This window comes from Drosophila santomea, unplaced genomic scaffold (assembly GCF_016746245.2).
Source record: "Drosophila santomea strain STO CAGO 1482 unplaced genomic scaffold, Prin_Dsan_1.1 Segkk85_quiver_pilon_scaf, whole genome shotgun sequence".
Lineage (NCBI taxonomy): Eukaryota > Metazoa > Arthropoda > Insecta > Diptera > Drosophilidae > Drosophila > Drosophila santomea.
Window position 1 is genome coordinate 87,921 of NW_025319021.1, and position 111,564 is coordinate 199,484.

At 38.1% G+C, this 111,564-nt stretch overlaps 3 protein-coding genes and 2 long non-coding RNA genes across 8 annotated transcripts; 4 read left to right on the forward strand and 1 right to left on the reverse strand.

Moving 5' to 3' along the window:
• Window positions 1-6,494: 6,494 nt before the first annotated feature.
• Window positions 6,495-7,257, reverse strand: LOC120457859. Its single transcript, XR_005617112.1, has 2 exons — window positions 7,205-7,257; window positions 6,495-6,717 (listed from the first exon to the last, which is right to left on the reverse strand). It is a non-coding gene; the product is annotated as an uncharacterized LOC120457859 (long non-coding RNA).
• A 4,228-nt stretch (window positions 7,258-11,485) lies between these two features.
• On the forward strand, window positions 11,486-96,687 carry LOC120457867 (eukaryotic translation initiation factor 4B). 4 transcript variants are annotated; one of them, XM_039645391.1, is made up of 5 exons: window positions 11,486-11,643; window positions 11,999-13,144; window positions 26,342-26,402; window positions 28,236-28,359; window positions 96,481-96,687. In XM_039645391.1, the coding sequence occupies exons 1-5, from the start codon at window positions 11,631-11,633 to the stop codon at window positions 96,670-96,672; spliced, it is 1,536 nt and encodes a 511-aa protein (XP_039501325.1). In that variant the 5' UTR covers window positions 11,486-11,630; the 3' UTR covers window positions 96,673-96,687. The 4 variants fall into 4 exon arrangements, 3 of the variants coding, with proteins under 3 accessions (XP_039501325.1, XP_039501327.1, XP_039501326.1); XM_039645393.1 differs by lacking the exon at window positions 96,481-96,687 and adding an exon at window positions 61,456-61,506 and having other exon boundaries at window positions 11,487-11,643; XM_039645392.1 differs by lacking the exon at window positions 96,481-96,687 and adding an exon at window positions 40,897-41,134 and having other exon boundaries at window positions 11,487-11,643.
• Window positions 28,788-30,664, forward strand: LOC122756653. Its single transcript, XR_006356541.1, has 2 exons — window positions 28,788-29,475; window positions 29,538-30,664. It is a non-coding gene; the product is annotated as an uncharacterized LOC122756653 (long non-coding RNA).
• On the forward strand, window positions 88,374-91,207 carry LOC120457866 (eIF-2-alpha kinase activator GCN1-like). The gene is made up of 2 exons (XM_039645390.1): window positions 88,374-90,701; window positions 90,957-91,207. The coding sequence occupies exon 1, from the start codon at window positions 88,447-88,449 to the stop codon at window positions 90,685-90,687; it is 2,241 nt and encodes a 746-aa protein (XP_039501324.1). The 5' UTR covers window positions 88,374-88,446; the 3' UTR covers window positions 90,688-90,701; window positions 90,957-91,207.
• Window positions 96,688-97,645: 958 nt separating the features above from the next.
• On the forward strand, window positions 97,646-98,360 carry LOC120457869. Its single transcript, XM_039645394.1, has 2 exons — window positions 97,646-97,732; window positions 97,784-98,360. The coding sequence occupies exon 2, from the start codon at window positions 97,936-97,938 to the stop codon at window positions 98,353-98,355; it is 420 nt and encodes a 139-aa protein (XP_039501328.1). The 5' UTR covers window positions 97,646-97,732; window positions 97,784-97,935; the 3' UTR covers window positions 98,356-98,360.
• The last annotated feature ends 13,204 nt before the right edge of the window (window positions 98,361-111,564 follow it).

The window sequence follows — 111,564 nt, forward strand, 5'->3', positions numbered from 1 at the left end:
GCCACCCAATCATCCTACCAAACGATCACGCTCATAAGCGCAACCTACAACTACCTCCTCGTGCTCTTCTTAGCACAATTCGATCCCAATATTGGCCAATTGGGGGGAAAAAAACCGTAAACAGGGCAGTAAACAAGTGCGTCAGTTGTTTTTGAACATTGCCTAATTGACCACATAATGGCGGATCTGCCAAAATAGCGTCTTAATGGATCTGATGCGTTTAAAGTGACTGTCACCGACTTGTAGACCATTTTTCTACAATCTTGAGGCGCGTTATAGGGCTCCTGTAAAATGCTACGTCTGTGTTTTTATTTGCTTTGCAACCAAGGCGATACATTTTGAGCTTATTAAGGATCTTTCTAAAGTAGCTTTCTGGCACGGCCTAAAACGATTTATATGCACAAGAAGGATGCCACGACAAGCTTGAACCGACGTCGCAACATTGTTGGCGCAAAGAACGAGTTTCTTGAACTGAGGCGTTTATTCCTTAGCGACGACCACACCAAAGCAATGTTGTATTTTTGGCTGGTGGAGAATATCGAGTGGCTTTTCATTTGGTGGTAAGCTGCAGTGAAGACAACAAAGCATCACTTTTATCGTGCTGTGGGCTCTTCCATTTTGACCTTCGATGACCTGAGAACTCTTCTTTGCCACTAAGCTAATTCTTGACCTTTAGTCTCAATTTCAGAAAACCCTGCCGATCTTGATGTTTTAACTAAGGGACATTTTTTGAATGGTGGCCCGCCTTTATCATTTATCGAGCCAGATGTGAGAAATTTAAACTTTCATCGCTTGGATAGCTGGTAGCGCCTCGCTCACCTGCAGCAGGTTTTCTGGTACCCATGGAAGAGTATTTAACCATACTGCAGAAGCGATCGAAGTGGCGAACTCCAAAGCCTGGGTTAGTTATGGATGACGTGGCCTTCGGTAAGGATTAATGTTTGCCGCACCTGCCTGGAAGAGATGGAGTCACCCGCGTTGCTGTGCTGAGGACACCAACAGGATTAACGATGCGGGCAGTGCCGCTAAGCTGTGTCTGCTTTCCCTTAAGGATGTGGTTGAATACCACGCTTCCAACGTGGGGAGTATGTCAGGCAGCCGCCAGCAGCACATCATTTTATGTCTAGTTGTTGTCAATATTGGAGAAAACAAACACCTCAGCTTTATTAATGCGGATCAGCTGCAGTTCGCGCTCTCTTGTACTCTCACCTGCATCTTTGTCTCGAGAGTCTCGCCCCTCAACACTTTGAAAACTCCGGACTCCAGAGATGTGCGGTAGGTGTGCGCCTCTTGTGCAAGGGATGCGTTTACCGCCAATCCCTAATCCCTCCAACTTGTCCAACAATTACCGACGTTCTGGGTAAGACCCGCCGCACCCTCTGCATCTGTTGACCAGATTTCGTCTTCGTCGATAATGTTAGGACTTTTTGACCTCAACTGGTGGTCGAGCCCAGCTCTCTTAAGCTCATTGTTGAGCTAATAAGAATTTTAATTAGCCTTTTTGCAAGTGAAAAAAAACGATTTGTTACGAATTTAAGCGATTTTATTTACTTCTTTCTTCGAGTAATTTGGCAGCGATGAGCATACATGGAGTACGAAAACGAGAGTGATAATAAAACAGATCGAAGTTTGCGTTCTGTCAAATCGAACGGGACGGCATAAGCAAGGAATACACTGCATTTACGCTTCCTGGAAGATCGTTGTATCAGTTCCCTTTTTCAGTTTTCGTCAACCTGGACGACCTTTAAATCCTGGCTTCCATAAGCACTTGAGGTACCCCAGGGAAGTTTCTATAATTCAGAGGATGCAATACCTAATATCTATGAAAGAAGTTCGAGCTTTCACAGCGGGTTGGTATCGTCGCTGCGTGAAGAATTTCGCAACAACGCTACCCGAAGCCTTGAAGAAGAGCAAGAAGTTTGCCTTGAGTCCCAGCGAAACACAGGCAGTAGACGATCTGAAGCTGGCCCTGATGGTCGTGCCGGTTCTTTTTCATGCGGCTTTCAAGAAACATTTCTTCATCCAAAGCAACGCTCATGCTGGCTTCGGAGCGTTACTGGTTCGGCTGAACCAAGAGAAACTTCCATAAGTAAACAACTGTTCGTAACAGTTGTTTTCAAATATCAGTTGCTCTTCACTGTATATAGCAGTGTTGACTACTTCTGAAATTTAAAGAGTGAGGTAAAATTCTACAAATTGAATTTTCTCCAAAAATCCTAAAAAGTTACAAGATGACCTACATTTCGTTGGCTTTGAAGCGGTACTGTTTCAGCGGAACCAAGAAAATCTTCTAAAAGTAAAAAAAGAGAGAACACTATAGTCGACTTCCCCGACTATCTGATACCCATTACTCGGTCAGTAAGAGTGCCCACGTTGGAGTGGTCGTGGCAAAAAGTTTTTCTGCAGATCATGAAAAAATTTACAATATTAACAAAAAAATAAAAAAATTTCAACAAAATGTACAAAAGTATGGGCGTGGAAGCTTTAAGCGATTTGTGGGCGTTAGAGTGGGCGTGGCAAAAAAAAATTTTGCAAATCGAGAGAAATTTACAAGGCTACTAAAAAAAATGAAAACATCTCTAAACATTTTTTAAAAGTGTGGGCGTAGTAGTCTTGGGCGGTTTGTGGGCGTTCGAGTGGGCAACAACATGTCAACATGAATCAACAAACTTGCGTTGCGTCTATGTCTCTGGAGACTGTATGCTTAAACTCAACTTTCTAGCTTTTGTAGTTCTTGAGATCTCAGCGTTCATACGGACGGACAGACGGACGGACAGACGGACATGGCCAAATCGACTCGGCTATTGATCCTGATCAAGAATATATATATTTTATATGGTCGGAAGCGCTTCCTTCTGCCTGTTACATACTTTTCAACGAATCTAGTATACCCTTTTACTCTACGAGTAACGGGTATAAAAAGATGGCCGATCGACCATTTCGGTAATTTTGTAGCTATATAGTGAGCTAGCCCATAAGTGTGTGATCCTTGGGAAATCCAGTGATGCGGTGCAGCACTGCCTTGTTATTGCAAAGCAAATTTATTATTTTATTTTTATATTTAAGGCAAGTTAATGCGTACTAACGTGTGTGTAAGATGCTCTGCCTGGAATGATACGGATGGTGGTTCCGCTGAATAAATCCGTTATTTGTCAATAGTACAATATCCCTTTTAGTAGAACCAGTTATTGTCGATTTTGCAAGTTTTTTCACGTTGTTTCGTTGTGCATGAGCACCGGATTGATCGGATTGCTCCGAATCTTTTTTAGCTGCTGATCTTAGCACTATTTATGGATTTTCTGCGATTGATAGCTGTTCAGCTGTGAAGTCCTGTTGATCACTGGTTGTGGGCTGGTCTCCCATCCTACCACCAGCTTTTTTTTTTGCGTTTTGGAGATTTTCTTTTAAAACGTAATCCTATAAAATTGTGAATGTAATGGTACGTGGTATTTAAAATCAAATTATCTTTGAACGCGTGCGTTTATATAGTTAAGTTTTCATTTCCGATCGTCCTTGAGGATATGGGCTCAGGAACGGGACTTTAAAACAGATAATCTTACGAGTATACAATGAACATTTCAAAAATATTTCCTGCATGTAAAACTAATTATAAAATCATTTTTTTTAATAATTTACCATAAATCAATTTTAAAGGTAGACCATACCGACTTTCATAAAATTTTAGAATTAAAATTAACTCCTAATAATTTTTAATGTTTATACTTACAGTTAATGTTTAAAAGATGATTTCATTTTTTAAAAGTAATTATATTATCACAATTTTGGTCCTGTGTACAACATCCAATATACGTGTTTGTTCTTCGTCAAATGACCCATACGCCATATTAGGAATAAACAAAATTGCAACTACATACGAAATAAGAGAAGCCTACAAACAATTAGCTAAAAAATGGTAAGTCTGCATATTGATTGTGCTATAAAAGTTTCTAACTTTTCAAATCAAATGTTTTGGAATACTATAAATAGTAAAACTTAGCTATTGAAGGTGCGAAAAAAAATTTTAATATATTCTTGAATATCAGTAGAAGTTGGGAAAAAAATAATAAAATAAAAAAAAGGGCGTTTGAAAAAATTTCAATATAAGTTTTGGGAGAATTTTAGGCGGTGCGTCTATGACTCTGGAATCTGGATGCCTTATCTCAACTTTATGGATTTTATAGTTCCTGAGATCGAGGCGTTCATACGGATGGACAGACGGCCATGGCCAGTTCGACTCGGCTATTGGATATCAGCTGTTCTTGGGGACAAAGTAATCGCGAAATTGAAAGAAGCTGTCGATTTTGATATTATTGAGCCAGTTATAGGTTAATTTTTCTGGATATAACCCATGGTCATCGTATTTAAAGAAAACTCCTCATAGGTGAGCCGTCGATCTGCAATGACTCTCTTAAGGTGATGTTTAAACGACTTTTCATTAGCCTTCCAAAGCCCTCCAAAATTGGCCGATTGAGGAGGATTGAAGTGCCATGTGATCCGCAGCGAAGCAAGCTTGGGACTATAAGCTTCTCGTAATACTCCTGGTGCTTGCCGTAGAACGCCTTCATCAAATTTTCAGCGCCTACAAAGTTGGTTCCATGGTCACTGTAAGGATCATGTACCATTTCTCGCCGACCGGTGAATCTGTCCAGAGCAAGGAGGAAATGCTCCGTGCTGAGGCCTGTCACAGCTTTTAAGTGCACTGCCTTTGTTGCAGGACAAGTGAAAACGGCGATGTTTTCGTTGTAGAAACTTGTCCTTCACAAACGTGCTGCTTTCAGCTCTATAGCGCCCGTGTAGTCAACTGCAATCGTCAGGATCTCCCATGAGCTGTATCGAAGTGATTCGCCTGGTTCGAAAGTACCTTACAAATTTTCGAACAGCTCGTCTTTCTGTCAGTATCCAAAACCGTTGCCAAATGTGCGCCAAAGTCAGCTGCACACCTCCGGGCAGGGTCAAAACGTGCGAGTACCGTATTACTAGGTGTGTAAAGTGATGAAAACTTAAGGATTATTGGATGACTACGCTAGTGTGACAGCCCAGATGGCGCAATCGCCGCCTTACTCCCAAAATGCCTTCTACTATGATAGGGGATAAACTGAAGAGCTTGCTTCTGGAAGGCAGTCTTTTAGCATTCCTTACCGCGGTCCACTCGGACGAGAAAGACTCCCTTTGAAAGATGCGCACGATAGCAAATAGAGCATAGAGTAGCTCCTGAATACTCAGAGGACCGGTGCACCTCTCTACATTTTCGATAGCATTGGTTTAGAACAGAATTTTATATGCTATGACTCGTACCACCTGGCTGAATCTAAAAATTAATCCAGAAGCGATGGCATTGAGGCTGTTTGTGAACGCGTACTTTGTCTTTGCCTCTAGCGCGGCATTATTCATGTCGACCCGTCCAATCTCCGTTGAAGGCCAGTCACTTTGACTGCTTGTAAGCCACTCGAGGCCTCGCCACCAAAAGTCGAAGTCCTTCAGCTTACTCGGAGGCATCCCTTGTGTCGCATAGTCCGCTAGATTCTCTTTAGTACCAACATGTCTTCATGGATATGGTGAAGAGTGATCCAAAATGAAGGCGACCCTGTTGGCGACGAAAGTCATCAATCTATTGACGTCCCCGTGCAGCGAAAAGAAGAATTGTACCATCCGTCCAATAGAAAGTATGTATGGGAAAGACCTCTCGCCACTTAGCCGTGGTTAGCAATTTCACCAACTTAATGGCCAGTACTTAACCATTCAGCTCCGTTCTAGCTTATGTCAAGGGTTTCGTAGAAGTAACTCTTGATTTTGCAGCCAAAAGATGTAGCACGTTCCGCCGTCATGCACGAGCCTTAGAAATAGATCCAGGAGAATAAGGAATCCCCCGCTGAATACTTATTTTGGGTATCCTAAGCCAGATCCAGAGCGGATCCATCCGAAGTGCGAATTCTGGGCTATGGGCTCGCCGGGCAATCCGATCCTGGTGTGGGTCAATAAGATTTGCGCCAGCATGTCTGCTTCTAAAATAAGATCTTCCGATTTGAGCCCTCGAATATGATTCCAATACTGTGGAGTTAAGCTATAACTTGGCAGGCAGGAAGTAACCAAATTGAGAAAAATGCTGAATCAACCCGTAAAAAGAAATTTGGGAATAATACTACAGATTTCAAAATTTACTGAGGACTTGCAACGACGACCGCCCCGGGACCCACCCCAAAAATAGATGCTCAGGTGGAAGATCGCTTCTGGTGCAGGGACTGAACGATGTGTTCCGATACTATGTTTTCCTTAGATCCTTGATCGATGAGTGCGTTAATGACTGCTTGTAGGCCCTTGATCGGATTTCGTATTACGACACGAGTAGTTACGAGAGGCCAGTATTGGGACAGGTACGCTATATTTTTACCTAGGTAAGGTACAAGGTTTTTACAAAAATAAGTACCTAGGTAAGGTAAAAGGTTTTCAAATTTTTCTGTACCTAGGTAAAGATAAAAGGTAAAAACAAGTATACGAATTTTTAAATTTTTTATTCGGTACTTTTTTAAATTAAAATAACAATTCATATTTCTTTCTTCAAATAATAACCGAACGCAAATTTTGTTGTTCAGCTACCTGGCTTGAGCTTTGGAAACAGAAGAAATTTGCTCGCTTAGGCTCTGATGATTTATTCTCTTCCTTTTTTGCCACTTTTGATTTCATGGCCTCATATGACGCATAGCTGTTTGGATGCACCCTCTACAAAAAAGTATTAATAGAATAAAATATTTTTAAAACTTCATAACATTTAATTTTGTGACGGAATTTTAATTTTGGCGAAATATTGTATGTGCGTATGTAAAAATGAATGGCTACTTCAATATATATTATCAATATTTTGGCGCCAATTATTGTATGTGCGTATGTAAAAATGAATAGCTACATCAATATATATCATCCATTTCCAATAAATATTGATGTAGCCATTCATTTTTGATTTGGTATAGAGAAAACGTCGACACATCAAAGCACAATTTTTATATTTTTTAAATTAAATGCGCTTTTATTTACAAAATCATTTTTTTCCATGTACAAATACACATTTCGCGCATTAAATATTTTCCGAGAAAATACCCTTTTTACACATTACGAAATTTGATTTTGTCAATAAAATGTTCTTTAATTTAAAAAGTATAAACGAACTTTTATATTCCGAAGCACAGAACTTATACTTATTTTCATTTACTTTACTTCACTTTTAACTTGCACAGAAATACACACATATGAACATATAATATATTTATACTATACTTGCCTTAAGATGTTTGTGTAAATTTCCAGTCGAATTTTCGTCGAATTTAATCGCTTTATTTACACACAATACACAATTCACATCTGGCTTAAAAAATTGGCCATTTATAACAAAAGGTAGTTTCTTTTTATTTGAGCTTTCTTTTACGGACAATTTTCGTCTCTTTTGGACAGTTTTGGGTTCTTTCACAAATTGTTAAGGTATGATCAAATTTGAGTGTTTGATTTAAGCTAATAATAACCGAACAGCATTTGCGTGGAAAATTGTGAAATTAAAATCGAAACATAAATAATTTCCTATGGTGGAATCAGCTTATTATTATTATTGTGGAGTTTGATTATTTTGTTCAAAGGAAAATGATCAAAAAGTCTATTTAGTAATAAATAAAGCTAACACAAATATTTCAGTACCTTTTTACCTAGCTTACCTAATTCTCTAGGTATACAAAAATTTGTACCTAGGTAATGTAAAAGGTAGCATAATATTTGTATACCTAGGTAAGGTAAAAGATACCACAAAATTGTACCTAGGTATGTACCTAGGTACAAGTATCTAGGTACTCCCCAACACTGCTGAGATATCGACATCATACAGACAGTCGGACAGACAGACATGGCCAGATCTACTCAGTAGCCGATCCTGATCAAGAATATATATACTTTATAAGAACGGAAACGCTTCCTTCTGTCTTTTACATACTTTTTAACGAATCTAGTATACACTTTTATTCTACGAGTAATGGGTATAAAAATGCTGTTCGTAACAGTTGTTTTCAAGTATCTGCTGCTCTTCACTGTATATTAGCAGTGTTGACCGTTTTGGAACGACTGGAAATCAAGCCGAAACCCATGCTTACGGCAAAACTGAATTGCATTAGCCAGGCGATACCTTAGTGCAGTTCCTATGTATTTAAAGTAGAAATTTGAAGAGTGGAGTGAGATCCTACCAATTGAAATTTCTCTCAAAATCGTAAAGCATGAACTAGATTTCATTGGTAGACTCTTCTCGTCTCTTTAATTTCCTTTTAAAAGATAAGCCATTATTGAAAAAATGTTTTGTAAGCTAACTTGCATTTTATCTTAACTAACTAACTAACGCTGCCCCAAATGTTGGGTATTTCGCACGAACATATTGAAATGCTAGTTGTTTATTAAAGAGTGTGCAATTGGGAGTTGAATTATAGTGGAACCAGTTTTACATCTCTGTTTCGAGGAGGTATTTATACCCGTTACTCGTAGAGTAAAAGCAAAGACATTATAATAATAAGATGCGTAACGGCCATACATTGGTTTTGTGACGACCAAAATTGCTCTCTTTTCGCTCGCCTAAAATCGTGAGCGTTAAAATCTAAAAATAGAATTGTCTTGCTTGTATGAGTAAAAACAATAAAGGAGATCGTGTGCATGTGTGCGTGCTTATGCTAGAAGACGATTTTAGGGCCGAAATCAATTTTGATCTAAGAAACAAATTTGATTAATGTTTTGGTCAATTTCGATTCGTAACTCTTATGGTTTGAAAAAAGTTTTTTATACCCGTTACTCGTAGAGCATTTCTTACCACCCATAATTGCGCGCTTTTTTAAAAATATCAAAATAAAATATAAAAAAATAATTTAAGTGAATCTTATTTGCATTTTAAATACTGAAATTTATACTAGTAATTTGACTAAATAACTATAGTAAATAATTAAAATGTATATAAAGTAAATTATTAAAACTACTGTAATTTAAAACAAAGAATTTAAAAAAAAAAAGAAATTACATTTAAAATATTTCATAAAAATAATTCATAAACTAAAATATTAATTATAACATAAATAAAAATATGGAAACTCTTTATTGCAAAATTGATTTCATTGATGCACGAAGTGCGGACATAAGCACCGAAGAATCATCGATGTCTTATATTTTGCACACGTCGCACGCTGAATACTCTAATGAAAACTATTCTAATATAAAATCATATTTGAAAATTATTATGCATTATTAGGTACATAGATTGTGCTATTCTATGTTGAATTTAAATAATTGTTATGTTAAGGCAATGCAAAACTAGAGTTTTTAAGTGGTGGCAATTTATAAAAAATAATATAGATTTAAAGTCTAAGAACTTCTAAAATGAAGGTCATATTTTGTCATTTTTACAATGCTTGTGCATACGTGTGCACCAATACAGTGGTCAGCTGTCGCTGTATGCGTGCAAGAGAGCTGCTGGCTCTAGAGCTCTCCGCTCTTCGAGAGAGCCTGGAGCAATCGTGTGCAAAAAAATCGTATGGCGTTACGCATCTTGTTATTCGAATGTCTTTGGTAAAAGGGTATACTAGATTCGTTGAAAAGTATGTAACAGGCAGAAGAAAGCGTTTCCGACCATATAAAGTATATATATTCTTGATCAGGATAAATAGCCGAGTCGATATGGCCATGTCCGCCTGTCCGTCTGTCCGTTTGAACGTCGAGATCTCAGAACCTACAATAGCTAGAAAGTTGAGATTAAGCATACAGACTCGAGAGACATAGACGCAGCGCAAGTTTGCCACGCATACTCTAACTCCCATTAACCGCTCAAAACTGCCATGCCCACAATTTTGAAAAATGTTTTGATATTTTTTTATTAGTCGTATAAATTTATATTGATCTACCAAAAAACCTTTTTACCATGCCCAATCTAACGCCCACAAACCGCCTAAAGCTGCCACGCCCACACTTAAAAAAAATGGTTTGATATTTTTTCATTTTTGTATTTGTATTTGTACAAACGCACTGTAAGCCTTCCTGTTCAAGGCATCTGTAAGCATTATCTTTATATTACGCAGCTTTCGTAAAACATAATCAGGAATATTTTATTTAACTACAATAAGTCTGTATAAATATTTAAACACTTTCATTTATTTGGTTTAGTTTAATAAGGTAAAAAAGGGCAAAGTACAAATATAGAAATAATATAGCTATATTATAAATAATTTTAAAGCAACAGGATTTATACGATATAAAATAAAAATAAGCGTGTTTGTTCATACGTTTATAATTTAAAAGAATTAAGTTTAATGCATTATTGTAGAAAACTAAAAGAAGACTTCTATTCATTCGCAAGTTTCTTTCTTGCGGAACATTTTCATTGTTCCATGGAAAATTAATTGCTTTAGAATAATACCTATTTTAATGCGACTGGGACTGGATGAATGCAAATTATTAATTTAAAATAAAAATATCTATAAGTAATTAAGTAAGATAGTGCTATACAAAAAGAACGGATTACTTTTTATTTTTCATATATATTATTTTAACTATGATCACTTTGATTGTAGTTAATATTTGATTCAGATACAAAATAAATTCTTTTAATTTTCACATTTAGAACCCTTTTATCTACTCTTTTCAATTCAATTTTTGATATTTTCAGTGGACGACCTGTCTTTTATGGGTATTTAATGGCCGTTGGTCGAGTGATTTAATGTGATCGTTTTCATTCAGTTTGTTCTTCGTATATTTTGTAAGCCATTTTCGCATATGCAGATCTGTGTGAACATGGTTCAAAAAGTGCATATAAGACATATTTATTATATATATAAACTAGAATGACCCGGTGGACTTCGTGCCACCTAGCCGAGATTCAATTCATGCTATATAAACAAAAACAATTTTTTTCTCTGTGAAGCATGAAAACAACTAATGAAAACTCCCTATAATTTTTTAATATTGAAAAATTCAAGAATCAAATATTACCAATGAAACCAATTATTTTTAAAATTTCTCAATTTCCACAATAAAAAAACTAAAATTTCCAAAAATTCCGTTATGCCCCAGCCTATAACTAATCAATAATGAAAAATTGTTGAAGAAGACATTCATTTCAAAACCCTTTTAAATGTCAACAATTTTTCTATTTTTCTTATGCCACATGGAATGTTAGCCGATTGCCAGGCCTACAGAATATACTCTCCAAATTTTATCAAAATCGGTCAAGTAGTTTCGAAAGAGTTCGGTTACTAACAGTGTGACAGCAGAATTTTATATATAAGATATTATATAATACTTTAAAAAAAATATATAATATTATTTATTATAAAATCTTATGTAACATATGAAATGGGCTCTTATAATTTGTCCCTAATAACCTCAATACAGTAATCTTCCAGCACTCCTCAATATTACAATTTCACTTTTATGTAGAAGTTTCACAAATGTCAAGATATCCAACTGCTTCTCTAGGATGTGTTTTTTGGGACTTTGATATAATCCATCTCTCAAAATCATGCAGGGTGTCCCAAGGAAAATATCGATAAAGATCTAAGGAAATTGATTTTTAAAGTTTTGTGCATTCGGTAAATTATCAAAATTAACGATTGGAAACATTGGTTGAAATGGCTTCCGCAGGTTAGAAATTTTTAAATATATTTTATTTTAACGTAATACTCTTCTTTTGTTTAATAATTGTTGTATTGCTGTACAGTATTCAGTTGCGCATTCATTTTTGTCGGTCCACATGGTTTTTTTTTTGACACGTAATGTGAAAGTAACGCCAGTCCAAATGTATATGTTTACACATGCATATGTATAATCTTGCTTATCTTAATATAGTACCTCAACATGTACATGTTTTATTGTTTAATATAAATTAAGTTTCACCGCTTAATTTCTAATATTTCTATGGTAATGTGTATATTATTTGTATTTTAGTTATGATTTATAATGTATTTCATTTTAATGTATATTAAATATTAATTTTTAGGAAAAAAGGGCAAGAAGAATAAAGGAACAGTTATATCCTTGCAATCATTTCTATGTAATTCTGATGCACCAGTTGGAACAACCCAAGTCTCAAAAAAAATTCGAAATTTAGATGGCGAAGATAGCGATGATGGTTGCGGTACATTGCCGTTGGTTTATCAGCTTCCAACCGCTCCAAGGGCAAATCGAATATTTGACGATAATTCTATTCCTCATAAAGCCCCATTTATTGCTTATATCAATAATTTACCATTTGACGCAAATGAAGATGACCTCTACGAATTTTTTGAAGGTATTAATTTAATTTCTCTGAGACTACCTAGAGAAGATGGCGAAAATGGTCGATCCAGAGGCTTTGGTTATGTTGAGTTGGAAAATCGAGATGATTTAATCCATGTACTTAGTTTACCAGACCCCTCAATTAAAGGTCGTCGCATTCGTATTGAGCTATCAAATGAAAACGACCAGCAAAGCCGGCAAAAAAGTAATAGGCGGTTCGATGGCTTTGGTAATAATGGCGATAATAGAGACTCCGGAAATTGGAGGCGAGATAGTCAAAATAACGGAAGTAACTTTGGATATTCTTCCAATTTTGAAAGAAGCTTTAACAGAGAAAGAAAACCTTTACCAGATAGAGAAGATGCGAACACTCCGGGATCTTGGCGCACAAACGCTAGACCGCCATCTATTGATTCATCCCCTACGCGGAGGGAAATTGACCTAGTATCTGAAAAGTATCGCGAGGGTCGAGGCAGAGCAACGGATCGATATTCCCGAGAAGATACATCCAAATTTGAAGAAAGGCCGAAATTGAATTTAAAACCACGAACTTTACCATTGCCAGAAGTGAAGAGTTTTGACTTCGAAAAAAATGATGATGAGATCCATTTGGATAAACAAAGCGGAACTTCATTGAACGTGTTTGGGTCTGCAAAACCTGTAGATACAGCAGCAAGGGAGTTGGAAATTGAGCAGAGATTGGCTCTCGCTCGAAAACAGGATAAGAGTCGTAGAGAAGAGGAGGTTTTAAATGAAAAACTTGCCGAACTCCAGGTGGATACAAATGATAATGAAAGTCTTATTGCCACAGTTAGTTGGCGCAGGAATCAAGACTACAAGGAGAGCGACAAAGTTAATAAGTGTCCAGGTAACTAATTATGAGTTATTTGTCTGAATGTAGAGGTAAATACGAAAATTTTATCTGACTTTTAAGTTCTTAATCTGAAGCAAAAGGTCTAAAATAAAGAAATAAATAAATATATATCAGACAAGAAAGTATACAAAGGCACATAAAATAAAAAAAAATAAAATTCACTCTTTTGTCTTATCTATGTATGTGTGCGTGCTTGTGTAAGAAGACGATATTAAAGTCGAAATCATTATTTGTCGAAAAAACGTGTTTGAAAACCGAGGTATAGAGATCCTGTGGGTCAAAGGATCTATTATAAAGTTGTATGTGTAAAATGTTGTTTAACATGTATGATTCTACTAATAAACTTCAAGTAGCACCAAATAATTGGAATTCATGGTATTGTCATATGAAATACTAAAGAAAAGTAATTTGCTCGTTAGGTACATATGTATATGTCGCAGTGTTGTTGTTTTCTTGCGTCTGATCTGCCATGTTGTCACATAAACTTTTAGAGTAAAGCGAATTCCAACCGGCGTTTGCAACCGTCTGCATGCGACTGCTCGCATTTTTTACGCATCGATCTATGCTTTATACACGCTAGCTGGACTACACTAGGCGACAGCGCGACAACGTCGTCGCCTCACTCGTTGCGGTACTTTGCCGCCAGTCATATTATGCGTCGTAGTCAAATTCTAAGAATGATTTCACAATGTACCAAACTCATTGCGGAGCAGCGACTTCCAAGCGCAGTGGTCAAACTATGTTAATAATGTGACAGACACGTACAGTGGTCAAAATTCATTCATTATGCGACATATACATATTTAGGGTGTATACATATTTAGATTTGTTAAATGGTGGAATTTAGTGTGTTTACATTTTTTCATTTTATTTGTTTTTTCAGTTTCTATCGATATGTTAAAATTTGCCACGCTTACTGTAACGCCCCATTTTTTAAGATATTATTTCTTTTGTTAATTTTGTTATTTATATACCAAAAAGATCGCACTCCCACAGCCTGAGTAATTGGTATCTGACAGTCGAGGATCCCTCTTGTTTTAATTTTTTTATAAGCTACATGTTTAAATAAAATACCTAATATAGTTACTGCAGTTACTTCCCTATACATTTATGTTTAGGGCGTTTAATTTCTTAATGCTGTGTCGAACACCGATGTCTCCATTCTGCTCGCTCATGCTGTCCTACCCCTTCAGTACAAGTCCCAAAGAATTTCCAAAGAAATCCCTAGGGTGTCTCCAGAAATCCCGAGGAATTATCCATACGAATCGGCGAGGAATTTCCACACAACAGACGTTCATGGCGAGGAATTCAAAATACCCGAGAAATTCTTGGGTAAATTACGAGGAATATCGAAAAATAAGCCAGGTCTTTTCTCGAGGAATAATAAAGGAATTAATAGGAAATTTCTCGGGAGTTCCTTAAGAACTCCTCGGAAAATATGTACCTGTAAATCCAGAAAAATCTCAAAAAAAAAAACTTAAAAAAGTTATGTAAATGTTAAATTAAATTTTTTTTTTTTTTTGTATTACATTAATTTATTCCTTTTTTTGTTTAAATTGTTTTTTATGCCAGTGCGTGGGCCTTCTCCGCTGGCTGCTCGGCTGGCCTTCTAATGTGCTAATAATATTAATATCATGTAGTTTGGAATGCAATTAGATTTGCTAATTTATCAATGCGAAAAAGTTTTTACCGTTTTTATATATTTCACGTTGAAAATTGTCCAAACACCACTTGTCATGTTCAACAATTGTATGCAAATGCAAAAGAAAAGGGGTGACGGAAAACGAAACCGAAAATACTGACAGACGCGTGCCAGGGTATTTACGACCATAATGATCCCGTGTAATTAGAATTAACAAAAGGATAAATCATAGTAGTCAGCCAAACGAATTCATTGTTTTCGCATTGACTTTCTAAGGCAAAATAAGTATACCCGTTACTCGTAGACTAAAAGGGTATACTAGATTCGTCGAAAAGTATGTAACAGACAGAAGAAAGAGTTTCCGATTATATAAAGTATATATATTCTTGATCAGGATCAATAGTCAAGTCGACCTGGCAGTGTCCGTCTGTCCGTCCGTATGAACGCTGAGATCTCAGGAACTACAAAAGCTAGAAAGTTGAGATTAAGCATACAGACTCCAGAGTAATAGACGCAGCGCAAGTTTGTCGATTCATGTTGCCACGCCCACTCTAACGCCCACAAACCGCCCAAAGCTGCCACGCCCACACTTTTGAAAAATGTTTTGATATTTTTTCATTTTTGTATTGGTCTTGTAAATTTCTATCGATCTTTTAAAAAACTTTTTGCCAAGCCCACTTTAACGCCCACAAACCGCCAAAAACTGTCAGTGTTAAAGACTCTCCTTCCCACTTCTACTAGCATAGTAACGGGTATCAAATAGTCGGGAAACTCGACTATAGAGTTCTCTCTTGTTTTATATAAGGCTTTTATTGGTCCGATCTTTACTCCTGTAACATTATGGCGGATGCAATAAATATTTTTTATCTCTTGTGTTCCGATGAATCCGTCAATATCTAACAAATAGTTCACACCTAAAAAATGTAAAGTCCAGATTTTATACAACATTTAATACCGGTTCTCAGTCTATCCTTTCTAAATATTTTAGTGCTTGGTTAAATATTACTGTGACTAGTTCTCAGTGTTACAAGAACTATTTAAACCGTTGTGAGTTCGCACAGGATCTGAAACAGTTTTTTAACTTCGTTAACATTAAATGCAAAACGAGTTCTTACCCTTCCCCGCTTTTTTTTAAATACTATGATAACATCTGTAGGAGGCTAATAAAAGGCGTCCGTTCTCTCTTCTTTATTCTCTCGTTCCGTTCCTTCTTAGACTATTACATGTATGTATTAGTGTGTCGGTTGCTGATCGTGCGAACGGGACACACACAGTAGTGTCCGTAAGGACGATTAGCACATTCGAGTACGCGAGAGACGCGCATATTGTACTTAAACTGAGAGTATGTATATCTAGGACTGTATGTGCAATGACTGTGTGTATGTATACGGTATTGTGGCTGCTTGCTACAATCGGCCATCCTGACCGGAGAGCTCCTGATCTCTATTTATTAACTTAGACTTTTGTTTATCCATGGGCGCATATTTGCCACTGCCCAAACTCCTTTGTATGGAAGTCTAGGCTGTTGAAAACCTTCCACGTCCTCCACGACATATCTATCATTACGCAAAACTTGTGTTATTCTATATGGACCTTTGAATTTAGTGATTAATTTTTTGGATACGCCTTCGTGCGAGTCGAAATTCTTGATCATCACCAAATCTTCTTGTTCATACTTATGAGAATCCATTCTTTTAGAGTCCGTTCGTAGCTTGTTGTATTCTTGCAATTTATTGATGTTTTTTCCAGCATTTTCTCTAATTTTCTACAAATTCACATCATCACCTTTTTTATTTATTTCTTCAAACCTTTCTTTTAAACTATCTATAACTTTGCCTTTTTGAGAGGTTAATTGATCTTTGCATTGTATTATTTAGCGCATACTCGACCGTTTCTAAAACAGTGACCCAATGTTGTCCTTTGCCTGGTTCAGTCAATTTAGCTTTAATAGGACCTATGCTTCTGTTCACCCTTTCGACCTGACCATTAGCCTGTGGGGAACCAGTAGCTATCTTTATGTGTTTTATTTCATTTTCTTCTAAGAAATCTTGAAATTCCCCTCGGTCCGAAATAATACATTTTGGCCTACGGTAATCCCTAAAATAGTCCTTAATGCTACTTTTGCTTCCTTTGATTTTGTTGTTTTTGCAGGATATAGTCTTACAAACTTTGTAAATGCGTCTATAATCACTAATATGTGTTTGTTCGACCTACTTTTATTAACAGGACCATAATGGTCTATGTGTACCACGTCAAATGGAATATTTACTTTGGGAATGTTGTGAGGGAATCCCCCTTCTTTTTCAGACTTTTCAGAATAAGCTATGCACTTCAGACAATTGCTAATATGTATCTTGCAATTCTCTCTAACTTTGGGAAACCAATAGATTTTTGAAATCACTTCTACCATTTTGTCTATGCCAACGTGTCCTAATTGATCATGATAATTAAACAAAATGTGGCTTTCCATTTCGAACGCTACATAAAATAAAATAACTTTCTTATCCTTCTTTCGATAAACTATACCATTACGCATTTCATTATCTTTGAGTTCTGACTGCTGCAGCTGCTTAGCTATAGTTTTGATCTTCTCGTCTCTGCTTTGACAAATAATTAGATTTTCCTCAAATCGATCGTTAGTATGTTTGTATTTCTACTGAGTGCATCTACGTGCTGCATGCACTTACCGGCCCTATGTTCTAAGATGTAATCATAATCTTGTAGAAACAGCGCCCACCTGGCTATTCTTGGACTTAATTCTTTTTTATTTAATGCTAAGGTAAAAGCACTACAATCTGTGACTATTTTGAACTCTATTCCTTGAAGATAAATCATAAAACGTTGCAAAGAGTAAATCACCGCGAGGGTTTCTAATTCGAAACTGTGGTATTTTGCTTCAATATCAGTCGTTTGTTTAGAAAAGTAAAATACCGGATGAAACTTTTCTTTTTCTTTTTTCTTTTTCTGCATAAGAATAGAACCGAATCCTAAAGCGCTAGCGTTGCAATGTAATTCCGTTGGGTCTGTAGGGCTGTATAATGCTAAAATAGGGGCTTCTAGAAGATTTCTTTTTAATGTTTCAAAACACTCTAACTCTGTCGCACCAAAATCGAATTTTCTATCTTTTCGTACAAGATCGTATACGGGCTTTGCTTTTGTAGAAAAATCTTTTAAAAATCGTCTAAAATAATCCAAGAAAGCTCTGAACTTCATGCGTTTTTGTCGGTACCGGAAAATCTTGTACTGCTTGCATGCCTTATGAGTCTGGTTTAATACCCTCTCCTGATATTACGTATCCTAAATACTTTACTTCACTTTGAAGGAATTCACATTTGTCTATCCTTAATTCCAACCTGTTATTTACTAATTCCTATATACTTCCGTTAATATTTCTATATGACTTTTACTATCCTTTGTTGCTATCAAAATATCACCCATGTAAATGAGGACCTTGTCCTCTTTTACTAAGTCTGCAAAAATTCTATTCACAAATCTTTGAAAAACTGCAGGAGCGTTTCGTAAGCCGAACGGCATTCGGAGCCATTCGTACTGTCCCATTGGCGTAGTGAACGCGGTGTACTTGACTGAATCCTCGTGCATATGCACGTGAAAGAACCCGTTTCTGAGATCTAGTTTGGTAAAAAGGACTTTTTCAGAAAGTTTATCAATAAGGTCATCTATCAACGAAGTAGGGTAGTTGTCTTTTAGCATGTTTTTGGTTGAGAGTTCGATAGTCAACGCACATTCTTAATTCCTATCATTCATACCTATCATTTAAGCCATAATTTTGACAATACCTATCATTTAAGCCATAATTTTGGCAATACCTATCATTTGCAATAAAATTTTTCAAATTTCTGTCATTTAAATAATCATTTTCACAATATCTATCATTTGAACTATCATTTTGACAATATCTATCATTTGAACTATCATTTTGACAATATCTATCATTTGAACTATAATTTTCCCTCACAATCCTAAAGTTACAAATGTTCATAAAATCTCGTCCCAAAACTGTTCCATATGCCATCGATCTGTTCGTCACAAATAATAACTCAAAATGAAGAATTTCTTTATTGATGATGACAAAACATGATATTTTTCCAATTATATATAAATTGCTACCGTTTATGCCAACATAATTTTTAGGAATCTTTTCATTTAACTTAATATCTTCTTTTTTCAATATTTTTTCAACGTATGACTTCTTTATGAAACTAATTGGACTGCCAGAATCAATTAGACATTCTAAAAACAAGCATTCATTAGGTTCTGCACTAAAATAAATCTTAAACAGTCTTACATATTCATTGTCAGATACGAACTTCCTCTCGGTGCAGTTGTACACCAGATGATCCTTACTGCCACATGCGTAGCAGGCTCCATACTCGCGCTTGGGCTTGTGGCAGTCAGCATCGAAATACCCAATAGCATTGCAATTAAAGAACCTTTTTGGGGGCGCTGAACCAGGTCCCCTCTCGAACGAAATTTTGGCACGTCCAGCTGAAGAAAGTAGCGGTTTACGTAACGAGACCTTGGCAAATGCCTGCAACATCTGCGCAGACGAGTTAAAACAGTGCATGTGTGCCTGTTGTCGCAGAAGGGACTCCGGAATCCCTTCAATGATGTTATCGATTAGTTCCTCATCGTCTATCCGAATCTGTGTAGCCAACAACGTTTTTTCTTTGAAGTATGTAAAAAAATTTTCTGACGGTTTCCATTTGCGCTCTTGAAACTTTCGTCGAGTTATTATTTTGCTCTCGGTGCCGTGGAAAGCTTCTTCAAGTTGAAACTTCGTTGATTCGCTTTGTAGGTTGAGTTCTTGAGAATAAAAATTTCACAGTAATCCCACTTCTGAATTTGTGGGAGGCTAATAAAAGGCGTCCGTTCTCTCTTCTTGTCACAAACGAAGTGTTCTATATTCTCTCGTTCCGTTCCTTCTTAGACTATTACATGTATGTATTAGTGGGTCGGTTGCTGATCGTGCGAACGGGACACACACAGTAAGCACGATTAGCACATTCGAGTACGCGAGACGCGCATATTGTACTTAAACTAAGAGTATGCATATCTAGGACTGTATGTATACGGTAGTGTGGCTGCTTGCTACACATCGGATTGGGCAATAGGCGATCTATTTGCCAAGTTTTTTCAAGCAATATATTCTACGTAACCTCATTTCGAGCATCCACTCTTACGCGGTATTAAAGAGGAATCTTTAAATTGTCGGCTATCCCTAAGCTTTTTAAAATAGTTCTCACACCTTTTTTGCAGCATCTTTTTAGGTCCATTATATCACCATGTCAGCACAATTTTATGAAACGCAGATCGACAACCACTGCCCTTTTGGAGCTTAATATTCTTTGTTATACCGGTTTTAAAACATATTTTTCAACCAGATGTCAGTTACTTTACTTTAATAAAGCATTTTTTTTTTTTATTTATTACTTTGATTTTATTTATTGAATCTTCTTGTTTAAGAACTAAGTTTAAAAATCTTAACTATTACAAGTATTTTTTTCTGAACAGTTGTATTATTTTTCCAACTGTTATATGATTAAACGGCCCTAAAAATTTCCTCGCTGGGTTGGTAGGTCTTTTCGCCGGAGACGGGAACGGCTGCTGAACTGGGTTAAACCTCTCGCTAGGTGGTTGGGGTGAGAGTAAAGCTTGCTATGGTATTTTTCCTTAAGTTCCGTAATTTCATTGATAACTGATGGGATATTTAAGTCTCTTTGGATGTTTACATTCCGAACGTACCACGGTGCCCCAGTGATGGTTCTCAGAACCTTTGATTGTGTTCGCTGTATTATGTCAATATTGCTGTTGCTGGCGTTGCCCCATAACCGTGAGCCATAGGCCCAGATAGGTTTCAATACAGAATTGTAGAGTAAGATCTAGGCTGAGCGGAGAACCAGAGTTGATAAGCCAGTGTAAGTTGTTGGCTTTGAGTTTCAGTTGAGATTTTTTGGCTTCAATGTACCAGCGCCATGTGAGTCTTCTGTCAAGGTGTACTCCTAGGTACGCTACCTAATCTGCTTTCGGGAGTGGTATGTTGTTTAATAAGAGCGGAGGGCAGTCTTGTCTGTTTAGCGTAAACGTTACGTGCTTCCATTTTTGCTCGTTTACCTTTATTCGCCAGTCAGAGAGCCACTTCTCAGTGTCGGTGAGGTGCAATGCCAGCTGTGCTGTAGCTTGGGTAGGGGACCTTGAACGTCGGCAAATGTGGATACCGTTAAGCGACTATTTGTAGGGATGTCAGTGGAAGTGGCAGTGTTGCACCGCACTGCAAACTTTCTGTCATAGAGGTAAGACATTTTAAACATTAGGCCGTCGAGCCAGACTCTGTCGAATGCTTTCCCAAGCGTCTAAAAATACTGCTGTACAATATTCGCGATTTTCGAATGCAGTTCTTATTTCCGTTGTTATACGATTCACCTGTTCAATGGTTCCGTGGCATTCGCGAAATCCAAATTGATGGGCTGGGATTATGTTGTGGGTTCTCAGATGTAGATTAAGTCGGACCAGCAGGCATTTTTCGAATAGTTTCGAAATACATGAGAGTAGACTTATTGGTCTGTAAGATAAAGGGACTGTGTGGTCCTTACCAGGCTTTGAAATCATTATGATAATCGACCTCTTCCATCGTTGTGAAAAGTAACCAAGTTTGGTGATGGCATTAAAGAGCTGGGTTATGTAGTGAACTGCAGAGTGAGGCAGCTGGATGATCATTTCCGGTGTTATAAGGCCGCAGCCCGGGGATTTTTTCTGGCTGAGATTGTCTTTGATTATTTTAATTACTTCTTTAGGACGAAACACAATTGGGGTGTGTTGCTGGTGGCAGTTTACGGGTGAGGAAGTTTTGTTGTGTGTCTAATTTTGTATGCACTTCATGTGGGGTTCGGGTATTTTGGGTTGTAGGCGTCATACCTGATTTTAAAACGTTTGCAAAGGTTATCTTGTTAGTGCTGGGTGTAGACCAGGGAGCGAAACTTGTTGCTTTCGATAAAAGTACATCAGGATTTGTTTCTGATGGTGTCAGCGTAGCTGTTCCTTGGTGTGCCCGCGCCGTGTTCATTCATTTGTGAAGACGGCTTTTCAGCTCTTTGTAGATTGAACAGCCTCTGTAGTTTGCTGTGTGATTACCCCCACAGTTATTGCATTTTTCTCGTTTACATTTTCTTTATTAGTTTGGCAGTGTGTGGAGTCACGGAGATCTCCACAGACTACGCACACCGGGCGAAGTGTGCAATACGACCTCGTGTGGCCAAACTCTTGGCAGTTCGTACATTGCCTTACGTTTATGCGGCTCTTCTACTGTGATCCTACGGTGCAGAAGGAGCTGGAGTTTGTAAATTGGATGAACCTCGTTTTTTTTTAGGAGGCTTGTTTTCTGGTTCAAGGTCAATCTTGAAGAGTGTTTGGGGCTGCCTGTTTCTGTATTTGATATTGAACACGCTTTTGGCGCAAAATCCCTTTTCCTTCAGCGCCTCACTTATCTCATCGGGCGTAACATCAGACTCAATGCTCTTCAGTACTACTTGCAGGCCCTTGCTGCGTTTAAGCTGGTAGGTGTAGAAGCCTATTTTTTGTGCGGTAAGGTAGTTTGTGACTTTTCTGTAGTTTTCCTCCGTTTTCGTTTGAAGTTTGATTTCATTGATAGTACCTCTTACGAGAGGAATTATATGAAAGCTATCTTTTCCAATAAGGCCAATCAAAGCATTTACAAAACCGCTTGTGCTCTTCTCGCGGATGTATATTGGCGGAGGCTTTGTTTTCTTCGGTTCGATATGAACGGATCCCAGCGGCACGTCCTCAGCGGTATCTGCCAGCAAGGCAAATCTGTTGGTATTTCCGGGGGCTACATGGTAGTTCAAGGTAGAGTTGTCGCGTGTATTTTTCGGATTGTTTTCCATATCTGAATTTTCCGGGCTGAGCTTTCGCTTTATTGTAATGTAGCGGTCCATTCCAGTCTGCCAGGTCGACCCAGCTTTTTTGTTTACGTTTTCGTTTTGTTTTGCTGGTAGTGCAGCAGTACCATTTGTTGCTTGCGGTTTTACTTTCGCTGACTCAGTCAGAGCGTGAGCGGGTGCAGCGGACGACGAAATAGAGCTAAAAGAGTGGGAAAGCAAGAGCGCGCTCTTTCTTGATTTGTTGGTAGAAGAAGGTTTCTTGGGCTATGGGTTATTGACTGTCGGTGAGACGTAGGCAAAGTACGCGTTGTTGCGTTAAATTGAGAGCCGGCGTTCGTCTTGCTCACGCTGAGCGCGAGTGTCGTTCTGACTCATAGTTTTATTATTTAAGATAACGAATCACTATATCTATTTAAGCGATCTTGCATCGCATAGAGCGTCTCTTTCGCTTTCGGATTATTTATTTAGTTTATTTTATTAGTCGTTCACTTCAATCAAAACAACCCATTTTGTGCGGAGCTCGATAAAAACACGTCTTCACACGTCGGCGATCGGCACTTGAACTTTGATCAATCCACCAAGTGGAATGTTATGAACTTTTGTCGAATTAACCCAAGACAAGCGACTTTAACTCTAAGTGGGTGCTCTTTTTGTGTTATTCTCGACCCTAAACTTAAATTTTTAGACCATATTTGGTCTATTATTAGCCAGGGGTGCGCTTGACTTTATAATTAGATGGTCAAAGGAATTTAAAACATGACGAAAACATCATTCATCGTCCATATGAGTTTTTAGTGGAATTCACAGACGGTACGATACACGGTCGATTCGGTCTAGCCTACGCAATGCAATCTTGTTTCAGAACGTCGCACAGTGGAGCATTAGATACTTTTGCTTTACTAAAATCATAACTCTTGAACCAGTTCAGATATTTTCATAATTTTTTAATGAAAGGTAATTTTAATACCTTCCGATTAAGGGGTCATACAATATGGTGTGATAAATAGTAGATTTTATACTCGAAAATAAATTTTTTTGGAGGCAGTTTTCTTAATTTGTATCGCATTTCGACAAATTCGTTTCATTTGTTTTCTCTGAAAATGCTAATATGGTACATATTTAATGTTTTAAAAACAAAAAATAAATAAATTTTAAAGAAAAAATGTTATTTTTTATTTTGTATTTCGTCAATTTTTATCTATTTTAGTCTTTTTTTTTTACAAATAATTAAAAATAATCATACAATTTAACTTCATTAATTATTTTTGAAGAATAGTTAATCATTATACATTCATTTAAATTATTACAAAGTCAGGGATTAAAAAGCAAGCCGCCAATACAGGAAAAAATGTATGACCGCCATACAATTTCGTGCTGCGCAGCAACTGCGCTTGTAGCACAATTTGCGCGTTTTGTACCCTGAGTTGAAAGTATCTTTTGCCTGGGAAATTCGGGGTGGGACGTGGGGGGACCCGATCTCCTTTGATTCTGATAAAGAACATATTCAAGAATAACACCTTATACTCCAAACCCAGGGAATGGTAGGGAATCGATTTACTTCGGTAAATCAGGTATTCCTGCACTTGCAAAGAATATTATACATTTATTCTACCTTTGTTTTGCCGAGATTTGATGTCGGTTACATATTTTACCTAAAAATAGACCGCAAAGTCAGAATTTGAAATGTTGGTACGTCTATGAAATATAACCATTAATCTCTTAAAGCTAAAGAAAATCATTTTTGAGTTCAGTCGTGTACGCATTTCCATACGAAGTCTACTATTCTGTCCAATGCTGTTGCTGCATATTTTTGCCCTGCTGCAGCCAATTTTCTTGGTAATTTTATAGGATTTCAATACAGATTTCAATATTGTACCATTTTCAAAATCGTTTAAAGTTTTTTTCCGACCCATTTTAGAAAAAACAAAAGATGCTTCAAATGTTGGAATACAAAATAATTTTTATTTACGTATTCCAACGAACAGTGAAGTCAAACATGTAAATGTTATGCAAATGTATATAAGGTTTTATGGCCGGTTCTAGTCGGTTCCGATTTATCTACTATGTATATGAAACTTTCGGGAAATAAATAAATTAATAATGCGTGGCGAACGAATAAATTTTGGATGTTGAATTTCTAAGTATATATAATTTCTTAATTATATAAACCATTTTCGGCACAAAAGTTGATATTACAACTTTTGTACATTGTTTATATCAAATTGTTAATTTGTTTTTTATATAACTAAGTGTTAGATATACTGTGTAAGGTAGCAAATATTGCCCCCCTTACTGTGTGGTCTGAAGTTATTATACAATCGCAAAGATATAAAAAGGGTTTTTCCGAAAGAGTTCTTATTTTGTTATTTAATATTAATATAATTTTTTTGTGGGGCATACATACATTTTTTTTGTACAGAGACGACTGCCTCCCATTTTACCGTGGGAAACTTAAAACAAAATTTAGCAACATTTGTAACGGTTAGAATTGATTAAAAGCCACATCAAAATCATACGCAATTATGAACAACAAATAATAAAAATGGTGAATATAAGTTAACTCAAAAAAGAGTTTCAATTAATAAAAAATTATATTTTTTTTTTTAGTTTTATGACCATAAGGTCTTTATTAATAATTCGCAAAAACAGAACTGACTTTAGTTTTACAAATGTGTCCCTACCTAATTTCGCCTGCCCACCTATGCTGCTGGCGTCGGTGCTGCTCTGCTTTGATTATTGCTGCACTCGTTGGCTATGCTGATTCTCACGCTACGTCTGCACTTTTATGTAACCGGACGCTCGTGCGACCCCAAGTACCTTTGTTGACGAGTGTTGAGCAAGCGGATACCCGTGCAGCTCCAAATGTTCTAATCAAAACATTTGTGGTGTTGGCTTATATATTACTGGCATGTCATTACCTGCATTAATAATTTTCGAGCTGCCGGATTTAAATTAAGCAACCAAGTGGTGTGCTATAAGTTTCTTTAAAGTTGATTTAAAAGCCAACAGAGTGATAGTAGAGAGAAATTCAATTCGGGCTGCCGGATTTAAATTAAGCAACCAAGTGGTATGCTAAAAATTTCTTTAAAGTTGATTTAAAAGCCAACAGAGTGATAGTAGAGAGAAATTCAATTCGGTAAAGTCCTTGCAGAAATGAGTCTCAGCTAGTGGGATTTCGAACAGGAAATTTCACTGTTTTTAAAAGTGTAAGCGATTTGTGGGCGTTAAAATGGGCGTGGCAACGTTCAGAAACAAACTTACCCAGCGTAAGCGTCACTAGAGTCTGCATGTCCAACTTCTTACTACCTTTTTCCGAGATCACGACGCTTATACGGACAAACATGGCACAATCGACTTGCTTATCGATACTGATTATAAATATAGGATCGGTAAAAATATATATACTTTAAGGGGTCAGAAACACTTCCTGCTACCTGTTACATACTTTTAACAAATCTAGTATACCCTCTTACTCTACGAGTAGTAGGTACAAAAATAGTTCAATTGAATGGTAATATTGTTTTTTTGTTTTTGTAGCATTTGATAATTGTTCACGGCACGCAACTGTAAAGTTATTGCTTGCGCATTTGCCAAAAATTAAGAACACTGAATAACATTGTGCGTTTTTTTCAGGTGAAATACTGCGTGACGAAGAAATCAATAAATTGAATCATCCCCGAGGCCAGTTTAACAGGTATTTCAAAATTGGCGTTGTAAGAAAAAAATTCGGATCAAATTTGAAGTCCAGAAAAAAGGTTTAAAACAAACCTCGAGTTCCCCCAACTATCTGATACCCGTTACTCAGCTAGTGAAAGTGCGAAGGAGGCTTTTCAACACTGACAGTTTTTGGCAAATCGATAGAAATTTACAAGACTAATACAAAAAATGAAAAAAGGTGCATGGCAGCTTTGGGCGGTTTGTGGGCGTTAAACTGAGGGTGACAAAAAGTTTTTTGGCAAAATGATAGAAATTTACAAGACTAACAAAAAAATAATCAAAACATTTTTCAAAAGTGTAAGCGCTTTGTGCGGTTTGTGGGCGTGGCAACTTGAATCGACAAACTTGCGCTGTGCCTATGTATCTGAGTCTGCTGAGTCTCAACTTTCTAGCTTTTATAGTTACTGAGATCTCGACGTTCATATGGACAGACTGACGGACATGGCCAGGTCGACTCGGCTTTTGATCCTGATCAAGAATATATTTACTTTATATGGTCGGAAACGCTTCCTTCTGCCTGTTCTATACTTTTCAACGAATCTAATATACTCTACTCTTGTTATTCTAATGTACAGTTGCAAAAAATAATAGCACCACCATAGCGTATTTTATTCTCGATCAAATAAATTAAGGTTGCGGCACCGTTATTAGGAAATATCGATTTTTCGCATAAAGCTATTCCCTATCCGAATATGAAAAAAATGTATAGTAGGAGCCATACCTTTATTTTTTTTAATTTTTTGTGTGAGAAAAGGTGAGGTTGTGTGATCAACATTTGTTTGTGTATATTTTGGTGACGGTGATGCTACCTTTTGCCGAATACGATATGCCGCTAAAATGGGTCTTCCAACAAGACTATGACTCCAAGCACACCAGCAGGAAAGCCAAGGATTGGTTCCAAAATAAATCATCGAAAATCCTTGGCCGGATATGAGAAAAACAGTTGTAGTTATCACGGTGTCCTGGAGCAAGATATCCAGGACCTGGAATTCCATGCCAAAACGTTGAGCACCTGTTATTGGGAATAAGGGATACACTACCAAATATTAATTTGGTGATATGGGTGTAGTTTTAATACGCAAACATTTGTTTTAGTGAATTTGATACTATTAATTTTAAAATTGAAAATGTAAGCATTTTTTATGAAGTGGTGCTATTTTATTTTTCCTAAGAGAGTTTTTTATTTAAGAGAAGGATAAATAGAACAATTGTAGTTCTTTTTTATTTCCTAATAAGTTAATTGTTTATCCTTTCTAAGGAGGTATTTCAGCTCCTTTTAAATCCTTAATTGTAGGTAGGGGACTTATTGAAACATATATTGGCCAAGTGGTGGTATTTTATTTTTTTCGCAGCTGTATTCGGTAAGAAGTTCTCTCTGCTTTGCAGTGGTTCAAGGTCTATGGTTTACCGTTGGACCAGGCTGCCCTTGACTCCTTCCGCATGACATCCTCCATCGCTGTTGTGGGGAGTTTTAAGACTACTCGAGTCTACTTTTCAAGAAAATGTGCGCCCAATCGCAACCTTCAACCTTTTATAAAACATAAACATACTTTTTTTTTTTTATGCAATTTTGAGCATACCACTAAATTAAGAAAGCTTAACCATATTTTACAATTTACAAAAGAGACAGGATATACATTTTTGTTTTATCAAACCAAAATTGTTCTTGACAAATTACTATTAAAGAGAGGATGACAGTATTTCAAAACAATTTCTCATCTTAAGTTCCGTGAAGAATTTTACATATAACATACATAAATTTTATTTTTTAAATAAATTATTGAATTGTTGTTTTACATTTTCTTTTTAGGCTTGAACTTTTAAGAGAACGAGGTCATACCAACGGGGAGAGCAAAAATTTGGAGGATATGAAAATCAAACGAGATTCTCGGAATGACCGTTCACTGCCGAAGAAAATTTCCCAGAATGAACTTGTGAGTAAAATATGTTGTTATCTTGTTGTGCCCTCATTATAGAGCCTACAAACCATATTGTTAAGTTAAAGTTTCGATGCTGTCAGCAGCGAAAGCCATTTCTTGTGATAATTTGTTCATTATTTCTAATGCATGACAAACAGCATAATTTAGAAGTTACTGTATGATCTTTACACATTTATGATTATGTTATAAACAAATCATAAACTGTCCGATTTTAATAAAATGGCGTAAGAGTGGGCGTGGCAACATGAATTGACAAACTTGCGCCGCGTCTATGCCTCTGGAGTCTGTGTGCTTAATCTCAACTTTCTAGCTTTAGTAGTTCCTGAGATCTCAGCGTTCATACGGACGGACATGGCCAGATCGACTCGGCTATTGATACTGATCAAGAATAAATATACTTTATATGGTCGGAAACGCTTCCTCCTGCCTGTTACACACTTTTCAACGAATCTAGTATACCCTTATACTCTACGAGTAACGGGTATAATTACGTACAGGTACCCTTGTGGGCCTTAGCGTTGGCGCCTTCTCTATTTTCATAGCTATTATTTGTCAAGGAGAAGTAAATTGCCACGAAAGGAGTAGGTCTGGTCTTTTTTATGTTCTTTATTTTTGGCACTAAAATATTTGGAAATTTTAAAATTCACTCGTGTATCATTCGATCCAATCTAGGTAAAGCTTTCGCTTATCTAAAAAAAAAACATTTGACCCTCATTTGCAATCAGTCTCAAACATTTGACCCTCATTTGCAATCAGACTCATAATAAGCAATTAAGCAAATTATAATAAGCAATGTACATATGTACAGCAAAGACATCGGCCGCCATTTTTTTATGAAGTTCATATGACGCCGATATACCGATAACATCGGATCAGGCAGTAGTGGATCTAAATGCCCAGTTTTTGCAAACAACCTATTCCACGTTAACTTTTCTGAACCACATTTTTTTTCCCACTCTAAACGAAAGCTCACTGTTTTCCGATACTCAGCGTGTGGAGCCTGTCCATTTCCCAAGTCCCTAGGGAAATTCTGGCTTTGTGCATAGGTTCTGTGCCATTTGTGATCTTATCAGTGTAGTGATAACAAATTAAATGCAATTTATTACAGAGGTATTTATAAATTGTCGAATATCCCCAAGTTTTTTGAAAATGTTATCACTCCTTATTTGCAGCACGTTTGTAGGTCAAATATATCATGTCAGCACGGTTTTATAAAACGCAGATCAACAAATACTTTTGGAGCTTACTTCCATCGGAATAAAGGGCTTTAAAAATAACTTTCAAGCACGGACTTTAGTCAAGAATCTGACTTGGTTAATCATTCACTTCTGGAATAAATTGGATTTAAAGTTATTTGAATCTCCTAATCACATCAGCCGTTCCCCAAGGGAGTCAAGTTGGTTCGCTCATTTTTATCTATTTAATATTACCTTCCCTTAGTTTTTAAACATTCGCGTGTACTTATGTACGCAGAGGATGTTAAATTATGTCTGCAGTATAAGGACATTTTTTTCCATTCGGACTAACAATTTGATCTAGACAGCTTTCAAAAATGGTGGCGGGATAACTTAGAAAACTTAAATGCCTCTATGTGTATGCTCACTTTTTATCGTGACTTACCCGCGACGTACACTTTAAGTGGGTGCTCTTTGGACTGAATTGCACGGGTTCTGTATGCAAGACAATTACGTTTCGTTAATTATTTATAAAACCAGGGGTGTGCCAGATTTAATAAACGGTGGTTAAAGGAATTCGATGATCTCCACATGACTAATACGTACACATTTTGCTAGTCTATCCGATTCTTGAGTATGGAACATCAGTTTTGAGCCCATAATACGGAGTTCACTCGGACAGTATTCAACCGGTTCAAAAAAACGTCTTAATGTTGGTCTTAAAGTTTATTAACTTACCTTCTGAAGCTAAGCTTAGAACGATGCTTAGAACAATTTCTATTTGTAATCTTATTCGTAGTATATGGATAGTTTTTTAGATAGTCCTTCTAATTTCTGATTTTCTAGAAAACACAAATAGTTTGCATACAAAATTTGAAGTCCGTGCGACCACGGGCGGAGGGGCCTCGTAGTGTAGTGGATAGCGCAACTACCTGTTAAACACGAGGTCGTGGGTTCAAACCCCACCCATGACAAGAGTATGGCCACACAAACTTTCCTCTCAAAAAGATACCTTTCTAGCTTTTAGAAAGTATTCTTCCATCCATAATGTGTATATTCATTTAAATGTTAGCAATCAAAGAACTCTATGTAATAAGCACAAATTGTAACAAAATACATTTTTTTAAAAATATAATACATATGTATATATGATAGAAATATAAAAATAATAAATATAAACCAAGAGAGAACGCTATAGTCGAGTTTCCCGACTAAGCTAGTAAAAGTGTGAACAAGATTTTTTAATATTTTCTGGAATACTGTTAGAAATGGAAAAAAAGTGGACTTTTGTGCGGAAAAATGCTTCGCACTTCTTTGTCTGCTTTGTGAGGAACCTTAAAACCCCCACAAATCCGGGTGCTGGAGATCGGCCTAGCAACAAAGAAGACGGCTGGAATGCGAGATGAGTCCAGGGCGGTCAGGTCAAACGGTAAAATAATAGACCTTTAACCCCTGCAAAGCGGAGAGACCGTGATCTAACGGTACCGCGCTGGAGGTCGAACGGTAACGGTGTGGACTTTGAACAAGCACAAAGAGGACACACCGTGAACTAACGGGACATGAGTTGGACCAAAGATATTATAATAACTAGATGCGTAACGGCCATACATTGGTTTTGCACTATGCAGCCACTTTTTTGGTGACGACCAAAATTGCTCTCTTTTCGCTCGCCTAATAGAATTGTCTTGCTTGTATGAGTAAAAACAATAAAGGAGATCGTGTAGAAGACGATTTTAGGCCCGAAATCAATTTTGATCTAAGAAACAAATTTGATTAATGTTTTGGTCAATTTCGATTCGTAACTCTTATGGTTTGAAAAAAGTTTTTTATACCCGGTACTCGTAGAGCATTTCTTACCACCCATAATTGCGCGCTTTTTAAAAATATCAAAATAAAATATAAAAAATAATTTAAGTGAATCTTATTTGCATTTTAAATACTGAAATTTATACTAGTAATTTGACTAAATAACTATAGTAAATAATTAAAATGTATATAAAGTAAATTATTAAAACTACTGTAATTTAAAACAAAGAATTTAAAAAAAAAAGAAATTACATTTAAAATATTTCATAAAAATAATTCATAAACTCAAATATTAATTATAACATAAATAAAAATATGGAAACTCTTTATTGCAAAATTGATTTCATTGATGCACGAAGTGCGGACATAAGCACCGAAGAATCATCGACGTCTTATATTTTGCACACGTCGCACGCTGAATACTCTAATGAAAACTATTCTAATATAAAATCATATTTGAAAATTATTATGCATTATTAGGTACATAGATTGTGCTATTATTATTTCTATGTTGAATTTAAATAATTGTTATGTTAAGGCAATGCAAAACTAGAGTTTTTAAGTGGTGGCAATTTATAAAAAATAATATAGATTTAAAGTCTAAGAACTTCTAAAATGAAGGGAATATTTTGTCATTTTTACAATGCTTGTGCATACGTGTAAATTAAAATTGATGTTAAAAAATTATTTAAAAAAATATTTTATTTTTATATTTTAATAAATTTATTGGTGATAAACTTTTTCACTTAAACAATATTACAAGACACTATTATCTGATTTTATCTTCGATCGTTCTCGATCCGATCCCGAAACAGACTGACTCTTAGATTCTGAATCCTGATCCATTCAACCTCGGCCAGAAGCTTTTCTTTGGAAACTTCTTGAACTTTCAATTATGTTTAGAATAAAAGCTTGATGCTGAAATTATTTCTTGCATTGTGAAATTCAATTATGCTGACCGATGCAGTTTGATTGAAGCGCAATAAGTTGACCATGGTTTGGTCTCCAAGCGGAAGCTGTGTTTTTTTTTGGAGTTTGATTGTTTATCTTAGCGGGGAGCTAAGCGCTGGCAAAGGCAATGACAAAAACAAAGACAAAGGAAATGCCGCCTAGATTGAAATTTAAAATTTGTTTATAAACTGGGATAGAGTGCTATGTTTACGGGTTGGATAACTCTCCCCCTTCTAAAATGACGCGTCCCGCTTCATTACGAATTTCGTTTAAACGTTCATTTAATTCTGTTAAAAATACTTCCTCATTATTTGGTTTTTCTAGTTCTGGCCGTTTTTGTTTGGTTACAAATAAAAAATATCTGAATTTTACTATTAATGTAGTAATCAAATACAAAATGAATAAAATTAATAATATAAAAGAAAGTGATATCTTGGTATTACTTATTTTAATGAAGGGATTTAAAATGTTTATATTATCTAGAGAGAGTTCCGAGTTATTGGACAATATGTAATCGGATATTTCATAATCTGTAAAATGGTTTGTGGTTATGTATTCAAGAATTTTACTTTCTAAATTTGTATATGAAATGTTGTTTATTGTGGTTGTTCCGTTAAATGTTATTAGAAATGACCCATTTAAGTGGGAGTTGTTAACAATATTGTAACCATTTATAAAAATGGCACCATCTTGGATGATATCTATTTCCTTATTTTTTTCCCTTATTTTCTTACAAGTGGATTTTTCTCCATTTAATAATTTGGTAAAACAAGTTTTTTCCTTACTTATAGTACAGTAATTGTTAAAAAGTTCGGTCTTAAATGTAGACATTTCATAATATGTATTGTCGCATTTTGCGACTTGATTGCTTATTACTAGTTTTCCATCGCCTTTTGAAATCGCTCTAGCATAGTATATTTCGCATCTGTTATAAACTATAGGGTATTTTACATAAATTATTAAGAGTTCTTTATGTAATACGATTTTGAACACAGAGATATCCATTAGGTCTGCAATGATTACTGGTCTTAATTCGTGACTTAATATTTCTTTTATATCTTCATGGTTTAAAATTTTAGTATTAAAGACATCAATTTTAGCTAATGTGATAGTATCGATTAAATTTTGCAAGTCAAATGTTAAAAGTTTTAGGCGATGTTTTCTTAATGGTAAATCTTGGTCCATAAATACATGTTTAAAATCATCAGAAAGAGATTCTATTTCTTTAAACAATTTGGAATTGATAATAAATTGTTTGTTATTATTTTCTATTAAGTCATTGATTGTATTTTGAATTTTGACGAAGTCGTCATGATCCGGAGTTCCAGCTAACCACTTCCACACGGTGCCTAATTCATTAATTCCCTTTTGGATCTAGATGATGTTAACTGTGATAAAATTAGTTCGATAACTTCTAAGTCGTATGTGATTTCCCATTGTGATCTTTTGTTAGTGTCTCTCTTTATGTTTTCTGTTTCAACATTGATTATTTCTTTATAAAAACTTAAATTGGTTACGTGGAATAAATCGCTATAGGATTCGTAAGTAAGAACATCCTTTTTGTCTTTGAACAGGAAAAATTCGTGATTGGAGTAATCAATTATTTCTGAAGTGGCTATCACTACGAATGGTATTAGAAGTAACAAGAAATGCATTGTCTGTAAATTTAAAAGAAATATAATATTTGTTAAAACTTAATATTGTCTTTGTGAATAGTTCTGTTTCTACTATTGATTACTATTTTATTAGGTAGGTTTTCCTTAACAATCTGTTTTTTATATCTTGTTTTTAGCTTATTTCTTTCCCCATGTTTCTTTTCATAAACAACCTGTCCTACATGATATTCTTTTTCTTTACGGCCTTCATTATGTGTTTCTAACATTTTTTCCTGAGTGTTCTTCAGAATGTTTGGAATGTTTTTGTGTTCAATTTTATTATAGAGAATATCAAAAGGTTTTTGGTTTGTTGTAGAATGAATACTCTGATTGAATTCTTTTGCGGCTCTAATAATTATTTCAGAATAGTCAATGAGATTAAATTCTTCTTTTATGCAACGAGCTAATTCTGTTAATGTCGAATGTGCCCTTTCAATTTGTCCGTTCGAGGTACTATGTCTGGGGTCTGCGAAATGTAGAGTTAAACCACATCTTTGTGCAAAGGATTTAAATTGAGCAGAGGTAAAGCTCGGTTCATTATCGGTCATAATTACTTTGGCGTGTGGAAATTGTTGAAGTAATTCCATTACTTTATTCTCGATGTTTAGTTTATTTTGAATTTCTTTTACTACTAGGAATTTTGAATATGCGTCAATACAAGTTAAGAAAATAAGATTCTGCGCGTAATAAATATCGATGTGTAAATTTTCTCCCTCTTTAGTTGGGATAGGAGCTTCCCCAATAGGAATTTTAATTGGATGCCTGTTATATTTATTTTCGTTGCAAATTGTACAATTTTTTATGTATTCCCTTAATTTGGTAAGTAAATTTGGCCAATAATATAATCTATTGATTTGTTTGTAGTTTTCGTCTAGTCCTCTATGAGCTCGACAATGTGTTTCTTCTATTATAATCGCCCTATCTTCATTTTTTTCCACGTCTTGTAGAAATATTTTAGTAAAAGAAATTTGTTAGTAAAGTTATTTTTTAAAGGTAATTGAATATGATAAAGATCTTCTAAGGTGCAATGAATTCCTACCGTTATGTTCGGTGGTAGATATTCCCTTAATATTGTTATTAAATTTTCTGGCGTATCATATTCGATTATATGTCGTGTCTTGTCAAAAACTTTCAATGACTCATGTATTGTATACCTTCCCGTTGTTAATAACAGTTGTTGTTGAAACTGATTTAACGGTTTACGGGTCTCTTGTATTACATTTTCAAAACTACTTTCGGCAGAATGCTGTGTATTTTGATCTGAGCTTGATTGTTCTATATCGCTGTCTGTAAGGTTATTTAATTTTATTCGAGATAATGCGTCAGCGACGACATTTGTTGTTCCGGGCTTATATATTATTTTTGGGGTGAAACTTTCTATAAAAGAATACCATCTTTTCATTTCTATGTTCGGGTTTTTATCCGAGATTGTAAAAGATAAAGATTGATGGTCTGTTTGTATTTCTATACCGATTACTCCATATAAATAATTTCTGAGATTTTTAAGAGCCCAAACTATGGCTAACAATTCTTTTTTATTAGTAGCGTAAAGTTGTTCGGTTTATTTAAAGTTTTGGATATGAAAGTAATTGGTTTACTATCCTGTGATAATACCGCTCCGATAGCTACATCTGATGCGTCTGTTGTCAAAGTGAATTTTTTGTTGTAATCTGGTTGGACTAATTCCACTTGTGCTATTAAATTATCTTTTAGTTCGTTAAAAGCTTTTACAGCTGGATCATCTAACTGTATTGTAATTTTTGTAGACATTCTTCTAGAAATTTTACCATTATCTCCTCCTAAGTATTTGGTTAGGGGTTTGGCAATTTTTGCATAGTTTCGGACAAATTTTCGGTAATATCCAGTGAGTCCCAGGAAACTTCGAAGTTCTCTAATGTTTTTTGGAATCGGATACTTCATAATTGTGTAAATTTTTTCAGGATCCGTTTTAATTACATTGTGGGAAACGATATAACCAAGAAATGCTGTTTCTAATTTAAAGAATTTCGATTTTTCAAGAGAAATTTTCATATTAGCTTGTTGTAAAATATTAATTATTTGAATTAGGTCAGTATAATGTTGTTCAATTGTATTTGAAAAGATTATTATGTCATCCATATAAACATGACAAGTTTTTCCGACTTGTTCTCTTAATATATCGTCCATTGCTCTTTGAAATATTCTGGGGGCGTTTGTTAACCCAAATGGCATACGTAAGAATTCAAATTTCCCGTTATTAATAGAAAAGGCTGTTTTTTCAATATCTGACTCTTTCATTAAAATTTGGTGGAATCCTGATTCCAAATCAATTGTTGAGAAATATTTTGACTTTCCTAAGTTAGATAGTATTACAGACGGGTCTTGCATCGGGTATCTGTCCGGTATTGTGCTTTCGTTTAATTTTTTATAGTCGATAACTAGTCGGTGTTTTAGAGTTCCATCTTCGTTTTGACCTTTTTTGGGTACTACTAAGACTGGTGAATTATAGGGGCTTTTACTAGGTCTTATTATTTGTTCTTTTAACATTCTATCGATTTCATTATTAACGAAATCTGAGACTGACATAGCATAAGGATATTGTTTGCTATAAATTGGCCTGTCATTGACAGTATTTATTTCTCCTCGAATATCGGTTCGAAAAGGGATTTGCATATTTATTTTAGAATGCTCCTTTTCAATTTTATTCATAATTTTATTTTCGAAATTTTTCAGTTGATTTGAATTTATTATTAGATTATGAATTTTTCTTTGTCGGAAAATTCAACGACGGCGTGTTCAGGATTTGTGGATCCCAAACTATTAGTTTTATTGTTGACGGATAATTCAACGTCGGAGTGATCAGGATTTTTTGATCCTAAGCTTTTTGATTGTAATTTGACGGAAATAACATCGTCGGCGTGTTCAGGATTTTTTAATCCAAAACTTTTCAATTGTAATTTGACGGAATTAACATCGTCGGCTTGTTCAGGATTTTTTGATCCCAAACTTTCAATTGTAATTTGACGGAATTAACATCGTCTGCGTGCTCGAGATTATAAGATCTCCAGCTATAATTACTTCCTTCTGCAATAACTGATTCAGTTTTATATTCTATTTGATTGCAAAAGTATTTCTTTATAATATATTCTTTTAATGGAAGAGTATTATTTTCTCCAATTAAACACAAATCGTTTTTCTCTTCATTGTCATAACATTCTAGTTTTTCCTTTTTCCATTATATTCAAGAATACCTTTATCTACATCTATTTTAGCTCCAATTTTCCTTAATAGATTGTACCCAATTAATAAGTCGGATTCCAAACCTTCTATTTCATAAAATATATGTTTCGCTTCAAATATTGTTAGTATATGGTAATATTTTATAATTGAGTATCCATGAACTGTTGATACTCTCTTGTAAATTGGTAATTCTTTTTTATTTTTATAAATTCCTTTTTGATATAGCAAGAAGAGGCTCCTGTGTCAATCAATATTTTTAGTTGTTTTTTTGTAATTCTGTCTATTCTTGTTATATGAGGCATTCCTCTGTAGGACCTTGATTTAAAAAATGATCCTCATCAATGTTATTTATTCTCATACCTTTCTGGGCTGGTTGACTTACTGTCCCAGTTGCTTCCCTTTTAATGGATTTGTGGTTCACTTTTTTGAGCTTGGTTATGATTATAATTATATCTGTGTGCAAAATTATTATAATTCTGTCTGTTATTATTATACCCCCTATTGTAATTATTACTCGGACGATAGTAATTATTATTCGGACGATTTTGATACTTTATGAAACTTTCGACTTCCATTGGTTCTGGTGGGGGTTGTACCTTAGAATTGTTATTTGAATTCCAATTATTATATTGCCCGAAGTTCCCGTTTTGCGGCCAATTATTATTCAGGTTGTTATTCCAGTTATTATTCATTCTGTTATTATTATTATTATAATTAATATTATTATTGTTGTTATTATTATTATTCTGTCTGGAATTAACTGTATTAAATCTTAAGTTGTTTCCCTGACCTTTATTTTCATTCCTAAATCCATAATACCTATTTGCAAATTGGGCTCGAAAGTTGTTAGACTCTAATTCTTGACACTTTGCCAAAGCGTTTGGCAAGTCTGGTGGGTTTAGAGAAAATAGTGTTTCTGAGATTGAACCGTTCAATCCAGAAATAAAAATTCTAAGAGCGTTGCTCCTAATTGTTTTATTTGTTTCTTTGGTTATTTCGCTGTCTTTTCCGTATGTCATTATGGTTTTATTTATCAGTAATGTCATTTTCTTGTTTACCTCGTTGTAGAATTCTGTAATGGTCATACGTCCCTGCCTAAGGATGCTTAATTCTGATTCGAGAATATGGATTGGTCTTTTATCGTTATAAATAAAATCCAATCTGGAAAGAATTGCTTGAAAGTTTAAAACTGTACCATGGTTAGTTAGAGCATCATGTGCTGCTCCCATGATTTTATTACGTAGAATTGTTAAAGCGATAAAATATTGTTCGCTTCGAATTTTGTATAGACTCATGGCAGTTTCTGCCGCTTCTCTCCAGCCTACATATTGGGTTATTTCTCCTGTGAATTTTGGTAAAGATTTAACAACCTCTAGGGTAGTTTCACAATTTATAGTTGGGTCGATTGTTTGGATTTTATAATCTTCCACTACATTTTTGCTAGCGATTATATGCCCTTCTATCCCTTCAATTTTTCTGGTTACTTCACTCAATTGTACACTTATTAATCGGTTAATTAATTCCATCGTCAGATTGCTGGCGTTGGATATCCCGCCCGCAGAGAGGATTGGTGCTGAACCTCCGGTTGCCATTGTTAAATTTAAATCTTCAAAACTTTTTATTAAATTTTCCAGATTGTTTTCTTATATTAATGGTTTAAATAGATATTAAATTTTTTTTCTTTTTTACACTTTATAGTATTTTGTATATCCTGATCTTGTTTAAAGACTTAAAATTATTTTATTCTGCTCACGATACTTTCCGTTGTATTCTTCCTTCAGTTCTGTTGGGGTCTTCCTTCAAAAGAAATTTTTTGTATTCAGCTGTGGCGGGGGATGGCCCTTTGCTCTTCCTTCCTTCTTGGTGTTGATTTTTTATTATATATTTTTTGAATATTTTGGTTATAGTTTTTGGGTTGGTTTCATTTCTTTTTCTTGTTGAGTTCTGGTTTGGTAGAGTTCGGTTTTTGTTGAGTTTTGTTTAGTATCGTGTTCTTGTAATTCGTATTAAGTATTCAGTCCACCTTTCTTTTTTTTTTTTTTTTTTTTTTTTTTAACTTCTTAATTGGATTATTGCATTAATTGATTTCCAATTAAGTTTTTCCACGATCACTGTCACAGTAGTTAAATGTCGTTGGATTAATGAGGATGTTTTAATTTTTCCTCTAAAAATATGGGTTGTTGGCGGCGCGAGTTCCGTTTTATATTTAACTTATTATCATTAATATTTATTTAGAACTTTTAAATGACACCGCCCCACGTTGGGCGCCAATTAAAATTGATGTTAAAAAATTATTTAAAAAAATATTTCATTTTTATATTTTAATAAATTTATTGGTGATAAACTTTTTCACTTAAACAATATTACAAGACACTATTATCTGATTTTATCTTCGATCGTTCTCGATCCGATCCCGAAACAGACTGACTCTTAGATTCTGAATCCTGATCCATTCAACCTCGGCCAGAAGCTTTTCTTTGGAAACTTCTTGAACTTTCAATTATGTTTAGAATAAAAGCTTGATGCTGAAATTATTTCTTGCATTGTGAAATTCAATTATGCTGACCGATGCAGTTTGATTGAAGCGCAATAAGTTGACCATGGTTTGGTCTCCAAGCGGAAGCTGTGTTTTTTTTTGGAGTTTGATTGTTTATCTTAGCGGGGAGCTAAGCGCTGGCAAAGGCAATGACAAAAACAAAGACAAAGGAAATGCCGCCTAGATTGAAATTTAAAATTTGTTTATAAACTGGGATAGAGTGCTATGTTTACGGGTTGGATAACTTGTATGCGTAATGCGTGCAAGAGAGCTGATGGCTCTAGAGCTCTCCGCTCACTGGCTTTTGAACAAAATTTCGAGAGAGCCTGGAGCCACTTGAAAAGCCACCACGAAAAAATCGTATGGCGTTACGCATCTTGTTATTCTAATGTCTTTGGTTGGACCTTGTAACCGAGCGGCCGTCTTCGTCTGTCCGTATCCGATCTCAGGAACAATAAAAGCTAGAACTAAGCTGAGATTAAGCACGTCGATTCCAGAGACATAGAGGAGCGCAAGTCTGATGTTGCCAAGCCCATTATCACTCCCACACTTGAATTTTTATTTTTAATTATTGTTTTTTTTTTTTAATATATTTTTTCAATATCTATCGATATGCTTGACAAATATAAAGTTTCTCGTTCGCACTTTTACTACCTAAGAACCGGTTTCTAAAAGTCGATTATAGAATTCTCTCTTGTTTTATGTTAGTTATGTTATGTGTCACAACAAATTATCGAATACTGATATATTGTATATAGTTAGATAATAGCGGTGTTTGTATCTTGGATTTCCAATAAAAATATACAATCCTTTAATTAATATTTTTTTTCGATTACTTATAAATTTTCGAAAGAGACATGCGCTTAAATGTTTTTCTTCCGCTCCCAGAAGAACGCATTAAGTGCGTTGATTAAAAGATTAAGTGTTACTTTGGAATAGATAGTTTGTGATTGCACAGACAAGGCGCTTACAAATTATGTTGCCTATTCCAAGACATTATTTTAAAAGACAAAAAATAACTTTGAATATTACTAAATCACTCATATCAGGACATATTTAAGGGCCTGTATCCATCCTTATCGTATTTATACTACAATATTTCCAAATTGATTAAGTCAATAGTATAAAATATACTTTTAAAATAATAATAAAACGTGCTATTCTAATAGTTTGTTTAATTTTATTGTAGGTTTTGCAGACATCTAATAAATATTCCGGACTTGACAATGAAGGATCGGAATAAATTATTTGTGTTTCCAATAAATAATAAATAAAAATAAAGAAAACATATATAAATATATATTATAAAATTTACAGCCAAATATACAGTGAGTCATTGGCATTGTTAACAAACGTAAAAAGATATTACCATCTTTCGGTAAACGTTTTTATGAATAAAATACTTCTTGCAGTATATCACACTTTAATGGTACACATAAGGTACACTTTTTTTTAGCGACTCAAATCAGTACACAATAACTGAAGCAGTATGACTGTTTTTTAATAAAATATGCAAGTCTAAAAATGAAATCGAACAATTTTTTTTTTACGTGGGCTTGACGTTCGGTATTTTGCAGCCGTTAGAGTTACAAAACGGCACTATTAATAGGCAAGGTCGGTTTGATTGCGTGGCAAACAGGTTTTTAGCAAAACTAATAAATATATATAAATGAAAAAATATCAAAACGTTTTTTAAAAGTGTGCGCGTGGCACTTTTGTGCGGTTTGTGGGCGTTGAAGTGGGCGCGGCAACATGGGTCAACAAACTTGCGTTGCGTCCCATGTCTCTGGATTCTGTATACTTAATTTTAGCTTTCTAGCTTTTGTAGCTTCTAAGATCTCGACGTTCATACGGGCTCGGGTGATCGACGGCGGCCGACCGCGGAGTTTGGAGAGCGAGAGCGTAAGTGCGGAAAAGAGGGTCGAGCCCGGACGAGAGCAAATGCTCTGTGCGCAGAGGCGATACAGTGGCCTCTCACATTAACATTCCGTCACCCCCTTGCAATCACCCGGGTTGCAACATGGTCCTTGCTATGGCTGATGGCAGGCCCCGGACACGACCCATCCGAAAACGGTGGTCTGGGCCACCGGCAGTCCGTCCTGGAACTTCAGGATGCCTGGCTGCATCACTCGCGTATACAGGTCCGCTCCCAGGACCACGGAGATTGTAGCGGGTAGGTAAACGCTCGTCGGCCAAGGAAATGTCCAGGAAGTGGGCCCGCACTGTCTCGCTCAGCTCCCGGATTGGAGTGCGAATGCGCACGTGGGGCTCGACCTTGAAAATCAGATCGAACCGGACGCTGATGTCCCGTTTGGAGCTTACGGTGGCCGAGCAAATCTGCTCATCCCCAACTCTGGTAGTTGGCAGTCTGAACGCTGTCGCCAGCAACGACTCGATGCAGCTCGTAGGCGTGCACGGGTCTATAAGTGCCGCCGTGTCGAATACCTGAGTTCCGGTATTAATCCGCACCAGAGCAGTCGGTAGCAGGTTGGCGCTGTGTCGCCGTAACAGGGGCGACAGCGACGGAGCGGAGGCTACGCTCGACGGGCTACTTGGACGGGACGGAAAACTGCCTAGGCGCAACGGACGGACCCTATTGAGAGGCCGAGGAACGCCGTGGTGAGGCGGACGAGGGCCGAGGAGCGGCTGAAAGACGTCGGAAAGCGCCAAGTGATTGTCGACGAGCGGCTGAAGAACGCCGTAGAGCGGCGGACGAGAGCCGAGGAGCGGGTGGGGGCCGCCGTGGAGTGGCGGACGACGGCCGAGGAGTAGCTGGGGGCCACCGTGGAGTGGCGGACAAGGGGCGCAGAGCGTCTAAAGAGTTCCGCGGGCTGTGGCGCTCGAAGAGGTGCAACAGCGTGTGATGATCCTAACCGCACGTTTTGCAGCAGTCCCCTCGCCGACACGTTCCGTGGGAGTGATCGTGGGCCAGACAGCGGGGGCAGTATCGATTGGCAAGGACAGCCCGTAGCCGCTTCTCGGCACTCAAGGGCAGAAATCGGCGGCATTTCCGTAACGGGTGGATCCCACTGCAGATTCGGCAACGGTACGAGTTGGTACCTCGAGCACATCTGCTTTCCAAATAGGCAGCCGGCATCTTATATCGGAAGAAGGACGACCTTTGCTATGGGACGTTTGATGAGCCACCGCGATGTGCGGAAGTCGACCACACGGACATGGCCGTCGGATCCTGGAAACACCGCGTCAATTCGGCCTAATCGCCACTCATTGGACGAAAGGTTGTCTTCCTTGACAACCACCATATCCCCGACACAGAGGTCTCTATTAGGGACTCGCCATTTGTTTCGCTTATGTTCTTCAAGGTACTCTTCCTTCCATCGCAGACGAAATTGCTGAAGGGGAGCCTTCAGGTGTTGCCAGCGGTTTATGATGGACGTTATATCCCCCTTTATCTCGGGTACAACCGTTGCGAGAAGGGGCCCTCCCTCAAGGCGTAAGTAACATAAGGTCCGCGGGGTCTTCGGAAATTGACGCGAGCGGACGCGAATTCAAGCACGCTTCGATCCGAGCCAAAAGCGTGGACAGCTCTTCGAATGTCTATTTACGCGTGGCCGTAGACTTGTAGAACAGAGTCTTGAAACTCTTCACGCCGGCCGGAGGAATGAATTCCCAAAACAGCTGCTGGTGACTATAGGCACCCGTCACAGCCCCTTTGAGTGCTTAAAGAAAATCGCGGGAGAGCTGGGCCGCTGCACCCACAAATGTCTATTCATTAACCGACTGAACTTGACGGGGGCATCCTCTTCGGGATACAAAGCGAGCGAAAGCAGCCAGAAATTTCTTAGTCTTGAGGTCGGACGTTGGCTCTAAATGGATGGGCTTGGTAGAGAAGCACACAAATACCAACACATACCCTTTGGTAATGAGGCAGGCTCGTCCGTTGTAGTCTTTGACGTCCAAGGATCCGGCATAGTCCATACCGGTATGCACGAATAGATCACCTTGCACGAATAATAGACTTAACCAAATTCCTCACATTCGGAATCCGAAATTGGGAACGGAGCAGACGGGTCATCAATTGATTACGGTCGTCGAGACAGATGGCAGCAGTACGGAAGGATTACCGGATGCCGTTCGTCATATTAGAGAATTTCGGAGGCTGTAGCCCGGTCGCAAGCTCTCATAAGACCTTTAGAATCGAGAATCGGGTTCAAGTTTTGGACAGGACTGGAAGCAGGCACCGGCTGCTTTTGGTCAAACAGCCAATTTCAAGGGTGAAATGCCTGCGTTGCGTGACGAAAATTAGGAGACGCTCGGCCGACGCAATCTCAGTCGACGTCAAGTGGTTCTAAAACGAATACTTGATCTTTCGCGCGCGCTGGATAAAGCGACGAACGTAAAGGAGGAATCGCAACGCCTTGTCGAGGGTGTAAAAACGCTCAAGAATATCTTCCTGGGGGGCCTTCGCTACATGGATTTTGACTGCTCGCTTCTCGAGTTCCGTCTAGGGGGAGTCATTGCCTTGAGTGGGCCACTCGCAACGCGGCCCTTGCAACCAGGCAGGACCATGCCACCACAGCCGACTGTCCGCGAGGTCTTAAAGCCCTACCCCCCGGGTAGCGAGATCAGCCGGATTATGCTCGGAGCGGACATGTGCAAATTTCTCGACCTCCGTGAACTGAGTGCTCCTTGTGACGCGATTAGCCACGAATGTTGTCCAATGACGGCCTGTGCATCCAGGCGAGAACAATAGTTGAATCCGTCCAACAATAGAGGGCGCAAGCAACCCCGGTCGTCTTCGGAAGAATGGCGTTGGCCATCTCGGACAAAAGAACGGCTTCGCACAACTCCAGCCGCGGGAGCGACACCGTCTTTACTGGGGCCACCCGTGTCTTTGCCGTTAACAAGTTCACCGCAACCGTGGACCCGACCTCAACTCGGACATAAATGGCGTCGCCATACGCCTTTTGCGAGGCGTCACAGAACCCATGATGTTCTACCTTCAAGTGGGGTCGGAATGCGACCTAGCGGGGAATGTAATTTTCCCGGAAATCAACCCATCTCTTGCAGTATTTTTGAGGGAGGACATCGTCCCATCCTAGATCCTGGAGCCAAATTTCCTGCATAAACATGTTTGCTCGGACAATGAAGGGGGCTAGTCAGCCGCCTGGATCGAATAACTTGGCAACTTGGGAAAGAACTTGACGCTTCGAGAACGACGACCCGGAGGTAAATGCTGGAGGAGTGAAGAAAAACTCATCAGACGTCGCCTTCCACCGCACGCCGAGAGTCTTGGCCCTAAATCGCCTTGCTATTGCCCCCTGGGGCTCTCGGATGGCTGCTTGCGCCTGCGTTTTTGAGTCTGCCCCAGCGAGCACGTCGTCGACGAACATGAAATGTCGGGTAATCTGACTCGTCTGCGGCTCTTCGTCTTCGGCGAGCTGTTGTAGGACCCGTATCGCCAGGAATGGAGCACAATTGATCACGAAGGTTACCGCCTTTAGTTCGTAGTCGCAGATTTCCCCATCGGAATTGCGAAACAGAATGCGCTGGAGAGGAGTATGCTTGGGGTCTACCCAAATCTGCCGGTACATCTTCTCGATGTCGGCGTTAAAGGCGAACTTAAAGTATCGCCACTTTGGAATAGTTAAAGGTGCCCCTCCGGGGGTCTGCTGAATGGACTGGGCCTGTCAACACCCAAACAAAAATGGTTTCCTGGCCGGAAAGGGATCTACAAATGTTTATTTTGCAGTTGCCGAGGAGAATAGACGGAAGAATGTCTGCTCCTATCAAGACATCAATCTGGGAGCTCTCAAAGAACTTGGGGTCCGCAAGGGGCATGTCCGGAAGATCCTTAGCAAGATCTTGTGGGATTGGATACGACGGAAGATTTCTGGCCAGGTGCGGAAGAACATAGGCTGCGGTCTCTAACTGTATCCCAGGTCATTAAGGCGATTAAATCGAAAAATTACACACCTTAGTGAGTTGACTGGTTTGGTTCAGGCCGGACACTTGGGCCTGGATAGCCTTGAAAGGAAGTCAGATTAAATTAAACAGCCATTCAGTAATGAAGGTCGCTTCGGACCCAGGGTTAATCAGGGCTCACGTTTGGAAGTTGCACCCCAGATGGCACACGTTAATGAGGGCAGTGCCCAGTAGAACGGCTCTTGAACCGGAAGCGAAGCATACTTGCACATCTGAGGGATCTTCAGAGGCGCCCGTGCCTTTTGGAATAGGTTCGGGCCGAGTCCTGGCTGTCGCAGTCGAATTTGGAGCGGTTGCAAATGGATTACCGAGGTGCAGGACGGTGTGATGCCGGCTGTGGCATGTGAAGCAGCTGTGGGCACTACTGCAATCCCGTTGCTGGTGCCCTCGTACGAAACAGTTTAGGCAGAGCTGCCTTCTCCTGATGTAGTCGAAACGACCATTTACATCCATTTCGTGGAACTGTGGATATAATCGAATAGGGTGGAACAGAGATCACACCCCTTGGGGCCTGAAGCCACCATGGTCGGCGACTCCGGAGCGGATCCGAAACTGGCGCGGTGTAGTGTACAGAACAGGACGGCTTAGCCTTGGTAGCCTGAAAAGGCCAGAAACTATAAAAAAAATCATTGATTCTGCGCCGCGACGCGTACTATAACCAAATGGAAAGTCCGCTAGATTATGGGATAACAGGTGTTAAGTGTCCCGTTTCTCTGCCTTGACAACTTCTATCATTTGATTGTTGTCCCAAATCAAAAGAATCTTCACTTTCTTAATTCACTTTAGTAGAACTTATCATGAGTACTCGACGGACGAAAGTAAATAAGTTTAAGCCAACATGTTTATAATCATAGAATAACCAGTGCTTCGATGCAACGCAGCTCGTAGTGCACCACTTATAGCGTTTAAATTAACATCCCAGCTAGAATGATCATTACCGATATAAGCGCGAATTGCGGCCAAAACGGATCGGTTTAATCTTTCACTAGCATTTGCTTGTGGCAAATATATATCTGTGCATCTATGAGTTATTCCAAAACTAGCCAAGAAGGACTCAAAGAAACTAGACTGAAATTAAGATCCGTTATCGGTTAAGACAACTTCAGGTACTCCAAAAGTGTAAAATATAGTGTTCTGTAGGTAGTAGCATTTTTAGGGGAGGTAAATCTCTTGAGTGGACAGAGAAAGTGCAATTTTTTACCGAGATAGGAACAGGGAATTCATTAATCGCATTTATTTTCCCATGATCCGTAAGAATTTGGCCCTCTCGAATTATAAATCCCAAATATCTTATTTCGCGCATACAAAACTTTGATTTTTCGACATTAATGGTAAGATTAGCTTTTTTCAGACAAAGCGCAATTTCATAAAGAGTGATCAAATGTGACTCAAAATCTTCTGAAAGCACGAAAAGATCATCTAAGTACACAAACACTCAAGTTCTTAAATGTGCAGGAATGACTTGATCCATTAGTCAACAAAGTGTTTGAGGAGCATTGCAAATACCGAAAGGCATTGTTTTGTATTGATAGAGAGGTCTGTTTGGAACGGTAAAAGCCGTATATTGCCGTGATTTTTCGTCTAGGGGTATCTGCCAAAACGCATGCTTCATGTCTAATCCAGTGATGTATTTAGCCGGAGGCAGTCGACTTAAAATCCCATCAATATGAGGTAACGGATATGCATCCTTCGTGGTAACCAATACGCAATTCCTGCTCCATGAACTTGTAGACTCTTCAATAACGTCCTGCGACAACATATGATCAACTTCAGCAAACATTAGTCCATAGCGGGAGAGACTGGCCAATGTCTCTGCTTGATCGGACTAGCTGTTCCTATATCAATTTTGTTCTGAATCAAGTTAGTTCTGCCTAATACTTTTTTAGCAAAGGAAGGAAATACTTTCACTATTGAATCTAAACGACTTTGTTGGTCTTTCTCCACCAACATCCAGTTCGGAAACAAGATGGTTGGTATGAATGTTTTTGTCTAATCCAAATTTGAAAAGGGATGGTGGAATGGTGTGGCTTTGAACATTCTAAATTCGTAAATTAAGTTATTCATGATGCAAACTTGGTTTATCGTTGCTTATCAATAACTCCACTAATTGACCTTCGGAGATGCCTTGATGAAGCCTATCAGCTAGATCTTCGATCGCACATTGATAATCTTCAAACGCTTCATTTTCACCTTGTCGTCTTTTCCTTATCTTTTCCCAAATATCAAGATCAGTCTCCGCTTTCTCAAAACGTTTACGAGATATATATAAATAAAGAGAGAAAGATATATTCAAATGATTCCCATCTTCATATTGTTCAGTCTTAAACTAGTTTTCTTTAATTAATTTATGCGTTAGTTCATAGTTTAAAAAGAAAAATTGAAATGCAAAAACAAGAAGAAGATTTTAAATCTCTTAAGCTTAATCGATTATTTGCATTATTTTTATGATACATTTTTATAAGAACAAAGAAGACTTATATATCATATTTTTGGCGCAATGAAAAAGAGCGGCCGCAGAAGGTGCAATTGTAATTATTTATACCTCAAAGGCTAGATTAGCACGAAGCCAGAAATCAAAACAAATGACGAAAACTCTATTACACCTTCTAGACAGGCGCAATGAATTGGGTTTGGTCGGCACCGCCTTCGCTCAGTGGGCGAGGTGCTCGCGGCTACAGCTAAGTTGGAAACGCTTGCAGGTAACGCGTATAACCTAGCAAGTGCATCAGCGAGGGCGGTTACAAAAGTGGCCGTGCTAATTGTACCTAACAATAAATGCCTTTACATTTATCCAAAGAGTTGGACCCTACAGCGGGCGGATGGTGCCCTATGCGGAAAGGACAACAGAGTCGTCTGACATGAATATGTGAATACAAATATTTATATTTCATTGCTCGAACGTTGAGCTTTCTTATATTTTTTTTGGGTCAGAAAACCAAATTAGGCCCACGAAGGGTTGATCTTGTCCCGTAATCCGAATTATTAAATTAATAATTCAGAAAATGTTAGTCGCAAAAATTCACTTATTCTCCAACTTAACTATTGCGAAGCCGGAGCGGTGGAATTAAAACCTTGGCTGTTATGCCGTCGGCAAGCAGTGTATTCGTAAGGGACGCAAGAGAGAGGGAGAACAAACTTTGGACAAAAAATCAATCAATCAATAATAATAATTTTGTTGTTGTCCCGCTTTTTAATTCGCGTTCCCGCCCTTATGGATTTGTAATAATGTTGTTGTTTTTGTCTCGCTTTTAATCTGTATTTATATTAATTCGTAATTTAACTATTTCGTACCGAAGGTTTGTTCCTGGAAAATGGCAGATAATATACGTATATGGAATATATGGGCATGCATGCAAATTAAATTTATTGTTGAATAATTATTTAAAAAAATAATTTTTTATTTAATATAATTTTTATTGGAGTGAAACTTTAAAACTTAATTCACAATTACAAGACTCTTTTCTTATTTTCAACCTTTCTTTTTCTCGTCCCGAATCAGACTGCCTCATTAAGAATGATTCTTTTCCTCCAAACCTCGGCAGGAGCTTTTCTTAAAACTTATTTAACTTTGATTTGTGTTTAGATTAAAAGCTTGGTGATGAAATTGCTTCTCCGCATTGTGAAATTCAAATTTGTTGACCAATGCAGATTGAAGCGCAATAAGTTCTTGGTCACCAAGAGGAGGCTGTGTTTACGTTAGGTTAGTTTGTTTATTTAAGTGGCCAAGCTGTGGGCCGGCAACGGCTTGGTTCTCATGACTTGGTGGGAAGATTTGGATTTGTTTATATAAACAGTGGCAGGCCGGCGAAGTGCGACTTTTGAGAACAAAGGAAAGTCAATCTTTCAGATTGGATTTCGAAAAATTATTTATAATTTGGGCAAGGGCCCCTGAATCATGGGTTTGATAACTCTCCCCCTTCTAAAATGGAGCGTCCCGATTCATTTCGAGTTTCATTTAGGTGATCCCTTAATTCTGTTAAAAATTCTTCTTGATTAAAAGATTTTTCTATATCTGGCCGATGTTTTTTGGTTACAAATATAATGTGAATATATTTGATAATAATTAAAAAAAATAAATATATAATGATTAAAATTAATAATATAAAGGAAAGTGATATCTTGGTATTATTAACTTTAATAAATGGATTAAAAATTTTAATATTATCTAAAGGGAGTTAAGATTAAAAATTTTAATATTATCTAAAGGGAGTTATTATTCAACTTTATTTTTGATAAAGCATCGGCTACCACATTTGTTGTTCCTGGTTTGTAGACTATTTTAGGAGTGAAGCTTTCTATGAATGAGTACCACCTTTTCCTTTCTATGTTAGGATTTTTGTCAGAAATTGTAAATGACAATGACTGATGGTCAGTCTGAATTTCAATGCCTACTACTCCATATAAATAATTTCTCAGATTTTTTAATGCCCAAACAATTGCTAGTAGCTCCTTTTTATTCGTAGCATATAGTTGTTCGGTTTTATTGAGTGTTTTTGAAATAAAGGTAATTGGTTTATTCTCTTGGGATAAAACTGCACCTATAGCTATATCTGATGCGTCTGTTGTTAAAGTGAACTTTTTATTGTAGTCGGGTTGTACTAATTCTACTTGAGCAATTAGGTTTTCTTTAATTTCATTGAATGCTTGTATAGCTGATTTGTCAAGTTGTATAGAAATTTTTAGCGACATGCGTCTAGCTACTTTTCCATTTTCTCCTCCTAAATATTTTGTCAAAGGTTTGGCAATTTGTGCGTAATTTCGGACGAATTTTCTATAGTATCCGGCTAAGCCTAAAAAGCTTCGTAACTCTCGGATATTCTTTGGAATTGGATAACTTTGAATAGTTGCTATTTTTTCAGGATCAGTTTTAATTACATTGTGAGAAACAATATAACCAAGAAATGCTGTTTCTAATTTGAAAAATTTAGATTTTTCAAGAGAAATTTTCATATTTGCCTGTTGTAAAATATTAATTATTTGAATTAGATCAGTATAATGTTGTTCAATTGTATTCGAAAAGATTATAATATCATCCATATAAACATGACAAGTTTTTCCGACTTGTTCTCTTAATATATCATCCATTGCTCTTTGAAAAATTCTAGGGGCGTTTGTTAACCCAAATGGCATACGTAAGAATTCAAACTTCCCATTTTTAATAGAAAAAGCGGTTTTTTCAATATCGGAATCATTCATTAAAATTTGATGGAAGCCGGATTCCAAGTCGATGGTTGAGAAGTATTTTGATTTTCCTAGGTTCGCTAGTATGACGGATGGATCTTGCATTGGATACCGATCAGGTATCGTATTTTCATTTAATTTTTTATAATCAATAACTAGTCGATGTTTTGATGTTCCATCTTCGTTTTGACCCTTTTTGGGTACTACTAAGACTGGCGAATTGTAAGGGCTTCTACTTGGTCTTATAATTTGTTCCCTTAGCATTCTATCGATTTCATTATTAACGAAATCTGAGACCGACATAGCATAAGGATATTGTTTTCCATATATTGCTCTGTCATGTTCGGTATTTACTTCACCTCGAAAATCGGTTCGAAATGGGATATGCATATCTATTTTTGAATGCTCCCTTTCGATTGTGTTTATAATGTCATTTTCTAAATCTTTTATTTGATTTGAAAATATTTTAACATTATTTAATTCCTGCAAGGATAATTCTACGACGGCGTGTTCAGGATTTTTATTTCCCAAACTTTTCAATTTTAAATTGACGGAATTAACATCGTCGGCGCGTTCAGGATTTTTATTTCCCAAACTTTTCAATTAGAATTTGACGGAATTAACATCGTCGGCGTGTTCAGGATTTTTATTTCCCAAACTATATAAACTTTCTTCAGCAATTACTGATTCATGTTCATACTCTTTTTGAGTATCGAAGTATTTTTTTATAATATACTCTTTCAACGGAAGAGTATTATTATCCCCAATTAAACACAATTCGTGTTTTTCTTCACTGACTTTGTATAAAAATTTTTCTTGTCCCCCGTTATATTCCTAGATGCCTTTTTCAATATCTACGAGCCCCAACCACTATTAATTCGAACAGCATGTGATTTTTGCAGTGTGCAATGTTCAACACACGATAGTTTCGATACTATTACAGATAGCGTATGTCAATGTATTTTTTCTTAAAGAGAATTTTGTTCTCTTTACGATGATAAAAAAATATTTCTTGTATTTACAACAACAACAAAAATATGAGTACTTTATTCAAAACGTAGACTTAAGAGATAAGAAAAAATTGACCACTATTAATTCGAACGCTGCTTAATATAACAAATTAATATAAATTAAAATTGTGTAACGTCACCTTTGGCCTGTATTACACATTTAATACGTTTTGGCATTGATTTCAACAAATTTTGGCAATGTTCTCGAGAAATCGAGTCCCACATCTCTTGCAATTTTATTTTAAGGTCAGAAATGTTCCTTTGTGGCTCATTGCGAAGCTTTCTTTTCATTAGCCACCAAATATTTTCAATGGGGCTTAGATCAGGACTATTTGCTGGCCAATCTAAAACCTCCATTTGTTTATATTGAAGCCAATTTTTTGTTGTTTTGGCTGTGTGCGATGATGCTCCGTCCTGCTGAAAGGTGAATTCACTTTGACTGATCTGCAGTAATTTAAATTTTTTTGCATTCTGCATTGTGTTATTATTTGCAGATTTTAACTAGATAGTGATTCCGTTAGATTGGTTGCTTTTGTTTTGTTCTTCTTTTGTGATAACGGTAAGCTTGCGCAGCGTTCGAATTAATAGTGGTCAATTTTTTCTTATCTCTTAAGTCTACGTTTTGAATAAAGTACTCATATTTTTGTTGTTGTTGTAAATACAATAAATATTTTTTTATCATCGTAAAGAGAACAAAATTCTCTTTAAGAAAAAATACATTGACATACGCTATCTGTAATAGTATCGAAACTATCGTGTGTTGAACATTGCACACTGAAAAAATCACATGCTGTTCGAATTAATAGTGGTTGGGGCTCGTAGTTTAGCACCTATTCTTCTTAATAAGTTGATCCCAATTAATAGATCGGATTCTAGACCTTCGATTTCATAAAATAAATATCTAACACCAAATATATTTATCATATGATAATATTTTATTATTGAATGCCCATGGACTGTGGATATTCTTTTATATATTGATAGTTCATTTTTGTTTTCGTAAATTCCCTTTTTAATATAACATGCCGTAACACAGGGGCGTCGATTAATATATTTAGTTCCCTTTTTGTTTTTCTATCCACCCTTATTATATGAGGCATTCCTCTGTTGGTTGCTGATCTAAAAAATGGTCCTCGTTAATGTTGTTTACCCTCATAGTTTTTTGAGCTGGTTGAATAACTGACCCAGTTGATTCCCTTTTTAATGGGACTTGCGGTTCAGTTTTTTGTGTTTGGGTTTGATTATAATTATTTCTTTGCGAAAAATTATTATAATTCTGCCTGTTATTATTGTACCTTTTATAATTGTTATTCGGACGATTGTAGTTATTATTCGGACGATTGTAGTTATTATTCGGACGATTGTAGTTATTATTCGGACGATTGTAGTTATTATTCGGACGATTTTGAATCCTAATGGTGCTATCAACTTCCATAGGTTCTGGTGTGGGTTGATCTTTGGAATTGTAGTTATTACCGTTTTGTGGCCAATTATTATTCATTCTATTTGAAGTGTTGTTATTCTGTCTAGAATTTACTGGATTAAATCTAAGGTTATTTCCCTGATTTTTATTTTCATTTTTGAACCCATAATACCTATTTGCGAATTGGGCTCGAAAGTTATTTGATTCTAATTCTTGGCACTTACCCAAGGGGTCCGCAAGTCCGGTGGATTAAGAGAAAAGAGAGTTTCTGAGATCGAACCATTCAATCCAGAAATAAAAATTCGAAGAGCGTTGCTCCTAATTGTTTTAATAGTTTCTTTGCTTATTTCGCTGTCCTTTCCATAAGTCATTATAGTTTTATTTACGAGTAATGTCATTTTCTTGTTAACTTCATTGTAAAAATCTGTAATGGTCATGCGTCCCTGTCTAAGGACGCTTAATTCTGATTCCAGAATATGGATTGGTCTTTTATCATTATAAATAAAATCCAACCTAGAAAGAATTGCTTGAAAGTTTAAAACGGTACCATGGTTAGTTAGAGCATCGTGTGCTGCTCCCATGATTTTATTACGAAGGATTGTTAAAGCGATAAAATATTGTTTACTTTCAATTTTATACAGACTCATTGCGTTTTCTGCCGCTTCTCTCCAGCCTACATATTGGGTTGGTTCACCTGTGAACTTTGGTAAGGATTTAACTACCTCTAGTGTAGTTTCGCATTTTATAGTTCGGTCATATGTTTGGGTTTTATAATCTTTAACTTCATTTTTGTTAGCGGTTAATAGTCCCTCTATCCCTTCAATTTTCTTGGTAACTTCACCTAATTGTACATTTATTAATCGGTTTATTAATTCCATAGTCAGACTGCTGGCGCTAGATAACCCGCCCGCAGAATTGTTTGGTGTTGAACCTCCGGTTGCCATTTTTAAATTAAAATTCTCATAACTTTCGGTTAAATTTTCCAGATTGTTCTCTTTTAATTAATTTTTTTAAAATTGATTTAGTAATGTTAAAACTTTGTAATGTTCTCTTTATCTTGATCTTATTTTATTAATTTAATGTCTTAATATTACTTTTTTGCTCACGATACTTTCCGATGGAGTCTTCCTTCAGTGTATCTTTCGTTGGGGTCTTCCTTCAGTTAAATTGTTCAGATTTTTCTCTGTTGGGGTCTTCCTTCACTTAAATTGTTCTGTTTATTTCCCGTTGGGGTCTTCCTTCTCAGAATGTAACCTGTTCACGTATCAAATATTCTTCCTTCCTTCTTTAATGTTTTCTGTATTGGTTTTAAATATTTAAAAGTGAGTTTGACATAGGTGTTTCTCCTTTTCTTTTAGTTTATATCTTTCATCTGGTTTTGTTCACTCCTTAATCACTCGTAGTTTTTCGTTTTTGGTTGATGTTGATTTTTTATTTGTTATCGTGTTCCTGTAATTATACCCGTTACTCGTAGAGTAAAAGGGTATACTAGATTCGTTGAAAAGTATGTAACAGGCAAAAGGAAGCGTTTCCGACCATATAAAGTATATATATTCTTGATCAGGATCAATAGCCGAGTCGATTTGACCATGTCCGTCCGTTGGGCGCCAATTAAATTTATTGTTGAATAATTATTTAAAAAAATAATTTTTTATTTAATATAATTTTTATTGAAGTGAAACTTTTAAACTTAATTCACAATTACAAGACTCTTTTCTTATTTTCAACCTTTCTTTTTCTCGTCCCGAATCAGACTGCCTCATTAAGAATGATTCTTTTCCTCCAAACCTCGGCCAGGAGCTTTTCTTAAAACTTCTTTAACTTTGATTTGTGTTTAGATTAAAAGCTTGGTGATGAAATTGCTTCTCCGCATTGTGAAATTCAAATTTGTTGACCAATGCAGATTGAAGCGCAATAAGTTCTTGGTCACCAAGAGGAGGCTGTGTTTACGTTAGGTTAGTTTGTTTATTTAAGTGGCCAAGCTGTGGGCCGGCAACGGCTTGGTTCTCATGACTTGGTGGGAAGATTTGGATTTGTTTATATAAACAGTGGCAGGCCGGCGAAGTGCGACTTTTGAGAACAAAGGAAAGTCAATCTTTCAGATTGGATTTCGAAAAATTATTTATAATTTGGGCAAGGGCCCCTGAATCATGGGTTTGATAACTTGCATACATATGTAAGGCCACAGTAAAGCGTCGAGAAGTGTACTGCATTTGGATGTAAAGGACAGAAAAATTATGTGGCGAAAAAATAGCACACACCAAGATGAGAAAAAACAAGAGAGAACGCTATAGTCGAGTTCCCCGACTATCTGATACCCGTTACTCAGTGAAAGTGCGAAGGAGAGTCTTCAGCACTGACAGTTTTTGGGCGTAAGAGTGGGCGTGGCAAAAAGTTTTTTGGCAAATCGATAGAAATTTACAAGACTAATACAAAAATGAAAAAATATCAAAACATTTTTCAAAAGTGTGGGCGTGGCAGCTTTGGGCGGTTTGTGGGCGTTAGAGAGTGCGTGGCAAAAAGTTTTTTGGCAAATCGGTAGAAATTTACAAGACCAATAAAAAACTGAAACGGTTTGTGGGCGTTAGAGTGGGCAAACTTGCGCTGCTTCTATGTCTCTCTGGAGTCTGTCCAGAGATCTTGACGTTCATACGGACGGGCAAACAGACGGACATGGCCAAATCGACTCGGTTTTTGATCCTGATCAAGAATATATATACTTTATATGGTCGGAAACGCTTCCTTCTGCCTGCTACATACTTTTCAACGAATCTAGTATACCCTTTTATTGTACGAGTAACGGGTATAAATATCTCAAACGCGGCGGACTGTCCGGCGAACAAGGAAATTCGCAAACACAGTGCACACCAGTTGGTTGAAAATTTGCGGAGTTAGAATTGCGTCGACATATAATTGTGTACATATGTATGTACATACGTACATATGTACATCCAGGATGTATGGAATGAATATATATGTAACTATGTATGATGTATGAGCATATGAACATGTGTAGATATGTATGATGTATGAACATATGACCATATGTATGTATGTATATGACCGTTTGCTCGTTGATGTACGAAAAAAGAACGGAACGAAGCGAAGACGGATTGAAAAGAAAATCGATCTATGAGGAAAACTGAATTTCTCACCTGCCGTTCTGTCGAAAAATTCGCGGATGTGGAATTGACACGGAAAATAGTCTTACAGCAATGCGACCAAAATTGAATGTTCGGAGCTTTGCTGAAGACCGGTAGTGAGAAAATTTAAGAGGGCTCGTACTTATCTTGGCGGAACAAATGGCCGGGAACTGCTGGCAAACGGGAAGAATATCCTGGCTTGAAGGACCAATGTTTTGTAGGGAGGCGTAGTCCTCCAGAGATGAGGGCAAGCGTTGTCGAATTGGGAAATTCCCACGGCGCAGAGCGAAAGTAGAAAAGAACACCACCAAGGGGACGAAGAAGATGCACGAAGAAGCGGGGGCGTCGTGGGCATAAGTTCTGCTTTATTCAGTTGCATTTATGAGACTAATTATAGCTTAAACTAGAGCTGCGCGCTTACCCGTTTTACTTCGCTAAAGCGGGCTCGGGTGATCGACGGCGGCCGACCGCGGAGTTTGGAGAGCGCGATCTCGGATGAGAGCGAGAGCGTATGGCGGAAAAGAGGGGCGAGGGCGGACGAGAGCGAAATCTCTGTGCGCAGGTGCGATACAGTGGCCCCTCACATTAACAAGGGCAAATCCCTAAAACTGTCTAGATCGAATTTTTAGTTTTTAACATCGTTTAGTTTTAACATCGTACATAAGTACACGCGAATGTTTTAAAACTAAGGAGAGGTCATAAATAAGGTAAAAATTAGCGGACCAAGGTCTTATGGAACGCCGGATGTGACTCGGAGAATACAAGATACAATACAATATCACCCTTTGTATCCTGCCATAAATATAAATGAATATATAAAGAATTTACAAGTTCAACCAGGAAACCTTATTAACTGAGTTTTCTTACTAGAAGTAATGATTAACAGTCACATTCTTGACTATAGTCGGTGTTTGAAGGTTATTTTTAAAGCCATTTGTTATGAAAAAATTAAGCTGAATTAGAGTTTAGTGGTTGTTGATCTGCGTTTTATGAAACCGTGCTGACATGGTTATATATTTGACCTAAAATAGTAATGCAAATTTGGAGTGACATTTTCCAAAAGAATGGGGATAGCCGATAATTTAGAAATATATTTTATCATTGCTTTCATCAAAATTGTTCCCTTTTTAATGGAGAGGAAGCACAAAATATCCGTCCATAGCACATTGGGCCAACGAGCCGATTTTTCGACGAAAATTAAAGTTTTAAGGCTAGGTTCTTGAAATTTCGTACATATGATAGTGTCGATGCATATAAGAACATATCCAAGTTTCAGACCGATCTAACCACGCCTTCCCTAGCCGCCCATATGAGATAGGTTTCCTATCTCATAATAATCTCATAATTAATAATGCTAGCACTCGTTAAATTCAGCAAATGTTTTAATTTAATTTTTTTAACACAACCTTAATATTAATAACTAAAAAACAAGAGAGAACGCTATAGTCGAGTTCCCCGACTATCTGATACCCGTTACTCAGCTAGTGTAAGTGCGAAGGACAGTTTTAGGCGGTTTGTGGGCGTTAGAGTGGGCGTGGCCAAAAGTTTTTTGGCAAATAGATAGAAATTTACAAGACTAATACAAAAATGAAAAAATATCAAAACATTTTTCAAAATTGTGGGCGTGGCAGCTTTGGGCGGTTTGTGGGCGTTAGAGTGGGCGTGGCAAAAAGTTTTTTTGCAAATCGATAGAAATTTACAAGACCAATACAAAAATGAAAAAATATTAAAACATTTTTCAAAAATGTGGGCGTGGCAGTTTTGGGCGGTTTGTGGGCGTTAGAGTAGGCGTGGCAACCTGAATCGACAAACTTGCGCTGCGTCTATGTCCCTGGAGTCTGTATACTTAATCTCAACTTTCTAGCTTTTGTAGTTCCTGAGATCTCGACGTTCATACGGACAGACGGACAGACGGCCAGACGGACAGACAGACGGACGGACAGACGGACATGGCCAGATCGACTCGACTACTGATCCTGATCAAGAATATATATACTTTATATGGCCGGAAACGCTTCCTTCTACCTGTTACATACTTTTCAACGAATCTAGTATACCCTTTTACTCTACGAGTAACGGGTATAATAACAATGCATTCAAAATGACTATAAATAAGTATACTACATTTAAAAATTTTCATAAAAGTCGTGTTTTACATCAAGATCTATTGAAAAATGATTTTCAGTGTCAGAATCTGAATCACTATCACTATTGTTAGCATCAAAATCGGGAACATTGTTATTATTGTTGATGTTAACAAAATGTAGCAAGTTTGGTGATTTCAAAAGTTCGATTACGTCTGGTAGGTAGTTTATTTTGCTGGCCCAATCTTTTTGTTATATAGATGCTCGACACAAGAGGATCTGAGGAATCCATTGCTCTGTGGAAAACGTCTGCCATGTTGTTCTTCCTTGTACTCTTTCTAGCATGTAACCTCCTGTCACTCTTATAGTATTTGTTGCGAGCCTCTAAGGCGTTTTCGCCAAGAACACCTAATGGAAGGATTGATGCTTCTATTATTTGGTAGCCGTTCATTAACACTTTATGGACCGTTGCCGATATTGGAAACCATGGTTATCGATCATGGGATCAATTGGCAGGTCACAAGAAATAGCAATTAAAATATTGCTAAAATATGCAATGAGGAACTCATCAAGACCTAAAATTTAAGCTAGTAGCTTAGGTTGTGCAAACGCCCTCCTTGCTGTATTACCGTCGTTGGTATTACCATTGCCATTCTGCTTAGGCTTATCCACATGTAGAGCCATAGCATTCCACATCTGCTTCTGAATCGTTTTTTTTTGGTTCGCCATTTCTTCTTTTCCATTTTTATCTCTCACTTGCCATTTTTTAAGATTCAGTCTATATGCAATTTTAAGAATGAATTCAAAAAATCGAATCCAGGCATGTAGAGGACTTATGCCATAATTTAATGCTTCATGTCTTGGCTTAAATTTTGGTGAGTCCATTTCAGCATTATGCAAGAAGTCTTTTGGACTCGCTCCACATATCGGACACAATTGGCAAGATTTAGTTTCAGTCAAAATGTTTAAAACTTTTCCATCCAAAAGTGTCATTTGAAGATCATATTTAACTGAAATTGATTTTACATTTACAACGGTGCAGACATATGAAGATTATCCAAATTTTTTTTCTCAGCAAGAATATGGTCTTTTGTCTCTTTAACAAACTCAAGCTTGACTGGTCTACAAAATCTAATCGACTGAGGAGTACGATTCATCCAAAATACATTTCCAATATGGTCTATTAATTTTAGGGGTATTAATGTTGTCGCAAAGAGCGAGTCGTCAGAAAGCAATGAATCACATCCAAAAAAGTGTTGCTTTTAGCTGCTTTGTCCGGTTGTTCCGTCAAATCCATAGCTTACAATAAGGGTCAGTCAGACTTAAAGTATTGCCAAGCTGCTCAAATAAATCTTCTTGCATTTGAATTATACGGCAACTAGTGTTGTCTAAAAGACTTTGCAGCGGGACTTCAGCAACTGACTCGGTTACATTAATATCAAAAGGTCTACATTTTAACTTCGCTTCTCTCACTTTATTGTAAGCAGGTAAAAGTTCACAAGAAATGCTAAGCTCGCGAAAGTTGATGTATTTACTTTTACTCAATGAATTTTTAATCAGATATGCTAAAGCCTCATCCTCCGTTAGTCGAACCGAGTCATTTTTCTGAGTAAAAAGCTTTTTTCTAGCCTTATTGGAGTCATTCGGAATAAAAAATGTATTTTTTAACACAAGGGCTGTATCCTTATCGTTCGATTTTTTGGCCGCAACTGTAGCGGCATGCACAAGAAGAGGGGTGTTGTGACCCTGATTTACAGCTAAATCGGTTGCAATTTTCTCTCCTGACGGGGACTGGCGGTAATATATTCAATCCAACTCGTCTTGATGTAGACGGCTTTGGATTTGAAGACAACAGTGAAGTTACTGTTATAACCATGTTGGACGAAAGCCATTTGGTATGCTTTGTCTTAAATCTGGCCATATTTCTATTACAATTTGCCAAATTCTTTTGAATGAAAAGGTGAAAGCTTCTCACTTTGGTGTTGATTTCAACCATTTTCTCCGTGCTTAAGTCGAATTCTTTCAGTTCATCATAAATCCAACTCGAAACGGAAGATGCTCTACGATTGTTTTGTATGTAGATATCAAGCAGTTGCTCATAGGCGAACTCAACCACAGCTGTTATATTAAGGATTATACACATCGGAGCAAAAAGGAGCAAAAACGATTTTCAAAATTAGTTTATATACACTTTGCACTATAATGACACATAATTACTTTTTGGCACAAATTGGCACAAAATTAGTTATACTCCAAAAAAGACGGGCTAGCAGGTTAGCTTTTTTCTACTTTTGGACAACACGAATAACCGCACACAAAAAACACATTAACAAACATGAACGAAATTTTTTTTAATACAAATATTCTACATACCTTGGTTATTCTTTTCCATAATTTTTGTAAAAATTGGTTAAACCACAAAAATTTCGGTACGCTCGCAAGTCAACAAAATTTTTCCCGCGGTTTTTAGTTTTGCACGCATGCAATCAAACAGCTGACTTAGAAGGGCTTCCAAAATTTAAGGGATGCATCAAAACAACTAAAATCTTTTAATTCATTTTAGTCGAAGTATATACTATTCAAATTATATTATTAAAACAGGTTTCCTTTCTATGAAAAATTTGAATTTTCGTCAAAAAATCGGCGCGTTGGCCCAATGTGCATTGATGGAAAAATTTAAAGGATAAATAGAAACTCAGCACACAGGCAGGAATTCCTTCAGGACCTGGCGAAAATACAGGCCTAACACGCTGAATTGTTATGTTTGACTTAGATACCGCGTAAGAAAAAGGCTGTCCGTTACCTTATAACGTAAAATACATTGTTTAAAAAACTTACCAATAAGAACGGAAAAATGTAGCCAAGTTCTTTTTCTTTTCTTTTTCAGTACCTTTATGAAAATGAAATAATTTAATTTAGGATTGCAATGAAAGTCTGCTCAATACCTACACTTGTTTTCAGACACAAATTTTGTTTAGCTCTTGTATGGACTCTTAAATGTCACACACACAAACACGGCCAAAACAGGAGCACATTATCTGACTGGATGCTCTTTCATTGCTGGCAAACACAGCACGATTGCGTGGTCGCTATAAATATTCAACTTATGCTAGCCTTAAAATTTGTTTTAAAATTAAAATTGTTTTCATTTCGTATTTATGTTCAGCAAAATAAAGAGCGTGCGAATTAAAATTGATGTTAAAAAATTATTTAAAAAAATATTTTATTTTTATATTTTAATAAATTTATTGGTGATAAACTTTTTCACTTAAACAATATTACAAGACACTATTATCTGATTTTATCTTCGATCGTTCTCGATCCGATCCCGAAACAGACTGACTCTTAGATTCTGAATCCTGATCCATTCAACCTCGGCCAGAAGCTTTTCTTTGGAAACTTCTTGAACTTTCAATTATGTTTAGAATAAAAGCTTGATGCTGAAATTATTTCTTGCATTGTGAAATTCAATTATGCTGACCGATGCAGTTTGATTGAAGCGCAATAAGTTGACCATGGTTTGGTCTCCAAGCGGAAGCTGTGTTTTTTTTGGAGTTTGATTGTTTATCTTAGCGGGGAGCTAAGCGCTGGCAAAGGCAATGACAAAAACAAAGACAAAGGAAATGCCGCCTAGATTGAAATTTAAAATTTGTTTATAAACTGGGATAGAGTGCTATGTTTACGGGTTGGATAACTCTCCCCCTTCTAAAATGACGCGTCCCGCTTCATTACGAATATGTAATCGGATATTTCATAATCTGTAAAATGGTTTGTGGTTATGTATTCAAGAATTTTACTTTCTAAATTTGTATATGAAATGTTGTTTATTGTGGTTGTTCCGTTAAATGTTATTAGAAATGACCCATTTAAGTGGGAGTTGTTAACAATATTGTAACCATTTATAAAAATGGCACCATCTTGGATGATATCTATTTCCTTATTTTTTTCCCTTATTTTCTTACAAGTGGATTTTTCTCCATTTAATAATTTGGTAAAACAAGTTTTTTCCTTACTTATAGTACAGTAATTGTTAAAAAGTTCGGTCTTAAATGTAGACATTTCATAATATGTATTGTCGCATTTTGCGACTTGATTGCTTATTACTAGTTTTCCATCGCCTTTTGAAATCGCTCTAGCATAGTATATTTCGCATCTGTTATAAACTATAGGGTATTTTACATAAATTATTAAGAGTTCTTTATGTAATACGATTTTGAACACAGAGATATCCATTAGGTCTGCAATGATTACTGGTCTTAATTCGTGACTTAATATTTCTTTTATATCTTCATGGTTTAAAATTTTAGTATTAAAGACATCAATTTTAGCTAATGTGATAGTATCGATTAAATTTTGCAAGTCAAATGTTAAAAGTTTTAGGCGATGTTTTCTTAATGGTTAATCTTGGTCCATAAATACATGTTTAAAATCATCAGAAAGAGATTCTATTTCTTTAAACAATTTGGAATTGATAATAAATTGTTTGTTATTATTTTCTATTAAGTCATTGATTGTATTTTGAATTTTGACGAAGTCGTCATGATCCGGAGTTCCAGCTAACCACTTCCACACGGTGCCTAATTCATTAATTCCCCTTTTGGATCTAGATGATGTTAACTGTGATAAAATTAGTTCGATAACTTCTAAGTCGTATGTGATTTCCCATTGTGATCTTTTGTTAGTGTCTCTCTTTATGTTTTCTGTTTCAACATTGATTATTTCTTTATAAAAACTTAAATTGGTTACGTGGAATAAATCGCTATAGGATTCGTAAGTAAGAACATCCTTTTTGTCTTTGAACAGGAAAAATTCGTGATTGGAGTAATCAATTATTTCTGAAGTGGCTATCACTACGAATGGTATTAGAAGTAACAAGAAATGCATTGTCTGTAAATTTAAAAGAAATATAATATTTGTTAAAACTTAATATTGTCTTTGTGAATAGTTCTGTTTCTACTATTGATTACTATTTTATTAGGTAGGTTTTCCTTAACAATCTGTTTTTTATATCTTGTTTTTAGCTTATTTCTTTCCCCATGTTTCTTTTCATAAACAACCTGTCCTACATGATATTCTTTTTCTTTACGGCCTTCATTATGTGTTTCTAACATTTTTTCCTGAGTGTTCTTCAGAATGTTTGGAATGTTTTTGTGTTCAATTTTATTATAGAGAATATCAAAAGGTTTTTGGTTTGTTGTAGAATGAATACTCTGATTGAATTCTTTTGCGGCTCTAATAATTATTTCAGAATAGTCAATGAGATTAAATTCTTCTTTTATGCAACGAGCTAATTCTGTTAATGTTGAATGTGCCCTTTCAATTTGTCCGTTCGAGGTACTATGTCTGGGGTCTGCGAAATGTAGAGTTAAACCACATCTTTGTGCAAAGGATTTAAATTGAGCAGAGGTAAAGCTCGGTTCATTATCGGTCATAATTACTTTGGCGTGTGGAAATTGTTGAAGTAATTCCATTACTTTATTCTCGATGTTTAGTTTATTTTGAATTTCTTTTACTACTAGGAATTTTGAATATGCGTCAATACAAGTTAAGAAAATAAGATTCTGCGCGTAATAAATATCGATGTGTAAATTTTCTCCCTCTTTAGTTGGGATAGGAGCTTCCCCAATAGGAATTTTAATTGGATGCCTGTTATATTTATTTTCGTTGCAAATTGTACAATTTTTTATGTATTCCCTTAATTTGGTAAGTAAATTTGGCCAATAATATAATCTATTGATTTGTTTGTAGTTTTCGTCTAGTCCTCTATGAGCTCGACAATGTGTTTCTTCTATTATAATCGCCCTATCTTCATTTTTTTCCACGTCTTGTAGAAATATTTTAGTAAAAAGAAATTTGTTAGTAAAGTTATTTTTTAAAGGTAATTGAATATGATAAAGATCTTCTAAGGTGCAATGAATTCCTACCGTTATGTTCGGTGGTAGATATTCCCTTAATATTGTTATTAAATTTTCTGGCGTATCATATTCGATTATATGTCGTGTCTTGTCAAAAACTTTCAATGACTCATGTATTGTATACCTTCCCGTTGTTAATAACAGTTGTTGTTGAAACTGATTTAACGGTTTACGGGTCTCTTGTATTACATTTTCAAAACTACTTTCGGCAGAATGCTGTGTATTTTGATCTGAGCTTGATTGTTCTATATCGCTGTCTGTAAGGTTATTTAATTTTATTCGAGATAATGCGTCAGCGACGACATTTGTTGTTCCGGGCTTATATATTATTTTTGGGGTGAAACTTTCTATAAAAGAATACCATCTTTTCATTTCTATGTTCGGGTTTTTATCCGAGATTGTAAAAGATAAAGATTGATGGTCTGTTTGTATTTCTATACCGATTACTCCATATAAATAATTTCTGAGATTTTTAAGAGCCCAAACTATGGCTAACAATTCTTTTTTATTAGTAGCGTAAAGTTGTTCGGTTTTATTTAAAGTTTTGGATATGAAAGTAATTGGTTTACTATCCTGTGATAATACCGCTCCGATAGCTACATCTGATGCGTCTGTTGTCAAAGTGAATTTTTTGTTGTAATCTGGTTGGACTAATTCCACTTGTGCTATTAAATTATCTTTTAGTTCGTTAAAAGCTTTTACAGCTGGATCATCTAACTGTATTGTAATTTTTGTAGACATTCTTCTAGAAATTTTACCATTATCTCCTCCTAAGTATTTGGTTAGGGGTTTGGCAATTTTTGCATAGTTTCGGACAAATTTTCGGTAATATCCAGTGAGTCCCAGGAAACTTCGAAGTTCTCTAATGTTTTTTGGAATCGGATACTTCATAATTGTGTAAATTTTTTCAGGATCCGTTTTAATTACATTGTGGGAAACGATATAACCAAGAAATGCTGTTTCTAATTTAAAGAATTTCGATTTTTCAAGAGAAATTTTCATATTAGCTTGTTGTAAAATATTAATTATTTGAATTAGGTCAGTATAATGTTGTTCAATTGTATTTGAAAAGATTATTATGTCATCCATATAAACATGACAAGTTTTTCCGACTTGTTCTCTTAATATATCGTCCATTGCTCTTTGAAATATTCTGGGGGCGTTTGTTAACCCAAATGGCATACGTAAGAATTCAAATTTCCCGTTATTAATAGAAAAGGCTGTTTTTTCAATATCTGACTCTTTCATTAAAATTTGGTGGAATCCTGATTCCAAATCAATTGTTGAGAAATATTTTGACTTTCCTAAGTTAGATAGTATTACAGACGGGTCTTGCATCGGGTATCTGTCCGGTATTGTGCTTTCGTTTAATTTTTTATAGTCGATAACTAGTCGGTGTTTTAGAGTTCCATCTTCGTTTTGACCTTTTTTGGGTACTACTAAGACTGGTGAATTATAGGGGCTTTTACTAGGTCTTATTATTTGTTCTTTTAACATTCTATCGATTTCATTATTAACGAAATCTGAGACTGACATAGCATAAGGATATTGTTTGCTATAAATTGGCCTGTCATTGACAGTATTTATTTCTCCTCGAATATCGGTTCGAAAAGGGATTTGCATATTTATTTTAGAATGCTCCTTTTCAATTTTATTCATAATTTTATTTTCGAAATTTTTCAGTTGATTTGAATTTATTATTAGATTATGAATTTTTTCTTTGTCGGAAAATTCAACGACGGCGTGTTCAGGATTTGTGGATCCCAAACTATTAGTTTTATTGTTGACGGATAATTCAACGTCGGAGTGATCAGGATTTTTTGATCCTAAGCTTTTTGATTGTAATTTGACGGAAATAACATCGTCGGCGTGTTCAGGATTTTTTAATCCAAAACTTTTCAATTGTAATTTGACGGAATTAACATCGTCGGCTTGTTCAGGATTTTTTGATCCCAAACTTTTCAATTGTAATTTGACGGAATTAACATCGTCTGCGTGCTCGAGATTATAAGATCTCCAGCTATAACTACTTCCTTCTGCAATAACTGATTCAGTTTTATATTCTATTTGATTGCAAAAGTATTTCTTTATAATATATTCTTTTAATGGAAGAGTATTATTTTCTCCAATTAAACACAAATCGTTTTTCTCTTCATTGTCATAACATTCTAGTTTTTCCTTTTTTCCATTATATTCAAGAATACCTTTTTCTACATCTATTTTAGCTCCAATTTTCCTTAATAGATTGTACCCAATTAATAAGTCGGATTCCAAACCTTCTATTTCATAAAATATATGTTTCGCTTCAAATATTGTTAGTATATGGTAATATTTTATAATTGAGTATCCATGAACTGTTGATACTCTCTTGTAAATTGGTAATTCTTTTTTATTTTTATAAATTCCTTTTTTGATATAGCAAGAAGAGGCTCCTGTGTCAATCAATATTTTTAGTTGTTTTTTTGTAATTCTGTCTATTCTTGTTATATGAGGCATTCCTCTGTAGGACCTTGATTTAAAAAATGATCCTCATCAATGTTATTTATTCTCATACCTTTCTGGGCTGGTTGACTTACTGTCCCAGTTGCTTCCCTTTTTAATGGGATTTGTGGTTCACTTTTTTGAGCTTGGTTATGATTATAATTATATCTGTGTGCAAAATTATTATAATTCTGTCTGTTATTATTATACCCCCTATTGTAATTATTACTCGGACGATAGTAATTATTATTCGGACGATTTTGATACTTTATGAAACTTTCGACTTCCATTGGTTCTGGTGGGGGTTGTACCTTAGAATTGTTATTTGAATTCCAATTATTATATTGCCCGAAGTTCCCGTTTTGCGGCCAATTATTATTCAGGTTGTTATTCCAGTTATTATTCATTCTGTTATTATTATTATTATAATTAATATTATTATTGTTGTTATTATTATTATTCTGTCTGGAATTAACTGTATTAAATCTTAAGTTGTTTCCCTGACCTTTATTTTCATTCCTAAATCCATAATACCTATTTGCAAATTGGGCTCGAAAGTTGTTAGACTCTAATTCTTGACACTTTGCCAAAGCGTTTGGCAAGTCTGGTGGGTTTAGAGAAAATAGTGTTTCTGAGATTGAACCGTTCAATCCAGAAATAAAAATTCTAAGAGCGTTGCTCCTAATTGTTTATTTGTTTCTTTGGTTATTTCGCTGTCTTTTCCGTATGTCATTATGGTTTTATTTATCAGTAATGTCATTTTCTTGTTTACCTCGTTGTAGAATTCTGTAATGGTCATACGTCCCTGCCTAAGGATGCTTAATTCTGATTCGAGAATATGGATTGGTCTTTTATCGTTATAAATAAAATCCAATCTGGAAAGAATTGCTTGAAAGTTTAAAACTGTACCATGGTTAGTTAGAGCATCATGTGCTGCTCCCATGATTTTATTACGTAGAATTGTTAAAGCGATAAAATATTGTTCGCTTCGAATTTTGTATAGACTCATGGCAGTTTCTGCCGCTTCTCTCCAGCCTACATATTGGGTTATTTCTCCTGTGAATTTTGGTAAAGATTTAACAACCTCTAGGGTAGTTTCACAATTTATAGTTGGGTCGATTGTTTGGATTTTATAATCTTCCACTACATTTTTGCTAGCGATTATATGCCCTTCTATCCCTTCAATTTTTCTGGTTACTTCACTCAATTGTACACTTATTAATCGGTTAATTAATTCCATCGTCAGATTGCTGGCGTTGGATATCCCGCCCGCAGAGAGGATTGGTGCTGAACCTCCGGTTGCCATTGTTAAATTTAAATCTTCAAAACTTTTTATTAAATTTTCCAGATTGTTTTCTTATATTAATGGTTTAAATAGATATTAAATTTTTTTTTTTTTCTTTTTTACACTTTATAGTATTTTGTATATCCTGATCTTGTTTAAAGACTTAAAATTATTTTATTCTGCTCACGATACTTTCCGTTGTATTCTTCCTTCAGTTCTGTTGGGGTCTTCCTTCAAAAGAAATTTTTTGTATTCAGCTGTGGCGGGGGATGGCCCTTTGCTCTTCCTTCCTTCTTGGTGTTGATTTTTTATTATATATTTTTTTGAATATTTTGGTTATAGTTTTTGGGTTGGTTTCATTTCTTTTTCTTGTTGAGTTCTGGTTTGGTAGAGTTCGGTTTTTGTTGAGTTCTGTTTAGTATCGTGTTCTTGTAATTCGTATTAAGTATTCAGTCCACCTTTCTTTTTTTTTTTTTTTTTTTTTTTTTTTTTAACTTCTTAATTGGATTATTGCATTAATTAATTTCCAATTAAGTTTTTCCACGATCACTGTCACAGTAGTTAAATGTCGTTGGATTAATGAGGATGTTTTAATTTTTCCTCTAAAAATATGGGTTGTTGGCGGCGCGAGTTCCGTTTTATATTTAACTTATTATCATTAATATTTATTTAGAACTTTTAAATGACACCGCCCCACGTTGGGCGCCAATTAAAATTGATGTTAAAAAATTATTTAAAAAAATATTTTATTTTTATATTTTAATAAATTTATTGGTGATAAACTTTTTCACTTAAACAATATTACAAGACACTATTATCTGATTTTATCTTCGATCGTTCTCGATCCGATCCCGAAACAGACTGACTCTTAGATTCTGAATCCTGATCCATTCAACCTCGGCCAGAAGCTTTTCTTTGGAAACTTCTTGAACTTTCAATTATGTTTAGAATAAAAGCTTGATGCTGAAATTATTTCTTGCATTGTGAAATTCAATTATGCTGACCGATGCAGTTTGATTGAAGCGCAATAAGTTGACCATGGTTTGGTCTCCAAGCGGAAGCTGTGTTTTTTTTGGAGTTTGATTGTTTATCTTAGCGGGGAGCTAAGCGCTGGCAAAGGCAATGACAAAAACAAAGACAAAGGAAATGCCGCCTAGATTGAAATTTAAAATTTGTTTATAAACTGGGATAGAGTGCTATGTTTACGGGTTGGATAACTTGCGCATAATTATGGTTCCTCCGTAATTATAGCTACTAAGTTCCAAAACAAGTTTTTTACCATATATGTTAACTGATAACAATGATAATGCCACCCGGCGATTTCCCTTCCCTCCTGCCTCGTGGTATTCACTCTTTACATACAAACGGGCAGCCGTTTCCCAGCGTAAAAATCTTGTGCCGCCAAGTTCGGCTGCTCTTGATTCATCTGCGGACATAATTTATATCCATTATTTTATTTTTGTTTATTACCCTATTTTTTATACGACAACGAATACATTCGCTAGCTTTGGATTTAGGTAAGTTTGATCACATATATGACTATGTTACCATATTTGTTCTGTTTAATGTTTACGCTTGCGTATTTAATCTTTAAAGCATATAAGCTCAATATTCCTATTCCTATATTCGAATTCTTAGAAAACGAGCAAAAATGGGAAAAAGATATTACTTTACCGTCAAAGACAATAGTTAAAGGTACAAACTGACGTTTTTGACTTTTGTCTGAAATTGTCAGAAAATGAGTTATACTCCACGAAGCACAGGGGACACGTTAGAATTTTCTATTAAAATACACATAAATTGGATGTTAAGCAACACAAAAACTGTACAGCTACACATTAGAGGGCTGCATAACACCATTCTCTTTGTTTGCATTTAGAGTACTCATTCGTTTTAGTATGTATTCAGAACACATACCATTCAGTTGTCGCGATCTCTTTGCGTTCACTTCGTATGCGTTCGGAGTTTTGGGCACCCGAGCGAAATGAAGTCAATGAATGCGCGCGAAAACTAAATGAAGCCAATGAATTTTCAATAGAAATTCAGAGTACTCTGAATACTTTATGTTGTCATTGTGTAAAATGAGTTCGGACAGCGCGGAGGTAAGTCTAAGTTTTCTGTGTTTGTGTATTATTATGTTCGTGTGCGTCTTATTTAATAATATTGTACACTCAGAAAACTGAAGAACGAATAATTTGAGAACGAACGTTCTTAAAAATGTACTGTGTCGTACTTAAAATTTTTAAGACAACCGTTCTTGGAATAAGTACTAGTTGTACTCGAATTACACATTTCAAAAGCGATATTATTGATACTCATGGAAAACAAAGGTTTATCTTTTCTCATTTATGTATATTCCTTGATCATTTTATGCGGCCAATTTTAAAAGAATATACACAAAAAATATAAGAAGTTTAAACTAAAAAATTATGCGATCGAAAAATCTCCAGCCATTCGACTTCTTACACTTGTTTATATCGATTACATACATTTCTGTGTTGTTGAAGAAACATATGTTTTTTCGATAATCGATTGCAACACGGCGCTCATTTAGTGTCAAAAAGTTCCTGGAGTAACAAGTACAAAGTGAATTAAGTGAAATAATTGAAGAATAATGTGAAAATGGGCACGGTGTGCAGGGTAAGTAGAAATCTTTAAATAATGTATGTAATATACATACATAAAAAGTCGGTGGCCTATGCACGTGTTTGCATGCACGCATATGTATATGCGTATGCATGTATGTGTATAAAACTTTTGTGTTGCCAAATGTTACTTCTAAACGAAATAAATCTATAAATTAATGTGTAATATTTACAGTTAAAATCGACTTCTGGGAAATACGCCCAGAGAATGAGCATGCATTGGTTTTTAAATAGGACGACCTGAAGCGCAGTGTTTCCCTTTTACGATAGGAAGATTAAAAACCATCTCAGCAGGCAACAGCTTACCGAAGCACAGCCGGCAATAAATGAAGGTAATATAACTAATAACAAAATTTTTATTTACTTATTGTTATATTTGTCTTTCTTCGTTTTTGATAGATACCCAGGACTCTATTTGTTGTTTTGCTTGACACCGCGTTTCGTTAAATATGTTTAGCTGTAAGAACTTTAAGAAAAGTGTAACAATTTAATTTTTAAGAAAAAAATTATGGAAGTTTTTATGTATACATTTACTATATATAAAATAAGAATAACAAAACTATTAAAGTCGTGTAAATAAACAATAAATATGATTCGTTCTTAAAACAAAAGTGTTTGCTCTGAAAATAAAAATACTCATACTTCAGTTTTAAATTTGTACAATTTAAACCGTGAATTTATAATGCACATATTAAAATTTGACGAGTTTGGGTCAAGTATTTTTAATATTTATTTTAAGTATTTCCCATACTTAAAGCAGTACATTTATCGTACTTGGATCCATAGCGTTCGTTCTCAAATTCATAATTTCGGTCTCAAATTATTCGTTCTTGAATTAAAATTTTTGTCCTTGAATCAAAAAAATTCGAGTTTACCGTACTTTCGATGCGGTTCGTTCTTGATTTGATATCGAAAAGCGTTAATTTTTCCCTGAGTGTAGCATTTGTCTAATACGAATATATAAATTGTGTTGTCAAATATAAATATTTAAAAAAGAATAGTAAAAAAAAAATAATAAAATCGTTTATATAGCTAACGTCAGGCGACGCATCGTTTATCGAGGAGTCGGCGACTGTAATAAAACAGAAATTGGAGAACGGTGTATATTCGTTAAAGGGGAAAAGAGGTCGTAGCAAAGTCTGGGAATATTATATTTTTTACAAGTAAATGATGAAGATGGAAATCAGATAAAAGATTTTGTGGCCTGCAAGATCTGTAAAAGTGTTTATAAATTTTCCGGCAACACCTCGAATTTAGTTAAACATAAGTGCTATATTATAAGCTGTCGAAATAACCATGTCCTAACCAATTGTTGGGTCAAAACCCAATTAGAATAATCTTGTATATTTGAATTTCGCGTTTTTTGAATGATGTTAACATAACAGCTGTTGCGCTAGGCTGCCAACTCGTACTAGCGAACAAGTGGCAGATAGGAATTAGAAAAAAGAGAGAATAGAACAAAGACAGATAAAAAATTGAAGTTGAAGATATAGCCACGAGGAGTTTAAGTGAGGAGAAATAATCAAGAATTGTCATTAAAATTTAACTATTAACCTAGGACCATCCGACTTATCATTTATACTCAAGAAAAAGCTCTTGTTTTTACATTTTGGCGACCGTGACAGGACTTGTGCTACGTTTTAGTTAATTTGTGGTGATGATTGTGGTTACGTTCGCCCCCATTTTTACTTTGCTCTAAGTCTCGCACGCGCATTTACGACTTTTGCCCTGCCAAACTCTCGTACATTCGCGCATCGCGTTCGCTGCCGGTCTACCCAGCGTCCGCATAGGATTTTCGCTAGTGCATTTGCCCACAACTACATGCAGCGCAGGTGCCGGCTATACTCAAGGGTCTCCCGCCGCATCATTGGACATCGTTGGACATCCTCCAAGTGTCATCGCTATAGTTGGAGTCGACATCTCGGTCCTCCAACTATACATATTGCCCCCAGGAGCACCCCCATACATAACCTCATTCTGGCGCAACACTCTAGGTTGCACTCTAGGCTTGGCGAGCGAAAAATTTCCACTACATCTCGTCGTCTCGCTCGCCCTCACAGACCTTGTCAAGCAAGGAATATCCAGATCGAAATTAAATAAAGTAAACAAACATCTGCAAAAATGTCTTCGCTGGAGCAACTTAAAGCTCAACGAACGAGTGCTCGAAAAAACCTTACACGTATGAGCAAATCAGTGGAACCTGGTTTGAATTTATCTCCGTTGGAATTATCTTGCCGTTTGTCGATTTTGGAATCGTATTTTAAACTTGCTTTATCTACCCAGGAAGCCATAGAGCAGATGGAGCCAGCTGAGGCGCAGCGCAATACTCGCTTCGAAATAGAGGAACTGTTTATCCACGCCAAGGTTTGCGTTCAGGAGCAACTTGGACCAGACGCTAACAGCACCGGCATTCATGAATCTACGGTTAATTTTGGGCACACATCTGCAGTTAAGCTCCCGCGCTTATCATTGCCGACATTTGACGGCAAATACTGCGAGTACCAAAACTTTATCTTGTCGTTTAACCAAGTTATTGGCCACCAGCCATCCATGTCTAAGATCGAGAAGTTCAACCAGTTGTTAAACTGTCTTCGAGGACCAGCCCTTGAAACGGTTCGAGCTTTCCAGGTGACCGCAGACAACTACACAAAGGCTCTGGACCGCTTAAAGCAGCGCTATGACAACCCGACTCTCGTATTTTTGGATAACATATCGTCACTCTTCGCATTGCCAACTGTCGCCAAGTCAAATGGTCAGCAGTTGCGCAGCCTAATCGATAATGCATCCGCATTATACAACTCGTTGCGTTCGTTGAGCACCGAGCCACAGATTTGCGAGGCCATGCTCATCTCCATAGTTATGGGCAAAGTGGACCAGGAGACTAAGAGGAAGTGGAATGAGTCGCTGGACTACACTACGTTGCCTTCGTGGGACAAATGCGTTGGAGTCGTTGAACGTCATTGTCAATATTTGGAATCGGATAAGAAGCCTCCTGCTGAAGCCCCTATGAGTTAACCAGGTGGCCATAGGTCGCGCTCGCAGAGGAATCAGGCAAGTCTGTCCTTCAATTGCACCACACAAACTTGTAACATCTGTTCACAGACAGACCACAAGACCTTTAGATGCCCAGAACTAATCAATCTCGCCCTAGATAATCGCTTCAATGCAATAAAGCGCCACAAGCTATGCATTAATTGCCTTGGCAGGGGTCATCTTGTGGGCAGTTGGCTCGTCGACGCGGAGGTGCCACTCATGTGCACTACCGCATCACTCGCTGCTTCATCGGCCATCGCCAGGATCGGCCGCAGCTCCCTTGCCACTCCCTCAAGCGGAGCCTGTACAAGTTTCGGACGCAGTCGCGCATACTCACACGGAGTCTCGTTCCGACTGTGTCATTCTGGCCACGGCACTGATTCTGGTCAAGGATGCATCTGGAAGCTACAAAATAGGAAGAGCGCTTCTGGATTCATGTTCTCAGGTGAATTTCATATCCGAGGAGTTTGCTCAAAGACTTCGACTGCCACGGAGCAAGCTCAACCTCGAGATTCGTAGCATTGGTGAGACACAAACGCGAATTAAACACCATGCAACCACCAATATCAAGTCGAGGCACAATGGATTCGAGTTGCTCCTTGATTTTTGCGTGACATCCCACATTGCCTATCATCCAGAATCGGAAATTGACATTTCTGCGTGGAACTTTCCGCAGCACTCATCTCTTGCTGACGAGAGCTTTAACAAGTCTCGTCGGATCGATCTGCTTTTGGGGACGGAAACCTTCTTCGATATATTGGCAGTCGGCCAAGTTAAATTAGGAAAGGATCTGCCCGTACTACAAAAAACACTACTTGGATGGATAGTGTCTGGTCGATGTCGAGCTCATCCCAGAACACTCCATCAGTACTCATCTATCGCATTAACAGAAATTGACCAAAAAATGGAACGGCTATGGCGCATCGATCATGTGGAGCCTCCTGAGATCACACTTACGCCAGAGCAGCGAAACTGTGAGGAGTTCTACACCAAAACGGTACGACGTAATTCAGATGGTCGATTGGAAGTACGACTTCCATTTAAAGATGAACCTACCGTTCTCGGAGCCTCATTCGACATTGCCAAAAGGAGATTCCTCTCCCTCGAACGCAGCCTATGCAAAAGGCCTGAGGTAGGGGCCAAATATGTTGAATTTATGCAGGAGTTTCAAAATCTGGGACACATGAGTCCCGTGAGCCATCCACAGTTAAACACTCCGCATTATTATATTCCGCACCACTGCGTGCTCAAGCCTAATAGCACATCAACAAAGCTCAGAGTGGTTTTCGACGCATCCTGCAAGACGACGTCCCAGAAATCGCTCAACGACATTCTGATGGTCGGGCCGACCATTCAGCCAGATCTTTATACACTACTCCTGCGTTTTCGGATACATCGCTATGCCATCACTGCTGATGTGGTCAAGATGTTCCGCCAAGTCAACATGTTTGCCGAGGATCGCAGATTCCAATACATTCTTTGGAGAGCGTCGCCATCGCAACCATTGAGCACCTTCGAATTGAATACTGTAACTTATGGCACAGCGGCTGCACCGTATCTAGCCATACGCAGTTTGTCATATCTAGCCGACAAATTCATGGACAAATTGGAGATTGGAGCTAAAGCCATCAAATCGTCTTTCTATGTGGATGACTTCCTAGGTGGAGCGGATACGGTAGAGGAGCTACATCAAATCAAAAGGGAAGTTACAGCGATTCTACAGGATGGCCAATTAGAACTCGCAAAATGGCATTCAAATCACTGCAAGTTTGTCGATGACGCTACAGTCAAACATTTGCAGTTGGACGACGAAATGCTAACCAGCACGCTTGGCCTAAAATGGGACCAAGTACGGGACACATTCATGTTCTCGTTCTCGCCAAGATTCGATTCGGACCACGTCACCAAGCGCTCGATTTTGTCCATAGCCTCTTCGCTGTTTGATCCGTTGGGATTAGTTACTCCCATCATCATAGTGGCAAAAATTATCCTCCAGGAGCTGTGGCTCCTAAAACTACATTGGGACGAGTCAGTACCCCAAGGCATTCATACAGCTTGGATGTCCCTGCTTGCATCGCTTTCGTCGTTGGAGTCTGTAGCAATACCACGATATTGCCTCCAATCAGCGATACATACCTTTCAAATACACGGCTTTTGTGACGCTTCCATTCGAGCGTATGGATGCTGCATCTACGCTCGCACAATCGGATCAGATGGGCTGACCAAGGTACAGCTAATCACATCGAAGTCCAGAGTTGCTCCCACCAAGAAGCTATCTCTGCCACAATTAGAACTGTGTGGAGCACATTTGTTAGCACAGCTCTACATAAAAATCATTAGAATCTTCGCTGACAGAAAGCCGACTTCGTTCTTATGGTGCGATTCTCAAATTGTTCTACATTGGAATCGCCAACACTCGGCCACCTTATCAACCTTTGTCGGCAATCGAATTGCCGAAATTCAAGAACTCACGTCAGATTGCCACTGGAAACATGTTCCTACTCACTGCAACCCGGCTGATATCTTGTCCAGGGGCTGCACTATCACCGAGTTGGAACAATCGATATGGTTCGAGGGACCTGAGTTCCTAGGCCAAGATCATCAACATTGGCCAAAGGACAGTCGAGACAACAGTGACATTGATATGGAAACTGTCCAACTGGAGAAGAGAAAATCAGCCTTTGCCGTACACACGACTAGTAATCAACTACTTGAAGGAATCTACAAGATCAGTTCGCATCATCGCTGCCTACTAGTTATCGCTTGGGTGTACAGATTTACTCAGCGCTGCCGTAAACTAACGCCATTCCAATCACCTTCGCCGACGCCAGCAGAACTGATGCGGGCGCTACATTGCATCGTCTGGAATATTCAAACTATTCACTTCGCTCAAGAGATGTCCTCGGTCCTGAAGGGCCATCCGATTCGCACTAACCTTAAAAATCTTAGTCTCTTCCTCCAGGTTACAGATGGCTTCCAAATGCTAAAGGTCGGAGGGCGCCTGGAGCTAGCAGACTACCCAAAAACCCAAAAGCATCCTGTGCTGCTCCCAGCTAAGGATCCATTTGTGTCACAGTTCGCTCGCCATCTTCATCTACAGAACTATCACGCCGGGCCACGGACGCTCGTCGCTTTAATTAGAAAACAGTTCTGGATAGTGAATGCAAGGGACTTGGCGCGACAAGTCGTTCGCTCATGTATACATTGTCGCCGCTATCGACCAACTCTCGAAAGGCAGCTAACTAACTAACTGCCTAAAGAGCGGATCACACCATCTAGACCATTTTCAAGATGTGGAATAGACTTTTGCGGACCAATCAACGTCTATTTGCGCATCCGGGGTAAGCCGCCTACCAAGGCCTACCTAGCCGTCTTCGTTTGCTTTGCCACGAAGGCGATACATGTCGAAGTGGTATCGGATCTCACGACGGACAGCTTCATTGCATCACTAAAGCGTTTTATTGCCCGACGCGGACTTCCCTCGGACATATTCTGTGACAACGCTACAAATTTCGTAGGAGCTAACAACAAGCTCAAATCGTTGAAGCAGTTTCTGTTTAAAGACGAAACAACAAGAACAATCCACTATTTCTGTCGCTCAGAGTTCATTAACTTCCACTTTATTCCACCCAGGGCTCCACACTTCGGGGGCATATGGGAAGCTGCAGTAAAAAGTGTCAAGGGACTACTCAATCGCACTCTTCGAGACACCAGGTTAACCTTCGAGGAGTTAGCCACTGCAGCTGCTGACGTCGAGGCGATCCTGAACTCTCGCCCGTTAACGCCGCTCTCATCAGACCCAAACGACCTGGCCGCTCTCACGCCTGGCCACTTCTTAGTGGGTGACGCACTCCGAGCACTACCGGAACTTCCATCAATCGACGACAACCTGGACAAGTTGGATCGATGGAAAAGGGTCAGCGCACTCAAACATCACATCTGGAGTCGCTGGAGCCACGAGTACATCAACGAGCTCCAAGTTCGCACAACCTGGACGAAGACTTCACCAAATTTGGCTGTCAACGACATGGTCATCGTTCACGAGGATAATCTTCCCCCACAACGGTGGCTTCTTGGGCGCATAGTCAGCACGATTGCAGGAGCGGACAACATCGTGCGTGTAGCCGACGTACGCACTGCCAAGGGAATCATCCGCCGCCCTATACGGAAACTCGCCTTATTACCTGTCTCTTGAAAGTCAATCGCATACTTTCAAGGGGGCCGGTATGTTGGGTCAAAACCCAATTAGAATAATCTTGTATATTTGAATTTCGCGTTTTTTGAATGATGTTAACATAACAGCTGTTGCGCTAGGCTGCCAACTCGTACTAGCGAACAAGTGGCAGATAGGAATTAGAAAAAAGAGAGAATAGAACAAAGACAGATAAAAAATTGAAGTTGAAGATATAGCCACGAGGAGTTTAAGTGAGGAGAAATAATCAAGAATTGTCATTAAAATTTAACTATTAACCTAGCACCATCCGACTTATCATTTATACTCAAGAAAAAGCTCTTGTTTTTACACCAATGTTAATTCTGAAACAAAAAAGGAAGCCACCGCAATTGCTACGAAGTGGATAGTAAGGAATTGTCGGCCATTTAAAATGATTGGCGATACTGGCCTCAAAGAATTTGCCACGTTCTTGATCGGCGTGGGAGCAACGTACGGTGCTAACGTAGATGTCGACAATCTTTTGCCCCATTCGACAACAATTTCAAGGAACATGGCATCGTTATATGAAAAGCGCTTTGGTCCAGTTAAAGCTGAAATTGGAAAGTTCAAGCGGTTTGGCTATGCAGTCACCAGTGACGTATGGACAGACAATCATTTAAGATTGTCGTATCTGTCCTGTACCATTCATTACATAAAAGAGGGCGTTTTGGTAAACCGACTTTTAGCAGTAAAGTGTATGAAAGGAGAATCCTGCACAGGTAATTGAATTTAACTATAAATTGAATGACAAAATTATTAATGCTAGTTATTTAATTATTTTTTAGGTGTAAATATTCGTACCAAACTCATGGATATATTACAAAATTTTGGGTGCAACCTTGATGAGGACCAGCCTGTGATTGTTACGGATAGAGGTTCTAACATGATTGCGGCTTTCCAAAAATACGATCATATTCACTGTGTCAATCATTTATTGCACAACATTGTAGAGGCAACGGTTAAACATATTACAGAATTCTCTAAACTGGTTGATAATTGCAGTAAGTTAGTCAAGTTTTTTAAGAAGTCAGGCTCAAATTTTTTTTTTAAATGAGACGTTGAAGAGCTTGTGCCCAACTCGATGGAACACAGTTTTCTTTCTATTAAAATCTATAGAGGGAAATTGGATTGAGATTTCGAACACTTTAAAAGAAAAAAACCAAACTGCTAGAATTGAAAGCATTCATATAAACGAACTGACAGGTATCACAGGAGTTCTTGAAACACTTACCGACTTATCCAAAAAATTTGAAAGCAGCCAATTTCCTACTATTCATTTCACAATCCCATATATTAACAAATTAAAAAAAGCCTGTCAACCACAATTGTCCGATAGTGACCTTGTCTCCGATATTAAGTTAACTCTTTCCCAACAAATAACACAAACAATTCTTCCCTATGTTACAAAATTCCACAAAATTTCTTTATTTCTATTTCCACCAACAAATAAGTTGCTTCAATTTGCTGAAGAAGAAAAAAAAATGTTATTCAGAATTGCAAGGCACTGTTGGCCCGTTTTGAATTTGAAAATTTCGAAATGGAAAATAAAGAAAATGTACCAGTACATGATAATACATTTGACGACTTCATCGAAATACGTAGTGACAACAACAACAGTGATCATATCGATCAAGAAATTAATATGTACATTAATACAAACACTACATATTTTGACGGAGTTGTCTGGCTTGGTGGAACGAGCATAAAAACATGTTCCCAAACTTGTATAAAGCCAGCTGCAAAATTTTTTGTATACCAGCAACTAGCGCTGCCTCTGAAAGAGCATTCTCAGATGCTCGCAATTTAATAACAGATAACGTTCTGCCATTTCGCTTAACTCAGAAAATATTAATAAAATTATGTTTTTACACAATAACATTGAAAATTAAAGAAAAAATATATATATATTTATAAGATAAGAATATAATGTATTATCAGTTAAGTAATAATAAACAATAATATAAAAACACGAATTTAGCATCTTTTATTGAAACTCACACACACACACACATACGCAGACAAGACATTCGAGTCACCCATTCACTTTACTCGGTCTTCACTTCATTCGTTTCAGAATGTGCCGTTTGAATTGAATGAATTGAAGTCGGCGCGCGTTGTCGATTCATGTTGCCACGCTCACTCTAACGGCCACAAACCGCCCAAGACTGCCACGCCCACACTTTTGAAAAACGTTTTGATATTTTTTCACTTGTGTGTTGGTCTTGTAAATTTCTATCGATTTTTTAAAAAACTTTTTGCCACGCCCACTTTAACGCCCACAAACCGCCAAAAACTGTCAGTGTTAAAGACTCTCCTTCCCACTTCTACTAGCTGAGTAACGGGTATCAAATAGTCGGGAAACTCGACTATAGAGTTCTCTCTTGTTTTATATAAGGCTTTTATTGGTCCGATCTTTACTCCTGTAACATTATGGCGGATGCAATAAATATTTTTTATCTCTTGTGTTCCGATGAATCCGTCAATATCTAACAAATAGTTCACACCTAAAAAATGTAAAGTCCAGATTTTATACAACATTTAATACCGGTTCTCAGTCTATCCTTTCTAAATATTTTAGTGCTTGGTTAAATATTACTGTGACTAGTTCTCAGTGTTACAAGAACTATTTAAACCGTTGTGAGTTCGCACAGGATCTGAAACAGTTTTTTAACTTCGTTAACATTAAATGCAAAACGAGTTCTTACCCTTCCCCGCTTTTTTTTTAAATACTATGATAACATCTGTAGGAGGCTAATAAAAGGCGTCCGTTCTCTCTTCTTTATTCTCTCGTTCCGTTCCTTCTTAGACTATTACATGTATGTATTAGTGTGTCGGTTGCTGATCGTGCGAACGGGACACACACAGTAGTGTCCGTAAGCACGATTAGCACATTCGAGTACGCGAGAGACGCGCATATTGTACTTAAACTGAGAGTATGTATATCTAGGACTGTATGTGCAATGACTGTGTGTATGTATACGGTATTGTGGCTGCTTGCTACAATCGGCCATCCTGACCGGAGAGCTCCTGATCTCTATTTATTAACTTAGACTTTTGTTTATCCATGGGCGCATATTTGCCACTGCCCAAACTCCTTTGTATGGAAGTCTGGCTGTTGAAAACCTTCCACGTCCTCCACGACATATCTATCATTACGCAAAACTTGTGTTATTCTATATGGACCTTTGAATTTAGTGATTAATTTTTTAGATACGCCTTCGTGCGAGTCGAAATTCTTGATCATCACCAAATCTTCTTGTTCATACTTATGAGAATCCATTCTTTTAGAGTCCGTTCGTAGCTTGTTGTATTCTTGCAATTTATTGATGTTTTTTCCAGCATTTTCTCTAATTTTCTACAAATTCACATCATCACCTTTTTTATTTATTTCTTCAAACCTTTCTTTTAAACTATCTATAACTTTGCCTTTTTGAGAGGTTAATTGATCTTTGCATTGTATTATTTAGCGCATACTCGACCGTTTCTAAAACAGTGACCCAATGTTGTCCTTTGCCTGGTTCAGTCAATTTATCTTTAATAGGACCTATGCTTCTGTTCACCCTTTCGACCTGACCATTAGCCTGTGGGGAACCAGTAGCTATCTTTATGTGTTTTATTTCATTTTCTTCTAAGAAATCTTGAAATTCCCCTCGGTCCGAAATAATACATTTTGGCCTACGGTAATCCCTAAAATAGTCCTTAATGCTACTTTTGCTTCCTTTGATTTTGTTGTTTTTGCAGGATATAGTCTTACAAACTTTGTAAATGCGTCTATAATCACTAATATGTGTTTGTTCGACCTACTTTTATTAACAGGACCATAATGGTCTATGTGTACCACGTCAAATGGAATATTTACTTTGGGAATGTTGTGAGGGAATCCCCTTCTTTTTCAGACTTTTCAGAATAAGCTATGCACTTCAGACAATTGCTAATATGTATCTTGCAATTCTCTCTAACTTTGGGAAACCAATAGATTTTTGAAATCACTTCTACCATTTTGTCTATGCCAACGTGTCCTAATTGATCATGATAATTAAACAAAATGTGGCTTTCCATTTCGAACGCTACATAAAATAAAATAACTTTCTTATCCTTCTTTCGATAAACTATACCATTACGCATTTCATTATCTTTGAGTTCTGACTGCTGCAGCTGCTTAGCTATAGTTTTGATCTTCTCGTCTCTGCTTTGACAAATAATTAGATTTTCCTCAAATCGATCGTTAGTATGTTTGTATTTCTACTGAGTGCATCTACGTGCTGCATGCACTTACCGGCCCTATGTTCTAAGATGTAATCATAATCTTGTAGAAACAGCGCCCACCTGGCTATTCTTGGACTTAATTCTTTTTTATTTAATGCTAAGGTAAAAGCATTACAATCTGTGACTATTTTGAACTTGACCTTCGCACAGGATCTGAAACAGTTTTTTAACTTCGTTAACATTAAATGCAAAACGAGTTCTTACCCTTCCCCGCTTTTTTTTTAAATACTATGATAACATCTGTAGGAGGCTAATAAAAGGCGTCCGTTCTCTCTTCTTTATTCTCTCGTTCCGTTCCTTCTTAGACTATTACATGTATGTATTAGTGTGTCGGTTGCTGATCGTGCGAACGGGACACACACAGTAGTGTCCGTAAGCACGATTAGCACATTCGAGTACGCGAGAGACGCGCATATTGTACTTAAACTGAGAGTATGTATATCTAGGACTGTATGTGCAATGACTGTGTGTATGTATACGGTATTGTGGCTGCTTGCTACAATCGGCCATCCTGACCGGAGAGCTCCTGATCTCTATTTATTAACTTAGACTTTTGTTTATCCATGGGCGCATATTTGCCACTGCCCAAACTCCTTTGTATGGAAGTCTGGCTGTTGAAAACCTTCCACGTCCTCCACGACATATCTATCATTACGCAAAACTTGTGTTATTCTATATGGACCTTTGAATTTAGTGATTAATTTTTTAGATACGCCTTCGTGCGAGTCGAAATTCTTGATCATCACCAAATCTTCTTGTTCATACTTATGAGAATCCATTCTTTTAGAGTCCGTTCGTAGCTTGTTGTATTCTTGCAATTTATTGATGTTTTTTCCAGCATTTTCTCTAATTTTCTACAAATTCACATCATCACCTTTTTTATTTATTTCTTCAAACCTTTCTTTTAAACTATCTATAACTTTGCCTTTTTGAGAGGTTAATTGATCTTTGCATTATTTAGCGCATACTCGACCGTTTCTAAAACAGTGACCCAATGTTGTCCTTTGCCTGGTTCAGTCAATTTATCTTTAATAGGACCTATGCTTCTGTTCACCCTTTCGACCTGACCATTAGCCTGTGGGGAACCAGTAGCTATCTTTATGTGTTTTATTTCATTTTCTTCTAAGAAATCTTGAAATTCCCCTCGGTCCGAAATAATACATTTTGGCCTACGGTAATCCCTAAAATAGTCCTTAATGCTACTTTTGCTTCCTTTGATTTTGTTGTTTTTGCAGGATATAGTCTTACAAACTTTGTAAATGCGTCTATAATCACTAATATGTGTTTGTTCGACCTACTTTTATTAACAGGACCATAATGGTCTATGTGTACCACGTCAAATGGAATATTTACTTTGGGAATGTTGTGAGGGAATCCCCTTCTTTTTCAGACTTTTCAGAATAAGCTATGCACTTCAGACAATTGCTAATATGTATCTTGCAATTCTCTCTAACTTTGGGAAACCAATAGATTTTTGAAATCACTTCTACCATTTTGTCTATGCCAACGTGTCCTAATTGATCATGATAATTAAACAAAATGTGGCTTTCCATTTCGAACGCTACATAAAATAAAATAACTTTCTTATCCTTCTTTCGATAAACTATACCATTACGCATTTCATTATCTTTGAGTTCTGACTGCTGCAGCTGCTTAGCTATAGTTTTGATCTTCTCGTCTCTGCTTTGACAAATAATTAGATTTTCCTCAAATCGATCGTTAGTATGTTTGTATTTCTACTGAGTGCATCTACGTGCTGCATGCACTTACCGGCCCTATGTTCTAAGATGTAATCATAATCTTGTAGAAACAGCGCCCACCTGGCTATTCTTGGACTTAATTCTTTTTTATTTAATGCTAAGGTAAAAGCATTACAATCTGTGACTATTTTGAACTCTATTCCTTGAAGATAAATCCTAAAACGTTGCAAAGAGTAAATCACCGCGAGGGTTTCTAATTCGAAACTGTGGTATTTTGCTTCAATATCAGTCGTTTGTTTAGAAAAGTAAAATACCGGATGAAACTTTTCTTTTTCTTTTTTCTTTTTCTGCATAAGAATAGAACCGAATCCTAAAGCGCTAGCGTTGCAATGTAATTCCGTTGGGTCTGTAGGGCTGTATAATGCTAAAATAGGGGCTTCTAGAAGATTTCTTTTTAATGTTTCAAAACACTCTAACTCTGTCGCACCAAAATCGAATTTTCTATCTTTTCGTACAAGATCGTATACGGGCTTTGCTTTTGTAGAAAAATCTTTTAAAAATCGTCTAAAATAATCCAAGAAAGCTCTGAACTTCATGCGTTTTTGTCGGTACCGGAAAATCTTGTACTGCTTGCATGCCTTATGAGTCTGGTTTAATACCCTCTCCTGATATTACGTATCCTAAATACTTTACTTCACTTTGAAGGAATTCACATTTGTCTATCCTTAATTCCAACCTGTTATTTACTAATTCCTATATACTTCCGTTAATATTTCTATATGACTTTTACTATCCTTTGTTGCTATCAAAATATCACCCATGTAAATGAGGACCTTGTCCTCTTTTACTAAGTCTGCAAAAAATCTATTCACAAATCTTTGAAAAACTGCAGGAGCGTTTCGTAAGCCGAACGGCATTCGGAGCCATTCGTACTGTCCCATTGGCGTAGTGAACGCGGTGTACTTGACTGAATCCTCGTGCATATGCACGTGAAAGAACCCGTTTCTGAGATCTAGTTTGGTAAAAAGGACTTTTTCAGAAAGTTTATCAATAAGGTCATCTATCAACGAAGTAGGGTAGTTGTCTTTTAGCATGTTTTTGTTGAGAGTTCGATAGTCAACGCACATTCTTAATTCCTATCATTCATACCTATCATTTAAGCCATAATTTTGACAATACCTATCATTTAAGCCATAATTTTGGCAATACCTATCATTTGCAATAAAATTTTTCAAATTTCTGTCATTTAAATAATCATTTTCACAATATCTATCATTTGAACTATCATTTTGACAATATCTATCATTTGAACTATCATTTTGACAATATCTATCATTTGAACTATAATTTTCCCTCACAATCCTAAAGTTACAAATGTTCATAAAATCTCGTCCCAAAACTGTTCCATATGCCATCGATCTGTTCGTCACAAATAATAACTCAAAATGAAGAATTTCTTTATTGATGATGACAAAACATGATATTTTTCCAATTATATATAAATTGCTACCGTTTATGCCAACATAATTTTTAGGAATCTTTTCATTTAACTTAATATCTTCTTTTTTCAATATTTTTTCAACGTATGACTTCTTTATGAAACTAATTGGACTGCCAGAATCAATTAGACATTCTAAAAACAAGCATTCATTAGGTTCTGCACTAAAATAAATCTTAAACAGTCTTACATATTCATTGTCAGATACGAACTTCCTCTCGGTGCAGTTGTACACCAGATGATCCTTACTGCCACATGCGTAGCAGGCTCCATACTCGCGCTTGGGCTTGTGGCAGTCAGCATCGAAATACCCAATAGCATTGCAATTAAAGAACCTTTTTGGGGGCGCTGAACCAGGTCCCCTCTCGAACGAAATTTTGGCACGTCCAGCTGAAGAAAGTAGCGGTTTACGTAACGAGACCTTGGCAAATGCCTGCAACATCTGCGCAGACGAGTTAAAACAGTGCATGTGTGCCTGTTGTCGCAGAAGGGACTCCGGAATCCCTTCAATGATGTTATCGATTAGTTCCTCATCGTCTATCCGAATCTGTGTAGCCAACAACGTTTTTTCTTTGAAGTATGTAAAAAAATTTTCTGACGGTTTCCATTTGCGCTCTTGAAACTTTCGTCGAGTTATTATTTTGCTCTCGGTGCCGTGGAAAGCTTCTTCAAGTTGAAACTTCGTTGATTCGCTTTGTAGGTTGAGTTCTTGAGAATAAAAATTTCACAGTAATCCCACTTCTGAATTTGTGGGAGGCTAATAAAAGGCGTCCGTTCTCTCTTCTTGTCACAAACGAAGTGTTCTATATTCTCTCGTTCCGTTCCTTCTTAGACTATTACATGTATGTATTAGTGGGTCGGTTGCTGATCGTGCGAACGGGACACACACAGTAAGCACGATTAGCACATTCGAGTACGCGAGACGCGCATATTATACTTAAACTAAGAGTATGCATATCTAGGACTGTATGTATACGGTAGTGTGGCTGCTTGCTTCACATCGGATTGGGCAATAGGCGATCTATTTGCCAAGTTTTTTCAAGCAATATATTCTACGTAACCTCATTTCGAGCATCCACTCTTACGCGGTATTAAAGAGGAATCTTTAAATTGTCGGCTATTCCTAAGCTTTTTAAAATAGTTCTCACACCTTTTTTGCAGCATCTTTTTAGGTCCATTATATCACCATGTCAGCACAATTTTATGAAACGCAGATCGACAACCACTGCCCTTTTGGAGCTTAATATTCTTTGTAATACAGGGTTTAAAACATATTTTTCAACCAGATGTCAGTTACTTTACTTTAATAAAGCATTTATTTTTTTTTTATTTATTACTTTGATTTTATTTATTGAATCTTCTTGTTTAAGAACTAAGTTTAAAAATCTTTACTATTACAAGTATTTTTTTCTGAACAGTTGTATTATTTTTCCAACTGTTATATGATTAAACGGCCCTAAAAATTTCCTCGCTGGGTTGGTAGGTCTTTTCGCCGGAGACGGGAACGGCTGCTGAACTGGGTTAAACCTCTCGCTAGGTGGTTGGGGTGAGAGTAAAGCTTGCTATAGTATTTTTCCTTAAGTTCCGTAATTTCATTGATAACTGATGGGATATTTAAGTCTCTTTGGATGTTTACATTCCGAACGTACCACGGTGCCCCAGTGATGGTTCTCAGAACCTTTGATTGTGTTCGCTGTATTATGTCAATATTGCTGTTGCTGGCGTTGCCCCATAACCGTGAGCCATAGGCCCAGATAGGTTTCAATACAGAATTGTAGAGTAAGATCTAGGCTGAGCGGAGAACCAGAGTTGATGAGCCAGTGTAAGTTGTTGGCTTTGAGTTTCAGTTGAGATTTTTTGGCTTCAATGTACCAGCGCCATGTGAGTCTTCTGTCAAGGTGTACTCCTAGGTACGCTACCTCATCTGCTTTCGGGAGTGGTATGTTGTTCAATAAGAGCGGAGGGCAGTCTTGTCTGTTTAGCGTAAACGTCACGTGCTTCCATTTTTGCTCGTTTACCCTTATTCGCCAGTCAGAGAGCCACTTCTCAATGTCGGTGAGGTGCAATGCCAGCTGTGCTGTAGCTTGGGTAGGGGACCTTGAACGTCGGCAAATGTGGATACCGTTAAGCGACTATTTGTAGGTATGTCGGCTGTGTAGATGAGGTATAAGGTTGGCCCAAGAACGCTGCCTTGGGGGACTCCAGCCTCAATTACATGATCAGTGGAAGTGGCAGTGTTGCACTGCACTGCAAACTTTCTGTCATAGAGGTAAGACATTTTAAACATTAGGCCGTCGAGCCAGACTCTGTCGAATGCTTGGGATACGTCTAAAAATACTGCTGTACAGTATTCGCGATTTTCGAATGCAGTGGCATTATTATGTTGTGGCTGGGATTATGTTGTGGGTTCTCAGATGTAAATTAAGTCGGACCAGCAGGCATTTTTCGAGTAGTTTCGAAATACATGAGAGTAGACTTATTGGTCTGTAAGATGAAGGGACTGTGTGGTCCTTACCAGACTTTGAAATCATTATGATAATCGACCTCTTCCATCGTTGTGGAAAGTAATCAAGTTTGGTGATGGCATAAAAGAGCTGGGTTATGTAGTGAACTGCAGAGTGAGGCAGCTGGATGATCATTTCCGGTGTTATAAGGCCGCAGCCCGGGGATTTTTTCGGGCTGAGATTGTCTTTGATTATTTTAATTACTTCTTAAGGACGAAACACAATTGGGGTGTGTTGCTGGTGGCAGTTTACGGGTGAGGAAGTTTTGTTGTGTGTCTAATTTTGTATGCACTTCATGTGGGGTTCGGGTATTTTGGGTTGGAAGCGTCATAATGATAATTGGCGGATTAGATATAGTTCTGTTCAATTACTTGGAGATCTATTGTATCGAATATCTGGGGTATCTGGAAAAATGACTACGGAAGCAGCAAGTGAAGATGATAATTTTGGTACGGAACATTCACATACAGCTATTATTCACTTTTTGGGTGATGAACGTAGAAATAGAGTATTGTCAGGACTCTACATGGGACGTAGTGACGTTTTATTGATGGTGCGACAGGCTGCACTGCATGTATGGAAAGTGGTTGTGACAAATACTCCGCGGACTCTGCGTGAGATTCTACCAACACTGTTCGGCTTACTTATTGGATGTTTGGCAAGTACAAGTTACGATAAGAGGCAAGTGGCAGCGCGAACATTGGGGGATTTGGTAAGGAAACTTGGGGAACGAGTTTTACCCGAATTAATTCCTATTCTTGAAAATGGTCTCAACTCTGATCATTCTGATCAACGTCAAGGAGTCTGCATTGGTTTGTCTGAAATAATGGGTTCTACATCAAATAAAATGGTCCTTACATTTATAGACAGTTTAGTCCCTACAGTCCGAAAGGCTTTGTGTGATCCCTTACCTGAAGTTCGAGAAGCAGCAGCAAAAACATTTGAGTCCTTACATAGCACAGTAGGATCCCGGGCGTTGGATGAAATTCTGCCATTCATGCTGGAAGGTCTTTCAGATCCCGACCCCATAATTGCTGAGAATACTTTAGACGGCCTGAGACAGGTTATGTCTATTAAATCAAAAGTGGTTTTGCCGTATCTTGTGCCGCAACTAACATCTCCACCAGTGAATACAAAAGCATTATCTATACTAGTATCTGTCGCCGGAGAAGCATTGATCAAATACTTGCCTAAAATATTATCAGCATTATTAGAGGCCCTGTCAGACGCCTACGGGTATTCCAATGAAGCACAGGAGAACGAGTATTACCAAACGGTTATATTATCAGTAACAGATGAAACTGGAATTAGGACAATAATGGATACATTACTTATTTCAGCGAATTCTTCTGACCTATGCACTCGAAAGTCTGCAGCAAGCTTACTATCTGCTTTTTGTATTCATTCGCCCGGGAACTATTCTCAATACATTTCTCACCTTTTAAGATGTTTACTGAAGTTGTTGGTGGAAAAGGATAAAGATATACTACAAAAATCTTGGGAGGCCCTCAACGCTGTAATTAAAGGCATGAATGCCGCGCAACAAATATCTCACGTATCTGATGTGGAACTGAATGGAACAGAGCTTCCTGGTTTTTGCTTGCCAAAAGGAATTACTCCGCTATTACCTGTTTTTCGGGAAGCAATTTTAAATGGATTACCAGAGGAAAAAGAAAACGCGGCACAAGGACTCGGTGAAGTTATTTTTCTAACAAACGCACAATCGTTGCAGCTTTCAGTAGTACACATAACAGGTCCATTAATTCGAATACTAGGTGACCGTTTTAACGCGGCGGTTAAGGCTGCAGTTTTGGAAACTTTGTCAATTTTACTTCATAAAGTTAATGTTTTGTTAAAACAGTTTTTACCACAACTTCAGACCACCTTTCTTAAAGCATTACATGATCAGAATCGAAACGTGAGATTGAAAGCTGGAAAAGCATTGTCTGAGTTAGTGGCAATTCATTCTAGAGCAGATCCATTATTTAATGAAATTCATAATGGAATTAAAAACTCGGATGATTCTTCTGTTAGAGAGACAATGCTTCATGCACTTCGCAGTATTGTGAGTCGATCTGGAGACAAAATGTCTGATGCAATAAAGAAACAAATTTATGTTACCTTATTGAGTATGATCGGACATCACGAAGACGCCACTCGAAGCGCGGTTGGAGGATGCTTGGGAGCGATACTAAAGCACATAGCGTCTGGACAAGTCTATGATTTGTTTAATAATATAATACTGACGAATAATGCAGATGATCTTATAGTAAAACATGGGCACACAATAGTATTGTTTGTAGCCTTAAAAGAGTGCCCCAACGAAGTACTTTTTTCGAATTTGCCTGAAAAGATTACATCATATGTTTTGATCAATATTTTATCAGAAAAAGTTCCAATTGCTTGCAATGCTGTTAGAGCTAGCACTTACCTTTTGGACTATTACCTTGTCAATAAAAATGAACTTCCTTTAAATGTGGTAGTTGCGTTAGCAAGAGCAATGAATCATTCTAGCAACGATGTCAAACAGCTTGTTGCAAAAAGTTGTACCCACCTTTCTAAAAGTTTGTCAGCAAATCAAAGTAATATTGATGTTTTGAAATATTTGGTGCCTATGCTGGTAAATGGAACTAAAGAAAAAATGGTTATGTGAAATCAAATTCAGAACTAGCATTCATTTCCATTTTAAGATTAAGATCTGACGATACGATCTTTCTTAAAGTTTCAGATCTATTAGAATCGGGTGCAAGAGACTCGTTAAATGAAGTAGTTTCAAAAGTTTTAAAGCGCACATCTCCGCAGTCTATAATAATAAAAGAAGAAGAATTGGATGACACACTGCAAACATAACAAATTTACTTTAAAACCGTTCCAAAAATATCTTGAACTCTCAAACAAATTGCTTTATTTAATTTTTCAGAACTAGCATTAATTTCCATTTTAAGATTAAGATCTGACGATACGATCTTTCTTAAAGTTTCAGATCTATTAGAATCGGGTGCAAGAGACTCGTTAAATGAAGTAGTTTCAAAAGTTTTAAAGCGCACATCTCCGCAGTCTATAATAATAAAAGAAGAAGAATTGGATGACACACTACCAACATAACAAATTTACTTTAAAACCGTTCCAAAAATATCTTGAACTCTCAAACAAATTGCTTTATTTAATTTTTTTTTGTAAATAAAGAAAAGTATAAAAAGTAAGTCATTTCAACAAAATGTTACAATCGACATTGTATTTAATATTGGGTGAGTTTTTTTAGTATAATACTTACTAATGTTGGTTGAAAGGGAATAATATATACTACAGATGTTTCAGGGAGGTGCTTTCAATGCTGTACTTAAACGCGTGAATGCCGCACAACAAGTATTTCACGTATCTGATGCTCGTGAGGCCGTGCAGCAAGCGAACTAAATGGAAAAGAACTTCCTGGTTTTTTATTTTCTATAGCGTACACTACGTGTTTTTTAAAATCAAGTTTGAATGAATTATCAGAGAAAGAAGAAAACGCGGCACAAGTTCTCAGTGAAGCCATTTTTTAATTATATAACTTTTTCTGTAGTAGTACACATAATAGGTCTATTGATTCCAATCCTAGAAGATCGGCTAATCCCAACGGGATTGGGATGCTGTATTGAAAACATTGTAGTTACCTCATAAAGCAGGAACTCTGTTAAAATAGTTTTTACCACAACTTCACAACACTTTCTTTCTTAAAGCATAACATGATGAAAACCGAAACGTGAGAATAAATGCTGGAAAAGCATTGTCTGAATTAGTGGCAATTGATTCTAGAATCAAGTAATGTTCTAGAACAGATCCATTGTTTTATAAGATTTATTGATTCTTCAATGCTCCATGCACTTCAGAGCATTGTGAAGATCGACTTTTAAGTATGTTTGGACAACGCGCAGACGCCAATCGAAGCATGGTTGGAGAATGCGCCAGCGCCTCGCGAAGGAAGACCTACAATCTAAAGCAATATACATAAGTCTCAAGATGGGTGGCAAGGAGTCCAAGGCCTCCGACAACACAGCCAATGTGATCAACACCATGCAAGTAATCGACCACAAAGACGGTGTTATTGGTCTGTCAATATTGAAATTACTAAAGACCTACAAGCGATCAGTGCAGCGGCGTCGTGACCATCACGACTTTCAAGGCTTGTATCCATTATCAATAATGTACAGCGTGAAAGGGGGAGTCCGCTGAGCATATAAGAGCCGTGTTCTGACAATAACAATCAGCTAATTAAACTTGCATGACTACGGCGAACATAATATAGACGGTAAAATAAACAAACAAAAAAAGTGAACCTGTGCATTTTTTTTAATGTCACCAAAAAAAAAAGATATAATAAACAAAATAAATGCGGGATTCAAGTAATTTCAGATTCAGTGTGCCGCAAAGAAACATACATATAAACATACACGTATAAAAGATGTATGCCTAGATAAGCATAAACATAGATAAGCATAAGATAAACATAATACACATGTTCTTGCTCAATCTACAAGTTATTTATGCACGTGCATTGGAGTATAGTCCTATCGGAATGTATAATATCCGATCCAACGCGTCGAGATCTCATCATAATTTTTAGCCTCTTTCAGGCAATGCATTTTTATACCCGTTACTCGTAGAGTAAAAGGGTATACTAGATTCGTTGAAAAGTATGTAACAGGCAGAAAGAAGCGTTTCCGACCATATAAAGTATATATACTCTTGATCAGGATTAATAGCCAAGTCGATCTGTCCGTATGAACGTCGAGATCTCAGGAACTACAAAAACTAGAAAGTTCAGATTAAGCATACAGACCCCAGAGACATAGACGCAGCGCAAGTTTGTCGATTCATGGTGCCACGCTCACTCTAACGCCCACAAACCGCCCGAAACTGCCCACACTTTTGAAAAATGTTTAGATATTTTTTCATTTTTGTATTAGTCTTATAAATTTCTATCGATTTGCCAAAAAACTTTTTGCCACGCCCACTTTAACGCCCACAAACCGCCAAAAACTGTCAGTGTTGAATTTTCTCTTCACATTTCCACTAGTTAACGGGTATCAGGATATCTACCACAGTCTTCGAGAAAGTTCTTGCCACCGCTATAAACTAGCGACGCCAAAAACCTGGTGCCGTTATCTATTAAAAAACAACACCAGCCCTGGATATGTCTGGACAAAATACCGTACAACCCAACGCATAGAAGTGCCGCTAAGCCAAAAACTCTGCAAGACTTCTGAAACATGTTGCTATTTATGTATGATTCGCGTCTGTAAGTCTGACTATATTTCTAAATAGTAAGTTTACTTGTAAATTTACCATTTAGATATATAGGTACATTTACAAGTAAACTTACTATTTAGACATTGTAAAGCTGAACAGATTGGACATGTTTTTCTTTCGAGCCCTCGCCCTTCCATAATACCCTTAAGCTCCCGAGAGGTGTTTATTATAATATACACGTAAGTAATTGTGAATAAAAACAAATGGGTGTCAATTTAACTTTCTTGTGGAAGAAAGCAATTATAGCGATACATTTGATGAGCTCCAAATGTATCGCCTTGGTTGTAAAGCAAATGAAAGCACATACGAAGCATTTTACAGGAGCTCGCCTGAATGAGTCTACACTTTCGAGCAAACGGACGTTTTGCGATAGCTCTGCGTGAAAGTCTCGTTGTTGTGTCGGACAGTGATAGCGGCAATTCTGCAAAATAACACGGTGGATTTGTGCCATAGTTCTGCGCGTAACCTAGGCCTGCTGCAGGTGGTTGGCAAAATATATAAGTATGCGAGTAGCGTTGCCATACGAACGGTTAAATCAGTGCTGAGATGCGACTATTCGGCGCGTAGTTTCAAAATTTAATTTGAATGGAAAAAACGCGAACAGGCTAATAACCATCCTCTCATCGTGCTGGTGCCTAAGCAGAGACTCTAGAGGCGGATTAAACCTCCATTAGTAAGACGCCAGGGGGAAATCCGTGGCCCACGTGGGAACCCTTTATAAAGCTGATCACGGCACTCCTGGACGAGGACCTGAAGAGCATTCTTGCCAGGATGAAAGGCAAAAAGTGCCCAAAGTTCAGGCGCCCAAGCCGAGCCGCCCTATGATTGGTACCAACGAAGGAAAAAAAGCGAAAATCAGTGCAAGCCGGGAAGCTATGTATCTCTCGCCAATAGCGCTGGCACGAGCACTGAATGGACCAAAGGGAAGCCTAAGCGCGTAAAAAGTCGTGCCGTTGAAGACGTAATGAAGACGTATGAAGCTTCCTATGCAGAGCAAACACGTACGCAAAATACGGAGAAAGCAAGGTGATGGGACGCAGACAGCCGCAGTGCTGATGATGACCAAGGTGTCGCTTTACTAATCGTATACAAATAAAATTGGCACGTGCATTATGCATATATAACAAGAGGGACCGCTATGGTCGAGTTCCCCGACTATCTGATATCCGTTACTCAGCTAGTGAAAGTGCGGAGAGTCTTCAACACTGGTGGTTTTTGGGCGGTTTGTGGGCGTTAGAGTGGGCGTGCAAAACGTGAGTGAATGAGAGTCTTCAACACTGACAGTTTTTGGCGGTTTTTGGGCGTTAGAGTAAGCGTGGTAAAAAGTTTTTTGGCAAAACGATAGAAATTTACAAGACCAATACAAAAATGAAAAAATATCAAAACATTTTTCAAAAGTGTAGGCGTGTCAGCTTTGGGCGGTTTGTGGGCGTTAGAGAGGGCGTGGCAAAAAGTTTTTTGGCAAATCGATAGAAATTTACAAGAATCTCTGGAGTCTGCATGCTGAATCTTAACTTTCTAGCTTTTGTAGTTCCTGGGATCTCAGCGTTCATAGGGACGGACAGACAGACGGACGGCCAGACGGACATGGCCAGATCGACTCGGCTTTTGATCCTGATTAGGAATATATATATACATGGGTTCAAACCCCACCCATGATTAGAGCATGGCCACACAAACTTTCCTCTCAAAAATATACTTCTTTAGTTTTTAGAAAGTAGGATAAATAATATCCATAATGCCTAATACAACAACCTTCGGCAGCTTACTCTTGCCCAACCACTTTACCCCCTCTCCACGCTATATGGAGCAAAACGTGGTCCACCATATAGTTACCAAGCGCACCCTGTGTTCTGCGAACAGCAACAACACCCAGCAGGGCCTGAGGCGCGTTACCAGACTGTTCGCTTTTCTACGACTAGCAACATCAACGTAGACGCCACTCCGCGATGACGTTAGGTGGCAGCCCCACCACTGGGATAAGCCGCATCTGGCCAATCACCAGATCGGTCGAAAAACTTAAACCGATTACCGAAACAGAAACGAGAGAATTAAACATAAACGGTCACCCAAATTCGATGGCGACCATAGGCATATCAAAACGGACACGATATTGGACAATGGAATGTTAGAACTCTGAGAGAACCATCTAGTTTAGCACAGTTCGAGGCGGAAATGGAGAGACTCCAACAACATCAAATAGCAATCTAGTCTTACACAGTGGCAACAATGACGGCAGCAGATACGGGGTGGGGATTTTAGTGTCCAAGCGCATAAAAAAGACACTGCACTCCTGGGAACCCATGGACAGCCAGATGTAGAGCTACACATATAAATATCATACAATACCCCCTCGTTGAACTGATCCCGTAACTCATCGGACCCTCGTTTATTGTAAACTTGTAGTTTCTTTGTCACGTTCCATCGCAAGCTTAAAGTGGTCATGGTCGGCGGATGCAAGCATTTTGTGGACTCCAGTTTTGAGTCGTGGGTCAAGCGAACCGGTGGCCTAAACCTCATCGATGAATTTAAATCAGCCAGCGAGCCAAATGTCTATGTGACCACCGCCGAAGAATTGGCTTCCGTGGATGTCACCAAAATCGATCGCCTCCTGGGTCTCTTTGACGACGATCACCTGCAGTACCTCATGAAGACCACAGTGGAGAGCAGCCAGCCCACTTTGGAGCAGATGACCCGCAAGGCCATCGAGTCCATGAGCCAGAACGAGCAGGGCTACTTCCTCTTCATCGAGGGTGGTCGCAACACTCGTTTATTGTCGACCTGCATTTTCTTTGTCGCGTTCCGTCAGACTCAACGCGATGATAGTAGCCCTTCCAATTCTTTAGATTCTGGTTGTAAATCTTCAAAGTCTTATGATCTTACAAATAGGGTGTACGTAACAAACTTTTTCAATGTGATATTAAACATTTTTTTTATTTTTACTGTTTTTACCTTTATTTTTAGGAATTTGTAGCAATAAATTTTGGTATGCTACGCCAACTAGTTTGGGCCGTACCGATAGTTGCTTGTGAGGATCGTTGGACAATAATAGTGTATTAGCATTGTTTTTTCATAATTCGCAGGATAAGAAACATTTTTATTTATAATGACAATTTAAGTGTAATATGACAAAAAACATTTTTTTTTATTATTGTAGAACAGATGGATGTTGCATCTAAGGCATTTAGTCATCGCTGTTGCAGTTTTGCACAGCCTGCAACGTCCTCCTTCTCAAAAAACTACCCAATGTTCAACTTCAACCCCAAGACCTCCAGGAGGAACAAGCAGGATCAGAGGTAAGGAGTCAACAGAGCCATCGGAGGCGGGCAATGACGTGGTAACTAACTAACCATAGTAGTCTTTGCGTATTACGTCTCAATCTCCGGCTCGGTTCACCGGCCCCCATGTATAACTAGCAGACCTAATCGGCCGCAAGCGATTGGTATAATTCCACACCAACCAAGATAAACAGCTGGGTAGATCTGACGACGGAACTTCTGGAATACTCTTTACCACCAAGATATGAGAACAGGTTGAGATACAGATCACACAACTTCGACAGCGGGAGTCGGAACTGGTGCGGGAGTATGCGATGAGCTTGCGAAAACTGATGCGGTTCACCAGGCTATCGGAGGTACAAAAACTCGATCGGATCTATCGGAACTGTAGAAGCAAGATAAAACTGTACACGCGCAGAGCGTGGTTTCAAAACGCTTACACAGTTCCTCAAGTTGACGGAAGAAGTTGAAGAGATAGAAGACTCCGAAGGCCAAACAAGGGTCGAGCAACCTAGGCAACAGCAATAACAATCGGAAATCTGAATGCGGTGTGGAAAAACAGGACACGCGACAAGAGCCTGTAACAATCCGCCGAGGCGGTCCTGCTGGGTCTGCGGAAGAAACGGGGTCAGAACGACAGAATGCTGCAGAGCGGGGTCGGGAAACGCCGGAGGCTTGAGCAGGTAAAGCTGGCAGCTCAGGCGGCGACACAAGAGCCAGTAGCGGGGGACCAGTTGAGTTGCGACGGATTCCAGATAATAGCAAAAATAAGGATAGGGAGCAAGACGACGAAAAACCTGAAGAAACAAGGCAAATGGATCGGAGAACGATCTGAGATAACGCTAGCCAATGGATTGAAGCAGAACACGGTGGGAAAGTTTACGGCAGAAATCAGGTTCGGAGGGAGATCTTTCCACATATCGTACATATGGTACTGGCACACGCATCAGTAGGGGTACTGCTCGGGATGGACTTCCTGGCCGGAGCCGGTAGTGTATAACGACAGCGGGCAACAAGGAGAGCGAGGGAAACCCTGAAGGAAATCCGTCCGACGAGGAGATGGAAGAACCTACGGATGGAGTAGTACAAACATTCCTGGAGACACTCAGACAAGTATTCGAAGGAATGAAGGTGTGAGTAATATTAATAGTAATATTAATATATTAATATTATACTTAAAAGACGAAAAGCCGATCAAACAAAGGAATCCGAAGCAACAGGCGATCATCAACGACCAGGTAGATGAACTACTAGCGTTGGGGCTCACAGAACCGTCCCGAAGTCCGTATAGGGCACCGGTGGTACTGGTGAGGAAGAAGAACAACGATTGGAGGATGTGCATAGACTACCGGTTGTTGAACGATGAAACGGAAAAGGACGCCGAAAATGAACTATATCCTGGACCAGCTAAGGGAGGCAAAGTTCATAAGCACGATCGACATGAAGTCAGGATATTGGCAGATTCCCATGTACAAGGACAGTCGGCAGTACACAGCCTTCACGGTATCGGACGGGGTCTTTTTCAGCTACAGCACCGGCTACATTTCAGAGAGAACTGGACACAATCATCGGACCCGAAATGGAACCGTTCGCTTTCGCATACTTGGACGATATCGTCGTTATCGGGCGGGATAAGAAGGAGCACTTGGAAAAACTGGAGGAAGTCTTCAAGAGATTGCAACGGGCCAACTTGCGGATCAACCCGGATAAATGTCACTTCTTCCAAAAGGAATTCAAATACCTTGGGGACGTAGTGAGCGATCGGGGAATCGGAAGAGACCCAGAGAAGGTATCAGCGATTCAGGATATACCGACTCCATCTTCAACAAAGAAGGTACATAGCTTTCTGGGAATGGCGTCGTGGTACAGACGGTACATACCAAACTTTACGGAGAAGACCGTGGCACTCCAGAATCTGACTAGAAAAGGAAAGAAATTCGAATGGAATCCGGAACACTAAGCATCCTTCACCATCGTGAAGGAGAGCCTGACGATCGCACCTGTGCTGGCATGTCCAGACTTTACACGTCAGTTTAAGGTCCAGACCGATGACAGCGATCTGGGAATAGGAGCGGTGTTGGCACAGGACGGGGCAGGCGGAGAACATGTGATATCCTATGCAAGCAGGAAACTGAGCCGGGTGGAACGGAACTACAGCGTAACAGAGAAAGAGTGGCGATATATTGGGGGATAAACAAGTACAAGATGTACTTGGAAGGCTATAGGTTCATAGTAGTGACAGACCACATGGCTCTAAAGTGGTTGAATTCGATATAAAGTCCCTCAGGAAGAGTGGCACGATGGGCACTCGGACTGCAGCCATTCCAATTTGAGGTGCAGTACAGGAAGGGAAAATTTAACGCAGTAGCGGATGCGCTGTCCAGGATCCCCAATCCCCAGTTGAAGACAATTGGGACAAAGAACTGGTGGAAACAGAAATACATGGAGGTGAGAAATAACGAAAACAACGAGGAGTTCCCGATAGAGGATGGAAGACTCTACAAACTTAACGTGAACCGAGGAGACCAACAACCTTGGAAGTTATGTGTAAAGGAGGAAGAAATACACCAGGTGCTCGCGGAAAACCATAACACTCGTCTTCCTACGCGTCTTTCGGGAACGGGTGATATAGAGGATTGGAGCACCAAAAATTCTGATCTTAGACAACGGGGTACAGTTCACAGGGCGTAAAATCAGAAAGGCCGTGGAAAAATGCGGCATCCAACAACAGTTCAAGGCGCCATGTACACCCCAGGAGAATCCAACAGAACGGACAAACAGAACGGTAAAAATTATGATTGCGCAGCTTTCGGGAGAAGAACAAACTACATGGGACGAACAGGTGCCAGAACTAATGTTGGCATACAAAAGCAGCGCCTCAGAATCGACGAAATACAGTCTTGCACAACTCGTGTTCGGTAGGGAGCTTAGACTTTCAATTGCGCTATTCGATACGATAACGCGGGGCTCTGGAATGAGGGCAGAAAACGTAGAAGCGAGGTGGAGGACACTGAAAGATATACGAAGACAGGCAACGGCACACATGAAGGACGCCGCAGAGCAGCAAAAACGCCACTAAGACATACCGAAAATGAAATAAATTCAAACACAATGCGCGCTCGCCAAGATCATGCGCAAAGGGTCACTCTGGCACACTAATGCAGCCTAAAGTCCGTTGGGAAATGTGGGCACACTACCCTCCGCCCAAACCACTATATAAGGCGCACCCCAACCCTCCGGAGGGCATTCAGTTCGGCCGGCGATCGACGACAAGACCTCCAGGAGGAACTAGCAGGAACGGAGCAGGACCAGCGGTAAGGAGCCAACAGGGCCATAGGAGGCGGGCAACTACGTGGTAACTAACTAACCATAGTAGTCTTGGCGTATTACGTCTCATTCTCCGGCTCGCTTGACCGGCCCGCGTGTATAACTAGCAGACCTAATCGGCCTCCAAACTCTTCTCATACTTAGCAGACCTAATCGGCCTCTAAACTCTTCTCACCATTTGAAGACCTATTTGGTCTCTAAACTCTTCTCACCATTAGCATACCTAATCGGCCTCTAAACTCTTCTCATACTTAGCAGACCGAATCGGCCTCTAAACTCTTCTCATCATTAGCAGACCTAATCGGCCTCTAAACTCGTCTCATAATTTACAGACCTCACCGGCCTCTAAGCTGTTCGCATCGTTAGCAGACCTAGACGGCCTCTAAACTGTTCTCATCTGTAGTAGGCCTGACCGACCTCTCACACTGTTAACTGGTAGACCCGGACGGTCTCTCCCCATTATTTCCCGTTCACAGGCAGTGGAGGAATTCGCGTCTGCGTGACCCGACGACCATTGATCTGCCATCTCGGGAGTCCGGCATCAACCCGTATCCCTCGTAGAGCTGTACAGCCTCCCAGGACGAGACCAGACGCGCCCGAACAAACCAGCCGCCGATCTCGCCACGAGGACTGCAGCCACCGTGAAGCGACTGTGAACACATTGCTTACTTACGAATGAAGACCCAATTACTGTATCATTCTCCCGTTTTCTCCTCTGGGACCCGGGTCGAATTATGTTTTTGCTTTGGGTTTAGCAAATTTAATTTTTTTCTATATAGCCGCCAAGCATTTGTAGCGGATGTTCCCAGCCCCAACAAGAAGATATTAATTGAACATGCTTATTGTCAAACCATTTTACACACACAAGATTTCATATCAAAAGACCCCCTTCCGCGCTTTTTTAATTACGCATCTGAGAGCAGTTGGCAATTTCTTAAGCGAATTATACGTTCAGTATCTTTTGCAAAGATTATATTTTCTTCAACGTAATCAGAAGGCTTACTGACGTAAACCAATTATTAAAATATAGTGTAAAATTGTTTTCTTTGGGAAAACTTTTTGCCAAATATAAGACAACATCAGAAGATATTCCCAAGCTATAAGAAGGACAAGTGGCTTTTCCAACAAATAAAGTAAAGTCATAAACTAATCCAGTCCAGCCCACATTTTAAGACCCCATTTGTGAGGTTTAGCTGGATTATATTGCTGAAACGTGGATCGACCTGGAAAAAAAATTAATAAAAAAAAAAACCAATTTTTAAAAAAATTAAAAACGTACATTTGAATGCAATTATTTGCTCATCGACACTTTGATGTTCTTCCTGCGGTAGTTTTCCAAAGTATTCTTTGAGAATTCTAAGCAAAGGGCGGATCTTGTAGAGTTTATCACTTGGAATCACCTTTTCTTTAATTAATTAATAAGCATTGTTTTATTTTGTTAAACCTCTCACGCGGCATTGAATCATTTATTGCGGTAAGCTTTAATTTCTTGACCATGCCATTTTGAATTGCGGTAGTTTTAAAATACCCAAGTACAATAAAATGCCAATGTAGCGTTTGATTTCCTCATCAGTACATTTAAGTTAAATACCGTGCTTATCCAAACTATATCTGTTTGCCTTACATATGCTCACATACTTCAATTGCTGTATTTTCCAGAAGGCCCATCTCAATACTTTCTCCCTTTCTTTCTTCCTTCTAAATTCTTCTCCAGTATCGGAGAAATGTCTTCCATCTCATCACTACTTTCTTCATCAGTAGAAACATCCTAATCGAAGTTTAAAATTATAATTAGTTATAAAAGTAAGTTACTAATTTCAAAAGCTCCACTTAATATCGAAACAATATTGTGATGCGCGTGCTGCAATGCAAATATTTTCTGCAAGGAATCTCCAAATGCATTTTTCGCTTTTCATATAAAGAAAAGACAGATAAAAACAAAAGGCACGCTTACAGTTAGCTCTGAAATCATAGAATTTGCATACAAACAACTGTAGAAGCGCTGGTAGATGTACAAGTTTTTTTTTTTTTTCACCGAACGAAATTGTTTATTTGGATTAGCGTACTAATACCCTTATAGGACAACTTAATCTAATCTGAAATACTTTAAACGATTTTTACTTAATATCTAAGATGTTTACAAAGATTACAGAGATTGGGTAGTTTTTAAAGTAAATGGATGAATATAACGAATAAAAATAAGAATTGAGAGGATTTACATGTAGAACTTTTAAGTCAAATCCCGGTTAATTAGGTCTTGGTGGTGGTGGCGTTTTAGTCTTCTTTTTGTCCGATTTTGGGCTGCGATGCTTAGTCGCCTCGCTTGGCTATTTGGATGAGCTTCTAGCCTATCGTTATATTTCCTCGCTAGCTCCTGGATCCTGTCTCCGATTTTTGTCACCTTCAGATCGCGTTCGATATCTCTCTTCCTCATGTACCAAGGAGCGCCCGTGTTCTTCCTGAGCGTTTTTGCCTGGAGGACCCGAATTTTATTGAGGTGCGATTTGGAGATGTAAAAGATACAGGGAAAAGAAATGTAGGGAGAACAAGGGAGACGCTATAGTCGAGTTCCCCGACTATCTGATACCCGTTACTCATCTGGTGGAAGTGCAAAGGATAAATTTCCATACTGACAGTTTTTAGCGGCTTGTGGGCGTGGCAAAAATTTGTTGGGTAAATCGATAAAAATCAACAAGACTAATACAAAAATGGCGGCTTGTGGGCGTGGCAAAAATTTTTTGGGTAAATCGATAAAAATCAACAAGACAACAATACAAAAATAAAAATATATCAAAACATTTTTCAAAAGTGTGGGCGTGGCAGCTTTGGGCGTTACTCTACGAGTAACGGGTATAAAAATGTCGCATATTATTAAATAAGTTAACTGAGTTAACCGGACTGATCGTCCGCACTCCAGCACCGGCCAAATTGCTGACCAAGCATTTGGACGGAAGCTCATACATAGCCGGCAGAAGCTCTGCACATTGGCAGAGGCCGCTAAGATGATTTTCCTTTGTTAGCTTTTAAGCAGTTCGTTCTGAAGAATCATTGAATAAAGAGCACATATTGATATAGTGACGACTCCGGCGATCCGCCGTTAGAATTTTATTATTACCGCTTTTTGAGTCCCTAGGCCAGAAGCCATCATAATCTCCATAAATCTCCAATTGGATTCGCCCTCCCCGCACTCTGCGAGGGATACCTAGAGGATTGAATAGTTGGCTAAATACAGCCAGCTTTCGTAACCACAAGCATCGGCCAACCGGCCGTTATTCGGTGACAACCGCCCCGTCCAGCCGGCCTTAAAACACGTGACTGCAGCGAGGGACTTTCCCATGCTGCACTTACACATTTAATTAATTGGCACCCAACTAAAGGATTACTAACCAACAAAACTACACACAAATTATGTAAGTGAGCTCCTGTTTCAAACTCCCAGCTGCATTTACATAGAGTTTTAAATATTTAAAATATTTGTGCGTTTACATAAAAATAATAAGATAATCTGCATTTCCATAACAATTCAAAAGTCTATAGGTGTTGTGAATTAAATTTATGTTACTGTAATGAAATTTAAATATTGAATTTTAAATTTGGATTGACTGTGCGGTTTATATTATTCCACCCTAGTGTGTTACTTGTACACTGTAATATTCTATTGTGTGCATTTCGTTCCACTTTTGCATATGTCTGAACACTGTCGTTTCACTTGAACTTGAATTCTCTGCACTAGCCCCACAGCCGTCTCGGGCCTTCTTATCGCTGCCCCGACACCCGATACAGCAGCGCATGCATTGCTGTAGCAATTTTTTGCCTTTTATATATCTCTTTGTCTCTTCTGTCACGATTTGTTTGTCATTTATATATTTGTTTGGCTTAGCGTATGCAAGCCCCTCAGCCCCGACAGTATAGGAATTCGAAACCATACGCTAGCGACTCAGAGTCCGAAGGCGACGATTCTATAGAAAACTCTGTACGTAAAAGTATCCCAGCTAACGCATTTATTTCTAGAAACAGAACAGATTGAAGCTATCATAAGGGGGTTTCAAGAACAAGCCTTAGAAAGTCAACGCAGGGAGGCTGACTTGCGTAAAATAATTGAGGAACTTGCCGGCCAGGTCGTGGCTATGCAGACTGCCCCTGTGCAGACATACGTCTCCTGGCGGCAACCGGCAAATGCCGCTTACCATATGTTCAGAAAATATGAGGATAGTTCGCGACATACAGCGGCAAACGCCCGATACACGTTATCGTGCAAGAGCTAGGCACCCTCAGACAGGGAAGACTGACACTCCTTCAGTATTATGACGAGGTTAAAACTCACCTTGCTCACCAACAAGGCAACCATGTCCTACGAAGCGTCGACAGCAGCGGTTCTATGTGAGAAGTTCCGGGATGACGCTTTGAGAGTTTTCGTCTCGGGACTCAGGCGTAACCTCACGGATGTGCTATTTGCGGCAAAGCCGAAAGACATGCCGTCAGCACTCGCCTTGGCGCATGAAGTGGAGTCCAACCACTAGCGGGACACCTTCGCAACTTCGTTTGCACAAAGCCAAGAGAATAGGGACCGTAGGCAATATCCCAATGTGCAGGAGCCCCAGAAGCCCCCCTCGCAGGGAAGTGCCGGGAAGAACCCGCACTTTACTAAGCAGCATAGAGCACAGGTGCACTCCGCTCCACGTAGCGACCGAATGGCTCGAGGGAACACGCCGGAACCCATGGACATTGACCCGTTATTGTCCAGGATGCAGCCATCTCACGCCCCGGCTTACCCGAAATCAAAGCCGGCCGCGTCTGGCCGCTCGGTCCTGCCTAAAAGGCAAAGGGTCAACCATATGGTCCAGGCCTCGGATGATTCGAACAAGGCTTATGCTTCCGCAGCCTCCAGTGCAGCACTTAAAGTCGACGATGATGCCATCCTGGAGTATGACTCGGATGCCATTAGCGGGGATCGACATGAAACTGCTGGTTGACACGGGCGCGTAAAAAAATTTCATCCGACCATTTAATGGGTTGAAAAGCATCCACCCGGTGGAGTCCGCATTTGCAATCCATTCGATTCATGGTGTGACTACAATCACGAAAAAATGTTTTGAGTCTATTTTTAACATAAAAGCTACATTTTTCTTACTACCAGATTTGACCTCCTTTGACGCGATCATTGGCCTAGATCTGTTAAAACAGGCCGGCGCGTCGCTTTGCCTAGCTTCCGGCCAGCTCAAATGGGCCTCCGAAGCAGAACAGATTGACTTTCACACTTGCTCCGATGTCAACTTTACCAACGTAGATTGCTCGGACGCACCGCCCTTAAATAAGGGTGCATTTTTGAAAATGCTCGGGAACAGGAAAAAAGCTTTTCCTGATTCTAATGAGGATCTTTCTTACAATACGTCGGTGGTAGCAACCTTCCGGACGATTCACGAGGAGGCCATTTATGCCAAGTTATACCCATAGCTTCAAAGCGAACGGTCGTGTTTTTTTTCTGCGCTCCGAATTTATTTTTGTTTTGCTAAATCCAGCGGTGGAATTTAACAAATTCTTTAATAATTAAATTTCGTAATCCGTACTAGTTAAAGTTCCGTTCGCTTCGCGAGTGAATCTTTTGTGATAAGTGCATTATTTTAATAAATTAATTCAATCTGTTTTCTTTCTGTCTGCGTTTTGTTTACTCTCTCTTTCGTGCGTTGTTCGTAGTACTGTTTGGTGTTGTTTTTGTACTTAACTGCACGGTGCACCCGCTCTCTCGCTCTCCCACACAAAATCCTAAAGTGCAGACTGCGCTCTTGCGGTACATTTTCTGATTTTGTCTTTTGGTACAGTGGTCAAAACCCAATTAAACATGGAAACCAATGTTGTCTGCTTCCATAACAAATGCCGTCAGGTAATAAAGCCTGAGCAGTCAAAAATGAAATGTTGGCTATGTGATAGAATGGTGCGGATGAGTTGCGAATGAAATACAGCTCTTTATGCGCCAAACTAAAGGTGGCTTGAAAGGACTGATCAGCAGTTTTGGCGTGGCTAGAGATAGTTTTCGTCGAGCTGATGATCTTCTTTCTGCGCTTGATTCACAATTTAATAGCCTCAAACTATTAGAAGAATCTCCAAAGCGCAAGAAAGCCGCTGGTGGTAGGCTGCCTAAGGGGAATGCCCCGCAACCTTCGGCAAGTGATCAACAGGACTCCACAGCTGATCAGTTGACGATCGCAGCAAACCCTCAAATGTTGCTTAGATCGGCAGCTAAAAAAGAATCGGTGCAATCCGATCAATCGGTTGTGGAGGGAGTCCAGCCTGGGATTGCTACAAATTCCGTTTTGTCCGCACTGGTTTCTCAACCGGTGATTCCACCCGTCCCGAATTGTTTACCACCACAAAGAAATATTGAGTCCGGACTACCGGCTCAAGTTGGCACTTCAGAAATACAACCTGCAGTGCCAAAACCCCTCTCGGTGGTTCCACTAAAGAAACAAATTTTTGTTTCTCGGCTTTCCCCTGATCAAACATCATCTGATGTACTGTCTTATATACAAGACAAAACAAAAGCCGACAACATAAAAGTAGAAAAATTTAACTTTTCTTATGCTAGGGACATCTCATCTTTCAAGATAACTGTCCCAAATGAGCTATTCTCAACCATATGTTCTGGTGATTTTTGGCCGGAAAGTATGATGGTGAAAGAGTTTGAAGCTAAGATTAAAAATAGAAAAAAAGGGCCCTTGGGATTTAAACTTCCCACAAGTGGCCAGATCACTGCCCCATCCTTCTCTACTACTTCTACTTCTTTATCTTCAAAAAACTAAAATGTAAGAGGCTTGTGTAGTAAGCTAACTAATTTGTATTCTAATAGCCTTTCCTTTGCATCCCATATTATTGTGTTTACAGAGACTTGGTTAAACTGGAGATACTTAACTTTATTGACGGCTTGCTTGACATATCGTTGTCGCAAGTTAATTATATTCGAAATTCTCTTGGTCGTTTATTGGATCTATGTTTTGTTACAAGTCCTGAAAGTGTGTTTCTGACTAGAGTAGCACCTCTTAGTCAACCAGAAGATCCATACCATCCAACTTTCGAGGTGACAATCGACACCGGTACCGTAATAAAAGAGAGGCCAGATAAGTCAACCAAACGAATTCATTGTTTTCGTAAGGCAAACTTTCGGAGGCTAAATCTTTTTATATCTGGCTTTAATTGGTCCGATCTATATTCTTGCAGCATAATGGCCGATGCCATAGATATTTTTTATACTGCAATTAAATCATTTTTCAGCTCTTGTGTTCCGATGTACTATCCGTCTACCTCTAACAAACCTCGTTGGTTTAATAAAGAGTTGACACATTTAAGAAATGTTAAGTCCAGACTTTATATAAAATTTAAAAATACCGGTTCTAAAGCTATATTTTCTAAATATGTAAGTGCTCGGTTAAATTTTACCGTGCTTAACGCTCAGTGTTATAAGAATTATTTAAACCGTTGTAAGTTCCAGTTCGCACAGAATCCCAAACAGTTTTATAATTTCGTTGACACTAAGCGCAAAACAACCGGTTACCCTTTCTCGCTATTTTTTTAAAATACTTCGGTAACATCGGATCAGGCAATAGCCGATCTATTTGCAAGTTTTTTCAAACCACATATTCTACGTTACCTCATTCTGAACGGCCTTACTCTTACGCGGTATCAAAGTCAAATTTAATATTCTGTCCCACTTTAAACGAAAGCTCACTGCTTTATGATCTTCAGCGAGTTAAGCCTGTCTATTCGCCAGGTCCTTGTGCAAGCCTCTACTAAAACTGTTTAACTTATCTCTGGAATCTACACAGTTCCCCCAAATATGGAAGGAGTCCCTTGAGATCCCTCTCCATAAAAAAGGTAGCAAATCGGATGCAAGCAATTACAGAGGAATCTCCAAATTGTCTGCTATCCCTAAGCTTTTTGAAAACGTTATCACTCCTCATTTGCAGCACCTTTGTAGGTCAATTATATCACCATGTCAGCATGGGTTCATGAAACGCAGATCAACAACTACTAACCTTCTGGAGCTAACCTCCTTCGTAGTACAGGGCTTCAAAAATAATCTTCAAACAGATGTAATTTATACGAATTTTAGTAAAGCATTCGACTCTGTTAATCATTCACTTTTAATAAAAAAAAATTGATTTATTAGGTTTCCCTGTTGATCTCCTAAATTGGATTCTAAGTTATCTGAATGGCAGGACGCAACGGGTCCTCTTTAAAAATTCTCTTTCTTGTATTCACCGAGTCACATCCGGCGTCCCACAAGGGAGCCACCTAGGTCCGCTCCTTTTTACCTTATTTATTAACGACCTTCCTTTAATAATAAATCATTCGCGTGTACTAATGTACGCTGATGATGTAAAATTATGCTTGCAATATAAGGACATTTATCGCCATTTGGACTTACAATCCGATCTAGATTGCTTTCAAACCTGGTGCCGTGATAACGTATTAAACTTAAATGGCTCTAAGTGTAAAGTTATGACCTTTTTTCGTGCCAACTCAATGCACGCAACTTACACTTTAAGTGGGTGCTCTTTGGACAGAATAACACATGTTGATGATCTTGGTGTTCTTCTGGACCCTAAACTTAAATTTTCAGACCATATTTCGTCTATTGTCAATAAGGCCAGAGGTGTGCTTGGTTTTATAAAACGGTGGTCAAAGGAATTTGATGATCCTTACATGACCAAAACCTTATTTAATTCTCTAGTCCGTCCGATCCTCGAGTATGGATCACCTGTTTGGAGTCCACAATATGAAGTTTACTCGGACCGCATCGAATCGGTTCAAAAGAACTTCTTACTTTTTGCCTTACGGCGCCTCTAATTTTAAATCATTGTAGATCTTATTATGAGTTGCATGATCCCTACAGAGTATTATGTTCTGACTATAATAGATTGTATCCTATTATCTCTAATTCTGACTCTCTGCCGTTTTTAAAGCGATCAATACTAACATAACATACTTAACGAATTCTTAGATCTTACTACTATATACATATATTTCCTCGTCCTTTACAGTCTTCTATATCGCGTCTATCTTCACGCGATTCGAGCCGTACGATACACGGCAGCGCCCCTCGGTCGGTTGGGCGGGAGGTGTGGCCGTGGGACTCGCGCTTAAAAAATAAAAAAAGAATAAAAATAATATCCCATGGGGGCAGCTGACTTCGTCAACGGCGAAATTCAGGAACTGCTGAAAAATGGCAAAATCCAAAAGTCGAAGTCCCCCTACAATAACCCAATATGGGTCGTAGACAAAAAGGGCAATGACGAGGCGGGTAACAAAAAAATGCGTTTGGTACGACAGGCATCCAAAGAAATAAGCTCGGAGAAACTCCAATCCCGGGCCATGTAGGAGAAATTTTACATATTGATATTTTCTCCACGGATAAGAAATACTTCCTCACCTGCGTGGGCAAGTTTTTGAAATTCGCCATGGTTCAGCCGATTCCATCTAGAGAGGATCTAAAACCACCCCTGCTACAGTTAATATATGTTTTCCCCAAAGCCAAAGCCATTTACTGCGACAATGAACCATCATTGAAATCGCAAACAATAGTGGCTATGCTGGAAAACCATTTCGGCGTCAGCATCTCGAATGCACCGCCCCTACATAGCGTCTCAAACGGATTCCACAGCACGTTAATCGAGCTCGCTAGATGCCTAATAATTGACAAAGGCACGGTGGAATTGATCTTGCTGGCCACAACTAGATATAACAAGTTGTTGCGTACACCCTTTTCGGGAGATCGTTAGACTTTGAAGATTCAAAACCAGAATCTAAAAAGCAGTTGAAGGGGTACTATCACCCCGTTGACTCAGTTGGATTGCGACAAATAAAATGCAAGTCGACAATAACCGGGTCTCCGATGACCCGGTCAGCGGACGAAATAGATTGCATAAAGTAAAGAAAATCAACACCAGTTCCGGGCCCACTTCACCGAAGGGGTATTGACTCCCAAAATAGGGGAAAGCGAGAAATTCGATTCCTAGGTGGGAACACTTGGCATAGAAGACCAAAAGACCACAAAAAGCTCTATGCCAGTATAAAAAGACAATGGTTCACCGATGAAAAGTCAGTCAGTACCGGGGAAAACACAAGGAACCAGGAACAAGGAACCTAACAAGGATCGTAGAAATGTACAAGAGATCCGTACAGCGGAGGAGGGACCATCACCATGCCCTGGACAGGATTGAATCCGGTGTCCCAAAAAGTGCTTAATTAGGAATACTAACGGCAAAACAATTAAAAGAACAAGTGAACCGGTGCATGGCCGTTAAAGTGAACATCAGCAAAAACAAACAACAGCAAGTGCTCGCTCCAAGTAACCTGAGAGCCGAACAACAGCCAAAGAGTGCTACAAAAGAACAGAAACCCAACTCATTCATACTTATATATATATATATATACATACTCCACTTAGTGTATTTTCTTTTTTTTATTTTGTGTTCGGTTACAATTACTTGGTGCACGAAAGTATAAGTATGTATACCTCCATCACTATATATATAGCACCACCCAGGATCCAACGCGTCGAGATCTCATCGCTCCGGATTAAAATTGGGTAAGTTTGACAGAACCCTGTTCCCAAGTTTTGTTATGTTCATATATATATACATATATTCTCGTGCTCATTTTATTTTTACACCATTAGTAAATATAAGAATATTTGTGTCAGGTGTAAAGAAAAAATATCTTATTGTTAGCCTCTTCCAGGCAATTTATTTCATTAATAGGAGTTAAATATATTGTGTTCACGAGTATCCACCTTGTTTTTGTTATGCAAAAACAAGAGCCCTCAGAGCGACGTTTGTAGTCGTGAATAGCCAACAATTTTTTTTGACGTGCGCACCTTTGCTTGGTGATGAATTCGATACTCCTCGCTAAAAACAGTTATAGCCAACGTATCAAAAGTTTTGTATGCTAGCTTTTTAATTCTATTCTTTGTATTACATGGCACGAGCCAACAATAACTACAACAAAATGAGTAGGTAAACATTTCCAGAAGGGGTGCTGACGCGAGAAGTGGAGTAGGTCAAAAACGATGACATAACGTTTGACGGACAACCTTGACAAAAGGGGATCGTATTGCGGGGCCCGCGACGATCCATCAGGCATGCGGATGCATGAAGGGGAGGGAACGTGGCCGAAACATTGCCCGATCGTTTTACGATCAAGCTACAGCTTGTGGGGCAGTGAGGACTGCTGACTGACGAAGGGTACGAACTTTTTCAGGCACTACTAATATTTATTCTCGTTATGTTGGAGAGGCGAGGGGCTTACCAACATCCAACGACCCGAAATCGACGAGCTTACGCCGGCATCTTTGTGCCTGAACATCGGATGACCCTCCCTCGGCCTGAGTCCTTTCCCAGGACACAGGCACGAATACACCGACGTAACAGAATTGGCGCCCAACGAAAGGATTTGTCATATTTGTTAAGGAATAGTGTCATTAGATTCAACGGAAAATAGGCATGAATTCCAGCTTTCAATGTCCTAACTAATTTGACTATGTATAGAATATTGGACTTAAGTAAAGTTAGCGCGCGCTTAATAATTCTTTTACCATTTAGTCTAGCTTAAAGTCCCCAACTTCTGCAACCGAGAACACGCGT

Excerpts from the sequence above, each read along its gene's own strand:
- LOC120457867 (XM_039645391.1), top strand. Across the intron at positions 13,145-26,341 it reads CAAAGTTAATAAGTGTCCAG|GTGAAATACTGCGTGACGAA; the intron begins GTAACTAATTAT and ends CGTTTTTTTCAG. Across the intron at positions 28,360-96,480 it reads AAATTTCCCAGAATGAACTT|AACAGATGGATGTTGCATCT; the intron begins GTGAGTAAAATA and ends TTATTATTGTAG.
- LOC120457866 (XM_039645390.1), top strand. The coding sequence starts at position 88,447 with ATGACTACGGAAGCAGCAAGTGAAGATGATAATTTTGGTACGGAACAT.
- LOC120457869 (XM_039645394.1), top strand. The coding sequence starts at position 97,936 with ATGTGCATAGACTACCGGTTGTTGAACGATGAAACGGAAAAGGACGCC.